Here is a 144,179-nt window from a genome sequence, read left to right on the forward strand (position 1 = left end):
CACACACACACACACTCTCCCATGCATGCATATACACACACACTCTCCCATGTATGCATACACACACACACACACACACACACACACTCCCATGCATGCATGCATACACACACACACACACACACACACACACACACACACACACACACACACACACACTCTCCCATGTATGTATGTACACACACACACACACGACAGGGGGAAAAAGAGGAAAGGGCGCGCGACCGAGCACCACCACTGGTTGAAAATTGTAAGTCCATATCTCCGGTTCTGGAAGGCCCAGGGGGATGGGATTTGGGTGGCATGTAGCCAAGGTTCCGGCTTTAATGCATGCCCATTCCCAGCCCCCTCAGTCCAACCAGACGGAGTATGGACGAATGTAAAGATTTGTGGATTTTCTCATAGACTTCAATGGCGGCGGTTCCCCATTGAAAGTCTATGGCAGGAAACTCCATTGACTACAACGGCGGAGTTGCTCAATTGAAACCCATGGCGGCGGAGCCCGTTGTTTTCAATGGGGATTTAGTGAAACGCTGAGATTTCTTTTTAGCGGAGATTTTTGTATTAAAATAGAAAACGGTTTAAGGTGTATTTGTGTAACTCCAGTTCCGTAGGTCGTAGCAAGTCGCAAATTGGACCATAGGGTGTCCCAGTTCCGGCATTGAGAACTGGGAAGTTTGGACCCGCTGGACCTAACGGAACCGGATATTTTAATACGTTTATGTTTTATCTTTAATACTGTGTCCCAAGGTAGGGACAGAACCCAGAGGAAATTCCTTTGCATACCAGGGTAGCATATGGTCGAGAGGCGACCCAATGTCTAGGACTTAAGTATTGTTCAAAGGATTTTGTCACCTACACTGTTTACAGGAGGGTGGAGGGGACTCCAACCAGCGCAGGCTTTAAGTGTCCCACTTCACACCTTACAACAAAGGGTTTCCTGCCAGGAATTCTGTTTAGTAGACTGGCTGGCATTCCTGATGCAAATGTGTGGCTGCAGAAATGAGACCCCAGAGTGCTACTGCGCCTGTGCAACTAGCAGGGGGGCATGTATCAAAATGTATTCCCACGTTAGAGTGGCTGGAGTTAATTGCAAACCAATCACCTGTACTTAAATGTTAAGGATAGAGTTACAAAAGGTATATAATTTGTGGTAACCCAGCTATCCATGTTGTTCTTCTGATACCATCTGAATTGCTACCTGATTGCTGAGAGAAATGCTATGCAATGTCTTGGCATGATGAAGAGTGCTGTATGAACTGCCAGTCCAGATGGGACTGTTTCATCATTACCATCTTTAAGTAAGTGTCCATATTTTGCCTGTTATTTGTATAATCTGTATGTTCACCTTTATCAAGGAATAAATTATATTTTATCATATCTAAGTCTCGTCCCAGTTCAGACCCAGGTATATATATTTTTATATATATATTTTGTTTAAATTACAGCCTGTCATAAGCTATCGTCACAGGCTTTGTAATTAACTGGTGGCAGCTGGCGGGATTGAACTGGACCTGTATTACTAGTATTCTGCGGGATACTGTGATACAGTGGGAACTTGATGGTAATTGCAAGTTCCTGGGACTAAAGATATTGAACACACAGTGTACAACATATAACACAAGATATGGCACCTCCTCACTGTTCCCCTACTTGTGAGAAGCATTGCCTCCAGAACCAAAGTGCCGGCCATCCGTCTGACTGGAGCCGGGCACCAAGACCGGAGGAGTGCATCAAGTCGGCGCGGGGACCAGCAGCCAGCAAGGCTGAGAGAGAGACAGCAATGGGTGAGCATGAAAACCGGCAGGCTGAGCCAAGATCCACAGCTGCAGCTGCTGTAACCATCACACCGCCCGGAGAGCAGGGAATGGACCCAGCTCCGGGACGGCAGAGACTTGTGGAGGGAGCGGGTGGTCTCGGAGACCACAGCAGTCTTGCACCAGGAGAGGTAACAGCCGTTGCGGTGGCCCGTCCATTTTCCCTGAAAGAGCTAGCACTGGTATGTGCATTGGGCAAGATGTGGTTCCCGGCGAAGTGGACTCAGTTCCTGGCGTCGGTACCACACCGACCCGCTTATCCCCTCCCAGAGCCCGGCGCTCAAGCATCTCCGCTCTGGACTCCGTTGCCCCTTGCTGGGGTTAGTCCATCGGTGGCGGAGAAGCCCTGGAATGTGCCCGGCGCTCAGGCAACCCCGCTCTGGACTCCGTTGCCCCTTGCTGGGGTTAGTCCACCGGTGGCGGAGGAGAACTGGCAGCCGCTGCGGCACTGCCAACAAATGGGCCACAATAATGCCCAGTGCCCTGACCGTGCGCGGTCGGGCGAAGAAGCCCCTCAAGGCCAGCGCTCACGAGCTGCGGAAAAGATGACCCAGTTAGCGGCATCCTCTGATGGCTCCCGCCCAGCCAGGGCGACAACCCTCCTCGGGACGTCTTCTGGAGAACCTGGACGGGCTGCATCAGCAACAGCGGCGGAGAGCGGCGGCCATCCACCGGATCCCGGCGGAGAACCGGCAGCGGCGGCGAAGAACAAGCCGCCACTCCGGCATCCTGCCGGCGGCAATTTTATTTGGGGGGAGGGTTGGGGTGTGCGGGAGGTGGGTGTTTCACATTGTTTGGCGGAGTCGGCGATTCCCAGCGATGACCGGAGCCCCACAATCCACGCCGGCGACCCTGCATCAAAGCCGGGTACTGCTGCGGCAGCTACCCGGGGCTCGCCCATGGCGGCGGCGGCGGCAGAAGAGCCGCGATTCCGGCAAAGTGCCGGAGTCCTTTCTGAGTGGGGGGAGGGACAGGGTTTGCGGGAGGGGGTTATGTTGCCAAGTTTGCATGGAGCTGTGTTTCTCCACAAAGACCTGGGACCCTTGTCCTGCACCGTTTCCCCTGTGCCAACCCCGGGCACTGCTGCGGCAGCGACCCGTTGCTTCCCGGCCCAGATAATGCCGGCAGCGGCCACTCCAGTCCCCCTGCAATTGGGACCAACGAAGACGGCGGTCTCTGCGGGGACCAGCAAGGTAAGCCAGACCAAGTTGCAGACTGACCCTGACTTGTTTTTCCCTAAGACTGTACCCTGTTGTTTCACTATAGGAGTGACCGGGGGGTGGCAGGAGATAGGGTACCAGGGGAGGGGAAGGAAGGGCAGCTTGTAGGGCAGCCAGGCTTCCCCATTACCTGGGCGGAGCAGCAAGAGGACTCTCAGTTAAGAGCCCCACTGTTGCAGCCTTGCTATGGGCTGGAGGTACCAGGGGTTGTGGCAAAGTTAGATCACCCCCAGATTACTTTACGCTCCTCCCTCTCCTCTCTCAGCTCTGCTACAGACCCCGACAACCTGGTCAGGAACTACAACTCTGTCTTGTCCTCCTCTCTTGATCTACATGCCCCACTTTCTCTCTGCCGCACTCGCCCTTCTAACCCTAGACCCTGGCTAAATTCCCACACACGCATGCTGCGTTCCTCCACTCGTTCCTCTGAACGCCTCTGGAGGAAGTCTCACACTCTCGCAGACTTCCTTCACTACAAATTTATGCTATCCTGTTTCAACTCTGCCCTCTCGCAAGCTAAACAAGCCTACTTTTCTGCACTAATCAACATGCACAAGTCTAACCCACGCCGACTGTTCTCTGTCTTTGATACTCTACTCAAACCACCCTCAGCTGCCTCTCCTTCCTCCATCTCCGCTCAGGACTTTGCTGACTATTTTAAGGAAAAGGTGGAATCCATACGTCAGAACATCCCCTCTGTTTCTTCTTCCCATCCTACACCTCTTCCTAACTCTCCTCCTGCCTTCCTTGACTCTTTTTCCACTGTCTCAGAGGAGGATGTGTCGCTGTTGATCGCCACTTCTCCCTCTCCCACTTGCCCTCTTGACCCCATTCCCTCCCATCTCCTAAAACCTCTTGCTCCTACTATAATCCCTATGCTCACACACATTTTTAACTCCTCCCTCTACTCTGATACCTTTCCATCCTCCTTCAAACATGCAACAGTCATACCATTACTCAAAAACAGCAAGCTTGACCCTACCTGTCTTTCTAACTATCGACCTGTCTCCCTCCTGCCTTTTGCCTCTAAACTCGACTTGAACGTCTTGTATTCTCTCGCTTGCTCCATTTTCTCAACACCTATTCTCTCCTAGACCCTCTACAATCTGGCTTCCGCACTGCTCACTCCACGGAAACAGCCCTCACTAAAATAACTGATGACCTCCATGCTGCCAAAGACAGAGGTCATTACACTCTGCTCATATTACTCGACCTCTCTGCAGCATTTGACACCGTGGACCACCCTCTTCTCCTTCACATTCTCCATACTCTTGGTATTCGGAACAAAGCTCTATCCTGGATCTCATCCTACCTCTCCCATCGTACTTTCAGTGTCTCTTCTGCTAACACCTCCTCCTCTTCTATTGATCTCTCTGTGGGGGTACCCCAGGGCTCTGTCCTGGGACCTCTTCTCTTTTCTCTGTATACACTCTCTCTAGGTGACCTAATAACATCTTTTGGGTTTAAATATCACCTCTATGCTGACGACACACAAATATACTTTTCAACACCTGACCTTACACCTGCTATACAGACCAAAGTTTCTGAATGTCTCTCTGCTATATCATCCTGGATGGCCCTCCGTCGCCTTAAACTCAACATGGCTAAAACAGAGCTCCTCATACTTCCTCCCAAACCTGTCCCTACTACCTCCTTCCACATTACTGTTGGAACTACGATCATCCACCCAGTAGCCCAAGCACGCTGCCTAGGGGTCACACTCGATTCCTCTCTCACATTCGCCCCTCACATTCAAAACATTTCTAAAACTTGTCGCTTTTTCCTCCGCAATATAACAAAGATACACCCTTTCCTCTGTTGCTCGACTGCTAAAACTCTGACTCATGCCCTCATTCTCTCCCGTCTTGATTACTGTAACCTCCTGCTGTCCGGCCTTCCTGCCTCTCACCTGTCTCCCCTACAATCTATCCTAAATGCTGCTGCCAGAATCACTCTACTCTTTCCTAGATCTGTCTCAGCATCTCCCCTCCTGAAATCCCTCTCCTGGCTTCCAATCAAATCCCGCATCTCACACTCCATTCTTCTCCTCACTTTTAAAGCTTTACACTCTTCTGCCCCTCCTTACATCTCAGCCCTAATTTCTCGCTATGCACCATCCCGACTCTTGCGTTCTGCTCAAGGATGTCTTCTTTCTACCCCCTTTTTATCTAAAGCCCTCTCCCGCCTTAAACCTTTTTCACTGACTGCCCCACACCTCTGGAATGCCCTTCCCCTCAGTACCCGACTAACACTCTCTCTATCCACCTTTAAGACCCACCTTAAGACACACTTGCTTAAAGAAGCATATGAATAGCACTGTGGATATTCTGAACACGATATATAAAGCTTGGCCCCCTGCAGATGCACTTACCAGAACTCCCTCTTACTGTCTCTGTCGGTTCTCCCTACCTACCAATTAGATTGTAAGCTCCTCGGGGCAGGGACTCCTCTTCCTTAATGTTATGTTTGTCTAAAGCACTTATTGTTATTTTCTGTTATTGATCTGTTATTTATATTATCTGTTATTTATTCGATTACCACATGTATTACTACTGTGAAGCGCTATGTACATTAATGGCGCTATATAAATAAAGACATACAATACAATACAATTACCTGCCAGCCAGGAGCTAAGGTGGGTGCATCTGCACCAGCAACCCTGAGCTCATCCCCGGTAATGGGGAGACAGTGTCAGGGAGATGGCCTCACTCAGGTGTTCCTAGGATCCAGGCTAGGATTAGCTAGGGAGAAGCGGAGTGAGGGGAGGCTGCAGGTAGGTAGCCAGCATCAGTTCTCAGTGGGAGAAGAAGGGCTAGTGGTAGCCGGGGAGGGAAAGCAGCAGGTATGGCAGCTAGAGTCCCCCATTACCCTGGCAGAGCCTCAGGGGGTTTCTCAGATCAGCAACCCCCTGTTGCAGCCTAGCTATGGGCTGGGGGTATCATGGGCAGTGGCCAGTTTGTGCCACCCCAGAGATACCTGCCAGCCAAGAGCTAAGGCGGTTGCATCTGGAGAGGTGCCCCTTAGCTCATCCCTGGTAAGGGGGAGACAAGGTCAGGGAGGTAGGTGCACTCAGGTAGTTCCAGGGACTGGGTTAGTATTGCCCAGGGAGGAGAGGAGTGCAGGTGGGCTGCGGGGAGGTAAGCAGCAGGAGTCATCAGCAGGGGCTGAGGTGCTGGGCCTAGGGGAGGCTAGGCAGGGAGACACTGGGTAGCAGGGAGAGATAGTAGGTCAGTGGGGTGTCAGGCAGCTGGCAGAAGCTAGGGATGGGCTAGGTAGGCAGAAGGTCCCTTGTTCTGACTGGCCAGGAGTGACCCCCCTGACAGATTCCCCAGGGTTCCCAAAGGAGGGGCTGTGGGTAGATAGGCAGCCAGGGAGGAGAGTCAGGAGTATAGCAGAGCAGCTACAGGTTGGCACAGAGCCAGGGCAGGTAGGGTCCCTACAGAATAGTGACATAGCCCTTTCCCAGACGTGGTTGATAGGAAAGCGACAGTCTGTGCTTGATAGCTGGTCTCCTGTTGGTGCAGAGACATGCCAGTCTCTGGGCAGTGTGCAGCTTGGGCTGCAAAGGGGCCCCTTCACCATGGACTTGGTTCACCAGGCACTGGGTGGGGGGCAGAGGGAGGCAAAGGAGAATGCCCGGCGGCCACGGTGGAGCCCGGCTCCGCAGGATCTGGACTTTACAATCCACCGTGGCCAGACCAATGTACTGGACATTGCCGTAGGACAATTTTGCCAGGCCAACCCCTCAGGACTTATTGGGTGCTGCAAGGGTGCCAGTGGTATCCCAGTGCCAGGGGGAGGCAACTGGGGTACCAGGCACCCCTTGAGCAGGGGAGGTGTGACGTTCGTGAGGATTTGGCCCAAGATTAAAGGGGTTACACCCCAATTGGCCACCCTCTAACCTCACCAGGGAGACAAGGGGTTAACTGGGCTGAGGTCCAGAAATGTGATTTAACCCTTGTTATAACATGAAAATGTATATTCCCCTGTTCCCCCTGTTTTATTGTGATATCAGTGTCTGCATCACACACACTAGGATCCCTCCGGGAGTACAAGGGTTAATAGTTCTTTAGTGATTATAGCCCTTTGTGTAATTTTCCCGCCTTTTCAGGCACCATTTTGCAGGTCCCCAAGGCCGCCATTGGAGCTCAATGCTTTCTAATGGCGAATCTTGCTGTTTTGGTCCTGTTTCCTGAGAAGACCAGCAGGTGGCGCCCGAGAGGGAGAGCGGCGGTTTCCCATTGAAAGTCAATGGGCCCATTGACTTCAATGGAAATTCCTCGACGGGGCTTTCAAAGAACGAGTTGGCTGCCGTCCAAACCACGAAACCGCAAAGCGGATACAATGTCCTTTAAAAGAGTTAAATCACTTTGGTTAAGTGGCGTGGGAATAAACTGTTCTAGAGCACCTAGAAATAAAATTATTTTTGCCCCTAGTTCCTAGACCTCCCCCCACTCGACCACAACCGGGTCCTCGAATCCTGGAATCCTGATAAGGGTCGAACCGAGAAGAGAGGGTCGCGCCATAGGTTTCAATGGCAGCGGCAGAAACAGCTCAGGAAAACGACTAAGTGTAAAAAGCTGAAATTCGGGAATCCATAGCTCCGGTTCCGGAGGGCCCAGAGGATCAAGGTTTCGGGTATCTGTAGTCACTGCTCTGGCATCACTGCAGAACCATCCTTGACCCTCCTGGACCAACCCGACAGAGTATGGACCACCTTGAAAGTTTGGGACTTTTGCCATTGATTCTAATGGGGGAAAAGCCGCATGGTGAAAAAATGACTAAGTGTAAAATGTTGAAAAGTGTAAGCCCATATCTCCGGTTCTGGAAGGCCCAGGGGGATGGGATTTGGGTGGCATGTAGCCAAGGTTCCGGCTTTAATGCATACCCATTCCCAGCCCCCTCAGACCAACCAGACGGAGTATGGACGAATGTAAAGATTTGTGGATTTTCTCATAGACTTCAATGGCAGCGGTTCCCCATTGAAAGTCTATGGCAGGAAACTCCATTGACTACAACGGCGGAGTTGCTCCAATGAAACCCATGGCGGCGGAGCCCGTTGTTTTCAATGGGGATTTAGTGAAACGCTGAGATTTCTTTTTAGCGGAGATTTTTGTATTAAAATAGAAAACGGTTTAAGGTGTATTTGTGTAACTCCAGTTCCGTAGGTCGTAGCAAGTCGCAAATTGGACCATAGGGTGTCCCAGTTCCGGCATTGAGAACTGGGAAGTTTGGACCCGCTGGACCTAACGGAACCGGATATTTTAATACGTTTATGTTTTATCTTTAATACTGTGTCCCAAGGTAGGGACAGAACCCAGAGGAAATTCCTTTGCATACCAGGGTAGCATATGGTCCGAGAGGCGACCCAATGTCTAGGACTTAAGTATTGTTCAAAGGATTTTGTCACCTACACTGTTTACAGGAGGGCGGAGCGGACTCCAACCAGCGCAGGCTTTAAGTGTCCCACTTCACACCTTACAACAAAGGGTTTCCTGCCAGGAATTCTGTTTAGTAGACTGGCTGGCATTCCTGATGCAAATGTGAGGCTGCAGAAATGAGACCCCAGAGTGCTACTGCGCCTGTGCAACTAGCAGGGGGGCATGTATCAAAATGTATTCCCACGTTAGAGTGGCTGGTGTTGATTGCAAACCAATCACCTGTACTTAAATGTTAAGGATAGAGTTACAAAAGGTATATAACTTGTGGTAACCCAGCTATCCATGTTGTTCTTCTGATACCATCTGAATTGCTACCTGATTGCTGAGAGAAATGCTATGCAATGTCTTGGCATGATGAAGAGAGCTGTATGAACTGCCAGTCCAGATGGGACTGTTTCATCATTACCATCTTTTTTTTTTTTTTTTTATAAATATTTTTCCTTTATTGGTGTCATACAACGCAAAGGTACATGGTACAGAAACTGGCTAACAGGCCAACTTGTATATACGGCGCAGTACATGTACATAGCATGGGAGAGGTAAGTGACACACAATAATCCCTTTTCCATTTTTCAGTGGTGAAAAAGAGAGGGGGAGACTAAGGAAGGGTGGATAGATGGGAACGACTTTGGGTAAAGAGAGGGGAGGGGAGGGGGGGGGAGGTAGGGTATGTGGGGGGGGGAGGATTTTGAGGTTCGTCGGTCGGGGGGGGGGGTGTTGCAGGAAGTTTTATGTGGGGATTGGTAGTCTCGTCCAGGGCTCCCAGACCGAGTAAAATTGTGGTTTTTTTTGCTTCAACATAGCCGTCAGTTTTTCCATGCCCATAATTCCGTCTATCCTAGAGATCACTGTCCTTCTGGAGGGGGCTTTAATTTTCTTCCACGCCGCCGCGACACAGCATCTCGCAGCTGTCAATATTGCCGCTGTGGGTCTGGCAGCAGGGGCAGGGAGGTCGTCGATTGGCTTTCCCAGCACGTAGGTCAACGGGTCCAGGGGTATTTCTATATCCAGGGTCTCGGTCAGGAGGCCCTGGATCCGGGACCAGAATCTTTGGATCTCCGGGCATGTCCACCAAATGTGGGGCATGTCCCCCCTTTGACCACAACCTCTCCAGCATTCGTCTGAAGTGCCTGGGTAGATCTGGCTCAGTCTACTCGGGGTCAGATACCAGTGGAATAATATTTTATAGATGTTTTCTTTTGTGACGGAACAAATTGATGTTTTGGTGGCTGCCTCCCAGATATCCTCCCAGTCCTCAAGGTCCAAGTTAGTGTTTAGGTCTTCGTTCCATTTCTGCATATACAGGTGATTGGGGGGGGGGCTGGGATGCCTCGAGCGTTTTATATATCTCCGATATGAGGCCCTTTTGGTATTCGCCTTTGAGGCAGAGAGTCTCGAATCTGGAGCGCGGCGGAAACCTAAGGGTAGGGGACTGGGTTCTTAGGAAGTGTCGAATCTGTAGGTATTGGAATATGGGTAAATCGGGGGACGAAAATTTAGCTCTTAAATATGTGCAAAGACTTAAGGACAGTTTGCAACAAGCTTACCAACAGGCTGAGAAGTCTACAGCTAAACTGAATGCCGACAATAAAAGACGATACGACCAAAAAGTCAAATATCGAGAGCTTCATCCTGGGGACGCTGTGTTGCTTCGCAATCTGGGAGTCCCAGGAAAACATAAATTGGCTGACCGTTGGAGAGATGGTGTATATGAGGTAGATGTTACGCCGGGAGTGGAGAGCGGAGGTAGGTAGTAGTCCAAGCCGTGTCCAAGGGGTAACCAGAGTGTGCGTTGTACAAGGAGTGCCGAGATTGAGAGCCAGAGGGGGTAGTCGTACGAGCCGGGTCAGAACCTTTGAAAACACCAAGAGAATCCAGAAGTACTTCCATACAGAGACTATGTCGAGCAAAGACTGAGAGCAGAGAGGAGCTAGATAAAGCAGGGAGGTCCAATCAGGAACGGAGGCGGGACAGGAAGAGCTACAGGGAGACACTGCAGATTGGTAACCAAAAATAAAAGTGCGCAACCCAAAACACAGCTTAATTATGTTGAAGACAATGTCTAATGGTGTGACATACAAATCTAATAAATTGTGTATAAAAAACACTTTGTGATTAATTGGTGAAAACTATCTAGCACAACCTTACTGTGGAAGTGAAAAAAAGTAAAAAAACATACAAAACCGTTGGAAATAGGCGTATGCTGCTCTAAACAGAGAGTGGCTCAGCACTTTCAGGAACTAAGGATAAAAACAAGAAAAAAGCGCAAAACGCAAATAGTGAAGTATGTAAAATTCTATATTTAGTAACAAATGGTGAGTATTCTGCGAACATTTAAAACATAGATAATTTGCATTTACATGTATCAACACACGAAAGTTACCACACAGACACAGGGAAAACTTCTAAACCTGAATGCTGACACACCCTGAGGAAAAGGGAGCTGAACCAGGGACAGAGAAGATTTCCGTTCCAAACCACAAGAAACAGATAAGACTTTCATTTATGAGACTTCTTATATCTGCTTATTTCATGCTATATGTTTTGGGGCTGGGAGACATGCTTATCTAAGGGAGTTGTGAACTGCATAGTATTTCACTAGAAATACTCCCAAGTGAATAGAAGCTTTGTTTACCCCTTGTTTGGATGGTTTCCTGATGTTAAGGAAACAGGCGCAATAAAAGGCTTATTTAATTTCACTATAATCAGTCTCCCTTGCATACCTCTGTGAGGGTCCGCCTACACTGTCCACGACCACCAAGATAGTGTTCATTCCTCTGGACCTGGGCAACTTCACAATGAAGTCCATCGAAATGTGGGACCTGGGGCAGTCGGGAACTGGAAGAGGTAACAGAAAACCCTGAGGCTTTTGACGGAGAGTCTTGCTTTGAGCGCACGTGGGGCAGGCGCGGGTAAACACCAGAATATCTTGAGACATCCTTAGCCACCAGAAATTCTGACGAATGAGATCAGTAGTCTTCTTAAAACCTGGATGTAGGGAAGCAAGGAGCACAGCTGAAGTAGAAGTCTGCAGGGAGGATCCTGTAGAAAAAATGAATATGGGGCACAACTCCGTGCTAAAACTGAGGGTGATTTATTGGATAATTGCACAGGAACAGAAACACAGCCCACACACCGACATGTTTCGTCCCACGGGACTTTATCAAGGTGTACCACATAACTATACCTCCTTACCTTTAATACACCCATTTCGCGCCAAAATCGCCCAACCGAGTACACTGCGCATGCGCGCCGGCGACGCGTCGCATCTCCGTGACATCGCCTCCCTTCTGGCACTAGTCCTGGAGTCAGAGACCACGTCACTGGGATGCGTCCGTTTCCACCCTGGAACGCATGCCAGCTGTGCTCCTATTGGGCGGAGGCGGAAGAGGGATGAAAACTACATTTTTTTACATTTTTTTACACTCAACAACTTTATTAGTGTTAAAAAAAGACTAACAACAGACCCCACCAAGAGATTTCAGGGGGAACTAAAATCACTTATTGATGAAGGGACTATGTTATTTGTTCTTGACGAGAACGAGAGAGAGTTCTTATTTAATGCTACCCCGACTGTTGCAGTGTTTCACCATCTCCCGAAGATTCATAAAACTTTGATCCACCCTCCGGGGAGGCCTATAATATCCAGTATTGGATCTTTGGGAGATGGTGTCTCACGCTATGTCGACCGGTTCTTACAACCGATTGTGAAGTCTCTGCCCTCTTTCATACTTGATAGTGGAGACCTCCTGACATATATTGATCAAATTGTATGGAAACCTAATATGATCTGGGTTACTCTGGACGTGACGTCCTTGTACACAATGATTACACATGAGCATGGATTATCAGCTGTTGGTCATTTTCTTTCCCGCACAGATATGTCACCAGCACAGACAACATTTTTATTAGATTCTATTCACTTTTTATTAACGCACAATTATTTTTTGTTTGATGGGGTTCACTATCTCCAAACACGTGGTACAGCCATGGGAACGAGCTTCGCTCCCAGTTACGCCAACCTCTTCATGGGGTGGTGGGAGTCTGTCCACGTGTTTGGAGATGGGAACAAATTTAGGGAGCACATTTTCTTTTACAAACGTTTTATTGACGATCTCATTTTCATTTGGGAGGGTGATGTCACTTCACTTTTATCTTTTATTAACACTTTAAATATTAATATTTATAACCTCAATTTCACGTACACATATAATCACCATCATATTCACTATTTAGATTTATACTTATACATTGACATGAATTTATCTATTCAATCCGACATTTATCGCAAATCTAATTCACGGAATACTTTCCTACGTGCCAACAGCTGTCATCCAGGGCCCCTCCTGAAACATATCCCGAAGGGCCAATTCATTCGCCTACGGCGCAATTGTTCCAATGAGGAAGACTATAATGAACGTGTAAAAGAAATGTTTGATCGTTTTGTGCAACGGGGCTACAAACCAGATGATTTAAATAGGGCAATTGAGGAGGTCTCATCTACCAATAGATCAGAACTATTCCACCGCTCAAAGAGAGGCTTAAGATTTAATGATACACCCCTGTTTATTACCTCATTTAGCTCTCAAGCTGAACAAGTCAGATATATTCTTAAAAAACATTGGTCGGTACTCTCCCTGGACCCTACATTAAAACAATATATTACCGGAGGTCCTAATATTGTTTATAGGAAGGCCAAGACGGTTGCGAATTCTCTGACCCCAAGTCTCTTCTCCTCACAAACGACACATTGTAATATAGCTCCTAATGGTTCTTTCCCTTGTGGGAATTGCAAAATCTGTGGCTATATCAATAAATCAAACAAATGTTTATCCAGTCAAACTGGAAAATCTCATGCCACTAGATCATTTATCAACTGCAAATCCACATATATTGTCTACCTCATCACTTGCGGGTGCGGCAGCCAATATGTTGGAAGAACCATTAGGAACCTTAAAGTGCGAATAATGGAGCATATCCGACTGATCTCCAAAGGGAATCTGGACCACCCTGTCCCTAAACACTTCACCAACTGCAGCAAAGGTGGACTAAAAAACTTTAAATTTCAAGGTATTGAGTCCATTCAGATGTCACCCAGAGGGGGTGATAGAGTTAAAAAGCTTGATCAACGTGAGGCATTCTGGATCTTCACATTAAGAACCAGGGTGCCTCACGGTATGAATATCGATTGGGACCTTTCCCACTTTCTATAGTGGAGGAGGGTTCTTTATGATGCCACTATTCACTTATTAATTGTTTAGAATATTAGAATATAAGTATACTTTTTGACAATAAAATTGTTCTATGTCCTTCTGTCCCATCAATATATGGGTTATGAATAAGAGAAAATTAATATACACACATTTGAAAAAATTCTCAATAATCAACTCTTTTAATGATTAAGTGTTTCTATTCCCCCATACAAAATCCAATGATACAGCCAATCACATAGATTCAGTCTATACTCTGACTACATAATTCAAGTGTATGGATAAAGTTAGTGCTTGATACAAATAATCATATTATAGTATTTTTGTATAAACTTATCTACTTAGATTAGAATATATTCTTCTAAAATGATCGAAGTCTAAATGTAGCTTTGTGACTGTTTAAAATATCTTCTCTCTTTTTATTTTATCAAAGGTTATTCAATGTGATTAGCATTTGTTTTTAATGCAACCCTAAACTAAACTAGCAATGTGTCTGTTTGCAAAGTTTAGCTATGGGCAAAATATGTTTGTCTTTTTTTAACACTAATAAAGTTGTTGAGTGTAAAAAAATGTAGTTTTCATCCCTCTTCCGCCTCCGCCCAATAGGAGCACAGCTGGCATGCGTTCCAGGGTGGAAACGGACGCATCCCAGTGACGTGGTCTCTGACTCCAGGACTAGTGCCAGAGGGGAGGCGATGTCACGGAGATGCGACGCGTCGCCGGCGCGCATGCGCAGTGTACTCGGTTGGGCGATTTTGGCGCGAAATGGGTGTATTAAAGGTAAGGAGGTATAGTGATGTGGTACACCTTGATAAAGTCCCGTGGGACGAAACATGTCGGTGTGTGGGCTGTGTTTCTGTTCCTGTGCAATTATCCAATAAATCACCCTCAGTTTTAGCACGGAGTTGTGCCCCTTATTCATTTTTTCTACAGGATTCTCCCTGCAGACTTCTACTTCAGCTGTGCTCCTTGCTTCCCTACACTCTGATTTCCCTGATCAGGATTGCACGTAGTGGAACTTCGCCTGGATGGATTTCGTATTCCTATACACTCAATGGAAAGGTAATGGGCAGTAGCCCTCATTCTATGTTACCTTGGTCCCTATTTAGGGAAGTGTATATGTTAAGGGGGGTAAGCAGGGTAAACCATATCTGCGGTAGTCGCGCTGACTGACCGCTAGGTCCCATGTTCATGTCCCCCCTTGACCTAGTATTATATAATTGCTGGAATTATTTATAGAAGTTCCTATCTACCTATATGCTGTAATACAGTTTGTGAGTCCATACACTTGTATGAGCGTCAATCTCTACGTTTATACATATTAAAACCTGGATGACCTGCAGATTTAGAGGACTGACCCCAAGACAGGACCTCTGGAACAAATTTGGAAGGTACGAAGAGTTTGTTGTCGGGAACGACCAAGTCCTTGGGAATGCGTCTCTGGAAGTGCAAAATCTTGTCAAGATTCTTGAAAGAAGACGTGGCGAGAATCCTTTCCTGTGGAAGGATGGTCTCCAAAGGTTCCTCTGGTCTCTCTTCAGAAGAATGTATTCGGGAGAGTGCGTCTGCCTTTACGTTCTTGGTCCCGGGGATATAGGAAAGGTGAAAATCGAATCGAGAAAAAAAAGAGCCCAACGAGCCTGTCGTGGACCAAGGCATCGAGCGTTTTCTATGTAAAGAAGGTTCTTGTGGTCTGTGAGAATAGTAAACGGCTCTTTCGACCCCTCCAGCAAGTGTCTCCACTCTTAAAGAGCCATCTTCACAGCCAGAAGTTCCCTGTTAACCATGTCATAGTTCCTCTCGGCGGATGAGAATTTCTTGGAAAAATACGCACAGGGATGTAACTCATCTTGAGGCGTGGGTCTCTGAGAAAGAACGGCTCCAGCGCCACAATCAGAAGCGTCGACCTCTAGGACGAAGGGAAGATCAATGTTGGGATGACGGAGAATAGGTGCGGATATAAAGGCTTCCTTGAGTGTCTCGAAGGCGGAGATGGCCTCGGATGACCAAGCAGAAGGATCAGCTCCTTTTTGGTGAGCGCAGTGAGAGGTGCCACAATGGAAGAAAAATTACGTATAAACTTACGATAGTAATTAGCGAACCCTAAAAAACGTTGTATGGCCTTGAGAGAATTGGGTCTTGGCCACTCTGTAACTGCTTGAAGTTTACCGGAATCCATCATAAAACCTTCATCGGAAATGATGTACCCCAGGAACGGAGTAGAGGTCTGATGAAAGGTGCATTTCTCCAGCTTGGCGTACAAATGGTGTTCACAGAGACGGGAAAGGACGTAGGAGGTGTGACGTATATGGTCCTAGAGATCTTTGGAAAAAATCAGGATATCAGCCAAGTATACTATTACAAAAATATTGAGTACCTTGCGAAAGATGTCATTGATGAAATCCTGGAAGACAGCGGGGGCATTACATAAGCCGAATGACATTACAAGATACTTGTAGTGTTCGCTACACATGTTGAAGGCCGTCTTCCATTCATCCCCCTCCCTGATGCGCACCAGGTTATAGGCCCCACGAAGATCCAACTTGGAAAAAATCTTGGCCCCCTGTAATTTATCGAACAGTTCGGTAATAAGGGGAAGGGGGTAACGATTTTTAATAGTTATGCGGTTCAAACCCCTGTAATCGATGCAAGGCCTCAATGGACTGTCCTTTTTCTTGACGAAGAAAAACCCAACCCCTGCTGGGGAATTGGAGTGACGAATAAAGCCTTTCTTGAGATTCTCGTGGATATATTCATCCATAGCGTGAGATTCTGGTAACAACAAGGGGTAGGTCTTGGACTTGAGTAGGGAGTAACCTGGAACCAGATCGATCGGACAATCATAAGTCCTGTGTGGTGGCAAAAGGTCTGACTGTACCTTATTGAAAACGACCCGGAATTGGTGGTAAACAGAAGGTAGAATAACTTCGGGAACAGAGGTATTGGCCAGCAGTTGATGAGTCTCGCCTGACCTCGGGCTCCAGGAGATGGGAGCAGAGGAAGTCCAGTCAATGAGAGGATTGTTAAGCTGTAGCCCAGGAAGGCCAAGGGTGATGGGTATCCCAGGAGCGTGAATGGCATCGAGAACTAAGATCTCCTTGTGCAGATGTGAGGACAGAAGCAAGTGGGCCATCTCTAAGGAGATGTGGGCCGGGGTAAGAGCACGTCCATCGATACCGACGAGTGCGATGGGAACCCTCTTCCTCACGAGCGGTATGCGGTTTAACCTGGCAAATTCAAGGTCCACGAAGTTTCCTCCAGCTCCTGAGTCAATGAAAGCAGCGGTAGAAGTCTGGAACTTATCGCCTGAAAGGGAGACTGGAAATGTAAGTTTCTTAGGGATTTCACCTTTATGAAGGGGACGAGGAGACATTACACCCAGAGAGAGCCCCTCTGTACTCACTGGGTGTTCCCGTTTCCCGGACGCAGTGGACACTCCCGAACCAGATGCTTCATGGATCCGCAGTAGAAACACAATCCCCCGGCGTGGCGGAACTGCTGTGTCGGTGTGCGGATGCGTTGTACCCCCAATTGTATTGGCTCTGGCAACTCCAGTGCAGGACGAAGAGGTGTGGTAGCACTTGGGAGCGCCTGGGTTGGCGAGAGAGTTCATCCTTGATGGGATCTGCCAAGCCTTGCCAGAATATGGAGACGAGAGCCTCTTGTCCCCAGTTAGTCTCGGCTGCTAGAGTCCGGAATTCCATAGCATACTGTGTCACCATTTGCCGTCCCTGAGTGATCTGGAGAAGAGAAACAGATGCCATCTCCCGACGAGCGGGGGAATCGAATACTTGTTGGAACTCGGCTTTAAATGCCGAGTAATCTTGGGTAAGGTCAGAACATCGCTCCCAAACCGGGGAAGCCCAAGCCAGGGTGCTGTCAGTGAGGAGGTTATAAATGTAGGCTACTGTGGACGGACGTTCACAGAGGTATACAATTAGGAGGCTTTTATAAGGTGAAATTATAATAAGGCTTTATTGTGCCTTTTCCTTTTTAGCAGGAAAACATCCAAACAAGGGGGGGGGGGGGGAAACAAAGCTTCCATTCACTTGGGAGTATTTCTAGTGAAAACACTATGCAATCAATTCACATCTCCCTAGTCAAGCATTTCTCCCCAGCCCCAAACATATAGCATGCAATAAGCAGATATAAGCAGTCTCTTAAGAATAAAAGTCTTATCTGTTTGTAAGCTTCTCTGCTCTCCTGGAACCGCACCCATGCGTGCACAGAAAATATCAGTATCCAGGTTTTAGAAGTCTTATTTGGTCCTTGTGGTTTGGAGGGAAAATCTTCACTGTCCCTGCTTCAGCTCCCTTGTCTTCAGGGTTGGTCAGCATACAGGTTTAGAAGTTTTCCCTGTGTCTTGAAAGCAGCTCTGCTATCTTTTGGCAGAGCTCAAGACAAGTGTGTCTCCAAGTTCAGCTCAGGAGTCAGCTAAAGAGTCCTCACTTCCTGTTTCAAAAGACAGGCTTTCTAAGCCATCTAATCAGGCAGGTGGTGTTTTGTTAATTGACTAAGAGCAGTTAACCACCACACTGCTGGATTAGAGGCACATTATCTGAACAGGGATAAGTACCCTGTTACAGCTACCTTCTTGCGACCAGTATTGTAGAGATGGGGGGCCATTTCAAATTGCACCTCACACTGGTTTAGGAAACCCCTACATTCTTGTGGTTCACCTGCATAAGGCTTGGGGGTTGGAATCTTTACATCGGAGCTGCAAACTGCGCTTGTGGAGTGGGGGCTTACAGCTGGCGAGGTCGCGGTCGGTACTCGGGCTGAGAGTACTGCGACCTGGCGTGTAAGTGCCACAATTTGATCCGCCATGGCCTGGTTTTGGAAGCAGATTGGAGAGAAACTGTTTAAGTTCGGTCTGGTCTGCGTCTTGTGGGCTCGACATAATGTTACGCCGGTGCTGACCGCAGACCAGACCCATCACCTGAGCTGAAGGGGAAGTGGTAATACACGCACCCGCAGCAAAGGGAGCGTATCCGGAGTGTGGTATAAAGTGTTGCCAGGCCAGGTGTAGTAATGTAGACAATACTTGCCGGTACTGGTTGTAGAGATTGTGAAGAATGCCTTGCCGAGGTCAGGGAGTGGAGAGCGGAGGTAGGTAGTAGTCCAAGCCATGTTCAAGGGGTAACCAGAGTGTGCGTTGTCCAAGGAGTGCAGAGATCGAGAGCCAGAGGGGGTAGTCGTACGAGCCGGGTAAGAACCTGTGAAAACACCAAGAGAATCCAGAAGTACTTCCATACAGAGACTATGTCGAGCAAGGACTGAGAGCAGAGAGGAGCTAGATAAAGCAGGGAGGTCCAATCAGGAACCGAGGCAGGACAGGAAGAGCTACAGGAAGACACTGCAGATTGGTGCAGCCATAATAAGCCAGGTGAGTCTTGTTGGTAACCTGAGTATGCCCGTGCGGCATGCGGGGGCGGAGCCTGAGGTCCGGGGGACAGGAAGAAGAGTGTGCAGAGTGCGCACGCTCCGTAACGCGTGTACGCGTGTGGGACGCACCAGAGGAGGGTGCAGGTGTGCACGCGGGAGGGCGTGGGCGCACCTGGCGCTGAGCAGAGGAATTGCCGAGGGGAGTGATCCCGCGACGGCGGCAGGGGCGAGGAGTCATGGAGGACGGTAAGGCAGGATTGTGTTGTGTGTCCAGGGGCTCCCTAGAGGGAGAGAGTGCTCTGTGTGGGGATTGCGGAGAATGCCGATTCCTGACAGTAGAGTCACAGATGCCTGGCCTCATGGTCTATCGTATCAAAGACACTGAAGGCCGGGTAAAGGTCTTGCATCGTAATCATCTTCTCCCCATTCCACAAGTGGGAGACGAGGAAGCAGAAATACTGGCCACACCGCTGAACGATGAGTCTGATTTATCAGAGCTTTGTCAAGAGTCTGTAAATAATTATACCAACTCTGAAACTCCTGAAGATCCTATGGAAGGACTCTCTTAAAGGGACTCATCCACTGAAGGGGCATCTCCTGGAGGAGCTACAGGTAAAAGGCCCCTTAGGCCAATGCCTACTAAGGTGGCTCCAGCGAGCCAGTCTTTGGATCTACAAAGCCCATTCTTCGTACCAACCAGAGACTGTCTAGAGAAATGTATTCCCTAAAGGGAAGAGGCTGAGCCTCAGGAGTGTACCTATTACTCCCCCCGAGGGATTTGCTTAAAAACAGCTCCGCAGGAGCCAAAGAGTAAGGTACCCTCCAAACCGGGTAACCTATGATCAAATTGGGGCACCCCATTATGAGGCTCAGCAGTGGGCTCGCAGTAAAGTGCAGTCCGTCATTGTGATGTTCAGTGAAATGTGCAATCTGATATAGAGCTGATATTGTGTACGATTTTATTTGATTGCTGCTTTTTTATAATATAATGATGTTATGCATTTTCATTATATAACTACGTGTATATAGTTGTATAATTCATCTTGTCCCAGTGAGGAAGTTGGCAGGTCCCCTCTGGGTGTCGGAATCACCCACCTCTGTGCTCCGTCGGGGTGCGGGGTCGCGAGGTGCAGGTGCGTGTGCGCACGTCCTCGGGGGCAGCTGCGGCGGTGTTCGGCGGGTGCCGGAAGTTGTGTGGGTGATGGCGTTAGTTGCGCGGGCCAGCGCATCGCCGGAGACTCCAAGCGGCTCCTACACAGGGCGCCACCATCTCTTCTTAGGTTGCACATGCGCAGATGTCTTCTGCAGCGGCGGCCATTACATAACTTGCCGCATGTGCAGGAGAGGAGCGTATGAAGCTATGGCCAATCAGGAGAAGGCTCTTAGCAGGGACTACAAGTCCCAGGAGCCTTAGGACACCACCTGACACCAGGGGGGCCAATCAGAAGGCCGGATTCTCCTGCTATGAGATAGACTTTCGCGCGCTCAACCCACGCTAGGCAGTCGGTGCCAGTAGAGACTAGGGGAAGGAGGTGAGGGTGCAGGGGTCAGTGACCCACTGCATTTGGCAAGCAGCCCCCTAGGCCCCAGTTAGGCCCTGAGCCACACAGTAAGGTTGTGGTGCTTCAGGGACATTGGGAACTTATAGAGTAATAAGTATATGTATATGCGTGTTCAGTAAAGGTTATTCTTGTTTATTCATAACAAGTGTGTGTCATTGGGTCGAGTCCTGTGAGGGATCCCTCCCGCCCTGTCGGGATCACTCTCAGGTGGAGGCGTTGCACCATGAGATAGTGATTATATGTACCCCAGGGTCCCCGAGCGGAGGCTTAGGCTCCTGAGGGCCCCACAGGTAATATACAGCATTAGTAGCGTCTGTGTTCACAGGGAACCAGTGTTACTTACTCAAATTTATTTGGGCCCCCTCTGCCACTCTTCCTCCCCCGGTGCAGACCCACCCCCCTATTCCGGACCTCCATGCCCTCCCCCCAATGGGTTAACAAGAGTACGAGAACAAAATCACTTTGTTAGAGTATCTCCTCCCAGTCCCCTTAAGCAGAACCCATAGCGGTTTTCCATCCTTGTCAGTTTTCCGGTGGGGAGCTTAACAGAAATGTTATATACAGTATATATATATATGTAGCCATGTGTAAAATTGGTGTGCATATCTCTTTCTCATGCTGGCAGTAACCCTGGTAAGTATGCAGGATTGCCAGCAACAATCATGGAGGTTTGCCCTCAAACCCTGGTGAGGTGTCATATGTCCCAAAGGAAGTGACAACATGCTTTATGTCCACCCTTAGTGACACAGAGCGTGTCTGTTTTCTAGAGGTGATATAAGACACAGCACTGCCTAAAGTTAGGAGTTCATTCCTGGGGGTGTTCTGACTCAGTTCAGTGAGAGGCACGTGGAGGTCTGCAACAGTGTTGCAGTGTCTGATGCAAGAGCTGTGAGTCTGTGCAGCTCAGAGCAGACAGAGAAGCTGGAGAATCTCTTTGAGGGGAGAGGTGGAGATCAACTTTATTAGAGGAGAAGGAACCTTCCTAATGGAGTGCAGCAGAGAGATGAGCGGCTGAGCTGCTAGCTGTGAGGGGCAGCTTGCCTTACATCATGCAAATAAAGTTGCCCTGTTTCACAACAACCCCCATGTGTGAGTGTGAAGTTACTCCACAGAGGAAGGCACCACAGAGGAGTTCCTCATCAGAATCATCCCCATGCGGACACAGGGATCCTGATGAGGTGGAGGCGCTGCACTGGATATAGGTAGGACTCGCACACACTACCTCAGCTGCCTGTCTGGGTTGACATTCCTGAATACCATCATGCGGGAGACTCAGGAGTCCTGTTGCCTACAGGTGCACCACCAGACACGACCACGTAATGGGGGCTGGTTAGACCACAGGGGCCAATATGAGATTGGGGGGGTCAGACTAGTAGGGAATACCCGTTACATTTGGAGGCGCTGCTGAGATATCTGTCAACAGGACAGGCTTTTGCTAGGCACACTGGGAAACAGGGAGAGTGTCTGCTGCCACTTTGTGCTGCGTGGAAGGGAGTCAGGGGTAGTCAGGGGAGCTGCTGGGGGCACGGCCCGCAAGCACGCCCTGGGATCCTGCAAGGAGTTAGAGTTGGGTTTGGAGCCGGGCTATAGCTGTGTCCAAGTAACCTTGAGGCAGTGCTGGTGTATGATGCCTAAAGGGATAAACTGGTAACTTAGGGCAGGAATCCTGGAGAGGGTCTGTGCTAGACTAGCCAAAAGTAGGGAGGGCCCCCAAAGTACTGCATGGAAGCGCCAGAGTACTCTAGTCCATTCCAGACCACCTACCGGAGGGAGCACAGACTGGGAGGATGGAGATACAGCAGACACAGAAAGAGTGAGCCTAGCCTGAGGTAGTGCAAACACGAGTCAGATCAACATTAGGTACACAAGGTGGTGCACAAGGCATGTTTATTGTATCGGTGTGGCAGCTGCCCTGCAGAGAGGAGCTCCATGTACAATCAGAATGAACACAGTAACCAAAAGGCGTCGGCATTGAAGTTAGTAGAAATGCTCACTCAGTCCTTTGCGTGTAAAGACGACGAGGATGAGTTGATGGCCAAATTCCAAGCCCTTCGGCAAAAAGAAGGGGAGGATTTGTCCAAGTTTGCCGTCCGGGTTCAACTGTCGGTAGGGCAACTCCTGGTCAAAAAGATTGTGGCAGCGGCGGAAGTGGATCGACATCGGTACAAGCAAATACTGAAAGGTTCCCTGCCACTGGATACAACCGCCATATTGATGCGAGGTGCCCCCGTTCCTACCACCCCACCCAAGTATGTGGAGTTGATGCGGTATATCCGGAGACATGAAGTTACAACTGCTGCTAATATGGATTGCAGAGCGATCCAAAATGGCGGTTCCCTCTTCCCTGGGATACTGCGTGGGCCAGTTGCAGAAAATGTTGCAAGAACTTCACTTGCAGAGAGTTGGCTGGGATTGGTGCCAAAAGGAAAACCCCACCCTGCTGGGAGGTATGGCGCGAAAGCTGTGGCCGTGCCCTTATGGACTGTGACAGGCTCAGAACCAATTATGGGCCCTAACGTGAATCTGTGGGACCCTCCCCAAACATTCACCAGGGGGAGGGGTCTCTACCTCTGCCAAGCGAAACCCGAGTTGTCTGAGGGAGGAGCTGGATGTGAGCTTCCTGTCCCACAGTTGCGAGGAGCTGGTGAACAGGAGAGACCACTGTGCAAAGTGTCTCCCGTAACCAGCACTACAAAGAGTGAGATGGACATTGGGGTATATCCCTATTCATTGCCAGGAGGCTTCCTGGTAGTCAAGCCTGGGGACAAAGAGACATTGCGGTGCCTGTGCATGCAGTGCAGGTTGCCCGGTGGAGAAGCCAGTACAATGGCTAGGTGCCCCCAATGTGGCGTCCACTACCTAGGGGCCGTGCAGCCCTTCGTACCAGGGCAGACCATGGAGGCGAGAGCGGACACAGCTAAACTGATTGCTGAAGCCTCGCTCTCGGTCAAAGCAGAACCAGTTGAGTGTGAAGTTACTCCACAGAGGAAGGCACCACAGAGGAGTTCCTCATCAGAATCATCCCCATGCGGACGCAGGGATCCTGATGAGGTGGAGGCGCTGCACTGGATATAGGTAGGACTCGCACACACTACCTCAGCTGCCTGTCTGGGTTGACATCCCCGAATACCATCATGCGGGAGACTCAGGAATCCTGTTGTCTACAGGTGCACCACCAGACATAGGAAGAAGGGGGTAGGATGGTCCGTGGTTCACAGCAACTTCAGCAGCCAACGCATGGATGTCTAAAAAAACTTTATTGATTGATCGCTAGCAGCAAACATCAGGCAACCACTCTAACATGTTTCGTCCAGCTACACCAGAGGAGGAAGCCGCTGCAGAATTCCCTGCACCAACAGGGACGGCTTTTTCGTGAGTACTCCTAACCTCCACGCGGTATTTCAGGGAGATTATTGAGGTGGTTAGTGCCGGGCTGTGATTTACTTGGGGGCGCCCCTTAGGGAGGTGCCCCCCTGTACCTCTATCCGGCTTACTATTACCCAACTCCCTGTTCTCAATACCGGAGGCTTATTGTTTCATTTATCATTGCTGGGTCTCTCTTCAATCAAGTTGCCAAAAAGTGTGTGCACTACCTGTTAGCAGCCTCGGTATACTGGGTAATTCCAAATTCTCTAGCACCACCAGACATGACCACGTAATGGGGACTGGTTAGACTACAGGGGCCAATATGAGATTGGGGGGGTCAGACCAGTAGGGAATACCCGTTACATATATATAGGTTGTGAGCTGGGGGTCTAGAAACAGTTAGAAAGTACTATATAATGTATGTAAATATTGATGTAAAATTGTGTGCTATGTTTATATATAGAGGGTCTTAAAGAAGTATTCGGCAACACAGAAAGATACTGAGGTGGATGCCACGATAAGACCTATGAAAAGATGTTGCTCCTATTGTTGTATTCTTCCACAGCAAGGGGAGCGCAGGATGTTCACAGCGTAATCATGAAAAAATAAAAGGATATAACATAGTGCAACCATGTGTGTATATATCAGGAGTATATAGGGCTGTAAGATAGTAGCACTCACACTTTATCCCCAGAAATCAAGCAGTACAGAGACTCTATCTCTCTCTGAAACGAGCAACCTTCAGTGGTAACTTCCAACACGATATTGTGTCTGTGGGGTAATCCCTCCTTCCGTATCATACAAAAAGGATAAAGACTGACATGGTGTAGTTTATCTATTGTTGTGCCTGTGTCTCCTCTCCTTTTCCCTTGCCCGGCCCCCCCTTCCTCCTCCCTCCCTCCCACCTTTTCATCCTGACCCCGTCCCTACCTGGCCACTTCCCCATCGCCCCCCTTTCCCGGTCCTCCCCACTGTCTTCCCCTCCCTCTTTGTCCTCTCCCTCCTCCTCCACCCTTTGTGCCCCCTCCCCCTTTCCTGCCCCCTCTCTGGCTCATCGCCTCTTCCCCCCTCCCAGACCCTCTCCCCCTTCCAGAATAAATATCATCTCCAGCTCCAAAGTTCAAATGCGAGATACAATTTTTGTTAAGTTCTAATATTCAAGAAATATATTCCTGATATAGATATATGTTTATTTAAATATTGTTTACTGTTCCACATGTTTGAAATTCTTTGTTACTAAGAGCCAGTGGCATGTCTTGTCTTAAGGAATGAACCTAGGATGCCGATATACTAAAGAAAAAGTTATGTGAACATGTCAGAATGGGTTTATAGGGCTATACTACTTTGGTAAGGAGAAGCCGAAACATGTACCCCCCTCCTGGTCTTGCCCTAGCCTCCCTCTCCTTTCATTTAGTTTGAAAGCTCAAATGAGCGCTAAAGTTCATGTAAAGATTCTATAGGTGAGAAATGTTTTCTTGGTATGGTTGTGTGTTTCTCTGTAAACTTGCTAAATGTTCCAAAATCTGGGAAATTTGTTTGGTTAAATTTAAAACCCGGAGAGCTCTGTGCTCTCCCTTAATAAGGCTCCCACGCGTGGTGCTCAGGGATGTCTCCCAAGGCATTAGGCCTGCACTCCTCATCCTTAGGGCAATGAAGGATTCCACTTTAGGGCGTATATATTGCCCACTCTTTTTCTCTCCTCACTTTCTCCCCTTTTCTTTCTCTCGTCTCCCTTCCCCGATTCTCCCTCCTGCCCTGTCCTGTCCCCCACCTGTCGGGGCCAGCCAGAAGTGGACAATCACGTTTTACATTCCTGTTCTTCTTGTAAGAGTGTATAGGGTTAAAAAATAAAAAATAAAACACAACTTGGGAAAGTGGTTGGTACCCTCACACCTTTCTTTAATATGCAAACATGTAATATAACTTTAATAAAATTGATATCAATGAATGTTAAAGGTCTAAGCTCTGTGGTTAAGGGAAGACTGGCCCTTCAGGAACTTAAAAGGGCCAATGGGACATATTGTTTTTAAAAGAAACCCATTTTAACACTACTTCCCCCCCAAATACTTTTGGGAAGACTTATCCCCAGGCATACAATGCATCTTTCTCAGCCAAAAAAAGAGTAGCCATACTAATCAAAAACAATATTCCGTTTGCTCTCAACAAGACATTAGTGGATCCAGGAGGTAGATTTTGAATTCTACAAGGGTCCCTGTCGGGAGTCCCAGTATCCCTGGTGAATGTTTATGACCCAAACAAAGGCCAAGCAAATTTTCTGAGGGAAGTTCTAGAAATTGGAGAATGACAGCCTCCCTCTTCAATAATTATGGCAGGGGACATGAACATAGTAAGTGTCCCTGACCAAGACAGGTCAAGTGTCCCGGGCATCTCTCATCCAAGACCGGTCCAGAAAAATGCCAAAAAATTTAAGGAGATATTAAAAGATTTCTCTCTTACGGATATCTGGAGAGTACAGCATCAAGGTCAGCGTGATTATACGTTCTTCTCAGCTCCACATCAAACCAACTCAAGGATTGATTATTTTCTGGGTACCAAAGATATTCTCCCGACAGCCTCCCAGTCAAATATAGGCTCAATATCCTGGTCAGACCACGCCCCTGTCGAATTAGTGCTCACTCTCCCCTTCGGCAAAAATAATCGCTATTATTGGAAACTAAATTACTCTTTACTGAATTCGCCAGATGTAGAGAGCACAATTAAGCAAAAATGTATAGAATATTTTTCAATAAATAAAGGTTTAGTAGAGTCCCCGACTATACTATGGGAAGCCCATAAGGCGTCAATTAGAGGAGACCTTATATCCATAGCGTCTTATAAGAAAAAAGTTAAACAAAAATTATATAAGGAACTCTTAGATAAAACTAGGGCTGAATTTAAGCAGATCCAACTAGATGAAGTAGAGCGCGCGCTACGGTGGACAAACCAACGTTATTACGATAAGGGCAACAAGGCAGACCAGTTATTGGCGAACAAACTAAGAGGTCTAAGGGTTAAATCCCAAATCCCCATGATACGAACCAAATTAGGAATTTAAACATTTGACGAAAAAGAAATTTCTCAAGAGTTTTTTGATTTTTATACTAAATTATATAACTTAAACTCCCCTCAGAACTCATCATCTGGTTCGGTAACAATATCTGAGTATCTAGAAAAATGTAATCTTCCCACACTACGAAAGAAGATTCTCAAAGACTAAACATGAAAATATCTCAGGAAGAACTTTCAGATGCCATCAAACAATTGAAAATAAATAAAACGCCAGATCCGGATGGTTTCTCCAACCAGTACTATAAGAAATTTAAGACGGTGATGTTACCGTTTATGCTCAAAGTTTTTAACTAATTTCTGGAGGGAGCGGATATACCAACCTCAATGTCAATGGCCAATTTAGCTATTATACATAAAGAAGGAAGGGATCCACTCCAATGCGGAAACTACCGGCCTATATCCCTCCTCAACTCAGATTTAAAAATGTATAGTAACATTTTGGCAAATCGGCTGAACCCAATTTTACCGAGTTTGATTCACATACAGAATATCAAGTGGGGTTTATCTCGGGTAGACAGGCCTTAGACAACACCCGAAAGATTATAAACATTATCGACCACGTGCACCTGCCAGGTACGAATGCTATCTTACTAAGCTTAGACGCGAGAAAAGCATTCGACAGAACAAAGTGGGTTTTTGTTTTTTGTTTTTTTTTAACAACCTTTTTTCCTTTATTAGAGACATGTATAAAGGTTACAAACAGTGGTTACAATCAATTCAGTACACTGAGCAGTGAGGTCGTCAGCGTATGACTGTAAGGTATATCGGGAGTCTCAATAAGTCCTTTTCCTGTTTTTTTAGTGGGAGAAGAGGGGGAGTATGGGGGTGAGTTGAGGGGGGGATGAAGTTAGGCCATATTTCCCTCTATTCTTGAACCATGTGGACCACGTGCATCTCATTGCTCCGAGCTCAAGTTTCTGAGGAGGTTTTTCCTTGTACTCTTGGGACCACAATAGTACTGGGAGGGGGACGGGGGATGCGTGGCGGGACTCTATTTCTAGCCAGCAGGCAGAGCTCGGGGGGTTGTTCCAAACCACCGCCTGCCTTAGCTGGGCTGCATGGTAGTATTTAACCACGTCAGGCACCCCCAGTCCACCTCTCGTCTTTGCGGCCAAGAGTACTGACCTCGGGACTCTAGGTTTGCGTTGTTTCCAGATGAAACGTAGGATATGTGATTGTATATTTCTTAACTCGACTAGGGGGACTGGAACTGGGAGTGTTTGGAAGTAATACAATAGACGGGGGAGGATATTCATTTTAGCGGAGACAATTCTACCAAACCAGGAAATCTGGTATATATTCCAAGCGTCTAGGTCTCTCTTGATTTGGCTAAATAGAGGGGGGTAGTTAGTTTTGTAGAACAAGTTGTATGAGCTAGTAATTTTTATTCCCAAATATTTTATGTGGGAGGAGTTCCACTTATACTTGTAGTTTAATTGCAGAAGTTTCCAAATGGGGTCAGGGAGGGATATGTTCAACGCTTCGGACTTGTCCATGTTTATCTTATAGTCAGAGACCTGACTGAATTGGTCCAATAGTTTCTGTAGATTAGGAAGGGAGATATGTGGGTCAGCTAGGGTCAGAATGACGTCATCCGCGAAAAGGGATATTTTATAGTTTTTATCGGCGATTGTTATGCCTGTGATATTTCGGTCGGCTCTGATTTGAGATGCTAGTGGTTCAATCGAGATTGCGAAAAGCAGGGGGGAGAGGGGGCAGCCCTGCCTGGTTCCATTTCTTATATGGATAGGGTTGGATTGTCCTCCCGGGAGTTTTAAGTATGCGGTAGGGTTCCGATATAGGGCTCGGACACCTTTGAGAAAAGGGCCCGAGAAGCCGAATTTAATCATGGTTTGGTCCATTTGATCCGATCAAAGGCCTTCTCGGCATCTAGGCTAAGGATCATGGCCTGGAGTTTGTTGAGATGCACGTGGTCGATGATATCGATGATTTTACGGGTGTTGTCAAAGGCCTGTCTTCCTGACACGAAACCCACTTGGTCTATATGAATTAGTCTGGGGAGAATAGGGTTTAGCCTATTTGCGAGGATCTTGCTGAAGAGTTTCAGGTCTGTGTTAAGCAGGGAGATCGGTCTGTAGTTACCGCATTGAAGCGGGTCCCTTCCTTCCTTATGAATAATGGCTAAGTTGGCAGCTGAAATTGTGCCCGGGATCGGTTCTCCTTCTAGGAAGGAGTTGAACATATCAATTAGGTAGGGGGAGAGGGACGATATGAATTTTTTATAAAAGGCGTTCGCAAAACCGTCAGGGCCAGGCGTTTTGGCTATCTTAAGGGTGCCTATGGCTTGGGACAGTTCCTCCTGTGTGATTTTGTGGTTCAGGGCTGTGAGTTCCTCGTCAGTGAGAGAGGGTAGATTGCATCGCGCCAGAAATTGTGAGGCAGTTTCTACGGTGTCTGGTTCTTGGTTAGGAGGGTGGAGATTATAGAGATCTGTATAATAGTTTGCAAATTCTTGGGCGATTTCTTTTTCCACATAGGTAGTGTGGCCGCCTTTGGTGCGGATCTTTGTGATTTGGGCCTTTGTCCTAATACCTCTTAGTTTTGACGCTAGGAGCTTGTCTGCCTTATTGCCCCTATCGTAAAACCTCTGGTTGGTCCATTTGAACGCTCAGTCTACCTCTACTAATTGGGATTGTTTTAGCTCAGATCTTGTTTTGTCAAGTGTTCTGAGTAGTCTTTTGGAGGGGGTCTTTTTGTGTTGTTGTTCGAGGGCTAGTATCTTGTCAGATAGTGCTTTTTGTACTTTAAGCTTAGTTTTTTTCTTATAGGATGCTAGAGAGATTAGTTCTCCTCTAATTATTGCTTTGTGGGCTTCCCACAGTGTAGACGCTGCGGGGACTGACCCTTTATTTGTTTCAAAGAATGAGGCTAATTTGTGCTGGATTGATTCTACAATCTTTGGGTCATTAAGGAGGGAGTCATTAAGTTTCCATTTATACGAGGAGCTCTTAACAAAAGGCAGAGAGGGTCAATTCGACTGGGGCATGGTCAGACCATGTGATCGGGCCTATGTTGGAGTGGGAGGCTGCCTGGAGACATTCGTGGTGCCATGCAAATAGTCGATCCGCGAGTAGGATTGGTGTGGGGCCGAGAAGAACGTGTAGTCCCTCTGGCCTACGTGCTGGGCCCTCCAAATGTCCGTGAGGGAGAAATTCTGTAAAATCTCTCTAAACTTTTTCACTTTTTGCTGGGTCTGAGCAGTGTGTTGAGAGGAGGGTATGCTAGACTTGTCCTGCTCTGGTGACAAAACCATATTGAGGTCTCCGACCAGTAGTAGTGAGGCGAGTATTGATTGGTCTAGGGATTCTAAGAAATCCTGTAAGAATTGTACTTGATTTTCGTTGGGGGCGTAAACGTTAACAATGGAAATGGGGTTTCCGGATAGGGAACCCTGTAAGACTAAGTATCGTCCCTCTGGGTCTCGGACTATGTTAGTAGGGGCAAAGGGAACATTGTTTTTTATCAGTATGGCGACTCCCCTTTTCTTAACGGGGGAGGAAGCATAGAAGGCCTGAGAGAAGGCCTGTTTGAACGTATTGGGGGGATCGTTAGAGTTAAAATGGGTTTCTTGAATGCAAATAATGTCGCTCTTGTTTTTTTTAAATTCCTGTAGTGCTAGTTTACGTTTCCTAAGTGAGTTGAGGCCCTTAACATTGAGGGAGGTAATTTTAATTGACGACATTATTGGGGGGGGGGGGGGTTCCCAGGGCTGGGAGGTCTGGGCCCCGTATTTTTCCCATGACGGCGGAGGTCTGGTTCCCTGCGGGGGGAAGGGCTGATGGGTTTGTTTTCTGCCTTACGTTCCGTATTGATGTGGGGAGTCGGAGAGGGCAGGGGGGGGTGGACTGGGCGGGGCCGGGGAGGGGGAGGGGGGACACACACATAAGGAGAGGAAGAAGTGGGCTTTTGGAGAGCCCAATAGTATTTTCCTTTGGCACCTTTGTGTCAAGGAAAATGGGGTCAGGTCCCCTGGAGATCCTTCCGGAGCGCCAATCATGGGGCACTGTCAGGCTAGGGTGGTCCGACACCCCCCCTATTTTGGTTAACTGGGGGGGGGGGTCTACCTATGGTCATTGGGAGGGGGGAAACTCGGGTGAGTAACTTGTGTTCCCAACTGTGGGATAACTTGGGGGGGGGACGTCTGGGGGGGGGAGTGTGGGGGGGAGGATGGAGGGGGAGGGGGGGAAGGGGGGGGTGTTTGGGAGCAGGTGGCGCTGTTTCAACACCTTCATAACCGTTCTCATTTATCACAGATTGTCAATAGAACCTATTGTGCTGTGGTTATGTACAGGACATTTCAATGCATTAATCCACCTTCATTTTCCATATCTTCACTACACCATAGAAACTATTGACGGTGGGCATGGGGGGCATGTGGAGGGGGATGGGGGTGGGGGGGGACGTCTGGGGGGGGACGTCTGGGGGGGAGGGAGGGGGAGGGAGAGGGGGGCGGTTGGAGGGGGGAGGGGGAGAGTGGAGGGGGAGGGGGAGAGTGGAGGGGGGGAGGACAGGGGGGGGAGTAAGGGGGAGGGAGGGGTGGGTGGTGTGGGGGCTGGTTGTGAGCGGGTGACGCTGTTTCAGTTCCTTCATAGTCATTCACATTTACCACAGATTGTCAATAGAACATATTGTGCTGTGGTTATGCACAGGACAATTCAACACATTAGTCCACATTCATTTTCCATATTCTCACTATACCATAGAAACTCTTGACGGTGAGCATGGGGGGCGTGAGGAGGGGGATGGGGAGGGGGAAGGGGAGGGGTCGCTTAGGGGGGGGAGGAGGGGGCGGGGGGGGGAGGAGGGGGCAGGGGGAGGAGGGGGCGGGGAGGGAGGTTGTGGGGGACGGGAGGAGGGGGCGGGGGAGGGAGGTTGTGGGGGACGGGAGGAGGGGGACGCATATGGATCTGACATTTGTGGGCGGGTTGTATTTTTCCCATCACCTTCATAGCAGTTCTCATGTATCACAGGTTATCTGTACAATTTTGATCTGTGGTTCGGTGCAGGACATTTCAGTACATTAATCAACCTTCATTTTTCGTGTCTTATGTACACCCTAGAGACTACTGGGGTTCGACTCAGTTGGTCATTGGGGGCGTGGGGTTCTGCTGAGACAGGTTTTGGGTGCACCAACCGGTGATGTACGGGGGGGGGCGTGCGTGGGGAGGTGGGGGGCGGAGGGGGGGGGAGGGCGTGATGATCTGGGAGGGGAGACCCATGGGGGTTTTACTATCTTGAGCATGTTGTGTTTTTTCGTCCCCTACATTACAGTTCTCATTTATGACAGGTTATTGTAATCACATAAGGACTCACGATTAGGTGCAGGACATTTCGGCACTTTAGTAGGATCTTAGCACGATCTACTCCTCTTTTTAACACCACAAAAACAATTAGTGACCGGATCAGGGGGTCGCTGGGGAGGAGCGGGGGGTAAGAGAGGGGGGGGGAAGAGGGGAGGGAGAAGGAGGGTGGGGAGGGATTGGCGGAGGGGGGTCATTGACATATAGCCTTAAACATAAGCATCACTTAACAAGCCTATCACTGATAGCTGGCGTTCGGCGCAATGAGCCCCTGGGGGGGTTGTAGGGCTCCCGTGACAGACCTGGGTTACCTCTTGAGTCCGGGTGTGCCGGGGCATTGGGAGGGGGGGGATGGGAGGGGGGGAAGGGAGGGGAAGGATGGGGGGTGGGAGCAGCGTTGGTTGGGGTGGGGTTCCTTTAGAGGGTGGTGTCAGCTAGCAATGCTCTGGGGGCCCCTAGAACATACCACTCCATTTGTTGTGGTGGGTATACAGAGCCCTTTTGGGAGAGACTTGGAGCTGGGTATGGGGGGGGGGACCGTTGAGCCCGTCCGTGGGGGGCATATGGAGGGGGATGGGGAGGGGGGGGACCGCTTAGTTTATACGACCTGAGTTCAGAGGCTTGCAGCAGGGAGGCGACAAACGTCCACTTAAAGTTTTCTGAGTTTGTACCACAGCGAAAGACCTGGGGCTACGTTGTCTCATCTGTCGCGGATCGGGAAATCGGGCCTTTTTCGGGGGGGGGGGGGGGGGGGAAGATCGTTCCGGTCCCTCATTAGGACAGTCCGGCAGTTCTGGTCCTTTATGGCCCCCCCTTCACCGGGGGAGCGGGTCCGTCGGTGGAGGTGACGTAGTGGGCAACGGCCATCAACTTGTCCTCGACCGATCATCGACACCGTCTCCCATCAGTTGCTCCTCAGGGACTGCTGGGCTGCGGTCAGGGCTGGACGTCAGCTGGATCGTGGCAAGGGCGTATGCGAGGGGGCAAGAAGGAGTGAGGTAAGGAGAGGGGGGAGGGGGGGGAGGCAAGTGGAGGGGAGGGGGGGGCTGTGCTCAGAGCAGTTCGGAGGAGAGATCTCCTACTTGTTAAGGGGGGAGGTAGGGAGGGGGGAGGAAGGTATGAAGGTGGGGGTACGTGGCGGGGAGAGAAGGAGAGAGGGGGGGAGGTAGGTGGAGGGGGGCTGTGCTCAGAGCAGTTCGGAGGAGAGATCTCCTACTTGTTAAGGGGGGGTGGTAGGAAGGTATGAAGGTGGGGGTACGTGGCGGGGAGGAAAGAAAAGAAAAAGGAGACGGGGGGGAGGAGTGGGTCCAGTTGGGCCAGCACTTTAATGGTTCAGGGGGTAATGTTGAAGAGAGTCAGTATGGGTGGGTTGGACATCTGGCGAGGATGGAGCGAAGCGGGAACGTAGGAGTAGCAGGGCCGTTCAGGGGCACCGTTGCGGGATTTGAGGCTCACTGGATCCTTTGATTAGCGAGTCTTTCTGAGGCTCTGGGGGTTTCGGTAGGTTCAGGTCTTCCTGCTCGGGGGGGGCGTTCTTCTCCTCTTGGGGGGGTGATGCCGATAGCTTTGAGGAAGTCATTAGTGTCCTCCGGTCCGAGATTGTGTAGAACCGTCCATTCCTCGGGACTATGAGTTTGAAGGGGAAGCCCCAGCGGTAGGAGACTCCGCGGTCACGAAGGAGAGCCGTAAGGGGTTTCATCTCCATTCGCTTCATGACCGTGGACCTGGATAGATCGCTGTATATCTGGACAGTGTGGTCGTCCATTGTGGTCGTCCATTTTGATATCTCCCGCTCTTCTTGCCGCCATCGAGATCTTTTCCTTAGCTGTGTACACATGATATTTCACAATCACGTCCCTTGGGCGGTTAGGATCGGGCGATTTAGGGCCGAGCGCTCTGTGTGCCCTGTCAAGCTGGAGCTCGTGGTCGGTTAGGTCGGGGACAAGATTTAGAAAAAGTTTTTTGAGGTAGGGCTGGAGGGCTTCAGGCGGGACTGATTCAGGGATCCCTCTGAATTGTAGGTTCTGCCTACGGTTCCTGTTTTCATGGTCTTCGGTGGTGTTCTTGAGGGCAGCGATCTCATGCCCCATTCTGTTGATGTCATCTTCCATATTGGAGTGGGTTACTGCGAAGGTGGTAATTTGTGCTTCCACTGCCTCTGTTATCGTGGTTAGGGTGCTTAGGTCCGATCGAATGTCCCGCAGGACCTTCTCAAGATCTTCTAAAAATCCCCTTCTCATCTTGAGGAGTAACGACTCGAAAAACTCTTTATTAAGCATCTGATGGGCCGGAAAAGCTTGTCCGAGCAGTGCGGCCTCCGCGGCCTGCTCGTGCTCCTCGGTGCCATCTTGTGATTCTGAAGACGGCTCCATCGGGCGCTGAGTTGGCTGAAAGATCTTCGAGACGGGGTTCGGTGCCTTTTTTTGTTGTTTCCCCGCCATCCCTGGTGTCTTAGGGAGGGTGCTGGCCACTTTTGGGGGGTGTTTGTGCTGTTTGAAGTGCTTTTCTGGTAATCTTTGTAGGGAGGGTGTTGGGAGCTCGCCGCCTACCCTGCCATTCACGGTGACGTCACCGGAAGTCGCCTAAAGTGGGCTTTTTATAGACCAAACAATGATAACATTCGGATTTAGGGGCCCGTTCTTGGAGGGTGTTAGAGTGTAAGGAATCTGGGAACACGTCCTTTGCGATGTGTTCCCTCCTTACCTGTCTCTGCGCAGACCTTTGTAGCCCCTGTAAGTAAGAACGGGCTACTTCTCCTTCTCCTACTGGAGTAAGCCCTGGTAAGGGCAGGCGCCAGTAGTAACCATGGGTTTTCCCCCCTTCAAGCCCTGCCTGGAGTGATGGAGGTGGTGCCCCTGACTCTGTGCAGGCCTAGACAGAGGGGATGTACTGCTGACATCATGAGGGGCAGGACTGACTCTATTTAGTGGGCTGTCCTGTGTGTGTCTGAGTCAGTTGGTTCTGTCAGTTCGTGCTGCGAGTTGAGTGAGAGCTGAGAGAAAGATGTGGCAGTTCAGAAGGCTCAGTTCTGTGAGGATGTCAGTCTGAGCTGGAGCAGAATCTGGAGAGCAGAGTGTCAGGACTGGCAGTCTGTGGAGAGCCTGGAGGGAGTATGATGTCCTGGAGCGGAGGAGAGCGCTGGTCTGAAGTGTAGTAAGACCCAGCAGAGCGCATGCCTGACCTGAGAGGCCTTGTTCCACATGAGAGTGATATTTGTAGGAGAGAACTCAGAGCCCCTCTGAGTAGAGTGGACAGGACTATAGAGGTGGACCACTGCCCCTCACCCTATTTAGGGGGTGAGGGGAAGGATATCTAGCCTCACTCCTAGGGCCTACCCTGTGAGGTGGAGGCAGGGGTATTGAGGCCCCATTCAGCCCATCCTGCTGGGAAGCATACATCTGGAGGGAAGGAGAGGAGAGAGACGCCTGTACCTTGGGAGCACGTTTTCTATGAACTACTCTTTGCATGAACTGCTGTGCACTACCTCACTGTGTTACCGAAGAATAAAGACATTGCTGCTGTTTTACATAAGACTGTGTGTGAGTTCTGGAGCATTCACCCTGGGACCAGGGTTCTTTCTCTGTAAGGGTCCTACCCCATATCCCTGGAGAATGGAGAATGGAGGCGCTGCACCACTAAAGACTGAAGGCCATTACCCCAGAAGCCTGTCCTGTTGTCCCCAATACCACCGGGGGAGACTCAGGTCCTCCTGTTCCACGCAGGTATGTAGCACCATGTACATGTAGCCAGCCCTCACTACACCCTAGATATGCTATCTGTGTCTGGGGGGGGGAGAACATGGGTTACATCTCCTTCCTGGCACCTGCACGTGCGCGCACCCCCGCTCTGGTTACAGAGCGCGCTCGTACATGTGCAGCTTTTCTAGGTCTGCCACGAAGCTTGGCTCCCCCCCATGGATACGGCGCGCTTCTGTCTCGTGCGGCGCGCTCATGTGACGTCGCCCCAGCTGCGCGGCAACTGATTGCCACTTGTTTCCTGCAGCCTATCCTGGCCTCCACAGAGACCGCACCTCCACTCCGCCTCTCCTATGACTGGTTCCTGTTTGCTATTTAGTTCCTGTTCAGCATCTCCTGCATTGCTGAGCATAACTTTTGTAGCCTTGTGCTCCTGCGTCTGTTGTGCCTTGCTCCTGTCTTATTCTCTATTGCAGTTAACTCCTTGCGTATCGACCCGGCTTGAATACTGAACCCTCTCTGGATATCGACCCCGGCTTACCCTCGACTACGTGTACTTCTCCAAACCCAGACAACGACTTTACGGACTTCTACGATTCTGATCTCTCCAATCCTAGACCTCGGCTTAACGGACTTCCACTACTCTGATCTCTCCATCCCAAGACCTCGGCAAGTATTCAGTTAACCCACTCTCTCCAACCCAGACCCAGCTACGTTGACAATCCACCTGCCAGGAATGCCTCTGCTGCTGTGGGTGCGTGGTTCTATACTTCCCCACCTCAGTACTGGGGTCCTGTCTTGTTCGTGGGTAGCGCAAGGGTTACATAGAGCACTTTACAAGACGCCCACAGCGTATGTCAAGCTTCCAGTCGGAGACACAAGCCCTATAAAATAAAAAATGGTACCAGACAGGGCTGTCCTTTGTCTTCTTTTCTTTTTGCATTGTCGATTGAGCACCTCGCAGTAAAGACAAAGCTAAAATAAAAGGAATCAAAGTTGGAGGGACTAGTTACAAAATGTCCTTATTTGCAGATGACACTATAATAACATTGGCCAATCCATTGACATCCCTCCCAAACTTGCAATCCCAACTAGACCAATTTGGCAAAGTTTCAGGGTACAAAATTAACAATGATAAGTCAGAAGCCTTGAACTTATTTCTTATGGCCCCAGAATTCAAGTTGCTACAAGTAAACTTGAATTATAAATGGAGCTCTTCAAATATTAAATATTTAGGTATACAGATAGCAAGCTCCTACCAATCTCTCTATCAAAGTAACTTTCCATCCCTTTTTGCAAAAATCAAAAAGGACCTACAGAGTTGGAGTGGGTATCAGACATCTTGGTTAGTGTCACCACAAACTAAGCGCGACCACGGTGCTGAGGCAGGGAATTAAGTAACTGTAGCGATGGAGAGGGGGGTGGGCCCAGTAATAAAGGGGTTACACCCCACAGGGCCACCCCCACCATCGTTTGGGAGGCGAGGGGTTAACTGTTATAATGTTTAATAGTGTTTTTATTCCCCTGCCTCATTGCAAACTGTGTCTCCACTGGTTATATGTATTTTTCCCCTTATATTGTGCACACAACTCATACACTGGGATCAGGTCGGGAAGGAAAGGGTTAATTGCATTAAGATGTTTATAGCCCTTTGTTCCCCTTCCCGCCTTTTCTATCTCCATTTGCAGCCCATCCTATAGGCCGCCATTGGAGCTCCATGCAAGTCAATGGAGATTTCCGTAGTTTGGGTCTAATATCAGAAAAGACCAGTAGTTGGCGCCCGAGGACAAGCGGAACGCCACCATTGAAATGCATGGAGTAAAGTATTTCAATGGGGATTCTTCGATTCCGACCTCCAGGAACGAGCTGGCAGCTGGCCAAACCGCAAACCCCGAAAGCGGATACAATTTCAATAAAGAAGCTTTGATCACTCAATTGGCGTGGGAACTTGGTCACGGCCAAGTTCATTCATATTAAAATTGTATCTCCGGCCCTAGGGCAGGTAGTGGTGTAATTCTTTTTGCCCCTAGCTCAGGGGAACCCCCTTATTCGACCTCAACAGGGTACGACAGTCAATGGTGGCGAGAAAGGGTCGAGCCGGCCATGAGGGTCCCACCATTGACCGCAACGGCGGAGAAAAGCCGCGTGGCTTTTAAACACTATGTCAGAAAGTGTGAAAAGTGTAAACCCATAACTCCGGTTCTGTAGGGACTAGAGGGAATTTGGCCACCATGTAGTCACTGCTCTGGCATGATTGCATGGCAATTTTCAGCCCTCTCCGATCAACAGGACGGAGTATGGGTAACTGTCTAAAAGGTGATTCTGCCATTGACTTCAATGGCGGAGTAATGCAGTTTCTGATATGTCGTTTTAAAATGTATTCCTGTAACTCCGGTTCGGCGGGTCGCAGCGAGCTGACACTTGGCCACCATGTAGAGTCCCCTTGGCCACCATGTAGGGTCTGGCAAGTTTTAGCCCGCTCGGCCCAACCGAACGGAATATTTTGCTTTATATAAAATATTGTAATATTACTGTATTTTATGACTGGTACAAAGCCCGGGAAAATCCCTGACCCATACGGTATGTTAATGGTCAGGGGGCGACAGTGTGTCTACACTAAGGCCACTGATCAAAGACTCATCCCCCCTGTTTGTATATACAGGGTGGAGAAAACGCAGGACATAGCCTTTCACACAAAGTGCTATAATTCACACCTTTAGTTAGGTTTCCCCGGCCCAGATCCCCATCTGGCAGACTTGGCGACGCCAACTCTTTGGTGGGGGGGCTAGGAAAATGGGAGCCTGACTAAGGGGTTGTGCGCATGTGCCAGTTACCTGGGGGCAGGTACCAAAATGCTTCCCACGTTAGCTGGCATAAGGTAATTGGGTGCAGGTAATTGTTAACCAATACCTGACACACAATGTTAGGGTATATGGCTTAAATAAATATAAACGAGTGTAAGCTGTATGCCCAATGTTGTTCGTGACTACTTCTAACTGATACCTGATGCCTTGATGAATTGCTAATCCAGATCCCGATTACTTAATTGTCCATTCCCTAAGTAAGTGTATATATTCTGTGTGTTATTTGACCAATCCTGTGTGTTCACGTTCCCTGAAGGAATAAACTTTCTTTATCATATCATAGTCGCATTCAATTCAACCCAGTGATTTTGGTGTACATTATAACCCTGCACAAGCTATCGTGACAGTAACGCTGACCCACAGCCACGCGGGCGCCTAGAGTGTAGAGTAGTCGTTCAAGCCAGGTCAGGATTACAGATAGTAGAATGGTTTAAGGTACTTGCCAGGTTCAGGAGAGGAGAGTTGCGGATCGTCAGTGTACGTAGTCAGGTTCAGGATTGGAGAGTACCGGAGAGTCGGGGTACGTAGCCAGGTTCAGGATAGGAGATAGTCGGATCATAGGAGTACTTAGCCAAGGTCAAGACAGGAGCCAGGAGAATGGTCATACAAGCCGGATCAGGAGTGGAGAGAAGCGGAGTCCAAGGAGCTAGCAGGGTTCAGGCAACAAGAGGTAAATCAGCAAGCAAGGTCAAGAGGTACATCAGGAACAAGGATGTGGCAAGGCACGGCGTCACAATGACTATGCTCAACAAAGGTTGGAAGTAGACTGAGATATATATAGGAATAGCCTCCAATGGCCAGCCAGGGCGGAACCAGAAAGTGAGAGTGTATAGGCTGCTGGTGCACACAGGGGTGCACTATGATGCAGCCTAATCAGGATTGAAGGTAGAACTGCTCGCGCGCCGCCCCGCGCGCGTTACGGAGGCCAGAGGGCGGAGTTTGGGTCACGCGTCACTCCCATGCCGATTCCTTGGACCAGAGGGGGCGGGGGGTGGCCAGTCGCGTGCCGACCGTGCGCATTACGGAGGTCAAGGGGTGAGGCCTGACTCGCGCATCAGCACGTCGTATGACAGTGCGAGGGGCAGGGCAAGGATCCGCAGATGCATGAAGAGACTGCGCAGGGTCCGCATGTCACAGGACCAGAGGAGTGCGCATCTTGAGTGTCTGCTGCAGGAGGGCCAGAGAGGAGAGGAGACGGTCCATGGCCGCCAGGATGGCGAATTCTTACAGTTAGGAAGAATAGCTTCAGTTAAGATGAATATACTTCCAAGACTTCTGTACTTTTTCCAGACCCTGCCGATAAATGTCCTCCTGCCTGAGCTTAAAAATATCCAAAACCAGATTTTTCCATTTATATGGAAAGATAAAAGGCCAAGGGTGGCAAGATCGGTAATGTTAGCACCAAAGGGATGCGGAGGATTGGAAGTGCCGGATATTATCAAATATTACCACGCGGCCCAACTAAAACAAGTAGTAATGTGGAATAATGACCCCCTGGGGATTGAGTCCTACTATGCGAGCCCTCCCTCTCCATGGCACTGTGGTCCCGGAGGGGGGAGAGATGCTCGCGGATGGTCTCAGCCTGGGAGCAATGAGGTTCACATGGAAGATATAGTGCAAAAATAAAGGGAAATACAATTTGTCCTCATTCCTGACTCTATTTACTCCCATATTTGGAAACCCAGAGTTTCCCCGGGCTGCTCTCCAAAGGATTTCAAACAATTTAGAGATTTAAACATTAACATAGCAGACGATTTGGTAGATAAAGGTAAGATCCTGTCATATCAAGACCTTCAAAAGAAATATCAAACTCAGAATCTTCCGACCTTCAGCTTTCTCCAGATCAGACATTTGCTGCAAGCAACCTCACAAAGAACAGAATTTACCAATCTAACAACATTTGAAAAGCTGTGCGGAAGGGGTTCATACCTGAGGGGTTTGATTTTGGAAATATATACGGGAATAGCATCGTCAGCGACGGCCACCAATCATAGTTATATGTTAAAATGGGCAGAAGACCTCAATATGGAAATAGAGACGACTGGGAGCATATCTGGGAATCGGCAGCTAAAACGTCAATTTGTACAACAACAAAAGAAAACATACAAAATTCTATTTCACTGGTACGTAATTCCAAGCAGGCTGAGCCAGATCTTCCCTGGAACCCCTGATCTCTGCTGGAGGGGGTGTGGCCAGAGAGGAGATATGGCTCATATCTGGTGGACTTGTCCGCAGATTCAAAAGTTCTGGCTTGATTCAGGACATGATCCAGGACCTCACAGAAGTAAGAATACAGATAAATCCGCTGACTTTTTTTTACTGGCCAGGCCTATTGAAAACCTTCAAACACCCTTCAGAAAATGAGTCTCATTTATCCTTACTGCGGCTCATTGTTCCATAGCTGCGGCTTGGAAGAAAATTAATGTCCCCTCTAAGCGAACTGTTGTCAGAGGAGTGAATGAGGTCAGACTCATGAAGAAACTCTCAGCACAACTTAGTCAAAAAATTGAACAATTTTATATAACATGGGAGCCATGGCCACAGGGCTAAGAATTGGGAATTAACTTAAAAAAAACCCCAAGGAACAGGTTTCTAGGACAGGGATAGTAGTGGCTGGGGACCTTGTGGGCGGGGTGAGAGGGGGGGGTTGGGAGGGGACTAATCCTTCTCCCTCCCTACCCTCTCTATCGCGGTCCCATGAATATCCACCCTCCCCTTTCCCCCCTACTTCTCCCTCTTATCTCCCTCTATTCTTTCATTTGTCTCTACAGGGATATGCAAGGGGAATCTGCCTTGCAAAGAAAAACTGAAAAAGGGTTCATGGTTTAAGGAATCTCTGGAATTAGTACAGATACAGCTGGTTCTGTTTGAGTACAAGTTTCTGGTTCTTTGTATATAAAAAATGCTGTAAAGATACCCCCTTGAAACGCTGTTATATTACTAATTTGTTTATCCCTGTAAAAACCAATAAAATAGTTTGAAACAAAAAACACACTTGTGTAGGTATAACAGTTTTACTGCACAGACTAATAATAACAACACTCCAAAACATACAAGCCTCACAGGGTCGTACCCCTTCACCCTGAGCACCCAACACTCTGGTGTCCACGGAGTCAATCACCCTCCCACGTGTGTGACAGCGCTGCCCCACTAGCCCGTGTATGGTTGGTGCACTTGGTGAGATGAGATACCAGCCGGGTGTGTCCACACATGGGTGCGCAAGGATGAATATGGGATCCACGAATCCGAAGCAATGAACCGTGACGCCTCTGCCTCTACGTTGGGTGGGTCCTGCGTGGATTGTACCACCTTAGAGTCTCTGTGGTCATAGATGGATGATCTTGTCCCAGATCAACCTGGTCCAGGATGCAGCCATGTTCTGGCTTTGTCCCTATGCACTGGTTCTATAGGGCAGTGTCCCTGCAGCAACCACAAGTTACACAGGGGAGTCGGGCCTAGCTGGGGCCTAATAGGGGATATCTGGCCTAGTGCAGGTGCCACAGACACATGCACATACCTCTTACCCCTTCCTTGTCCCAGCTCCAACTGGCGTGGCTTGCAGCACACGAAAATTATCTATCTGCAGAGCAGGAGGATTCAGGAGCCCTATTGGCTGATACGCGCTATGTGACTCTGTCCCAGAGTCTCATGGGATATGTAGTCCCTGCTTGTAGCCTCTTCCTATTGGCCGCCATTCACGCGCTTGTCGTGCGAATGCGCAGCATCTCGCGCATGTGCAATTACCTCTAAGATGGCGATGCCCTGCAAAGGGAGCCACCAGCAACGCGATCGCCATTGCAACCTTCCCGGCACGTCCAGAACCTGCTCCGTGCCTCAGCTCCCACCCACAGCCCTCCCCATCCTCCGTTGTCGGTCACAGCCGCAGCGGCAGGTAAGGGAATTTAGGGGAACCAATGGGGTCAAGAGGAGCCCAAAGGGAGACCCATGCTATACACATCTGCACACCTCTTACACAAAGATATGCCCTTTCCTCTGTTGCTCGACTGCTAAAACTCTGTCAGACCCTCATTCTCTCGTCTCAATTACTGTAACCTCCTGCTGTCTGGCCTTCATGCCTCTCACCTGTCTCCCCTATAATCTATCCTAAATGCTGCTGCCAGAATCACTCTACTTTTTCCTAAATCTGTCTCAGCGTCTCCCCTGCTGAAATCCCTCTCCTAGCTTCCTATCAAATCCTGTATCACACACAAATCTCCTCCTCGCTTTCCACTCTTCTGCTCCTCCTTACATCTCAGCCCTAATTTCACTCTATACACTATCCCAACTCTTGCATTCTGCTCAAGGATGTCTTCTCTCTACCCCTTTCGTATCTAAAGCCCTCTCCTGCCTTAAACCTCTCACTGACTGCCCCACACCCCTGGAATGCCCTTCCCCGCAGTATCCGAATAGCACCCTCTCAATCCACCTTTAAAGACCCACCTGCTTAAGGAAGCATACGGGTAGCTCCATGGCTGATAATTTACAAATCATACATAAACCTTGGCATCTTCCAGACACACTTACCAGAACGCCCTCCTACTGTCTCTGTACGTTCTTACTACCAACCAATTAGATTGTAAGCTCTTTGGAGTAAGGACTCCTTTTCCTAAATGTTACTTTTATGTCTGAAGCATTTCTTCCATTATGTTTTATATGATTGTCACGTGCATTAGTGCTGTGAAGCGCCATGTACACTAATGCCACTATATAAAGACATAGATACCTACCCTGTGTAAACACTTGGGTGACAAGGTTTTCTTACTGAGAAACATTTTATACACTCTGCACATGGGAAAGGTTTCTCCCCTGTGTAAATGCTCTGGTGTCTGAGGACTGTCATCCTATTACAGAATTGATTATGATATAATATCCTTTTATGAATTGTTTGGTGTGTGTTGAGGTTCCTCTCAGTGCTGAAATGTTTCCCAAATTCTGTACAATTAAAAAGTTGTTCCCTTGTGTAAATCTGCTGGTGTAACAAGAGGTCCCACTTTGTATAAAATGGTTTACCACACTCTGAACAAGCAAATTATCTCCCCTGTGTGAATCATGTGGTGTGTGAGGTCATTCATTCAAGAAACGTTTTTCCTATACTCTGTCCATGTGAAAGGCCTCTCCCTGCATGAATTTGTTGGTTTCTGAAGAGGTGACCCTTAACACTGAATTGTTTCCCACACTGAACAAGCAAAGGGTTTCTCCACTGTAAATACTTGGGTGTGACAGGAGGTCACACTTTGTACTGAATTGTTTCCAACACCCTGGAAGGAAATTGTGAATCGTGGTCACAGCAACTCCAATTGTTGGAGTTGCTGTGACCACGGTTCACAATTTCCTTCCTGTTTGACGTCATTTCCGGATGGAGCACGCTGACACCACGAGCAGCAGAGATAGAAGCTGCAGTTTTCTCAGCGTTTGATCGCACTGAAACAGAGTCTGTGAGCAATGACCAGTTAAATTTCCTGTCGCAGGATACCGGGTGGAGGTGAAGCTGACGGGTACCGGACTGTGTCTCTCCAGGAGATACCTGTCTGTACTTCTACCGGATAATATCTTAGCCCACCACCCTGATATGTTTCCGGATGGGCTTACATAGCCTTATATCTATAGAATTTCATTACTGGTGTCTCTCTCCAAGACTAAAGGACAGTATCTGTTTTAGCATCGGTACACCCAGGGGTTAATACCCATATTTCTCTACTGCTTTCCAACACCCTGAACTAGGGTTAGACAATAACAAAAATACTTCCCACCATAAGAGTATTAAGTAATTTATTGTGATAACAATATTCAGCAATATATTAACACCTAATAGAAAGCAAAAAAGCAAAAGTCCTCAAAATGTTCAAGGTCATTTATTATGAAACATTTCTTACACAAATGCATTTCATTCTTAATAAAATGTAAAAAAGCAAATATATTTTAGTATATTTTCATTTTAATAATAAAAAATGTTTCAATGAAAACGTTACACTAACTACACCTACACTAAAGCCCCCTTTCTTCACCATTTTATTTTTATTTATTTATAAAATGTTTTACCAGGAAGTAATACATTGAGAGTTACCTCTCGTTTTCAAGTATGTCCTGGGCATAGAGTTAAGATGACAAATAGTACATGGTTACAAATACAGTTACATAACTGAACAGGTTATACATTATATACAAGACATTGCATGCAGTTAAAGATAATATATATTCTAGGCGTATGTAACAGTTACAGACCAGATTAAAATGTGAGACAGCCTTAGTTTTGAAAGAACTTAAACTGGTGGTGAATGCGAGAGTCTCCGGTGGTTGTTCCAGTTTTGTGGTGCACGGTAAGAAAATTTACAATTAACCCCTCGACCCCCCGTCTCCTGTACACATTAATAGGGCATGGTGAGGCATGGGTTAATGGGCATGGGGAAGGAGGGGGGTCAAGAGGCACGGGTGAGAGCCAAGAGAAATACAGGGGGAGGAGAGAAAGGGGTCGAGTCATGGTGGAAGGGAAGGGTTAAGAGGCATGGCAGAGGGGAAGAAGTTAATATGGAGGGGTGAGATTACCAGCAGGAGGATTCCTTATAGCTGCAGCATGTGAAAGTCAAGGAGCTCCCAGACTCGCTCCCACTCCACTGTCTCTAACAGACCCACTCAGTCTTCTCTCTGACAGTCTCCACCTCCAGGCCTCTCTGCCAGACCCACCCCCACTCTGCAGCTGCTGATAGGAATGCTATGGTAAGAAGTAATGGCAAGTATTGCGTTACCGTCCAATTTTATACTGTAGTATTACTATGCTACTGGTATATTACCCAACCCTACATTGAACAATCACATATTTTATCTCATGTATGAATCCTCATGTGTGGAAGGAGGCTGATCCTCTGTGAAAAGCTTTTCCCACACTACTGTATGTATATGGAAATGGTTTCTCCCGTGTATGAATCCTGTGGTGGGTGAGGAGGTGGCTCATTTGAGAAAAGCTTTTCCGACACTCTGCACATGTGAACCATTTCTCTCCTGTATGAATTCACTGGTGTCTGAGGAGGTTGCTATTAACATGTGAAGGGTTTCAGCCCTGTATGAATCCGCTCTTGTTTGAGGAGCTCCATCTTCGGAGAAAAGCTTTTACTACCCTCTGTACATGTGAATGGTATCTCTCCTGTATGAGTCATATGGTGTGTGAGAAGGATGCTCTTAATACGGAATTGTTCCCCACACTCTGCACTTGTGAATGGTTTGTCTCCTGTATGAGTCATATGGTGTCTGAGGAGATTTTTCCGAGTACTGAATTGTTTCCCACACTCTGTACATGTGAATGGTTTCTCTCCTGTATGAATCTGCTCATGGTTGAGGAGCTGTGTCTTCCGAGAAAAGCTTTTACTACACTCTGTACATGTGAATGGTTTCTCTCCAGTATGAGTCATCTGGTGTCTGAGGAGGTGGCTCATAGAACTGAATTGTTTCCCACACTCTGAACATGTGAATTGTTTCTCTCCTGTATGATTCATATGGTGTCTGAAGAGATTTTTCTGAGTACAGAATTGTTTCCCACACTCTGTACATGTGAATGGTTTCTTCCCTGTATGCATCTGCTCATGGTTGACGAGCTGTGTCTTCCGAGAAAAGCTTTTACTACACTCTGTACATGTGAATGGTTTCTCTCCAGTATGAGTCATCTGGTGTCTGAGGAGGTGGCTCATAGTACCGAATTGTTTCCCACACTCTGAACATGTGAATGGTTTCTCCCCTGTATGAATCCACTCATGAGTGAGGAGATCCGTCTTCCGAGAAAAGCTTTTACTACACTTTGCACATGTGAATGGTTTCTCTCCAGTATGAGTCATCTGGTGTCTGAGGAGGTCACTCTTAGTACTGAATTGTTTCCCACACCCTGAACATGTGAATGGTTTTTCTCCTGTATGAGTCATCTGGTGTCTGAGGAGGTGGCTCACAGTACGAAATTGTTTCCCACACTCTGTACATGTGAATGGTTTTTCTCCTGTATGAGTCATATGGTGTCTGAGGAGTTGGCTCATAGTACTGAATTGTTTCCCACACTCTGCACATGTGAAGGGTTTCTCCCCTGTATGAATCCGCTCATGTTTGAGGAGATCCGTCTTCAGAGAAAAGCTTTTACTACCCTCTGCACATGTGAATGGTTTATTCCCTGTATGAATCTGCTGATGGTTGAGGAGCTGTGTGTTCCGAGAAAAGCTTTTACTACACTCTGTACATGTGAATGGTTTCTCTCCAGTATGAGTCATCTGGTGTCTGAGGAGGTCGCTCTTCGTACCAAATTGTTTCCCACACTCTGAACATGTGAATGGTTTCTCTCCAGTATGAGTCATCTGGTGTCTGATGAGGTGGCTCATAGTACTGAATTGTTTCCCACACTCTGTACATGTGAATGGTTTCTCTCCTTTATGAGTCATATGGTGTCTTAGGAGTTGGCTCATAGTACTGAATTGTTTCCCACACTCTGCACATGTGAACGGTTTCTCCCCTGTATGAATCCGCTCATGTTTGAGGAGATCCGTCTTCCGAGAATAGCTTTTACTACACTTTGCACATGTGAATGGTTTCTCTCCAGTATGAGTCATCTGGTGTCTGAGGAGGTCACTCTTAGTACTGAATTGTTTCCCACACTCTGCACATGTGAAGGGTTTCTCCCCTGTATGAATCTGCTCATGTTTGAGGAGCTCAGTCTTCTGAGAAAAGCTTTTACTACCCTCTGTACTTGTGAATGGTTTCTCCCCTGTATGAGCCATCTGGTGATTGAGGAAGTTCCTCTTATTACTTAACTGTTTCCCACACCCTGTACAAGTAAAAGGAGTCACTGCTGTCTGAATCATCTGGTGTGGAAGAAGTTTCGTCTTCAGTGAGAAACTGCTCTCACCATCTGTACATGTAAAGGTTTGCTCTCTAGTGGGGACACAAAGGTGTGTGAGCAGGTCCCTGTCCAGTGAGAAGCTTTTGCCACACTGACAACAGAGAAAAGGCTGAGCACCAAGGCTTCTTAAATCTCTCGCATACCTTTTGCTGGACCCATATTTAGAGTCCATCTCCGCTGTGTGTTGTACAAGGTATGTAAATTCACCATCATGTGGCAATGGTTCCTTGCACGTGTCTAAAATGTGGCAGGAATCATTGTTTTTTGGCACTTCTGGGCCGCGAGGAGTCAGACAGCTTCTGGATGTATCAGAGCTCAAGTTCTTTTCCTCATTCAGGCCGTTCTCTAACAGAAGTAAACAAAAAGACAGAACAAATGTTTTCAATCTGTAAATCAAATTGCTGAAAGCAAATTACAAATCCAAAACACTGAAGAATTTATTTTACCAGTAATTAATTAACAAAATATTCTCTTCACCCAGGGTTTTATAATTGTGGCCCATGGACATCCAGTGGCCCCTAATGACTTTGGTGGTGGTCCCTAAGGCCTGAAATGTATTTGTAGCAGCTCTGACAGTGAAATCATTAATACATATATAACTTGTATTTATATACATGCGCAAACCGGGGAGGGGGGGGCGCAAAATTGTTTAGGGGGGGTGCAGGTGGCTGGCGGCGATTTTGCCTGGAGCAGAGAGAAAAGCCGTCTGCAATTTCTCTTTCGGTCATTAGGTGGAGCTGTGCTGCACAGCTCTTGCAGATCCTCCTTGTTGCATGCAGCGTGATGAGAGCGTGAGTGTGAGAGGGTGAGGGGGTGTCATGGGGAGGGGGGGGGTGAGAGGGTGACATGGGGAGTTGGGGTGAGGGGTTGTCATGGGGAGTGTAGAAGAGAGAAGGAGCACTGCCATCTGCATCCACGGTGCAAAAAATGAATATGGGCAACTCCAAATGAAATAAATGAAATAAAAATAGAACTTTATTTAATCAGCTTAGCAATGGTGTAGGACAGCGCACCAACGCGTTTCGTCCCGCAGGACGTTCTCAAGGTGTAGGGAGACATGTAATAGCATAGAATTTATCATAACATTTTCGCGCCAAAATCGGCCCATGGTGATGTCATCACTGCGCGAGCCGGAACTGAGTCGCGTCATCACTGCACGTTCCCAACCAGAGTCGCGTCAGTGAGAGACAGAACACATAGGGAGTATGATTGGCTATCATAGAACAACATTGAATACAAAAAATTTAATTAAAAAAAAAACAAACAAACAAATTTAAAACCATATAACATGGAAAATAAAAACCCACATATGAACTGTAAGGATATACACTGTTAACAAAAACCCAGTGGAACTAAAAGACAATAATAAGACTAAATAAAGATATATAGTATAATAATATATATAATATACGCCAAATGCCATAAACACTCATGGATATAAGTTGATGAAATAAAGAATAGTGTTAAATATCTCAATCACATTAGGTAGTTTATTAGCACTGGTGCATAACATATACATTGATATTATCTACGTCCACTAAAAGTATAAAAACCCTCTATCCTACATAAACAAGGGAAATATAAGTGTGTCTATAAACAAAGAGAGCTGGACTGGATTTTTGAAGATCATAAATTGTCCAGTAATATATATAGAACAATTTTTTGATACACATAAAAATATATCCCACACAGAAACTGCACAAGAAATACACATTTGAGATAAATTTAAAAAATTCATAGAATGGCGAGAAAAATGAAAATGAACCAAATCTGATTCATAAACAGGATCATCAATCTTAATAAGAAATATCCTATCTAGAATATCTAGTATTTGTAATGGAAACCTAGATAACATAAAAAAGATCATGTATCCTGTGGAATGCATAAAGAGCCTATGTGGATTGATGCTAATGATCATATGTAATATATCACGACAGATCTATCTATGTATAGGATTTATATGAATATATTGATCCATTATCAAAATTCACAGAAAATGGGTTAGATCCCAATCAATATTCATCCCGTGGGGCACCCTGTGTGACGGTTCAGGGGATTCCTTCCCCTTCATGTGTCCCTGACGCCCCACGCTCGCCTATCCTGTTCTTTCCCCTGCCAGCCTCCCTTCCTTTACCCACACCTGTCCCTCTCTGGCAGCCTCTGACATCATCCCAGCACCACTGCGCGCTCCCTGCAAGACTCGTGCACCCGCTCGGTTCCCGAGCCCCTGCTTCTGCGTTCCCCACTTTCAGCCCCCCTCGGTCTCTGCTCTTATCCTCTTACCTCCGGCAGCTGTCCCCTCCATTCCTCCCTCGTGCTGTATGGGTGTCCCTGCGACGCTCCGCGCGCCTCGTGACGCAGCCAGTGCGCGCGCACTCAGATTACAGAGGGTGCGCACACGCGCCTCTTCTAGGATTTTTCAGCCTCCTGGCTCCTCTCATGCCCTGCAGGCAATCTCTCTAACTGGCTCCTCCTCTTCTCCTCCTCACCTATCCCTGCTGTCTCCCACTTCACCTTCTGCTCCGCCTCTCTCTCCTATTGGTGTTCAATCCTTTATAACCCCTGTCTGTCCTTTCTCTCATTGCTCTGCATAGCTCTTGTTACCCGTGTGTGCAGTCCTATGCTGGCTCTCCTCTGTGTTTCAGCTTGTTCCTGCTCCTGCTTATCCCTGGATTTCCCTGGTTTGACCTTTGCTCGTTCTGGACTACTCTGCTCTCTGTTGCCCTTGAACCCTGCCTACGAACTCTACCTTGCTGACCTCTGTGACCCCTGGACTTTGGCTTACGAACTTGACGACTCTGACTTCTGGATCCTTGGACATTGGCGCACGGACACCACTACTCTTACTCTGTACACCCAAGGCGTTGCAAGTATCGCTAACCATCTTTCAACAGGCCCGGCAACACCATACCACACTCCGGGCACGCCTTCACTGCTGTGGGTGTGTGGTAATACCCTTCCCACCTCAGTATTGGGGTCTTGCCAGGTCTGCGGGCATACAGGCGTGACATTATGCAGAGCCTAACAAATTCAGACCCCCCTGAGGTGGGTACAGGTGTTTCACTTGAGGCCTTACAATTTGTGAGCAATCAGCTGTCCACAGTCTCCCAGCAATTGGCTAACCTTTCCCTTCCGGAGACGCCAATGGCTCCAGCACCCCCGGTTGCCATGACCTATGCTAACTCTGGACCCTGCATTCCATCACCTAATCACTACGATGGGGACCCCCTCACCTGCCGCTGTGTCCTAAACCAATGCGAGGTGCAATTCGAGATGTCTCCCTCTCAGTTCCCCACTGGTCGTTCTAAGGTGGCTTATATCTACGCCTTGCTTACCGGTGACGCCCTCACTTGGGCTTCTCCCCTCTGGGAACTTAAGAGCGAACTAACCCAAGATTATCCTAAATTCAGGAGCGAACTTCAGCAAGTATTTGATGCTCCTGCAGGGCGCGAGACAGCCGCATTCTCTCTCTTCCATATTTCACAGGCCCGAAGATCTGCTGCCAAGTACGCAATCGAGTTCCGTACTCTCGCCGCAGAGATCCAATGGAATGATGAGGCACTCCCCGCCGCATATTGGCACGGACTCTCTGACACCTTGAAGGATGATCTTGCTACTCATGCCCGGCCTTCTTCCCTGGAGGAGTTGATTACACCGAGCGTACGCATGGACCAGCGTACCCAGGAGCGACGGCACGAGAGACACTGTTCTTGTTCTCTTCCTTCCTCTTGTCTCTCACAGGTCACCCACATCACCCCTCCTGGCACTGGATGCCCCGGAGCCGATGCAAATTGGTAGCCAACAACTTTGGGCCACGGAGAGAATGCGACGCCATCAGAAGGGAGTCTGTTTCTACTGTGGTTCTTCGGAACATCGTCTCCAGAATTGTCTCCTGAAGCCGGGAAACGGGAACACCCAGTAGAGGTAGAGGGGCTTCTACTGGGTACTGTCTCTCCTTGCCCATCTCTCCCTGAAAATCTCCCAAAGAAATGTATGCTTCTTGCCACTCTGGATGGTACTGACCTTTTCCTGCAGGTAAAAGCTTTCATTGATTCTGGATCTGGTGGTAACTTCCTGGACCAAACCTTCGCCTCTGAGAATCAAATCCCTATGGTTAGAAGAAAAGCACCTATTGGTCTCAAGGCCATCGACAGTCGACCACTCCAGCCAGCATTTATCATCTGGGAGTCCATTCCTCTCACACGGACCTTGGCCGACGGTCATAAAGAAGTAATAATTTTCGATATCTCTTACTGTTCAACTTATTTTAGTATTGCCACGGCTTCAACACCACAATCCGCGCATTGATTGGACCGGCACCCTGCCTATCCAGTGGCCTTCTTCCGCTGACTTTGCTCCTACGCCTCCTCCTGTTGCGGTGCTTGCCGGCCTGGATTCCGTTCCTTCCAATCTATCGATCCTACCGACCGTGTATCATGAGTACTTGGATGTGTTCAACAAGGTACAAGCTGATGTTCTACCTCCCTATCGTCCGTACGATTGTCATATCGACTTGATTCCTGGGACCATCCTTCCGAAGTCGAAGTCGTATCCTTTGTCCGTTCCTGAAACTGAGGCCATGACGTCCTACATTGAAGAAAATTTGTAAAAGGGATTCATCCGCAACTCTAACTCCCCTGCCGGGGCAGGCTTCTTCTTCGTGAAGAAAGATGGATCACTTAGGCCATGCATTGACTTTCGTGGACTCAATAAGATCACGGTAAAGAATTGGTATCCCCTTCCCTTCTCTGAACTGTTCGACCGTCTCCAGGGGGACTCTATCTTCTCCAAGCTCGACTTAAGAGGGGGCTATAATCTCATTTGCATAAGACAGGGGGACGAGTGGAAAACCACGCTTAATACGCGATCTGGACATTATGAGTATCTATTTATGCCCTTTGGCTTATGCAATGCTCTTCGCGTCTTTCAAGAGTTCATGAACGACATCTTCCGTGATGTCTTGGGGACATTTGTCATAGTATATCTGGATGACTGTGGCAGGACGGCCTGTAGCCGAGGTCAGGGAACAGTCCACACGTAGAGTTTCAGGAAAATGAAAAACGTTCAGTGGCTTTATTGCTCCACAGCATAACACAACATGTGGGTACACTGTCCCTTTAAACAAAACAAATCCTGCTCCATATTGGGAGGACTGACTAACACAGCAGGCCTATCTAGCAGGCTGGCTGGCTAAACCATAACCAAACCGTAAGAGTATTTTAAGCATTCAGGAAAAACAAAATGAACAAGTCTTACTTTGGTTGCAGTAAGTAGTTTGATGTATCCGTCTGGCTAACAGCACACATAGCCGTGTGCTCTGGTCTAGGGCAGCCAGCTACTGCCAGTAACAAGATCCTTTTCTACCTTGCTGGCTATCAGGTGTCAGCTTACCTCCTGATTACCTAGCTTCCTCCTGAGTTAACCTTCTGAGTGCTGGATGCAGCACTCAGACATATGTTTCCCAGGCATAACTGATAGGGGTTGACTTCACCCTGTCACATACCTCCCCTGTTTGTGTGTGGCTAGTGTCCCACACGGCTGAAGTCCGACCCTCCACTCCTTCTCTTGACAAAAAATCAGCATTTCCATGGTCCTTTCCAGGTCTATGCTGAATATCAAAAGAGAAGGGTTGGAGGGCCATATACCACCTGGTCAACCTTGAGTTTGTGTCCTCCATGGTGTTTAACCACTTCAAGGGCGCATGGTCAGTGACCAGGGTGAAGTGTACTCTGGCGACATAATGTCTCAAGGCCTCAATTGCCCATTTTACAGCGAGGCACTCCTTCTCAATGACGGAATACCTCACTTCCCTTGGGAACAGCTTCTGGCTGATGAACAGTATGGGGTGTTCAACACCATCAAATTGCTGGGACAGCACTGCTCCCAGTCCTACCTCTGAGGCATCCGTCTGGATGATGAAGGGCTCTTTAAAATCTGGGCTCCGAAGAGCGGGGCCCTCTGACAGGCACTTTTTTTAGCATGTAAAGGCGTCTTGGCACTCCCAAGACCATTTAACTTGGGTCAGGGCACTCTTTTTTGTCAGATCTGTTAGGGGTGCAGATATTTCTGAAAAATTGGGGATAAACCGCCTGTAATACCCAGCTAACCCCAAAAGGGAGCAGACCTGTGTCTTTGTCTGTGGGGTGGGGACTTCCTTTATGGCGGCCATCTTGCTAGCTAGTGGCCTTACTATCCCTCCCCCAACGGCATAGCCCAAGTATTTTGTAGTGGATTTACCCAGGGCACATTTTTTTGGATTTGCAGTGAGCCCTGCTTCTCTTAAGGACGTTAGGACTGCCCTGAACCTTTTTATATGAGACTGTCAGTGTCTGCTATAGATGACAATGTCATCCAAGTAGGCCGCGGCATATTTCCTATGGGGTCGTAGTACCTTGTCCATTAACCTTTGGAACGTGGCTGGAGCCCCATGTAACCCAAATGGCATAGTGACGAATTGGTATAAACAGAGAGGGCAGTTTTGCATTTGGATTCTTCCGCTAGAGGTATCTGCCAATATCCTTTCGTGAGATCTAGGGTGGAGATATACTCTGCTTTACCAAGCGAGTCAAGCAATTCATCCATCCTAGGCATTGGGTATGCATCAAATCTGGATACAGCATTTACCTTTCGCAGATCCACGCAAAACCTCACCAACACTATAGGGCTACACCATTTGCTGTGGGACTACTCAATCACGCCCAATTCCAACATGTCTATTATCTCCCTCTCTACCAGGTTTTTTCGGCCCTCTGGCAATCTATAGGGACAGGACCGTACTTTTACGCCAGGTTCTGTCTCAATCCTATGGGACACTAAATCAGTCTGCCCTGGCAGCTCCAAAAAAAACATCTGGGAACTGGTCACATAATTCTAGTAGGTCTGACCTTTGTTCCGTTGTTTACTGCCCTCCCATGGGAACATGATGGTTATTGTACGTACTACCCTTTGGAAGCGGTGGACCCAAATCCACCTCTCCTTCCGGAGGGTGGATGAACAGCGAGCTCATCGTTTTCCAGGGTTTCAGGAGGTTTACGTGGTAGATTTGTTTACCCTTCCTGGACCCTGGTTGAGAGATCTCATAGTTCACCTCCCCGGTGCGGCGGAGAACTTGGAAAGGACCCTGCCACTTCGCAAGGAGTTTACTCTCTGATGTCGGTAGTAGTAGCATCACTTGGTCCCCAGGTTGGAAGACCCTCAAGCGAGCATTTTGGTTGTACTGCCTTTCATGACGTTCTTGAGCAGATTTGAGGTTTTACTTAGGTCGGTTTGCTATCATGTCTAGGCGGTTTCTAAGGTCTATGACATACTGAAGGGTATTTTTGGAGGGGGAGGGCTCCTCCTCCCAGGATTCCTTCAGTAGGTCGAGAATACCCCGAGGTTGGCGTCCATATAGGAGCTCAAACGGGGAGAAGCCTGTGGATGATTGGGGAACTTCTCGTACCGCAAACAACAGGAAAGGGAGAAGTTCATCCCAAGCTCGCTTTTCAGTGTCCACAAACTTTCTAAGCATGGTTTTTAAAGTACGGTTAAACCTCTCTACCAATCCATCAGTCTGAGGATGGTAGACTTAGGTCCTGACGGATTTTACCTCCAATAACTTCAGGACATCCTGCATTAACTTTGCCATGAAATTTGTTCCCTGGTCAGTTAACATTACTTGGGGCAGTTCTAACAGCCTGTGAGCAACCTGTTTAGCAGTGGCTGATCTCAGAGGGAAGGCCTCAGGATATCTGGTGGCATAATCTACAACAACGAGTATAAATTTATGTCCCTTCGCAGAGGGTTCTAAAGGTCCGACCAGATCTACCCCAATTCTCTCGAATGGACGGCTACCAAGGGCAGAGGGACCAAGGGAGCCGGCTTCTGTCCTTTTTTGGCTAGTTAACTGGCATTCAGGACATGTCTCACATAGTTTCATGATGTCACCATGTATGCCTGGCCAGTAAAACCGGGACGAGATGCGGTCCGTGGTCTTATCTCTGCCCAAATGACCACCCCATGGGAGAGTATGGGCTAGGGTGAACACTGTTTTAATCAACCCTTTAGGGACTAGCATCTGTCGAAGGACCTCCCCTGTTTGTGTAACCTTGTTCACACGATATAGAATGTCATTTAACAGTTCAAAATGTGGAAACACTCTTACACCTTGTTCATCCATTATCTTGTTGTTGACCTGTACCACCTTCTCATATTGTCTAGCCAGAGCTGGGTCTTCCCTCTGCCGGAAGTCAGGAAGATCCAGGTCTGGCAAAATTCCCGTATCTATCTGTTCCCCACCCTGGTCATCTCCGGCCATGACCTGCAGTCTTTTGGGCTGACTAATGTTACCAAGAGTCCCAGCCTTTCTTAACCAGTCCTCTTTTTCCGCATGTCTCTGTTTACGTGTCTTTGGGACATGGTGTCTACGGGGGAAAATCTCTGGGGAAAAAGGAAACAAGTCTCCGGTCTTCTCCAGTACCAGAGAAGTAGGCTCCGTAGGAGTAGGGGCCAACAATGTTTCGAGGTAGGGCCAGTCTCGGCCAAGTAGAACAGGAGCAGGTAGCCAGGGAGCAACTCCCACTAGTAGGCTAGCCTCTTGGTCCTTGATACGCAGTAGAACGTTCGCGGTCGGGTATCTCTTTGTATCCCCATGGATACATTCGATATTCCAAGGAGAGTCATAGGATAGTCTGTTGCTTGGAATTAGGCCCTCTAGGATCAGGGTTTTTCCAGATCCCGAGTCCAGCATGGCTTTTACTATTTTCCCCTCCAAATATGCTGGGACTAACCACGGATTGGTGTCCCCTCGGAGAGAAGCTGTGGCAGTGGTTCTGCCATATGAACAGTCCATGTCATCATCTCCTGAGTCCACAAACTCGGTCGTCAGCGGAAGCTCTCGACGGGGCTCCGTGTTTGGACCTCTCCGCTGTTGGATGGGATCCTCCCTTCTGGTTGGTGGTGGTATCCTCTCCCCTGGCTGGGTGACGGAAGTCCAGGTTCTCGGGGAATACTGTGGGTGGCGGCCTCCCTTGAGTGATCCAATGGCCTCGGACCCGGGACAGGCGTCTCTGCGGGAGTTTGTACCAGGAACCCTCCGAGATGGGAAAGAGTCTTCCGATCGGGTTGACCGGATCTCCCGAGCTGGAGGGTTGTAGACCCCTCGATTGTCTGCTCTCCTGCCTCTGGCATCACCGGAAGTAACTGGTGTTTGCACGGACTGTTCTCAGCTATCCTGTTGGGTGTCGTCGCCAAGGAAGTTTTCCACCAAGCGGACCGCTGAATCCAGGGAAAATGCAGCGTGTCTTTTTACCCAGGAGCGGGAGGAGGGGGGCAGTATCTGTATGAACTGCTCGAGCACAAACTGTTCAAGGATCTCTGCCTTGGTATGCTTTTCCGGTTGTATCCACCTGGTACATAAGTCTACTAAGCGGTGGGCTACGACCCGGGGTCTGTCTCGGTTTGTATATTTGACTGTCCGGAACCGCTGTCGGTAGGTCTCTGGAGTGAGGCCTAGGCGATCCAGAATAGCAGCCTTTTGTTGCTGATAGTCCATGGCCTCGTCTGCTGGAAGAGCCTGGTAGGCTGCCTGAGCTTCCCCTATGAGGAGTGGAGCCAGAGTCGTTACCCAGCGATCAACTGTCCAGCCGTGGGCCGTGGCTACCCTTTCAAAAGTGAGGAGAAATGCCTCTGGGCCTTTGGTTGGCTTCATTTTAGGCAGCATCACCGGTGGGTTATTTGGAATCGCTGGTCTGCCTGGGGCTGTGCCTTCGACTAGCAGTTGGAGTAGCTTCTCCTCCCGCCGGGCCTGTTGCTCATCTCGCTGGGCCTGTCGCTCATCTTGCCGGGCCTGTCGCTCAGCTTGCTGGGCCTGTTGCTCAGCTTGTTTCTCTGCTAGCTGGAGCTGTTGCTCAAGGAACTGAGAAAAACATTTCTCCATTTTTTTTTGTGTGTGTGGCCCTTCAGGTACAGGGCCCGTCCGACACCCCACTTCTGACACCACCTGTGGCAGGACGGCCTGTAGCCGAGGTCAGGGAACAGTCCACACGTAGAGTTTCAGGAAAATGAAAAACGTTCAGTGGCTTTATTGTTCCACAGCATAACACAACATGTGGGTACACTGTCCCTTTAAACAAAACAAATCCTAATCCACATTGGGTGGACTGACTAACACAGCAGGCCTATCTAGCAGGCTGGTTGGCTGGCTAAACCATAACAAAACCGTAAGAGTATTTTAAGCATTCAGGAAAAACTAAATTTACAAGTCTTACTTTGGTTGCAGTAAGTAGTTTGATGTATCCATCTGGCTAACAGTACACATAGCCGTGTGCTCTGGTCTAGGGCAGCCAGCCAGATCCTTTTCTACCTTGCTGGCTATCAGGTGTCAGCTTACCTCCTGATTACCTAGCTTCCTCCTGAGTTAACCTTCTGAGTGCTGGATTCAGCACTCAGACATATGTTTCCCAGGCATAGCTGATAGGGGTTGACTTCACCCTGTCACAATGACATTCTCATTTTTTCTAAAAACCTGGAGGAACACATTCAACATACCAAACTGGTGCTGGCTAGGCTCCATTCTAACCGCCTATATGCCAAGATGGAGAAATGTTTGTTCCACCAGACCTCTACTGCCTTCCTAGGCTACATTATCTCCAACCAAGGTTTCTGTATGGATCCAGAAAAATTAAAATCGGTTCTCGACTGGCCGCTGCCTAATTCGCTCAAGGGTGTGCAGCGTTTCCTTGGCTTTGCCAATTATTACAGGAAATTCATCAAAAAATGTTCTTCTATTGCTCTTCACATCACCGCCTTGACCAAGAAAGGCGCCGATCCCACCTCCTGGTCTCTTGAAGCTATTGTTGCTTTCGAGGTCCTTAAGAAAGCTTTTGTGTCCGCACCCATCCTACGCCATCCGGATACCTCTCTTCCCTTCACTTTGGAAGTCGACGCTTCGCACGTAGGAGCTGGTGCAGTTCTCTCTCAGAGGTTTCGCCCCAAGAAAGACTCCATCCCTGTGGTTTTTTTTCGCGGAAATTTTCATCTGCTGAAAGAAATTATGATGTTGGTAATCGTGAACTTTTGGCCATTAAACTGGCTCTTCATGAATGGAGGCATCTTTTAGAAGGCACCAAGGAACCTGTGGCTATCCTCACCGACCACAAAAATTTGCTGTATATCGAGGGGCCCCGACGGTTGGGATCTCGTCAAGCTCGGTGGTCTCTCTTCTTCTCCCGCTTTAACTATACTATTTCATACATTCCTAGTACCAAAAATATCAAAGCGGACGCTGTCTCTCGCCAGTTCGCCACGGAAAGCGAATCTAATGAAGCCACGGAACCTATTTTTCCTGCCAAATGCATAATCTCCGCTAATAATTTTGATGTGTTGGACGAAATCAACAAAGCCCAGGCTCGCATTCCCAGCAGGTTCAGGGTACCAGAAGGGCGCTTATACGAAGCTCCACGGTTTTGTCACAAGATTCTTCTTTGGGGTCATGCCTCTAGATCTGCCGGTCATACAGGCTTCAAGAGGACAGCGGATCTTATTAAACGGACATTTTGGTGGCTGAGGATGAACAAAGACATTTTTGACTATACTAGTCCTCTGTTATTACCTCTCTAGTGCTGGATTGTTTATCTACTACACCCCATGGGTTAGTGATGTCTCACTATGGACTGTCTTATGTGGTAGCTGTGTGGGCACCACTAGGTCCCCACCTCACCCTCACCCTGGGGTGTTCATTTCTGTTATAATACAGTTGTTCTGGATATTGGATTCAAGACTTATGCTTGCTGTGAGCTTGCTCTGTGATGCACCAATTTACCACATAACCCACGTTGTCATGGGGAGGTTGGGTGAGGGGTTGTCATGGGGAGGGGGGATGAGGGGGTGAAGGTGTGTCATGGGGTGAGTGCGTCATGGGGAGGGTGGGTGAGTGTGTCATGGGAAGGGGGGGCATCATGGGGTGAGGGGATGAGTGTCATGGGGAGGCGGGTGAGGGGATGAGAGTGTCATGGGGAGGGGGGTGAGGGGATGAGAGTGTGCCATGGGGAGGTGGTGAGTGTCATGGGGAGAGGAGGCGAGAATGTGTCATGGGGAGGGGGGGTGAGTGTGTGTCATGGACAGGGGGTGTGAGGGGGTGAGTGTGTCATGCGTATGGTGGTTGAGGGGGTGAGTGTGTCAAGGGGAGGGGGGGTGAGAGTGTCATGGGGAGAGGGGTGAGAGTTTGAGGGTGTGAGGGGGCGAGTGTGTCATGGGGTGAGTGTGTCATGGGGTGAGGGGTGAGTGTCATGGGGAGGGGGTGAGAGTGTGTCATGGGGAGGGGGGTGAGTGTGTGTCATGGGGAGGGGGGTAAGAGTGTGTCATGGGGAGGGTGGTGAGAGTGTATCATGGGGAGGGTGGTGAGAGTGTGTCATGGGGAGAGGGGTGAAAGAGAGATATGGGGTGAGAGACATATTGGGGGAGGGAGAGAGAGAGACTGGGGGGAGGGAGAGTGAGTGACACTGGGGGGAGGGAGAGAGAGACACAGGGGCAGAAGAGACAATGGCTGGAGGGAGAGTGTGAGAAAAACACTGGTGGGAGGGAGAGGGAGAGAAATTGAGGAAGGGAGACACTGGGGGAGTGAGAGAGACACTAGGGGGAGAGAGAAAGAGAGACACACACTGGGGGAGGGAAAGAGAGTGTGGGGGAGGGAGCGATTGACACTGAGGGGAGGGAGAGACACTGGGGGGAGGGAGAGAGTGAGAAACACAGAGGGAGGGAGAGATACTGTGGGTAGTGAGAGAGAGACACTGGTGGGAGAGAGAGACACTAGGGGGAGGGAGAAAGAGAGAGACACACACTGGGAGGAGGGAAACAGAGTGGGGGAGGGATAGACACTGAGGGGAGGGATAGAGAGACACTGGAGAGGGAGTGAGAAATACTGGGAGAGGGAGAGACTGGGGGAGAGGAGTGTGAGACTGTGGAAGAGGGGAGAGAGGTCCTGATGTGGCGGGGAGAGAGAGATTAATAATACAGCATAAATGGGGACACTATTAGACAAATATCATAATATTTATTTTTAAGTGATGTAATTTGTGATAAATACTTTTTTTGATGTGTCCCGGTTTTTACTTTTGAAAGTCTGGCCATCCTAGCTGGTGGCCAATATCATGGTGCGCGCAGGGGCTGCGGAGGTAAGGCGGCTGAAGAGAAATGGCTCCAAAGAGGCCAGGGGAGGAGCACGCCCCAGCGCAGTGACATCAAACGCGCTGCAGGTCTGGGCGGCACCGTGGAGTGATTGATGCTGCAGCTGCACGCTTTGTTGCGTCTGCTGCTGGGGGAGAGGGAAATTCTGGCGGGGGAGGAGGTGGTTCTCCTTTCAGACCAATGAGCTGCACACCCATTGGTAGCAGGGCCTTCCAGCTCCTGCAGGAGCCGGAGCAGGCCCCTGCCTCATAATCACCTATCTCCAGGGAGCTCCAGCAGGACCAGGAAGAGATCAACGGAGCGCTCCCCCACCCAACCCAGCTAAACGGAGTGATGAAGGTCAGGCAGAGTTTTGGCTTGGGAGTTTTCTTTGGGTAAGGGGGGTCACTTGGGATTATTGATCAGCAGGAGAGATTCATCAGTATCCACCTTGAGTTTGGTTATGGGGATCCCTGGGCAACATTTAAAACAGAAATAAATAAATAATACTGGTAGGTAGGAGTGTATGACACTGGGGAAAGCAAATGAGAGAAGGAAAAAAGGGAGGGGAAGGGGGAAAAAAGGGGGGGTGGGAAAGGGATGTAGCAAATAGGTGGATGAATGCCCCCTCAAATGGATTGCCTTTGTGCACCAGAAAAAAACATATTACCAGATGCCAGCGAACAATAAAATAAACAGTGATCCAATACTAGTATACTGCCTGCGCGCACGCCTGCAGCCCAAGCGATTTCTGACCTTGGCTGCAGGAGATTGTAGACGCGTGGCGGGGGCGTGGCCGAAGCGTCACAAAGCTGGTTCGTCCTCATTGGCTGAAACAGCTCACGTGCGAAGACGTCATGTGATTTTGATTACATCAGGCAGGGGGGCCCGAGAAATTTTATAGATGAAAAGGGGGGCTCGGCCTAAAAAGTTTGCTCACCCCTACTTTATTCAAGTGTACATGTACATCCTTCAAATAATTAACACTGAAAATGTCCATGAGAAGTAAAGTTAAGGAACTCCTGGTCTATCATATTAGTGCGTTCATAATATCAACTAAACCAGGCAGCAACCTAAAGTGTAAAGATAATGTAGATGCCCATGTATGTATGTCTTTATTTATATAAGGCCCGCAGTGTACTCAGTGCTTTACAGCAGAAACAATACAGTACAGGGAATTATAATACAATAAGTGCAACAAACAAAATCAGACCATAGGAACGGAAATCCCTGCCCTGGAGAGCTTACAATCTAAGTGATGCAGTGACTACACTGCCCATGTAATCTTCTGCCATAAGACCCACATAAACTAAACTGCTCCATTTTGTGTCATATTTTGTCAGTCAAACATACTATTCATATCATTTTCCAAGCACGCAGCCTTGGTGTAATTTTTGACTCCTCTCTTTCCTTCTCCTCTCGCATTCAAAACAAAGAAAAAAACAAGGAGCACTGCAGAAAAGAAGAACTGGAGGCAAAAGTAGAAAAAATAAAAGAGTTATTGAGAGACAGCCCAAGTTAAAAGAGAAACCACCAAAGTGTTTCTCACCATGGGCGCTTTATCAAAGAGTGGTTTCCTGAGTCTAGAGAGTGTCACGTTATAGGCACTCCCCGCCGGAAACACTGCCTACCTGTATCCCAGGTAAAAAAAAGTACCATGTGAACAAAACAGTCCGGGACAAATGTAACCACGGAAAGAAGGCAGTATAACCGTGGGGGAGAAATCCAGCAAAAGGACACAATAAACAATACAATAACAAAAAACTTAAATAGACTCATAAGGACAATAGCAATTCAATGAAAAAGCATCAAATTTAAAAGTGGATAGGATGTGGTGGGAATAACATTATCTCAGATTAATTAAATTAACTGTAACACAATATATATAATAATATAATCATGTAATAATATACATATAATAAATGTGAACTCAACTACCAAGGCAAAGAACAATTTGAATCTTGATAAGGGGAATATACATAATGAATAAGATGTAAATAAATAAACCACACTGAGAAAATTGCCACAGTAAGGATACAATACTACTCATCAAATGTGACTAGAGAGAGACACATATGTATCTCAATGATAGAAACAAATGTATATGAAACACACAGTATTATATAACCCGAGAATGGGCAAAGGAATAATATAGCTTAGAGAAAATGTTTTAGGTCCCATTCTGTATTAATCCCAAAAGGGGATAGAGTATTAAGTGAGTGGGTCCAAAACATGTCACGCTGATTAAGCTGTTTAATTCTATCACCCCCTCGTGTAGGAACAGGTATAGATTCAATCCCCTCGTGTAGGAACAGGTATAGATTCAATCCCCTTGTGTAGGAACAGGTATAGATTCAATCCCCTCGTGTAGGAACAGGTATAGATTCAATCCCCTCGTGTAGGAACAGGTATAGATTCAATCCCCTCGTGTAGGGACAGGTATAGATTCAATCCCCTTGTGTAGGAACAGGTATAGATTCAATCCCCTTGTGTAGGAACAGGTATAGATTCAATCCCCTCGTGTAGGGACAGGTATAGATTCAATCCCCTCGTGTAGGAACAGGTATAGATTCAATCCCCTCGTGTAGGAACAGGTATAGATTCAATCCCCTCGTGTAGGAACAGGTATAGAGTCAATCCCCTCGTGCAGGAACAGGTATACAGTAGATTCAATCCCCTTGTGAGGATTCGCCATCTTGGCAGCTGGAGACCGTCTCCTCACCTGAAAGTTCCTGCCGCAACGGACACCCAGGAGGCGCAGTTTCAATCCCTGTTACGAGCGCGGATCTTGCGCGGCGGGTGCGCTCATCCAGCCTCCCCTCTGACCACTCCCCAGTCTCAGCCCCCGCGCCGGTGACGGATAGGACCGGCGTGAGAGTGACTTGCGCTCCAGTCTCTGCCCCCTGACCTCAGTGACGCGCGCGGGTCGGTGCGCGCTCGGTCCCGCCTCTGTTCCTGATTCGGCTGCATCATAGGGAACACGTGTGCACCAGCAGCCTATAGGATTCGGTTTCTTAGTTCCGCCCTGGCTCTACATTGGAGGATCTCCCATTATATACCCTCTTGCTCCAGACACACATTGCTGAGCTTAGTCTTGTGTGACGCCGTGCCTTGCTGCATTTAGTTCCTGTATCTCCTGCCTTGCCTTGTCTCTTGATCCTGCCGCTGCCGCTGCCTGACCCTGCTACGTACCTTGGACTCCGCTACTCTCCAATCCCGAACCTGTCTACGCACCCCGACGATCCGCTACTCTCCAATCCTGAACCTGGCTACGCACCCCGACAATCCGCTACTGTCCAATCCTGGCCTGGCAAGTACCCTCTACTACTCTCACATCTATACTCCTCACCTGGCTTGCATGACCAATCTACATTCTAGGCGTGCCCGCGTGGCTGTGGGTGTGGGTTGGCGTTACTCAATTACCTACCTTCTTACTGTGTACAATATCAATAGATTTGATAGGATTGGCATAGCAACAAATACAAAATTTACCATATTTGAAGAAAAAAAAAAACCATGTATTAAATTTGATTCATGAACACGGTCTGACCTGGAGGTAAATAAACTAGGCGAAAGATAGTTTGCCAAGGATTTAGCCTTTCTAAATGCAATTTTTGGTCCTGGTTCAATTGGCTCTAAGGTCTTCCTCCAAGGTGAGCACTTCCCAATGTTTCTGGATGATGGAGCGGATTTGATCTATAAATAATAAACAGTAATAAACTAATAAACTAAAATAAAGTAATAAAGTAATAAACAGCGGATTGGACACTTCGGGAGTTCCCTCGTCTCCTTGATTGAAACCCCCCTGCCTAGAACCAGTCGAAGCATAAGACAGTAACTCAGCATGAGTACAGAGTTTGGCATTCATGTCAGCCTCCTCTATTATTTATTTATAAAACATTTTACCAGGAAGTAATGCATTGAGAGTTACCTCTCGTTTTCAACTATGTCCTGGGCATAGAGTTAAGACACTGATATGAGTAAACCGCTGAAGGTTAATGGCCGAGTGCCTCCAACATGTATCTATTGAATCTGCAGTCTCTTACTGGGACGAAATAAAACAGGCAGAAGTCTGAGTTACTGTACGCACTATACTGCTACCTCTTATTCTTGTGTTTTTCTAAATAAACCCAAGAAAACTGTGTCGGTAAGACAAACGTCAACGCTACGCAAGTGTGGCGTTTGTCACTTATAGTGGAGCATGTGTGTCTGCAAATAAATGTGGGGGTTTAAAATGGCCGCCCAGCCGAAGTAAAGTACAGACTCTGAGAGTAAAGTCTGTCCTACTGAGCATGACTACATGTGAAAAGTGTGAAAAGTATTGACGCAATAGCACCTCCAGAGGTCAGGGTGAAGAATACACCTGAAAGTGCAAAAATGGAGGAAAAATGTGTTTAATGTGTAATGTGTCTGACCACACAAAGTGGTGTCCTTTCAGGAATGAGCGTCTGAGTACCCAGTGTGTCCCCGCAGAGCAGTATGAGAGGGAGCACGAGAAGGTCCAGAATCTGAAGAAAGAGCTGGAGGAGCAGAGACGCTGCTCCATTCCCAACAGTCAGGATGACCAGGAGAAAGAAACCTGGGAAAGGCAAGCTGATGGGGACCCTAGCAATGGGATTTGTAGACGTAATGAAGGCAGAGTTCCTAAACGTAATGAGGGATGCGTTCATGAACACAGAGTCAGCGCCAGGAAGAGATGGAGGCTCTGAGAGCAGAACTGCGAGATGTACGCAAGGAACAGGATTCTCTCACAAGTGGACTAAACGTATTGAAAAGGGAGAAAAGCATTCAAATTATTCAGAAGCACTGCAAAGCTCTTATCCAAGGAAGAAGGGAAAGAGAAAATTATCGGCGTATACGCGACGCAACTATCGTCCTACAGGCTGCCTATAAAGGGATGAAAACTCGTCAGTTTAATCATCTCGTTCTCACTCACCTGCTCTCCTAATTACAGAAACAGGTATTTATGGCAGCTAGCCGTGCTGCTTCATTCTCTCTTCTAGAGCCTGGAGGTTGGGGGCAAGCTGCTCCTATGTATCCAGTTCGGGGAGGACGCCCCACCATCACTTTCACTGTCCGGAAGAATTGCCTGGACTCTTGGTACGCTGTCCCCATCTATCAGTTAAGCTATGTCTAAAGACTGTGGCTATTATTGCGTATCCAATTACCCTAAATGAGAGGGTGTTGTTTAAACTGGGGAACCAGGTTTGTTAGGGAAGGGTCCCTTGAATTTGTTTTCCCAAATACATTTCATTGTATCTATTGGTGGTCATATACCCATAACTCATTCCATTTCCAACCTTTATACGTGTTTGAGAGCCATATTGCACTTCTAACTCTGCTGCATGTGGCTTGTCCCAGAACACCCAGCAGGCCTGGGGACTTCCTATGAGAGGCAATTAATCATGAATATTCACTAAATGTAACCATGCTCCTTGAAACAAGATAACATCCCTTTGTGCAGACAAAGGTGAAAAGGTACTCACCAGAGACAGGAAATGGAACAGTTTCACTCTTTAGTGTGGTCAGATGTTCCTTTGGTTTCGGTTCTTCTTTCTCCGACTTAATCTCTAACCTCTCCGGTACAATCACAGGGAAACCTGGCAATAAGAAAAGGAAAATCCATCATGTAAAGCTGGGAGTGGGGGCGCTTCTTGTGATATCAGTATACAGAAATACTCTATACTGATCCCTATGGGGGAGGGGTGAAGTGATTGATTTTACTTTGTTAGTAACCCTTTGAGTGCTGAAGAAGTTTTTACCCCGAGTGGTGAAAACATTTTGAAGCTACCAATGTTCAAACCTCAATAACAATAATATTCCCAATATAACCTTAGACAAATGATTTTTTTCATTAGGACAGGTATCTTATAATTGTATGCACACTTCAATATTATTTCCCAAAATATTGTACACATTTCAGTCCATTTTTTAAACATACTGAATACAGACAAGTGAGGATGTAAGCGTACTTACCACAAACAGGAAAAGCATCTATTTCTTCCTTTATTGGGGTCAGATGTTCCTTGTTCGGCTCTTTCTTCTCTGACTTAATCTCTAAACTCTCCAGCACAACCACTGGGAAACCTGGCAATAAGAAAAGGAAAATCCAACATGTAAAGATGGGAGTGGGGGCGCTTCTTGTGATTTCACCTCCTCTGATATTGGTATAATATAATACCTCTTGTAAAGAAATGTATTACTAGCCCTTATGGCAGAAAATGACAAAGAGTTGGAGATATATTATCTTCTTACCTGCTGGTGGTCATGTGATAGAAAACAAAGATGCTCCAAGAAGGAGGTGATGACAATAAATGTGCTAAATAATCTTAACTTAATAAAGTGAAGAACGTGATAAATACTGTGACTTAGTCCAAGGATATTAGGCAGCTTTCTGCCCGATTTAGGTCAGAAAGTGCAGGAATAGTGCAAAAGGATCCATTCCACAGCTTTACATTTACTCAGGCTGGTGGATGGAAAGTCCAGGCCACAGTTTACAATGGGTCTAGTTCTCCCTCACCTGCTCTTCTAATTACAGAGACAGGTATATATGGCAGCTAGTCGTGCTGCTTCATTCTCTCTTCTAGAGCCTGGAGGCTGGGGGCACGCTGCTCCCCTGTATCCAGTTCGGGGAGGACGCCCCCATCATCACTTTCACTGTCCGGAAGAATTGCCTGGACTCTTGGGACGCTGTCCCCATCTATCAGTTAAGCTATGTCTAAAGACTGGATAGTATTGTGTATATAGTGACCCTAAATGAGAGGGTATTGTTTAAGCTGGGGAACCAGGTTAGTTGGCCCAACAACCGTTAAAGAGGCTGATACTACTGTACAGGCATACCCCGCATTAACGTACGCAATGGGACCGGAGCATGTATGTAAAGCGAAAATGTACTTAAAGTGAAGCACTCCCTTTTTCACACTTATCAATGCATGTACTGTACTGCAATTGTCATATACATGCATAACAGATGTATATAATGCATTTGTAACAGGCTCTATAGTCTCCCCGCTTGCGCACAGCTTTGGTACAGGTAGGGAGCCAGTATTGCTGTTCAGGACGTGCTGACAGGCACATGCGTGAGCTGCCGTTTGCCTATTGGGCGATATGTCCTTACTCGCGAATGTACTTAAAGTGAGTGTCCTTAAACCGGGGTATTCCTGTATAGTTAGATCCTTAAAAAGGGACAGGTGTTACTTTTATGGTTTCTTTTGTTTCTTAAAGTGACGGTGTTTGAAATGTTTAGTGTCACTTATTTATTATTTATAAAACATTTTACCAGGAAGTAATACATTGAGAGTTACCTCTCATTTTCAACTATGTCCTGGGCATAGAGTTATGACACTAATATGAGTAAACCGCTGAAGGTTAATGGCTAAGTGCCTCCAAAATGTATCTATTGAATCTGCAGTCCCCTACTGGGACGAAATAAAATAGGCAGAAGTCTGAGTTACGCACTATACTGCTACCTCTTATTTGTGTTTTTTCTAAATAAACCCTAGAATACTGTGTCGGTAAGAGCCCAGACAGATGTAAGCGCTAAGCAAGGGTGGCGTTTGTCACTTATGGTGGAGAATGTGGGTCGACACTAAAAAGTCTGTGGGTTTGCAAATAAATGCGGGGATTTAAAATGGCCGCCCAGCCGAAGTAAAGTATAGACTCTGTGAGTAAAGTCTGTCCTACTGTGTATGATTACCAGTTCTGCATACAGCATACACAGGGGAAAATGTGAACAGTATTGACGCAATAGCACCTCCAGAGGTCAGGGTGAAGAACACACCTGAAAGTGCAAAAATGGAGGAAAAAACATGTTTAATGTGTAATGTGTCTGACCACACAAAGTGGTGTCCTTTCAGGAATGAGCGTCTGAGTACCCAGTGTGTCCCCACAGAGCAATATGAGAGGGAGCACCAGAAGGTCCAGAAACTGAAGCAAGAGCTAGAGGAGCAGAGACACTGCACCATTCCCAACAGTCAGGATGACCAGGAGAAAGAAACCTGGGAAAGACAAGCTGATGGGGCCCTAGCAACGGGATTTGTAGAGGCCCTAGACGTAATGAAGGCAGAGTTCCTAAATGTAATGAGGGATGTGTTCATGCACACAGAGCCAGCGCCAGGAAGAAATGGAGGCTGTGAGAGCAGAATTGCGAGATGTACGCAAGGAATGGATTCTCTCACAAGTGGACTAAACGTATTGAAAATGGAGAAAAGCTTTCAAATAATTCAGAAGCACTGCAAAGCTCTTATCCAAGGAAGAAGGGAAAGAGAAAATTATCGGCGTATACGCACCACAACTATCGTCCCACAGACTGCCTACAGAGGAATGAAAACTCGTCAGTTTAATCATCTAGTCCTCCCTCACCTGCTATCCTAATTAAGGAACAGGTATTTATGGCAGCTAGGTTTGCTGCTTCAATTTCTCTCCTAGAGCCTGGAGGCTGGGGGCAAGCTGCTCCCCTGTATCCAGTCGGCGAGGACGCCCCCATCATGACCTTCACTGTCCAGAAGAATTGCCTGGACTCTTGGGACACTGTCCCCATCTATCAGTTAAGCTATGTCTAAAGACTGTGGCTATTATTGCGTATCTAATGACCCTAAATGAGAGGATATTGTTTAAGCTGGAGAACCAGGTTAGTTAGGGAAGGGTCCCTTGAATTTGTTTTCCCAAATGCGTTAAATCGCATCTATTGATGGTCAGATACCCATAACTCTTGGGACACTGTCCCCATCTATCAGTTAAGCTATGTCTATAAAGACTGGATATTATTGTGTATCTAGTGACCCTAAATGAGAGGGTATTGTTTAAGCTGGGGAACCATTTTAGTTGGTCCAACAACCGTTAGAGAGGCTAATACTACTTTATAGTTAGATCCCTAAAAAGGGATAGGTGTTACTTTTATGGTTTATTTTGTTTCTTAAAGTGACGGTGTTTAAAATGTTTAGTGTCACTTATTTATTATTTATAAAATATTTTACCAGGAAGTAATACATTGAGAGTTACCTCTCATTTCAATTATGTCCTGGGCATAGAGTTAAGACACTAATATGAGTAAACCGCTGAAGGTTAATGGCTGAGTGCCTCCACCATGTATATATTGAATCTGCAGTCCCTTACTGGGACGAAATAAAACAGGCACAAGTCTGAGTTATGCACTATACTGCTACCTCTTATTCTTGTGTTTTTTCTAAATAAACCCTAGAAGACTGTGTCGGTAAGAGCCCAGACAGACGTCAGCATTACGCAAGGGTGGCGTTTGTCACTTATGGTGGAGAATGTGGGTAGACACTAAAAAGTCTGTGGGTTTGCAAATAAATGTGGGGGTTTAAAATGTCCGCCCAGCCGAAGTAAAGTACAGACTCTGTGAGTAACAGTTCTGCATACAGCATACACAGGGAAAAGTGTGAAAAGTATTGACGCAATAGCACCTCCAGAGGTCAGGGTGAAGAATACACCTGAAAGTGCAAAAATGGAGGAAAAAATGTGTAATATGTCTATCCAGTCGGTGAGGACGCACCCATCATGACTTTCACTGTCCGGAAGAATTGCCTGGACACTTGGGACGCTATCCCCATCTATCAGTTAAGCTATGTCTAAAGACTGTGGCTATTATTGCGTATCCAATGACCCTAAATGAGAGGGTATTGTTTAAGCTGGGGAACCAGGTTAGTTAGGGAAGGGTCCCTTGAATTTGTTTTCCCAAATACGTTTTATCATATCTATTGATGGTCAGATACCCATAACTCTGCATGTCCAACCTTTATACGTGTTTGAGAGCCATATTGCACTTCTAACTCTGCTGCATGTGGCTTGTCCCAGAACACCCAGCAGGCCTGGGGACTTCCTATGAGAGGCAATGAACCATGAATATTCCCTAAATGTGACCATGCGCCTTGTAACCAGATAACATCCCTTTGTGCAGACAAAGGTGAAAAGGCACTCACCAGAGACAGGAAATGAAACAGTTTCACTCTTTATTGGGGTCAGATGTTCCTCTGGTTTCGGTTCTTCTTTCTCCGACTTAATCTCTAACCTCTCCGGTACAATCACAGGGAAACCTGGCAATAAGGGAAATCCATCATGTATAGCTGGGAGTGGGGGCTCTTCTTGTGATATCAGTATACAGAAATACTACATACTGATTCCTATGGGGGAGGGGTGAAGTGATTGATTTTACTTTGTTAGTAAGCCTTTGAGTGCTGAAGAAGTTTTTACCCCCAAGTGCTGAAAACATTTTGAAGCTACCAATGTTCAAACCTCAATAACAATAATATTCCCAATATAATCTTAGACAAATGATTTTTTTCATTAGAACAGGTATCTTATAATTGTATGCACGCTTTAATATTATTTCCCAAAATATTGTAGATATTTCAGTCCATTTTTTAAACATACTGAATAAAGACAAGTGAGGATGTAAGGGTACTTACCACAAACATGAACTGCGTCTATTTCTTCCTTTATTGGGGTCAGATGTTCCTCTATGTCTGTCTCTTCTTTCTCTGATTTAATCTCAAACCTCTCCAGTACAACCACTGGGAAACCTGGCAACAAGAAAAGGAAAATCCATCATGTAAAGGCTGGGAGTGGGGGCGCTTCTTGTGATTTCACCTCCTCTGATATTGGTATAATATAATACCTCTTGTAAAGAAATGTATTACTAGCCCTTCTGGCAGAAAATAACAGAGGTGAAGATATATTATCTTCTTACCTGCTGTAAGAAAACAAGATTAGTTTGGGTGTTTGACTCACATACCTGCCAAATAATCAGAAATTCACTCCTTGCAGATTTCAAAGACACCAAAATATCTCGTCTACTCACTTAACAAGCGTGGATCCATGCTGGGAGTGGGCAGTGGTCCTCTGGGAGGTGCTGGCAGTGGGCAGTGCTGCTCTGGAGGTGCTGGCAGTGGGCAGTGCTTCTCTTGAGGTGCTGGCAGTGAGCAGTGCTGCTCTGGAGGGGCTGGCAGTGGTCCTCTGTAGGTGCTAGCAGTGGGCAGTGGTCCTCTGGAGGTGCTGGCAGTGGGCAGTAGTCCTCTGGAGGTTAATCTATATGTGTTGGATTTTAGAATATGCCTGTATATAAAACAGAATTGGAATGATCAGTTTTTTGGGGACAAATATACAGCATTTAGTATCAGCTCTTTCAAACCGAAATCATTAACCCCAAAGGAGTCGGAGAAGACAGGCACACCAAAAAACACATATGGTCCATTCGCAAACAGGAACTTCATTTCAAACACTGCAAAACTTTAATGGCTCAGGATTGTGTCCCAACATAACCATGTAGAAAAGTATAAAGAGAGTCGGAGATTAGTAGCCAAAAGACCAGTAAAGTTCTCATAGTGTAACATAGTAACATACTGTACAGTTCCATAGTATGAGTAAAAAGCAGATACCGTACATGAGTGAGACTTTGATAAATGCTCCCGATACTCTCTCAGGTCCAGCAGTTCTGCTCCATACTGACAGTCTCACTTTCCTATTTCATACTGTGAGAATTGGGTAATGCAGAGGAACCCGTGCAGTAACTTCCCCTCACCTTACCCCACCATAATAAATAGGGGGGATTGATCCCTCACACCCTCATTAATTTGTTCCTCGATCACTTCCAGTTTCTCACATTCAGCACATTTGTACCTGGCAGGACATGCTTATATAAAGGAATGCCTGGGAAACACTGACATTTTACTCACTGATTATTTATTTTCCCCTGGTCTCTCAATGTCAGCACATGACATGAGGGAATAGGCTCTGCCCATCTGAAGGCAGGACACAGACTTCTGACCTGCTCACACCCTTACAAGCCCGTCCTATTATGACGGGATCACTGCTTCCCGACCCAGATAATTTCCGGGAATAGTTATATACTGATACTGAATCAAAAGCACTATTCTCTGTGTTATATCTGTGGAACGTATCTACACGTATAATACAAGTATTGTAAACACAATAAGACAGTCTGTCTGTGAGTGGGTTTATTGGCTTTTCATCGCATCTCAGGCTATGTTTAAAAGCTGTGTTTAAAGCAGCAAGCATTGGCTTAAGGGTTTTCCATGTAATAATGGACTTGACAAAAAGGTGGCACTGTGTGCTCATTTGCATGTCATTTCCCAGAATCCCTTGCTGCAATATATATATATATTATTTTTTTCGAAGCAGAGTTATGTGAAATTATATAAATTTGCGTAAGATGGCATTCAAAGTGAGTTAGTACGTACATACCAACAGCAATTCCCTATGCCCTCAGTCTAGGCCTGGGATAGTTCTCCTCTATACACGACTATTACTCTGCATCGTGGGTCAAGAGTTGCTGACGGAGAAGGATTTGGAGGGTGAATACAGCAAAGGTAACAAACACATTGGTTGTATGATATTTAATTATGTATTTTTTTAGGATGCCCATTAACTGCCAATTTGCTTATCTATGCCCCATTATGGGTATAGATAATCAGTGACAAGCAATGCATATTTAGGCAAATGTTTGTTTTGATTTCATTGTAATGTATTGTATTTTTTGTGTTTTTTATTTAGGTTGCCCATTCATTGTCAGTGTGGCAATCTATTCCCATATTCTGGGCATGGCTTATCACAGTTACTGGCTTTACAAATGCTTATTTTATTTAAACAGAGAGACTGCTCCATCCCCAAAAGTCAGTACGCCCAGGAGAAAGAGGTGTGGAAAATTGAAGCTGCTGCCACGAAATCGTCAGAGTTGCAAAATATGATGAAGGAGGCATTGATGCAAACTCAGAGCTTCCACCTCTTTCCTGTGCTTGCTCTAAGTAGACAAATTGCAGGATCAAGCCGAATATTTCAAAAATAAAATGGAACAAGCTCTGAAGCCATTGGAGGTCAAAGAGAGATTACAAAACTAAGGCCGCACTTAGTGCTGGCGACGTCGCCGAAAACAAATGCATTGCCGCCGCCGCCGCGTGCACTTATAGTAAGCGCGACGGCGACAATGTGATGGAGTGCCGTCGCGAAAACTGGTAGTCAGCACAAATTGATTTTTCAAGGGCTGTCGCCTCATGTGACGGCCCTTGAACCAATCAAATTCCCGGAAACCCGCACCGCCGCTGTCCAGCGAAATATAACTTTGACCTGTGGCGACGGCTGACGTCACCCGTCGTGTCGCCATCGACGGCACTATAAGCGCGGCCTAAGAGACACGTGGGGGACTCACCACTTGGACGTCACCAGGGATGGAAGCCAATCGAGGTAGCTCCTGGGACTCTCACAAGAATAATAATAATAATAAATAATAATACAAGTTTTCCACAACAAAAAAGGCACAAGAAGCATCACAAAACCCCAGAACCAAACCAAGATGTCAGTAAAGTATAAAAAATCCACAGCAAAGGAACGTACGTGCTTCTTTGGAGGCTCTCAGCGTACAGCCGAAAATGAGGGAGTAGATCGGGGAGCAGATAAAGCATGTGAGCAGGAAGATCAGGCTGGGGACGGCGGCGAGTTAACAAGAGGGTCTCTTGCAGAGGGTTCATCAAGGGGCTCTCTAAAAAGATAACACAATCGTTTCAAATCAGAAAAGAAGAAATTGCCGTTTTGAGCCAGTGGACCACAGAAATAGGGTCCAAAATTGAGGACTCCCTCGAGCTGCAAGCACAAACAGATGACGAAATTCTGAAACTGATTTCATAGTTCAAACTCCTCACAGAAGCCCAAGAAAATAGGGAGAAGAGACAGAACGGTAGAATCAAGAATATCCCGGAAACAATCCTTATGGTAGACCAGGCGCAACTTGCCACCCCTATATCTCCACCAAAAGGAAAGCTTTTGTAATGTCCTTACAGGATTCGTTCAGGAATCCTTAGCTCAAATGAATTCTGGAAGAGGGGTATGATCCTTGGTTATGATGTAATTAACCCCTCACACTCCGGAACTGCTGACGCTGTAACTTGGACTTTTCTTGTTGAATCTCGGATGAATCTCACTGGGATTGCGCTGCAGGCATCTTTATAGGGTTAAGGGTCCTATTCCTAACATATACAGCCAATCCCCTCGTGGGATTAACTTTTCCCACCAATCCCAGACTTGCCAGGAGTTCCTAGAACGGGCAGTAGTTTCTTCCCAGTCTGCTAAGAGCATGTGCTAACCTGACACCTGAGCTGCTTAGCATACTGGGCCCAACCTCTTAGCTGGTGACAGCAAGTCTGTGGTTTGGCTACCAAGTGTGAAGTGCCCATACCTCGCACCGGTATCTGATACTTGGGAATAATCCGGCCACCCTAACACCTAGGGTCTCTGAGGCTTTTCAACTCCGGACTTCTCTAGACACTGGGGCACCAACCTAGCAGGGTGCCCTTTGGAATACAGAGATGAAAAATTCCTCAGTTCATTCATCCATAACATATGGGCATGTTAATGGTTTCATTGCCGACCGGCAGGGAAGTGTTCCCGCATTTACATTAAAAACACCATAGGCATACAGTTTATTTTTATATGTATGTTCTGTGTGCGCAACAAATATAAAACTTATATGCATGATCATGTTTTCTTTTTACCTAGCTGCACTCCAAAAATTAGAGTGCTAGCTCATTCCTAGCGCAAGTTATCCACTTAATTGAATGTGCTCTGTGATGTGGGTTGCGGTTTGACCTATAATTGGTCTGGGTTACAAGCTGGCATACAAAGTATCCATGCTGACTTTGATCAGAAACCGCAGACACACGCCATAAATTCACCTTAAGTGGATAATGAGACCGCTGGATACATTTTGACAAGAAGGCACTTCAAATAGACCGCAAACTACTTATCCAATTGACTTTGCGGTTTAGACGTCTGCGGCTTGGAAAGTGATACCTATTCTTCAAAGCAGCCACTTTCTCGCAGGCACACTTCTTCAATCAGCGCTTGGCACAGCGCTAGAAGCTCCCCCTTGTGTCTCAAATACAATTTGCACAGTGCATATAGACATACATATAACTGCAGATAGCTTCAGAGTTGCAAAACAGGGACAATAAAGATAGTGTACAGTGGCGACACACTTTATTCTCGCTCGGCTAGTCCCGCGAATTTGGGTATACTCGGGTGTATTGAGGTTTGTGATCGTTTTCTGCCGGAGTGTATTGCGTTATTTTCCAGGCAGGGATTGAAGCATTTTATTCCGGCTGGCTGCAATACTGCAATGCCGTGTTAAAACACATGGGGGCGCTTGCGAGCTGTTCTCTTTGAAGCCGTCCCCTATAATGAATTGTGCAAACATCGGCACATTAAAAATTATTTTAAATACATTTTTATTTATAGTGTAGATGTGCAGGGGGTCTCTGGAGCTGAACCGCGTTGGTTTCAGGTCGGGGAACCCCCTGCTCCCCGAGATACAGACCCCTTTTATGAGGTGCCGGTATCCCTCTGCGTTTAAAGGTCCCGATCACGTGATCGCGGCCTGTTAAACCAAGCAGAGGGATACCGGCACCCCCAAAAGGGGCCTGTATCTCGGGGAGCAGGGGGACCCCGGACCTGAAACCAAAAGGTTTCTGCCCCGGAGACCCTCTGCACATGTATAAATAAAACACATATATAAATAAACACTCGTTCTTTACCTTAGCGGCTATGCGCTATGGTAAAGAAGCAGCATTTCTGTATTTTTAATAATATTGTACAGTGAGCAGGGGGTTCCCTGAGCCAGAAATCAAAACTCAGGGGGCCCCCTGCTCCTGCTCAATATTATTAAAAGTACAGAAATTCTGCTTCATTACCATAGCGTATAGCCGCTAAGGCAATGAAGGGGTTAACCCACCGTGCCCGCTATATTGTGGGTAGCGGGGATGGGTGAAGGGGGTATTTGGCCCTTGATGTGAGTTTAGGACTTGCGGGGGGGTTGCGGGTGCACTTAACCCCTTCACGACCGTAGCAGTTAATACCGCTACGGTCATGAAGGGGTTAAGCCCTCCCGCTACCCCCCCGCAAGCCCTAAACAAGCACCGTTGGGGCTAATACCCCCTTCACCCACCCCCGCTACCCACAATAAAAAAAATACACACACAGCAGCCGCCAAAAAATAAATAAATAAATCAAAATAAATAAATAAATAAATGACTATAAATAAATACATTTGAAATACATTTTTATTTATAGTGTAGATGTGCAGGGGGTCTCCGGAGCTGAACCGCGTTGGTTTCAGGTCGGGGAACCCCCTGCTCCCCGAGATACAGACCCCTTTATGAGGTGCCGGTATCCCTCTGCGTTTAAAGGGCCCGATCACGTGATCGCGGCCTGTTAAACCAAGCAGAGGGATACCGGCACCCCCAAAAGGGGCCTGTATCTCGGGGAGCAGGGGGTCCCCGGACCTGAAACCAAAAGGTTTCTGCTCCGGAGACCCTCTGCACATGTATAAATAAAACACATATATAAATAAACACTCGTTCTTTACCTTAGCGGCTATGCGCTATGGTAAAGAAGCAGCATTTCTGTATTTTTAATAATATTGTACAGTGAGCAGGGGGTTCCCTGAGCCAGAAATTAATACTCAGGGGACCCCCTGCTCCTGCTCAATATTATTAAAAATACAGAAATGCTGCTTCATTACCATAGCGTATAGCCGCTAAGGTAATGAAGGGGTTAAGGCATGATAACCAATACATACATTAAATACACTACCCACTACCCATGGCAACCTCCGCTGCTGCTGCTGCTGCTGCTGCTGTAAAACAGAGAAAAAAATTAACACTTTCAAAGTAATGTCCCCTAACCCCTTAATCACCATAGCGGTTATTAACCGCTACAGTCATGAAGGGGTTAACCCACCCTCACCCACCACTCGGGACGCCTACATACCCTCCCACTCTAACCCCCCACCCCGTGAGGCCTAACCACCCTCACCCAGTACCCACAAGGGAGGCCTACCCACATACCGATGGGGAAACACCCCCCCCCCAACCCCAGTACCCACAATAAAAACAGTGCAGTGACCCACAATAAACAGCATTATATTTATTAAATACATTACCCACCCCCTGTGCCCCCCCCCCATAAATACAAGATTTATCCTTTTACATACAGGGTTCTCACTACGGGTCCGCGGTGCCCCCACAGAAGTGGGACCACACATCATCATCCCCGCACCTACGGGTCGGAGGTGCCCCCACAGAAGTGGGACCACACATCGTCTTATCACACAAATTATTCCAAGCTCTAAGAGAGGATCTGCGAGTGTGGGCGGGGTTTGGAATTTCTTGGTTTGGAAGAATCCATAGCATTAAGATGAATCTCCTGCCAAGGGTGCTTTACCTGTTCCAGGCCCTACCAATACCATTGGTGCGGGCAGACATCCTCGCCTTACAGTCAAAGATCATGAAATTCATATGGCACAAGAAGAGTCCACGAATTGCTAAGAGCATACTGACTAGACCCACGAGTAGAGGGGGACTGGCGGTACCTTGCTTGTTGGCATATTACAAAGCAGCAAGATTGGGTCAGATTGTCCAGTGGCACCTTGACCCGTCCCTGCGGAGATGGGTGGCGCTGGAGAAGACCTGCTGTGCTCCAGTTGAGTTGCAAAACTTAATTTGGCTGCCAAAACGATGCGATAACACAGCGGGGATGTTGTTACGGACCATGGTGAACTCTCTGGCGGTGTGGAGGAGTTCCAAATTCAAACATAAGTTAACGACGAAACACTCCTTAATGACCCCGCTCTTCGATAACCCAGATTTCGCCCCGGGGATGGCCGGAGAGCGGCACTTTAAAATTTGGATACAGTCGGGATATAAGCGGTTAATGAATCTGAAGGGGCCTCAGTATATTAAAACATTCGAACACGTCAAATCAGAAAAAGGCCTTCCAAACACTGAACTATTCCGCTACCTTCAGATAAGAGCATTCTATAACAAATTTCCAATTAGACCAGCTAGGACCAATTTTGAGCAGCTGTGTTCCAGAGCAACGGACACACGGGGACTTACCTCTAGATTATACCGGGAAGTGATCTGTCCAAGTGGACCTGACGCCGACAAACTGAACTACATGACTAAATGGGAGACAGACCTAGGGGAGACTTTAGAGGACAGAGACTGGGAGTGGATCTTACAGGCGGCGGCCAAAAGCTCCATCTGCTCAACGTTAAAAGAGAACGCATATAAAGTCATGATGCGCTGGTATCACACCCCATTACGCCTGTCTAAATTCGTCGGCGGGTATTCCCCGCTCTGCCCAAAACAGTGCGGGGAATCAGCAGACCTAGTCCACATGCTGTGGTCCTGCCCGAAAGTACTCCCGATTTGGGAGAGCATTAGAGCTTGGGCACAAAGTATCCTCGATTTAGAGGTTCCCCTGGACCCGTGGCTGTTCTTACTGGGCAGGCGGGCCCGGGGGCTGCCAAAATCGGCACACAAATTGGTGGCACATATGGCCACAGCCACTAGGTGCGAGATCGCAGCAGTGTGGATACAGCAAGATCCACCAGTCATCCCCAAAATCCGAAACAGATTATGGCAAGTTTGCCAGATGGAACAGTTGACTAGCTGGGTCAACGACTCTGGCCGAAATTTCTTAAAAGTGTGGGAGCCATGGCTTACCCAATCCGACATCCCCGGGGTAGATGCCAGCACAATTTTGCAATAATAAGTACAAGTGCGTTCTCTGGTGACGGAGCGGAACATACTATAACATAGGCACGTAACAGGTAGGATCCCCTCGACTATTAAAACCAGAACCAAGAGGAGGAGTCGCCAGGTGTCTCAAAGAAGGGCGCAACACGGACCAAAAGCAGACCTTCCACTACCGAAGAACACGGTGGCAGTCCATTCCCTCCCCCCCTACCCCCCCTCCTTCTCCCTCCTTGTGGTTTTTTCCCTCTGTTGTCCAGTCTTTGGTCAGGTGAGTCAGGTTTGTCTAGTCCTGTGAGTGCATGTTGTAAGTCCCTTACTGCTTTTGAGTGATCTTACCCTTAATTGTGAGAGCGAAAAGGGTAAACCTCGGGGGGTTTCAAATTGTTTTATTATGGAATATGGCATAGTGTACCTGTTGTGAAACCCAATAAAAATCTTGAAGTTGAAAAAAAAAAAAAACACCATAGGCATAGTTTATTTTTATATGTATGTTCTGTGTGTGCAACAAATATAAAACTTATATGTATGGTCGTGTTTTATTTTTACCTAGCTGCACTCCAAAAATTAGAGTGCTAGCTCATTCCTAGCGCAAGTTATCCACTTAATTGAATGGGCTCTGTGATGTGGGTTGCGGTTTGACCTATAATTGGTCTGGGTTACAAGCTGGCATACAAAGTATCCGTGATGGCTTTGATCAGTAACCGCAGACACACGCCATCAATTCACCTTAAGTGGATAATGAGACCGCTGGATACATTTTGACAAGAAGGCACTTCAAATAGACCGCAAACTACTTATCCAATTGTCTTTGCGGTTTAGACGTCTGCGGTTTGGAAAGTGATACCTATTCTTCAAAGTAGCCACTTACTTGCAGGCACGCTTCTTCAATCAGCGCTTGGCACAGCGCTAGAAGCTCCCCCTTGTGTCTCAAATACAATTTGCAGTGCATATAGACATACATATAACTGCAGCTAGCTTCAGAGCTGCAAAACAGGGACAACAAAGATAGTGTAGGGGAAAACATGGTATTAGGGTGATAATACATTTTAACCCCTTCTGTCCCAACACGGTATAGGGTTAACCAACTGGGCATAATGCCTTTATTATTGGCCTGGTTAACCCTCTCACCGCCACAATGGCCTACACCCATATCTCAACAGATTATTTAAAAACATTGATCCATCGCTGGAAGAAAAAGAGATTGAGATTGACAGGGCCCACAGGGCCTTAGGCCCTAGATCAGAAGAGCCCTAGAGATGCAGGGAAGTGATCGTCAAGATGCACCACTACACCACTCAAGAAAGACTCATCAGACGCTGCAGAGAAAGAGGGGACATCCACTTCAAGAACAACAACCTCCAAATATTCATGATCTTGCTAAAGAAACAGTGACCAGTCAGAGAGACCTAAAACCACTGACTTCCTTTCGAGAGAGAGGGGATTCAAATACAGATGGGGCTTCCCATTCAAACTAATGGTCATGAAAAACAGAAAACAATTCGTCCGGAGAAGTCCAAAATTCATACATATCCCGGGATTATGCCACCTCCGGACAGCACAAGTCAAAGGCACAAACATCAGAGACCAGAGCGGCAAGAAGTCCCTCCATGCATCTCAGAATGGTTAGACATGGGGGACATCAATACCGGACATGCTTCTTATACCGGACATGCTTCTTCCTCCTCCCCCCCCCCCATAGTGCTCCGTGCCAAGTCCCCCTCCATGCCCCAGCTCCATAACCCGCACCCGATCCCCCGTGCGCCGCACCCCAACAACCTTGTCCATGCCAAAAACTGCGGGTGGAGGCCGCAACCGTTCTGGGCCTGGACCAAGGCGGTTGCGGACAGGAGAGGTGGAAGAGACCTGGGTGTCCGGTCGGAGGAGCGCCAGCGAGCCAGGAGAGGAAGTGGCAAGGGGGACATGGAAGATCGGGGGGGGGAGGTGGGGGGTGAGAGCAGCGCGAGGGCTCCGGAGCTCTGCTGGAGATCCGGATGCTCCCTTCCCCTCCACAATGGTGCCGAAGCTCTGAGCTCTGCCAGAGAGCCGGATGCTTCCCCCCCCCCTCACCTCCATGATGGCACTGGGTCTCTGAGCTCTGCTGTAGAGCCGGACGCTTCCCCCCCTCCCCTCTCCTCCATGCCCTGCGCCCGACCCCCTCGCCCAGATCTGCGGGAGGGGGCCACGACCATCCGAGGTCAAGGCGAGGGACCCGAGGTAGGGGTGAGAGACAGGTGCCCGGTCTGAGGCTAGCCAGGAGTGGAGGCAGCATAGCACAGACTCCCGGCACAACCAACAACCCCAGCTACAACACCGGATGAAACGATGCAGACACGCACAACCAGGTTTGATACCCCTGATAGATGGGCTCCAGCTGAGCGCCGACCTGGGGTCCGTGGTGGGTGGTTGATAATCGGCGCGGCACAAATGCCTGGCCAGGACTTGAGCCCGATACCAGTGGTACCGTGCAGAGCTTCTTCCCCTCCCCCTCTAAAAAAGTTAAGATGGCCAACCAGCTGTATCATTATCGTTAGCATAAATGAGGACCTAGAGGATATTCGGAGGGGCCTAAAAGTAAAAATAATGCTAAATGTAGTGTCAAATGCAGTGGGGGATGTTAGATAAAAGAAAACTTGGGCGCTACCTCAATGGCAGATAGAAAAAAAGTAAGATAGTAATAAATATTACCGTCGTTTTAATGTCTCCCAAGTGGACCCCAAATAACGGGGGCACGTGATGCAAAGTAGGCTTCTGCAGCTCAACCCCACAAGGATCTATCCAGGATCCTTAGGTATATGTGAACGAAAGAAACATGGGGGAGCACAAGATAAATAAACAAATTCTTCAAATCAACGTATTTGAATCAACTTGCAGATCTCAATGATAGAATGGCTATGAGTATAACCAGACCACCATAATACTCAGTGCAAGGGTTGTAAACTACAGTCAATACACTCACACTGGTATTAGCTGAACCAGACTGGGATAGAAATGTAATATAATATAGCATTACTTACACGGCCATGTGTAATTATTTGATCCCTTAAATGTTTTCTTTCCTCCAAACATCTGTCCAATCGGTGGGTCTTATCCTGGTTTTCTGGTGTTCAGCCTCACACTTGGCTTTTTGAACCAAAGAGTGCTGTACATGCACCCCCGTCACGTAATCCTCCCCCGTTAGCAGGTCACATGTATGGAGAGTATATTAGGTTCAAATATAATCCATTTATTAGCATAGTAAAAATATACACTCACATGAAAAAGTCCTGGTCAGCAACTGTAAAAGTCCATGTGGAAGCCTCCTCTGGACACAATTCGAGCAATGCGTTTCGCCGTTAATTCAGCCTTGTAAGGCTCAGGTGCACACCAGACGCGGGAGTGGGAACTTTCTGTCACGGAAGAGTGCACGGACCTTTATAGATCAGGTGGGCTTTGTCTCAGGCCGACAGGCTTCGAACAATACAAGAAAAATTGTCAATAGCATAGAACATGTCCACTCCACTAAAACAAAGGCAATCCTACTGGGCCTCGACGCAGTGAAGGCGTTCGACAGAATAAAGTGGACATTCCTGGACAAGACCATGCAGTCCTTTGGTTTCTCTGGACCATTTCTAGAAGGGGTCAGTGCCCTCTATCACTCCCCTATTGCCCTGGTTAAAATACCAAGTAATAAACCAACGACAATAAATATTAAGAATGGCACAAGGCAGGGTTGCCCCCTATCACCCCTCCTGTTTGCCCTATCAATTGAGCCTCTGGCCTCAAATATCAGAAAGCACCCAGTTATTCAAGGAATAAATATAGGTGACAATAATTACTATATATCGCTTTTCGCAGATGATGTCATCCTAACCTTAGCCAACCCACTGATCTCTCTACCAAATCTGCTGAAGTCACTAGAGAAATTTGGTGGGCTATCAGGATACAAAATCAACAAAGGACAAATCAGAAGCCTTGAACATGTCCCTCCCACACCCCAAGATCCAAAATCTACAAAAAAATCAAGTTTAAATGGCGACCAACTCATATTAAATATCTAGAGTCAACATCTCTAGAAACTACAAATTGCTCTATCAAAACAACCACCCCATTATTTCCCCCACTACCACATTATTTGACAACATTAAAAAGGACCTATTGAAGTGCAGCAAGCTTCAGATATCATGGATCATTAGGATAATCTCCATAAAAATGAATATCCTCCCCACACTGCTATATTATTTCCAGACCCTTCCAATTTATTTACCAAGAGGTGAACTAAGAGCCCTACAGAACCAAATCTTTAAATTCATCTGGCAAGGGAAAAGCCCAAGGGTGGCTAGGTGCGTGCTGATGGCCTCCAGATCGAGGGGCGGCATGGTGGTCCAGATATACTTCGGTACTTCCATGCAGCACAACTAAGCCAAATAGTCACCTGGAATGTTGTTCTGCTGGGTAGCAACCGAATCAAGCTACTCAGAGGATTGCCCGTTACCAATATCGCTCTGGACAATAGGGGAAAAAAGACCAGGGACATAAAGAATCAGAACCTGTAAAATTCACAATGAACATCTGAACAAAAACAAAATGTAAACTGACTTCAACTACCTCCCAGATTACCCCCCCCCCCCCCTTTGATGACCCAAATTTCCCACCAGGGATGAGCCCAAGCCACTTCGACCAGTTTAAGAATAAAAACATTAAAAGGATAGGAGACTTACTTCACAAGGGGAAACCCCCAAGATGGTGGGTAAAAAAAAAGTGACAAAAACCCTCCACAGAAAAGCATACTGCACCGACACACTTTATTCGAGCAAATACCCAGTATGTACCTGGCAGATACCTGGAATGCGCCGCTCCTCACCTCTGACAAGCCCCGTTGCGTTTGCCTTCCCAGCCTGGGTTCATGCCTGGCTGACGGGCGGCTGATCTGTTAAATGATAATGATTAGGATTTAATAGGCTGCAATGCTTCGCGTGTCTACCAGATGGCATAAATTCATGAATTGTAATGCAGTATATATATATATATATATATATATATATATATATATATATATATATATATACTGTGCAGTATTGCAGCCAGCGGGAATAAAATGCTTCAATCCCTGCCTGGAAAATACCTCAATGCACTCGGGCAGAAAACAGTCATAAACCTCAATACACCCGGGTATATCCGAATTCGTGGGACTAGCCGAGCTCGAATAAAGTGTGTCGCCAGTGTATAGCAAATGGAAATATTACTGTATGCTCATTTGCATGTCTTAAACAGGTCTGCAACCCTGCCCATATACATAGTCACGGGTAATCAAACTCTACAACACCTTTTATTAACCGGGATCTTTTGATTGAGCAAAACAAGATGGTAAAATAAATGGTAATTTATTTCTTATATAAGACAAACACACGTTACACAATTCAAGATGAACACACTTACTGGGGCTGGGCTAACGAATAAAACCGTTTCCGGAACGAAATTCCTTCAGATCACCTTTTTAGAGCACTTTCCACTGACCGGTAGTTACTCACAAAATGTCCTGGACATCTGTTACTTCGCCGCTGTTGGTGTGGCACTTGGAATTTGCTTAGAAACTTGGAAAACTGACAAATCTGAGCTGCGTCAAAGTTTTTAAAACCTCTGGTATTCATTCCCAGAAACCCTGCAGCCCAATTAAAAAACCTTAGCAATTTCCCGAGCAACCAATCTGAGACAATCAGACAGGGTTTCCCACCCCAGAGTCTTTTCCAGGGGCAGGTGAAATATTCCTCTCTGCCTTCACCCCCCACAGTGTGAGGCTCCACAGAGTATGGGTCTTGGGCAAAGGGTGTGAGGTTGCCTTGTGTCAGGCCAGGATATGGGTGTTCCAGAATAATGGCAGGGCCCCACCTGGCCTAACACCTAGGCATCTCTGAGCCTTTTCAAGTATGGCCCTTGGACAGACACAGCGGAGCCAAGCCTGGTAACCATCTGCGCCTTCCAGAATCCATGACTTAGAAAGCCCTCAGCTCATATACAGGTCAGCAAAATCTATACCTATTAAACTATTCCCGTTTAATAAAAGATGTGGTGTCCTGTCTTCTGCGTGCTAAAAGTTGAGTTCTTATTCTGGTGTCAGGAATGGAGTGAGTGTAAATATTCTCTACATTCACTAGCCTCCTTCTTGGCACACATTCGAAAAATACTTTAACCTTTAAAACATTGCAAATCTGCTCAGCTTCATAACCTTAGCGTGAGCACCTTCCTGAACCCCTACTCTAGGCTCAGGATACCTGGGCATGGATGCAGGTTCCTCTGCTAACTGGGGAGCCCCTTGCTATACTAAGGACTCCGTGGATACCTGCAGATATATTTTAACCCATTCACCTTGTCTGGAAGATGCTGCAGCAGGAACTCTGGCGGTGTCGTAAGAGTGTTATCAGGGTACGAGGTTGGCGGTGTAATGCACTTAGCTGTATCAGAGGATAACACAATCTCCGGATACAAATCTTGGGGTATCCCATAACCCGGCACCCTGATGCATAGACATTCTGCAAAGACTTTCTCTGCCAAACCCACCCTGAAACTTACAGCCTAGAAACCTCCCGATCCCAGCATCCCAGTAAAGGCAAAAATCACATAATTATTTAATGTCGCCAAAATTAGTATACAGTTGCAGTAATATTCTCGACATCTGGGTCCCAGAGCTGACACTAAGACCCTAACACACGGATCAGGGTTAACCAAGTGGGCTTGACCTTTATTATAAGCCTGGTTAACCCCTTCACCGTCACATACATACACTTTCTTTTACGTGCACACATTTATAGCAAATCACATGTACTGTACATATTAGTGGGTGTATGTTTGCATAACTATAGATGTTTGTTTATGTATGTGTAACCCTGATTCCCCTCAATCTCATATTGGGCCTATCATGGTTACATGATACTACTCTGGTTACATCTTGTAGTGTGGCGCAGACCTGCTGGTAATAGGGGGCCCTGAGTCTCCCGCAGGGTGTTATAAGAGGGATGACAGGACAGGCTTCCGGGGTTTTGTCCGAATCGTACTCACAGGTGCAGCGCCTCCATCTCGTGCAGCCCCCAGGTGTATGGGGAGAAGTTTCTGCAGGAGAATCTCTTCACTCTCTTCCCAATAGACTTCACTCTCAGACAAGAGGTATTGTAAAACCCAGGTCCTTTATTCTCCCTGTATTCAGCACAGCAGTTGGTATCGGCTTTCAGGGTTTCCACCCTCAGGATGTCCCTGGACTTCACTCCCAGCCTACTTGCACTAAAAGCAGTCCCAGCTCTTCACTTATCCCCTGGTGGTTTAAGAGGAATAGTCTCCCACCGCTCCCCAAGGGGAGGGCACACAGTATGCAGAGCCCTGCACACTGATCACAGGTAGACTTTGCCTCTCTCAAGGTAGAGGCAGACTGACTAAATCAGGAAGTACAGTGCATTAAATACAGATCCAGTCAGCACCACCCCTGTGCCTCTAATTGTACACAAGACCTGATGACACTACCTTCTCTGACTGCACTGCAATGAGTGGGGAAAACCCATGATTACTCATGGTAACCTACCCTTACCAGAAATTACTGCACAGGAGGAGGGCAAACTGATAGCCAATTCTAGCCAGGGCTACATATGTATGTACATGGGAAAGTTTACATGCATGTACGGTATATAGCTGTGTATGTACACTGCTTGTTGTGTGTGTGCATTAATAAGTGCAGGTGTGTACACTGCTTCTGTGATCTTTGTGTATTTGCACCATTTAGAAAATGAGGGGTTAACCCCTTGTATGCTACAGACATGAGACTACCACATGTTTGGGTTTCTATATGGCGGCGCATATACAGAGACCCAGGCACAGCACCCACCTCTATGCCTGGGGTCACCCTAATCTCCCTCAGCTGTAGTTCTGCACTGCAGATTGGGGGAGGGAAGAGGGCTCTGTGTATCACTTCTACATCTCCAGGTCTGCACAGATCCCCCCCCCCGCCCCCCCTCCTCTGCACAGACCTCCCCCCCTCCAGTGTCCCAGACACATTGTTTAAAACTGGGACATGAGAGAATGCAGCAGATATTTGGGACATCAGAACATACTGTCAGACCAGGACTGTCCCCGGGCAAACGGGTCAGCCTCACACAGAGAAGCTATAGCCCATAACACACACACACACACACGATGCTGGCCCCTGTGGTAATGGAGTTAAACTCCAACCAATTCTCCCTCAATCTAATTACTTTCTAACTCTATTTAATAACTTTCCCAATCTTATCCTCACTGATTCCTAATGTTAATTCCCAATGTAAAATAACCCCCATTATCTCCCAGTCCCTGTGATACAGGAGGAGTAACCCCCCCAGTGCCAGAGGCCCCCCCTCACTATCAGAGGCTCAGCCTCTCAGGCTCCTGTGTGTAAGGAAGCTCAGAACAGCACTGGGATAATGTGCACAGGTCACACAAGGGAGGGGAAGGGAGGAGGAGGAAAGCACTTACCCAATAACACAGGCTGAAGATCTCTGTGCAGCAGGGGGTGGGCAATGTGAGGGGGACACAGGAAAAGGGACTTAGAGGCTGCAGAGCCTATTCCTCAGTGTGTCCCCCCCCCCTCAGTGCCTGAGATGTGCACTTTATCCCCCCCTCACTGTGTGAGTACTTCCTATGGAGGGTGGGGGGAGCCCCTGTGATCTCTCAGTCCTTCCCTGTGGGAGTGACCTGGATTACCCCCTCAGGATGTGGGACAGTCTGTGCTCAGGATCAGTGTTTCCTGCCGGAATCAAACCTCACACACCAGGACATCCGGCTGCAGCAGAGGGACCATAGAGAGAGAAGAGGGGAGGCCAGAGCGCCTCTAACCAGCTCCTCCTGAGCTCATATGGAACAGTGACCCCTGGTGGGCTCCCAAGCAAGATGCGGTGAGAGCTGCACGTGGTGCTGGCTGTGGGCTGGTGAGAAACATAGTGACAATCTCACCCCCATCTCCCACCGTACATAGTGAGGTCTGGTGATATACTCTGTGCCCGTGTGTGTAGTGACGTCTAGTGATATACTCTGTGCTGTGTGTGTAGTGAGGTCTAGTGATATACTCTGTGCCCGTGTGTGTAGTGACGTCTGGTGATATACTCTGTGCCCGTGTGTGTAGTGACGTCTGGTGATATACTCTGTGCTGTGTGTGTAGTGAGGTCTAGTGATATACTCTGTGCCCGTGTGTGTAGTGACGTCTGGTGATATACTCTGTGCCTGTGTGTGTAGTGACGTCTGGTAATATACTCTGTGCCATTTGTGTGTAGTTTGTTTTTTCTGTGCTCACACCTCTCCTATTGCTAATGTGGGATACTTTTGCTTTGATTCATAATGTGCAGAATAATTGCCCCTAAATATCACCCCCTTTTGCCTTGATACCCATGTCCCACTGTGTGTGTCTCTACAAACTCCCTACATTCATGTCCGGCTGTAAAAATAAGAGATAAAACAATTACAGGATCCTTGTGTAGCCCAGTCTTCTGGGACTACCAATTCTCTGGCCTCATAACAATGTAAGTGTAAGAATGTGCTGGATACCATATATGTGTGCGCGCGGAGAGAGTACGACAGGTTCCGCGACGGCACGGTAGTACAGAGTGCCGCCACGTTGTTGCGCAATATTGCAAAGGACACTGACGGGGTGAAGAGGTCACGCATGCACAATGGGAGCGCGCGAACGACAGGCCAATAAGGGAAAGGCTCTGATAATGGACCACAACTCCCGCGAGCTCTGGAACAGTCACCTGACGCTAAGAGCGAATGAGAGGGCAGGAATTAAGGAAGGAGGAACAGGAAGCGTGGGGGAAGACCACGCTAGGCAGAGGGAATCGGGACAGAGCGAGAGGAGGTAGTGTGAGTGCAGGGGGTCCGTGACCCGCCTGCATAGGCCAGCTAGTACTCCCCAGGCCCATAGGAAGTTTCCCTGAGTCACAGTAGGCTGCTGTACTGCAGGGACGCCCGATAGTGGAAGGAATTGTCACCTTAGTTAGGGACAGCGCACAGAGTTGTGGACGGTCACAGTCATCTGGGATCAGACGGCTGGACACTGCGACATCCGGAGGTCCAGAGCGGAGGCAACGGACCCTTTGCGAAGAGGCACCGGTCACCGCCGTGACCGGAAGGTACAATTGTAAAGCAAGTGCACCAACACCGGTCATCAGGCGCTGATCCCGCCTTAGGAATAACTTTGTAATGACACTAGCAAGTGGCTAGCAGACTGAGTATATTAGCTAACCTCTTACACTGGCGACACACTTTATTCGAGCTCGGCTAGTCCCACGAATTCGGGTATACCCGGGTGTATTGAGGTTTGTGACTGTTTTCTGCCCGAGTGCATTGAGGTATTTTCCAAGCAGGGATTGAAGCATTTTATTCCTGCTGGCTGCAATACTGCACAGTATATATATATATACTGCATTACAATTCATGAATTTATGCCATCTGGTAGACACGCGAAGCATTGCAGCCTATTAAATCCTAATCATTATCATTTAACAGATCAGCCGCCCGTCAGCCAGGCATGAACCCAGGCTGGGAAGGCAAACGCAACGGGGCTTGTCAGAGGTGAGGAGCGGCGCATTCCAGGTATCTGCCAGGTACATACTGGGTATTTGCTCGAATAAAGTGTGTCGGTGCAGTACAAGGACAACACTCTATAGAGCGTGGCGGAGCCACTGTTATACGGGACAATTTCGCTAGGAATGTGGCTGAGCCACGGTAGTATAAGGACTCTACCCTGCTTCATTGGATCCTGCTTCCTACTTATACCCTGCTCTCACTTTTTATCATTGCTGAGCATAACCTGTTGTAGCCTTGTGTTCCTGCGTTTGCTGTGCCTTGTCTTGTACCTTGTTGCTTTCTCCCCAGTTGCTTCTATGTGTAACGACCCGGCTTGACTATTGGACCCTCTCTGGATAACGACCCCGGCTTGTTTCTGACTACCCGTACCTCTCCATCCCTGATCACGACTTTGGGATATTCTACCACTTTCCCGGCTCCAACCCCAGACCACAGCTCAATGGACATCGACCATTCTACTGGATCCTCCCCTAGACCCCTGCAAGTATCAGGACTAACCCATTCTCTCCAATCCAGACCCGGCTACACTGACTATCCACCCTCCAGACGTGCCTCCACTGCTCTGGGTGCACAGTTTCATACTTCCCCACCTCAGTACCGGGTCCTGCCTTGTTCGTGGTGAGCGCAAGCATTACAGTATGCTCAGCTCAACGAATATGGACCCCCCTGAGGTGGGCCAAGCCCTGTCTTCTATTTCTAAACACTTTCAATTCCTGGACAATCAGATTGCTTCTTTGACTCAAAGCCTAGCAACTGTTTCTCTGCACCAATCCTAGTCCACAATTGTTAGACCTGCAACTCTGTCTTCTTCCACCCCAGAAGCATCTCTTCCTCTCGAGCCACGTCTCCCCACACCCAATCCTTATGCGGGTGACCCCCATGGCTGTAGAGGTTTCCTCAACCAATGTGACATACAATTCGTGTTAACCCCTTCACGCTTTTCTTCTGATAGATCCAAGGTGGCATACATTATTGCCCTGCTGACCGGTGACGCCTTGGCGTGGGCATCTCCCATCTGGGAGCAGATACCCGAGCTTATTCAAGATTTTGCATGCTTCAAAAAGGAATTGAAGCAGGTCTTTGACACTCCAGGCCGTAAGGTCACTGCAGCTTCCTCCCTGTTTCACATTTTACAGGATCACAGATATGTCGCAAGATACGCCCTCGAGTTCCGGACCATTGCTGCGGAGACATGCTTGAACGATGAGGCCTTATCAGCAGCTTTCTAGCGAGGCCTGTCCGGTCATCTGGTGCTTCGCTGTCCCACTAAGCCGGGAAACGCCAAACACCCAATGAGGTATGAGGGGATCAGATTGGGTACCATTTCCTCTGCCCCTTCTATTTAGAAGAAAAACCTGCCGATTAGGATTATGCTTCCAGTCTTCCTCGAGGGTTCAGGCTTCCAAACTCCTGCTTCTGCATTCATTGATTCCGGGTCTGGAGGGAATTTTGTGGACCAAGATTTTGCCTTAAAAACCAAGTTTCCTCTGATAAAGAAATTGGTGCCCGTCGGGTTGGAGGCCCTTGATGGACGTCCTCTCCAGCCAGCTTTCATCTCCTTGGAGATACCTACTCTTACTCTTTCTACTAAGGATGGTCACAAAGAGGAGAGTTCCCTGGACGTAAGCCATTCACCCTCAGTGCAGGTCATTTTGGGCCTCCCTTGGCTCCAACAGCATAATCCACATATAGACTGGACTGATAAAAGACCTATACAATGGAACTCTTTTTGTAGCAATTCTTGTCTCTTCGGTGCAACATATCTGTGGTTTAGAAACCACTACTTCAGCCAAACCTATTCTTCCAGAATTATATACGGCTTTCATTGATGTCTTTGACGAGGTTCGTTCTGAAATCCTTTGCCCTCATCGTCCTTTTGATTGCCCCATTGATCTCCTACCCAGAGCTATCCTTCCTAAAGCTAGATCTTACCCGCTATCTTTTCCTGAAACCAAGGCAATGTCTGAGTACATACAAGAGAACTTAAAAAAAGGCTTCATTAGAAACTTCTCTTCCCCAGCCGGGGTTGGTTTCTTTTTCATTAAAAAGAAGGATGGGTCTCTCCGCCCATGCATAGACTGTAGAGGCCTTAACAAAATCACTTTAAAGAACCGTTACCCTTTACCACACATTTCAGAACTTTTTGATCGTTTGCAAGGTTCTACTATCTTTTCTAAACTCGATCATCGTGGGGCCTACAATCTCATACGTATACGCCAAGGGGATGAATGGAAGATGGCTTTTAACGCACGTGATGGCCATTACGAATATTTGGACATGCCTTTTGGATTATTTAATGCTCCGGCTGTTTTTCAAGAGTTCGTGTGGGGCCTGCAGACACCTGTTGGGCCCACCGGGGACCCCTGTCGGCCTGGGGTATTAAGACTGTGTAAAATTATAAATCATGTTTTTATGGGGGGGGGCACGGGGTGAGTGGTGTATTGTTTATTAAATATGGTAATGTTTATTGTGGGGCCCTGGAGGTGGGTAGTGGGGCTGTTCTGTGTATTGTTTTTATTGTGGGTAGTGGGGATGAGTGAAGGGGGTATTGTCCCCAAGGACAGGTGGTTAGGCCTCCCGGGTGGATAGTGGGGGAGGCTGGTTAGGCCTCCCAGGTGGGTAGTGGGGCAAGGTGGTTAGGCCTCCCGGGTGGGTAGTGGGGGAGGGTGGGTTAACCCCTTAATTACTATAGTGGTTACTAACCGCTAAGATGATTAAGGGGTTAGAGGACATTAGATTGTCTTTTTTTAATTTTTTATTCTTCTATATTTTTTGCAGCACCGGAGGGCATGGGCGGGATGAGGATGAGGACAGCCTTCATCGTGACAGTCGGATGTAAACAAAGCGGAGGGATACCGGCACCCCATAACGGGCCTGTGTCTCGGGAAGCAGGGGGTCCCCGGACCTCAAACCAACAAAGTCCTGCTCCGAAGACCCCCTGCACATCTACACTATAAATAACATTTTTATTTTAAAATATTTTTATTCCCGGCGAGATTATCGCAGAGAGCGGCGGATCTCTCTGCTGCAGACAGATCTCGATGGGTGAGCCCTTCTCGGAGGACAGGTCATCTCGGCGCCGGCAACTCGCCATGTTTGTTAATGTTGCTCTCATTGGTATTCAGGCCTTTCTGCATACCGTGAGAGCAACTCGGCAAAAACATGGCGAGTTCAAAACCCTGCCGATAATTTCTATCGGACTTTACTGCATAGGCCCCAAAGGCTTCTACACTGTATGGACCAGTGGGTGTGTAGCTGCTCCCATTATGTTAGAAGCTTTTTCCACAGCATATACAAGCAAAAGGCTTCTCTTCTGTGTGCTAATGCTAGTACCTGGTAAAGTAATCTTTTTTTTCCCACATAGGGGAGAATTCTATGTATACATAGTGCGTAAGGAGAATAAAATAAAACAGTAGGTAGTATGATACTTTTATTGTAACAAGGATGGTTTACAATACCCTGTAAAGTTCAAAGGTTTGTATCTTTAGGTGTGACTGTCACGGGAGTCCAGGTCTTTTTACACCTTTATACCGGGATTATTCAGTGAGCAAAACAAGGTAGTGAAATAAAATGAGGTTTATTCGGATAAAGCCGGGGACACACAATGAAATACAAAATACAGATGAAAACACACTTACTGGGACTGAGAACTATACTTAACTAGGTTCAGGGCGCCCACTTGGAAGGGCTTACCCTAACCGGGACCTAGCCCGGAACGTCCTGGAGCTGGAATCGGCAGAAAAACCTAACTGCTACTTTCCTCTGATCTTCCTTTGGCTGACGTCAGAGGAGGGGGCGTGTTGAGCCAGCTCAGGATGCCCTGTAGGCGGGACATATATTCTGGCCAATAGGAAAAGCACCTGCGATCGCCATCTTTTCCTTAGTCAGCCAATTGGCTCCCGCTGGGCAGGCGCCACTGAGTCCGGGTAACTAGAGTGCCCTCCCCGTAAGGGTCTCTTAACTCCTGACCAGTACTCCGCCCTGCCTCATCCACTTAACACCCCAACACCTCTCCACATCCCGTCTCTCCTTTCATCCTTCATATCTGAGTAGCCATCCTGACATCCCTCTGTAATGCCCGGGCTGACTACCCAAAAATGAATTATACTGTGAAATACATAATTTACACGTCAGTGTCCCGGCCAGGAAGCATACTCATTAAAGCAGCCTAGCGGTAAGTCACTGAGGTGTTTTCAGGGGGAAATATCTCTGGGAGAATGTGTATACGTGTACCGGCAAACCAAGCCTGTTTGTCGGGTACTTTGATCTGGGAACCGGTAACTTTGGTCCCAGACTTTGTACACACATTTTGCAAACTTGCCAGAAAATCCCCCCTGAAAGTCATGGACAATAATTTCCAGAACTCTCACTGGCTGGGAACAGGGAAAAAAGTGAAATTTTGACTCTTCCACAGACATTAAAATATACAGGAGTTCCCCCAGAGACGACCCTCAACAAACAGAGCACAGTGACTCCTCAACACGAGGGCAAAGAAGTCTGAAACGCAGGCCCAAAGCCATAAAAGGAATAGTTCGGTTCACATTTAGTTTAAACCATATTCTGTTCCCTTATATTCTGTTGTATAGGTTTGGTTTAGTTATTAAAAAAGAGGGGGCTCGGTTTCTCCCCCTGTCAGCACCAGTGCTTAGGTACACAGGAAGATCTCCTAGGGCACTAAGCCCGCTTCCTTCGCCATTAGGACAGTGAAGGAGTCTATGTTGGGGCACTCCAAAAGCCCTTCTACTTCCTACTTTCTTTTCTGTCCTTTCCTCCTGCAACACTCCCCACTCTCACCTCCAGAGGGTCCCCCGCCCCTTCCCCTGGTGGTCCTGCCTCGGTTTGGGGCCAGAGGTGATGCTCAAAAGCCCAGCTGCTCGCAGACACAAGAAAGTAAGGCCGGTCGCCTTTGGAAAGCGGCCCTAAACCTGGCCTTTGAGTTATCTAAAGCAACATGTCTAAGTTATCCAACATGAAACTCGTCTCGAATGTAAAGGGTCTTAATTCAATAAGCAAACGTAGGCTAGCACTACAAAAAATAAACAAACTCAAAGGGGATATCATCTTTCTACAAGAGGCACATTTTAACTCCATCTCTCCCCCAAACACGTTCAACAGAACATACCCCCAGGCATTTTACGCCTCATGCAGATCCAAAAAAAGGGGAGTACCCTGCAATACCTCATTTGTCCTAGATTCAACCATAGCAGATCCAGAGGGGAGATACCTAATCCTTTTGGGGTCTCTTACAGGAACTCCAATAACGCTGGTGAACTTATACGCTCCAAATGAGGGCCAGATCTCCTTCCTCAGGTCGGTCCTGGAGACGGTAAGTAAAAACCAACAAAAGACTATCTTAATAGCGGGAGACTTCAATATGATAAACTCTCCAGACTATGATAGAACCAGTGTTCAGGGCTCCTCCCCGCCCAAATCTTCTCTCCGTAATGCTAAGAGCTTTAAAGACATTCTAAGAGATTTTTCTCTGTTTGATATTTGGAGATCTCGGCATCAGGGACAGAAGGACTACACGTTCTTCTCAACCCCTCATCAGTCCTACTCGAGGATTGACTATTTCCTGGGTACCAAAGATGTTCTCCAGGCGTCACTCCAGTCAAATATTGGCTCAATCTCTTCATCTGACCACGCCCCCATTGATATGTCACTCTGTCTACCATTCACTAAGAACAACTGCTATCAGTGGAAACTAAACGATTCTTTACTAAGCTCCCCGGCAGTGGTGGATTTGATTTCCCTTAAAATTTCGGAGTACTTTGTTTTAAACAAGGGCTCAGTGAAATCTCCGGCTACGCTATGGGAAGCCCATAAGGCAACAAATTGAGGCTCCCTCATTTTCATCGCGTCCCATCAAAAGGAAAAAATGTACAAATAAAAGTTGGAGATGGTTCAACTGCTGGAGGCCGAACATAAAACCAAACCAACAAAAAAAATATATAAAAAGCTTACAAAGGCAAGGACGGAGTTAAAAGCCGTCAAACTACAGTAGAAGAGGTAGAGTGGGCACTGAAATGGACAAAGCAAAGATATTACGACAAGGGCAACAAGGCAGACTGGATCTTGGCCAATAAATTAAGAGGTCTAACGGTTAAATTCCAAATTATGGCAATTCGAAATAAAACCGGCTCTAAACCATTCAAAGAAAGCGAAATTGCCCAAGAATTCTCAGATTACTACACCAAACTTTATAACCTGAATCCCTCCCAAAACACTGAGCCTGGGTTGACGGCTATCTCAAAATATCTAGCACCGTCCTTAAACTAAATGAAAAAATAAAAGCCGATTAATTTCTTGTAGTTTTAAAGCAGCTAAAAATAAACAAGACACCAGGCCTGGACGGCTTCTCCAATCTTTATTACAAAAAGTTTAAGGCGGTGCTGGTCCCACATCTATTAGAAGTTTTCAACTCCTTCTTGGAAGGGGAAGATGTCCCTCCCTCTACAGTATGTCCTCAGCTAACATGGCAATAATCCACAAAGAGGGAAGAGTGCCATTAAATTGTGGTAGCTACAGGCCGATTTCTCTCCTCGATTCTGACTTAAAAATTTACAGCAAAATATTAGTGAATAGACTAAACCCAATAATGCCGAGCTTGATCCACAGAGACCAGGTGGGATTCATTTCGGGCAGACAGGCTTCCGATAACACCCGTAAAATTATAAACATAATCGACCACTTGCACCTCTCGAAAATAAAAGCTTTTATCCTGAGCCTAGATGCCGAAAAAGCTTTTGATAGAATTCGATGGGACTTCTTAGATCAAACTCTGATTTATTTCGGCTTCAGAGGACCCTTCCTTGAGGAGGTCAGAGCCCTTTACCAAAAACCATCAGCATTGGTGAAACTTCCGGGCAGAGGCTCAAGCCCCGTAATAATAAGAAATGGTACGAGACAGGGTTGCACCTTTTCCCCGCTCCTCTTTGCCTTAACGATCGAGCCCCTTGTGGCAACAATTCGAAAAGACCAAAATATAAGGGGTATTAATATAAGTCAAGAGGAATATAAGATATCGCTATTTGCGGACGATGTGATCTTATCCTTGTCCTCACCCATGACAACCCTCCCAAACCTCCAATCACAGCTAGAAAAATTTGGCCAGGTGTCGGGATACAAAATCAATAACGACAAATCTGAGGCCCTGAATCTATCCCTGACACCTTCCGAAGTTAAACTACTAAAAGCTAATTTTAACTACAAATCGAGCTCCTCCTGCATTAAATATCTGGGAGTCAAAATTGCGAATTCCTATGGAGCCCTATATAGACATAATTACCCCCCATTATTCACAGAAATCAAAAAAGATCTCCAGAGCTGGAGTGAATACAATATATCATGGTTGGGTAGAGTTGCATCTGTAAAGATGAATATTCTTCCTAAACTATTGTATTTCTTCCAGACGTTGCCAATCCTTGTCCCGGGGTCAGACCTCAAAAACATCCAAAATAGAATTTTCCAATTTATTTGGAACGATAAAAAGCCCAGAGTAACTATGTCGGTTATGATGGCACAGAGGGAGTGTGGAGGCCTAGGAGTACCAGATATAACCAAGTATTACTTAGCAGCCCACCTAAAACAAGCGGTGGTCTGGAATAACAATCTGGCGTCCTGCTGCTGGTTGGAGATTGAGTCCTCCTGCGTCTCTCCTCTCGCCCTCCCGGCTCTGATGTGGTCGGGGGGTTGGGAGAGGGGAGATAATTTCGGACAAGATGAGCCTGGGAGCTATGAGGTGCACTTGGAAGATATGGTCAAAAGAAAAAATAAAATATAGCTTAACATCTTCCCCTTCAGAAGCTACTCCACTATTCGGCAACCCAAACTTCCCCCCAGGTTGTGACCCTAAATATTTTACGCACTTTAAACAGGCCAACATAAGAAGAGCATCTGATCTGATAGAAACAGGGAAACTGTTGACATTCCTCGAAATGCATAAAAAATATACCCCTATTGGGTTTTCCCCTGTTTAACTACCTCCAGATCAGACACTTATTAGCGGTCTCCCACAACTCCAAGTTCGACAACCCATCCAATTTTGAGAAGATATGCGCTGTGGAGACATATCGAGGGGGTCTGATCTCTGAGATATACGTGGGACTAGCACGCACCTCTGCACCCATCAACCATAGTTATATGCTCAAGTGGGCTGCAGACCTCGGTCTAGACATAGATAGAGATGACTGGGAGGACATCTGGGAAGCAGCAGCCAGAACCTCAATTTGCACTTCCATCAAGGAAAACATCTACAAAATATTATTTAATTGGGACCTCACCCCGAGTAGGCTGAGCCAGGTCTTCCCTGGCCTGTCTGATCTCTGCTGGAGGGGGTGCGGCCAGCCGGGAGACCTGGTGCATATATGTTGGATGTGCCCCAGGATAAGACCGTTTTGGGGTATGATCCAGGCCATGGTGGAGGAAATGGTGGGAGAAGAGGTCCCACTAGACCCAGTGTCTTTCCTGATTGGAAAACCCATTGGAGACCTTACCCACCAGATTAAAAAATTGGTGTCGTACATTTTGACAGCAGCGCGCTGCACAATTACTGCAAACTGGAAGAGGATCAGACCGCCTAACAAGCAGATGGTGCTCAGCAGAATCAGTGAAGTTAGACTAATGGAGCTGTTGTCGGCAAGGCTAAACCAAAAAGTCGATAAATTCAACAAAGTTTGGGAGGTATGGCCCTATAACTTAAAATCCAAATCAGCAAACTGGCCCTGGACGGAGACCTGCGCTGGATCAGGGGTGGGGCTTCTGGGGGGGGGAGGATTTCCTCCCCCTTCTGCCCTACTACTCTCCCATCCATTCCCTCTCCTCCCTCTCCCTTGCCCTCATCCTGTCTCCCCTTTTTCTTCTTATCTCTGCTCTCTATCCTCTTTCTCCTAAATCAAAGGGGAAACAAAATATAACTCAATGAAGGCGCTTGCTCTCCCGGCTGGGAGAGTGAGAGGGTCGAAAATGCAGATGTCTATCCGGGTTGGGAGGGGAAAATGCGGAGCCACCAGCGTTCCAAGGATCCTAACTGCAATGCCGGCTGGGGAATCGCGGCGCGGTTTCCTGGGGTGCGTTTTGCCTGTACGGGTCGCGCTGAAACACCCCTGATAGGATTAAAATGAACTGTTTTGTACTCATTCCCTTATGAAAACCAATAAAAAAAAATAAAAAAAGAACTATCTATCGAGGAGGCGCGCCGGACACAGGATCGGAGGTGGGGATGGCGTACAGACCCAGGCTCAGAGTGACCTCAACCGGAGAAATAGGAAGACCTCTACATTAGACATCCAGATTGTTCTAGAGAGCTGTGATACCACTGAGCCGTGATAACCGATCTTAAAGCTTTTTTTAATTGTACGGCCAACCTTGTTATAGATTTCTTTGTGTTTTCCAGTAAAGATTTAATGCACAAAAAATATATATATTCATGAGTTCATACAACCCTTTGTCTCCGGTTTGAGAAACGTTATTTTACCGGGGACACACGGTGAAGTGCCCCCAGCAGGGCTTAACCTTTATTGGGGAGCTGGGGACCCTCTCCCCGTCACAGTGATAGTCTAAGATAATCTTGCGAGGTTTGAAAGATTGTATACTGTACACCAGACCTGCACAACATACAGTCTGCGGCCCGCCAGGACTCTCCGTGCGGCCAGCGACCACTTTGGGGAGTAATATTAATTACTCCCAGCTCTGCTCAGCTTCAGGCCTCCCTCCACACTGACTGTCCCATGCTTCTGATGTCAGCGCGTCACCGGGCCTCCATCCCGATGTGCGCTGGAAGCTTAGCGTGCAGACCTCAGAGAGGCCCGGCACGCACCAGAAGCTCGGTCTGGGACAGTCAGTGAGGAGGGAGAAGCCTGCAGCTGGGGACACCCAATGCCCGCGGCAACTAGAGGACGGGCAGCCGGGCCCCCGCAGCCCCCGGGCCTGAGACTATCCCCAAGGTAAGTCTGTATTATATACAGTATGTATCTTGCTTTTTTTTTAAATGTATTTGGTTTTATTATACTGTAGGTATTTAGGTTTTTTATATGAATTTGGGGCTTTTTATACTGTATGTATTTTATGCTTTTTATATATATTTTGGGCTTTCGTTATGTATTTGTGGCTTTCTATATGTATTTCGGTTTTTTATATATGTTTTGGGGGTTTTCTATATGTATTTGGTGGGATTTTATATATATTTGGGTGGGTTTTTAATTTAATTGGGTGGGATTTTATATGCATTTGGATGTATTTGTTTTAATATGTATTGGTTTTTTTTAATACGTACTGGGGTGTGGGGTTTATATGTATTGTTTTTTATATGTATTGGGGTGGGATTTTTTTTAAAAATGTATTTTTTTCCCCCCCGCTTTCCTTGGAGCAGTTTGGCCAGTCTCACTTTATATGTTGTGCTGGCCTGCTGTGCACATTATTGGTCCAATGATAATATCTCTGTCACAGGAGACCAGGGGCCTCATGCTATAAGCAGCGGTAAGCTCCTTATCTCCAAAAAAAGCCTACAGCGATTCTGTAAGCCCCGATAAGACCAAAAATCGCCGGGTTTTTTTTGCCGGGGAAAAAAAAAACGTCAAACGCTTATCGCCAGCTTCTCAAACTGGCTCAATTCCAGTAACCCCGATCAGCTTATCGAGGCTGATCGCTGCTCTAGAATGGAAATTCTCTCCAAATCGTCTCACCACAATAAGTTGGCAAGAAGATGGTGAGAAGCTGCCGATAAGTAGCGAGACTGTACTTAGAGGAATTTTTTTTTTTCCTGCATCGGATTGATGCCGGGAGACTCCGGAGCTCATATCCATTAATATCAGCACCGGAGAACCCCGGTATGAATCAGATGCATGAAAAATGCATTTACAGGCAACTTCATTACCTTAGCGACCAAAGATAGAGGTCATTACACTTTAACCATATTACTCGACCTCTCTGCAGCATTTGATACTTTGGACCACCCTCTTCTCCTTCACATTCTCTATACTCCTTGGTATTCATAACAAAGATCAATCCTGGATCTCCTCTTACCTCCTATTGTACTTTCAGTGTCGCTTTTGCCAACACCTCCTCCTCCTCTGTCGATCTCTCGGTGGGGGTACCCACCATCTTCTTGCCAACTTATTGTGGTGAGATGATAATGGTAAAAGACAGGGTTGCAGACCTGTCTAAGACATGCAAATGAACATACAGTAATATTTCCATTAGCTATATGCTTTACCTTGGAGGGTTTTTGTCACTTTTTTTACCCACCATAACCTGTGTGTGTTAATTTCTCTTTCAGCTATTAGGTGGCGCTGGCTATACAGCACATCGTTTGCCTTGCTGCATGCAGCATGATAAGGTGAGTGTGTGTGTGTATGTGAGAGAGTGTGACACATGGAGAGGTGAGAGGGGGGGGTGAAAGAGAGACACATGGAGAGAGGGGGTGACAGAGAGACACATGGAGAGGGGGGGTGAGACACATGGAGATGGGGGGTGAAAGAGGGACACAGAGAGGGGGGGGTGAAAGAGAGACACATGAAGGGGGGTGAAAGACACATGAGGGGGTGAAAGTGCGACTTGGGGGTGAGAGATTGGGGGGGGGAGAGACACTTGGGGGAGGGAAAGGTGAGAGAGACATTTGGCCATGACTTCGCGCCCTTACACTGCACATGAGCGAGCTAATAAGGGCCTCCCGCCGCGCATCTACACTTCGCATGCGCAAGCGGACAGACATTGTGGCGCCCGGTACTTGCCGGACCGCCGCAGAGCACCGGAGCACTCCCTGCTCGGCACCCACCTTCCAGGAATGCTGGGGGTCTGCCGCTTGGCTCCGGCGGCACCCGCGATCACCCCCGGTTCGAGGGGGGGCCCAGGGGAACCCCATTACATACTGTAGGTATATAGAGTAGCAGTTCCATTTAAACAAAGTATCTTGAGTCTGCTCACAAAGACTTTCACTGTGGTTGAATGTAAATGAACAATGTAACCATATGTCATAATGTGGTCATGTATAGCAAATAGCATGTGAACTCTCTAGGACCCCTGAATCTTGCAGGTGTTATAAAACACCCCCCAGCTTGCTCGGCTGCCTGGAGGCTATTATTGCCGAGTCTTTGTATATGCAGGGAAGCGCTGGTGAGTCCGTCTCTCACCCCTGCGCTATCTCGTTAGATTCCCATGCGTGTGCACGTGAATGTGCAATGCCGCCTTTCTCCAAAGCGGAGTAGGCCTTTATTTTGTTTATTTTTAATGATTTACCTTGTTAAAGGAACAGGCACAATAAAGCCGGGATTTAATTACCCTAATCGGTCTCCATTAAATATACCTGTAGCGCACTTTCCCCCACCCCCTGGGAGTTGTGTGGCTACGGTGTGTGTGGTGCGATACCCGTGGCTCCCAGGAAACCTGAGCCTCCGTTGCTGGGAACCTGTGGTATACTTGAGTTGGTGATCGATAGCGCATCCTGTACGGGATTCTACTTTCCAGAATGACCCCGTTACAGGAACCCCATACAACAAAACACACCTGTGTAAGTATAACAGTTTTATTGCACAGGCTAATAATAATAACACTCCAAAACACACATGCATCGCAGGGCAGTACCCCTTCACGGTGCTCCCCTTTGCACTGTGTGTCACGATGGACACCAACTTTATCAACACATTTATATTTCTGGGTACTTGATTGAACAGAACACGTTGCAAAATAAATTGTGATTTATTTCCTTAATTGACAAACACATGACATCTGCAGAATACACTTAAAACAACAGTTACTGGGATAAGGCAATGAAAGAAATTGTCCTTGGAACGAAAGAAATTGTCCTTTGCTTGCAAGCACCAGAAATGCAACCTTGGTTTTAAAAGTCCTGTGGTTATGTTGTTATTAACCTCCTCACTCCTGGACTAGTTGCCGCTGTGCTGGAACAAAGTCTTGCATCTTTACATCATGGATCAAAATTCAGGAATCACACTGGGGATACCTGGGGAGCCACAGTTATAGACTGCCCAAAGCTATCTTTAACATGTGGATCCAATCCCCTCGTGGGAACAAAAAACCACGAATAGCCAAGTTACCCACAGTTCATAAGACCGGTCAAAGGGCTGTCCTGTGGGCAGGGCGCATGGGACATGTTGACGCCCATGCCACTTAGCATACCTGGGCTACACCCATACCTTGGCACCACTGAGTCTGATTTTTGACCCAGAAGGGTCACTAGCCTGACATCTGTTGTGCATCAGTATGTCAGTTTTTTATACATTATGGGTCTTCTGGGTCTTTTCATAACTGACACTCTTTTAGACAGGGAGATGCTAATCAGCTAGATCCCTTTGAGGCTCCATCATAAAAATACCGCAGCTCACTCACCAATCTCACAGCTGTATGTCCACGGAATTCCTGCTTGGACTTACAAAGAATACCTCCTGCCTTACATTTAAGATCTGCAGTTTTTACACACTTTATTAAAACAACATGTTACATTTGTGTTATAACAGAAACACTCATGAAAGGGTAGAGCCCCTTCAAATTTCCTTGTGCTGCAGAGATTCACTCCAGGTATATGGAGTCCATTTAAATCGGCAACATGATAATAGACCATAAGGGGTTAACACATATGATGAACAGCAAATGGGTCTGTTGACTCTCACCTAGTATGGGAGCAGCCTGGCAACATACAGAGGGTTGACACAGTAGGTTAAATAACCTGCTAGGGACCTCTCAAATGTATAAATAGTGCACTAAAAGTGGCTGTTCCCCTGGGGTGCTTGAGAATAAGAAATAAACTTACTCAGTTCTTTCATTGGTCTATTCCAGTTGGTGTGCTCCAGGCTTGTGAGCAATAAAGTAGCAGGATATCCTCTCCATAGGAAAGTAATCAGCGGGCACTGCTTGGACAAAAAATGGCAAAAAGGCTGGACTGTGCAAAAAATATAAAAGCCTTTATTGGTTCCCGGCAAACATAGATAAAAAGGGGAGGAGTCCCCCCCTCAGCGCTCTGACGCGTTTCGTCCGCACAGGGACTTTGTCAAAGAGTGCTTTCACTCGTATTGCATTATCCTGATATAGAAATCAAAACAGGAAGTGATGTCACACTACTCAGTTGTCCCGCCCACATTAATCAGTGGGGAGTATATTATGCAAGAGAGCTGACGTCACGCCCGATTGAGACTAATATATGCACCCACAATCTATCACAGAGAAAGGGAACATGTGTAAAGAGTGATGATTAACGTAAAAAAGAAGAAAATAAATAAATGATAGGGCTCTATTGGTATATATTCTCACCCACATGTATAAACATATGTGTAAGAACACCAAATAGCAATGTTCCTCTATCTGCAACAAATTCATGATGAATCATGACAAGTAATGTTTTTATGTTTGAAAATAATAATAATAATGGATAATATTAAAAACAAGTAAATGCTAAAGGGGACAAAAAAAAAATATATATATAGAAAATATATATAAATAAATAACCATAAAAAATGAAAATAATGAAAATCATATATGTGAAAAACGATAATGGTAGTAAACAATATATGCATAACAAATGAAAAATGAAATAATATATCTGTAAACATTTAAAATACATGTACACAAACATAAATGATGAATAATACATGTATAAATAAATAACATACATATGTCGCTAAATACCTTAAAGGAACCTATACACATGATATGTAAATGAAAGGTAATAATAATAAGAATCTTATTAATTATTGTGACGGTAACTTTGTGACAGGCTATAATAATACACCAAAAATATCTGGGTTGAACTGAACGAAGCTTAGATATGATAAAATATAATTTATTCCTTGAAAAAGGTGAACACAACAGATAGTACAAATAACAAACAAAATATGATACTCACTTACGATGAAATGATGAAACAGTCAAATCCAGACTGGCAGCTCATACAGCAATCTTCATAATCATCAGACACGAAAAGACATAAGACAATAGCCATAGGCTGAGCCTGGTTCTTATACAATTATTTCCCATTGAACACAACCTAAACCCAGCCCCTCTCATAAATCAGTGGTGAGGTTGACAGTCTTCCCCAGAGTAAAACTCCTCCCACCCAAGGTCGTTTAAAAAACTGCTTTTCCTATCTAAATAACTTCATAACTTCAGTTCAGTAGTACTTACTGGCACACGAGACATATTAATACAATCCGGCACGCATGACGCTCCCAATAAGACTAAATATTACCGTGTAATACTAAAATTAAGAGAGATATTAATATCTGTCTCTTAGGACCTGCTAGACATCGTGTCTATAATCGTTAGTTGCGGCTCGGTCCCCCGGTTACACATATGTAATTTTTAGCATGTTCAGCTGAGGACATCTCATGGTATTCTTATATTTAATAAGGTCACTCATTCTGATATCTCCTTGTGTAACTGCACCCCATGCCCCCATAACCCCTTGTCAAGAAATCCTTTGAAGATGGTCCTGTGTGTAGCGAACATTTGTCACAGGTGCTATATTTCACACCCAATGCCCCAGACCTGGGTCCTAGCTGTCTCTACCAGCAATATACCCTTGGCCTGCCAATTAGGTATTAACATACTGTACACTAAACCCCCTCTGTACTTTTCACACCCAACTTCAATCAAGCCTGTTGAAGCCCAGAAATTTCTGAAAAGAGACCACACATATTTGTATTTTCCTAAACTGCAGCTCATTAACCCCTTAAGCCTCCCGCATCAATCCCAGTGTATGTGTTGGTGCAAACACTGGAACAGAAACAATACATTTTTACAGGGGAATATACATTAGGATGCTGAAGCAAGGTAAAAACACATTACTGGACCACAGTCCAGTTAACCGCTTGCTTCCCAGTTGAGAGTAGGGGTGGCCAAATGGGGTGTAACCCCTTTAATCCTGGGTCAAACCCCCTCTACCATGACAATTATGACTACTGGAGTATCCAAATGGGTGACAATCTTTACTCTTAAAATTGTGCTTTCGGAATGCCTTTGAGTGGACATCCAAAATCTTTGCTCATAGGCATTCCGAAAGCACAATTTCTAAGAGTAAAACGGATATGTTCCAATATGGACAGCTTTCTTATACAATCAAAAGAATTGGCTTCAAGATTTATTGAAAAGAGATATCAGGAGGCAGATATACAAAGTGCATTTGAACTAGCACTACATACACCACGTGATAGTCTCTTAAACATCCAGGGTAGCACCAAAAAGAAGAAAAAACAAAAACATAACACTCCATTATGTTTCATTACTTAATTCAGTCGACAGGCCAATGTTATTCGCAACATCATTTCTAGACATTGGAACATCTTACATTTGGATACTAGGGGCCTCATGCAGTAAGCGACGAAGATGTGAAATCGGCAAGCTTACCGATTAGCCATGTTGTTGGCGATTTTCCCTCTCCGTATGCAGTAAGTGCCGAATCCCTTCAGAATCAAGCCGAAAACCATTCCGCACACTCTCACGATGATTTGCCGATCACACACAGGTGTATCGGCGTGCATGGCGGGGTGCTGTTAGGTTCGCCAATCAAAATTCTTGCTGAATCAGGCGAAGCAAGCATGTATTGGATAGCGCGCCATATTTAAAGGCAACGTGTACTGTTAATCATTCTCTGTGTTGTTGGGAGTGAGAGAGAGAGAGACGCACAGAGCTGGGTGATTTAATATTTGCATATTGACTGAGAGAGTTTTTGTGTATTGTGAGAGCTTTGTCCTTTGTTGTTTTGTTTACATCTTTGTCTTGTTTTGTATGTGGAAGTGTTTCGTGTGATTGGCTGTACATTTGTTTTCTGTTTTTTGTGAGTGCTAGAGGTATGGCCGCAAAGCGTGGGAAGAGTGATGCTGGTGTAAGTGGTAGTGCTACTCATGCGAGTATGCGTCGGAGTGAACGTACTGTTCAGGGGAGTGATGTTGCTAGGAGTGCGAGTGCTGTTGCTGGGAGTGCGAGTGCTGTTGCTGGGAGTGTGAGTGCTGGTGCTGGGAGTGCGAGTGCTGTTGCTGGGAGTGTGAGTGCTGTTGCTGGGAGTGTGAGTGCTGTTGCTGGGAGTGTGAGTGCTGCTGGTGGCTCAGTTGCTGATGGGGTGTCTGGTGGTGGCGTGCTTGCTGGTGGCCAGCTTTTGGAGTCTCTTCCATTGGAACAAGGAGAGTCCAGTCAGCAGCAGGCAAGCTCTGAGCCTAAACGTGCTCGGAAGAAACGTGTGGAGCATCCACGTAATCCTCGCTTCAATGACCAGGAAAATACAGCTCTTGTCACTGGGATTCTGGAGCACTATGACAGTCTGTATGGCCATTTAGTAGGTAAGTGTACCTTTTCATTCATTCTTTAAATACATGTGATCCTAGGTCATGTGAGTTTTGTTAATATGCAAATATGGGTCCATAATATCTATCAATGTTAATTATTGTGGCAACACATCTTTTTATCATGCGTTACAACGACAAGAAAACTCAGGCGTTCAATTAACGCTAACTGCATACAATATTAATGCAAGCTTCCTTACATGTCTAGGTTTAGAAGTGAATGCTCATGTGCTTCACATATTACACCTTAACCAGCATGTTTGCTATCTCTTGGAACAGCTAGCAGTGTAGGAAACTGGTGGTTGTATTATTATGAATTAACGGCATATATTTTGTATGTATTTCTAGTGCGGACAAGTTCATCAAGCAAAAAAGAAATGTGGGACAAAATAATAATTGGTGTGAATGCGTGTGGGAATCGGGTCAGGGACAAGATGAATTGTCGCAAGAGATTTGACGATATTAGGGCTAAATTAAAAAAGAAAATACAAGACCAATGCGTGCATGCTTCTGCCACTGGAGGTGGGCCGCCAGCACAACGTCTCATCTTAACTCCATTGGAGGAGCTGCTTCGGGTTCCCGTCGTCGTGGAGGGTTTGCCCGGTGACAGGGACATCAGAATTTATTCCTCACAATTTCCACCAGGTGAGAAATGTTACTGTACTAGGCGTGTCGTTTCTTACAGTTATTTTACACATTTCCGTTGCTATTTATACTTCCCAATATAAGCATACCTACATCTATATATGTATATATGTCTGTGTGTCTCTCTCTCTCTATATATATATATATCAAAATATACATATATGTTGTAATCCTACTAAAAGCAGTAAATAATATACCACGTGGCATTGCGTGCTCATTTGCATGTCAATTCCCACAATCCTTTGCTGCAGTGGAAGCAATTTATGGTGGACGAATATGGGGAACAACAGGGTAGCACACGTGTAAGACATGCTAATGAGAAAAATATTACTAGGTACTGGTGCAGAACATACATATATATAATATTAATGTGTATTTTATTTATTTAACTCCTACAAACACGACATTACTGCCTCTTCAAATCATGCATCGAATATATTGCATGCAACGGCCAACAAACATCACTTGCACGAACAAATGTGTTTTGGTTTATTAAAAGGTCCTTTTTTGCTTCATGTCATATACAGACAGCATAATGAGGCACACGTAGCATATGTTATGTCATTGTGTTCATAGCTTGCACACTTCAGACTACTATTTTGCTCATCTACCATTGTGTTAAAGCAGCTGCAATTAATATGTCATCACAGCATACACGTCAACAGAGGGGGTGGGGTTCAGCACACAGCCAAATAACAGGGTCATGTTATGGTCAACTTTGTTGACACCATTTTCACCTGCTTGAAGTAATTGAAAGGTCTGGGTGATTACTGTTTTTGGGTGTTAGGGACTACCGTTCTTACAACCTGACTAGCAAAACAGAAGGTAATCACAGTCATTTGAAAGGTTAACTCTAGGTACTAAATCACCCAACAAGCCATTAGGTATGAAACCGTACGTCACACATTCGTTCACTCAGATCTATAGTTCAACTGATATCAACACCACATTATCACACACTGCATGTGTTGTGTTGTTGAGTGGCAGCCACATTCAGCCGTGCAGCAGCTTCTATTAATGTACCACACATATCCTCTAACAAAAACTATTACTTTTCCAATATGACCTTCTTAATGATAAGCATTGTGAAAGTTCATCTCATGATAGTTATGTACATTATTATTGTGATATGAGTACACAACATATGCAGTGTATGTCCAATATTAATTATATTATCCTAACGCATTACTGCATAAACATAGTATGTTGTATGTTACAGAACTAAAAAGTCCTAAGTACACTGGCATGTACATTGTAATTACAAATATTTATGTTCACTTTGCCACACACATTTTCAGTTCAGGAACTGATGCTGTTAGTTAGCCATAAAAACTCAACATACAGTAACTCTATCTTCAATATTTACACATGTCAATTAACAACTGATGTTATTGTTCTATATAGTTGCTCCTGGAGGACATGTGTCACCTGAGACGGAACAAGTGTCTTCACCTGGGTCATGCAGCTCATCACACCTGGAAGAGGAGTGTATGAGGTGCAGGTCATATAATATGTTCACTTCTATATGTTATGTTGTCATGTTCATTATTTGTTTTGCACATGTTATTTAAATAGGATTACTTACTGTCAGTGAAAATGAAGTTTTTTAAGACAACATGTATTGTGTTTGTGATGTTAAGTATCATGTAGGAGTTGTGAGTTTTGAACTACTTTTCATTCATTCTTATTTCACACTGAGTCCAAACAGAATTCGTAAGTCAAGGTACATTTTAATGTGACGTTATAAAACGTATGAAAACATGTTAGGTGTTAGTTATCACAGTGTATAATTACATAGTAAAACAGCTGAGATTAACATGCCATTTCATTATGTGTACATTTATTTTTAGCACATGATGATAATGATGATGATGATGATGATGCCGCTAAAGACACAGAAATGCAATCAAGTGACCATGAAGAGGTTCCCATTCAAAGAGTTACACAGGCTATTCCTACAGCAAGTAACACATACGCTGCAATAGTAGCTTCTGAAGAAATAATTGTTGAAGCAGAAAATCATCACCATTCAGATCTGATGTCAGTGCACGAAAGGATGATATCACTGCAGGAAGAAACGATATCACAATTGTCACATCTCCACAGAGTCTTCATTGAAGTGCCTAAACAAATGCAAAAATTAAACACGACATTAGAAGCAGTTCAGCTAACCCAAGCTAATCACTTGAGAATGACTGACTACAGCAGCACATCAATTCAGCTTTACACCATCAGAGGATGGATGTTTACATGCTGCTACTTTTTCACCCCATTCGTCTGATCTTCATTCCCCAGGTCGGGATGTTACCGGTAAAGTAGCTGAAAGTTCTGTGCATGTTCCTGACAACATCCTACCGCTGCCATGTGTAGAAATTCTGGAGCTGACACCTACAAAGGAGGCGCCAAAAAGAAAAATGCACAAGCAGTTACTACTGACCAGTTTTTGGACACAAACCAAAAAACCCAAACATGAAACGGAGCAAGCATCAGTTGTGCACTGTGTACCAACTTGTTCACAAGTGTCACTGCCCACAAACCCTGCCCGTGAACAGTCACTGGCCACAAGCCCTGCCCGTGAACAGTCACTGGCCACAAGCCCTGCCCGTGAACAGTCACTGGCCACAAGCCCTGCCCGTGAACAGTCACTGGCCACAAGCCCTGCCCGTGAACAGTCACTGGCCACAAGCCCTGCCCGTGAACAGTCACTGGCCACAAGCCCTGCCCGTGAACAGTCACTGGCCACAAGCCCTGCCCGTGAACAGTCACTGTCCACAAGCCCTGCCCGTGAACAGTCACTGGCCACAAGCCCTGCCCCTGAAGTGCCACAGGCCACAAGCCGTGCCCCTGAAGTGCCACAGGCCAGTCAAAGTGGTTCTGTTGTACTTAAAGTTGTAGCCAAACGGAAAAGAAAAATCCAAGAGACAACAAGCAGGCCTGTGACTCGGTCTCAAAAGGAAAAAAAAGAATAAATGTTATAATTAACTAAATCTGTATTTGGCCTTGTTTTGTTCACTTGAGATTATCTAATGAATATTGTATGTATGATGAAGACCTGTTGTTTCCAAACATTCAAGTATGTCCTTGTACACGTGAAGGTTTGGAAATGTTAACAGTCCTAATGAATGAATATTTTTATTAATATTTATGTATTAATCATCTGTTCAGTAATGGTCCAACATTACCCAGTTGCTATGTTTAGAGAAGCTGCAATTCACTTAGCTGCAAAACATTGTATTTGGGTGTGTTTGATAGGTATTTTAGGTAGTCATTGCATGTTAATATTATTCACATGCAACTTAAATCAAACATCTATTTAACTGCTAACATCTTTATTGTCCGTGTAGAGCAGGATTTAGGGCCTCGTGCAGTAAGCGTCAATTATGTGAAATCGGCAATCTTACCGATTAGTCATGTTATTGGCGATTTTTCCTCTCCGTATGCAGTAAGTGCCGAATACATTCAAAATCAACCCGAAAACAAATCCGCCCATTCTCACGATGATTAGCCGATCACACACAGGTGTATCGGCGTGCGTGGCGGGGTGCTGTTAGGTTGCCCAATCACAAATCTTGCTGAATCAGGCGAAACAAGCATGTATTGGATAGCGCGCCATATTTAAAGGCAACGTGTACTGCTAATCATTCTCTGTGTTGTTGGGAGTGAGAGAGAGAGAGACGCACAGAGCTGGCTGATTGAAGATTTGCATATTGACTGAGAGACTTGTTGTGTATTGGGTGAGCTTTGTCCATTGTTGTTTTGTTTACATCTTTGTCTTGTTTTATATGTGGAAGTGTTTCGTGTGATTGGCTGTACATTTCTTGTCTGTTTTTTGTGAGTGCTGGAAGTATGCCCGCAAAGCGTGGGAAGAGTGATGCTGGTGGGAGTGGGAGTGCTACTCGTGCGAGTACGTGTCGGAGTGAACGTACTGTTCAGGGGAGTGATGTTGCTGGTGCACTGAGTGGTGTTGCTGGGAGTGGGAGTGCTGTTGCTGGGAGTGTGAGTGCTGTTGCTGGGAGTGGGAGTGCTGTTGCTGGGAGTGGGAGTGCTGTTGCTGGGAGTGGGAGTGCTGTTGCTGGGAGTGGGAGTGCTGGTGCTGGGAGTGGGAGTGCTGTTGCTGGGAGTGGGAGTGCTGGTGCTGGGAGTGGGAGTGCTGGTGCTAGGAGTGGGAGTGCTGGTGCTAGGAGTGGGAGTGCTGGTGCTAGGAGTGGGAGTGCTGGTGCTGTGAGTGCTGCTGGTGGCGCAGTTGCTGATGGGGTGGATGGTGGTGGCGTGCTTGCTGGTGGGCAGCTTTTGGAGGCTCTTCCATTGGAAGAAGGAGAGTCCAGTCAGCACCAGCCAAGCTCTGACCCTAAACCTGCTCGGAAGAAACGTGTGGAGAAGCCACGTAATCCTCGCTTCAATGACCAGGAAAATACAGCTCTTGTCACTGGCATTCTGGAGCACTATGACAGTATATATGGACATTTACTAGGTAAGTGTACCTTTACATTTATTATTCAAATACATGTGATCCTAGGTCATCTGAGTTTTGTTCATATGCAAATATGGGTTCAGAATATCTTTCTATGTTAATTAGTCTGGAAACACAGCTTTTTATCATGCCTTACAAGGACAACTAAACACAGGCGGTCAATTTGCCATAACTGCATACAATATGAATGCAACCTTGCTTACATGTTGTCAGGAATCCGCTCCGCGGGTTACTGGTTACCTTACCTTGCAGACCGGTGCAGTTCTGGAACAGCTCTCCTGATGTTTGCTGCAGCCTGGATTCACTCACCAAAGCTATACACACTCCCTCTGGTATCTACTGCAGCTGTGCAGCCTATTATGCAACCTAGACTTGCATTCATTCATTGGAGCAATACCTTCACACCCCCGCTGGGGATTGGCCTGCTGGCCTTTAAGTATTGCCTTCCCTTAATGCTCCTTGCCGAGCATAGTCCTTACCGGATGTCACCAACTGTTCTGCCACAAGCTCTTGCTTGTTCTCTTGTGCTGAAGCGGAGGTTTCCCTTGCGTCCTTCAGCTTCCTGTTCTCCTGTGCTGAAGCAGACGTTTCGTCCCTGCGTCCGTCAGCTTCCTGTTCTCCTGTGCTGAAGCAGAGGTTTCGTCCCTGCGTCCTTCAGCCTCCTGGATTTCTGCACTGAAGCGGAGGTTTCGCCCCTGCGTCCTTCAGTCTCCTGGATTCCTACACTGAAGCGGAGGTCTCCCTGTGTATCTACAGCTTCCTGGTTCCTGGGGCCTACTCTTTCCCTAATCTAGAGAGGCCGTGTCCTGGTTCCTGCGCTGCTACAGAGGATTCCCTAACCCGCTCAGGACTCTTGCGCTGTAGCGCTGGTTTAACCGTGCAGCTAGGCGGTGTGTAAATCTGGTCTGTCTTCCACCTCCTGAGACCAGTACCATGGGCCATGGTCGCCGCACGCGCAGAGAACCCCCCCGCGCTCATAAGCCGAAGCAGGGTTCTCCTGACTCCCTGTTGTCGAACTCTTGCTTGGACAATGTTTATTCTGACGTCTCCTATCCTGACCCTGGCTTGTACAACGACGATGCTGTCTTCTCCAATCCAGACCCTGCTACGTACGACTATGAACTGCGCAATCCGGATCAGCCTGCGAGGTTTAAGGTCGGTGCTTTTACAACCCTACCTCAGCCACGCGGTCCGACCCGAGTTTGTGGCGAGCACAACCGTGACACATGTATAGGTTTAGTAGTGAATGCTCATGTGCTTCACATATTACACCTAAAACAGCATGTTTGCTATCTCTTGGAACAGCTAGCAGTGTAGGAAACTGGTGCTTCTATTATTATTAATTTACCTCATATATTTTATATGTTTTTCAAGGGCGGACAAGTTCATCAAGCAGAAAAGAAATGTGGGACACAATAGTCATTGGTGTCAATGCGTGTGGGAATCATGTGAGGGACAAGCGGAATTGTCACAAGAGATTTGATGATATTAGGTCAAAATTGAAAAAAAAAATACAACAGCAACGCGTGCATGCTACTGGCACTGGAGGTGGGCCGACACCACAACGTCTCATATTAACTCCATTGGAGGAGCTGCTTCGGGCAAAATTACTTCCCGTCGTCGTGGAAGGCTTACCTGGTGACCGGGATATTGGAATTTATCCCTCACAATTTCCACCAGGTGAGAAATATTACTGTACTAGGCGTGTCGTTGCTTACAGTTATTTTGCATATTTACACTGCTTTTTATACTGTCTTCACAATATAAGCATACCTGCATCTATATATGTATATGTCTGATTCTGTATATATATATCAAAATAGACATATATGTTGTAGTCCTACTAAAAGCAGTAACTAATATAGCACGTGCCATTGCGTGCTCATTTACATGTGAATTCCCAAAATGCATTGCTGCAGTGGAAGCAATTGATGGTGGGTGAAGATGGGGAACAACAGGGTAGTACACATGTGTAACACATGTTAATGAGAAATTATTACTAGCTACAGGTACAGAACATAAATATGTATAATATTATTGTGTATTTTATTTATTTTACTCCGACAAACATGACATTACTGCCTATTTTAAGCATGCATCAAATATATTGCATGCAACGCCCTACAAACATCACTTGCACTAACACATCTATAGTTGTTTATGAAAAGGTCCATTTTTGCTTTAAGTCATATACAGACAGCATAATGAGGCACACGTATCATATGTTATGTCATTGTTTTCATAACTTAAAAACTGCACACGACTATTTAGCTCATCTACCATTGTGTTAAAGCAATGCAATGCAATTAATATCTCATCACAGCATACACTTCAACAGAGGGGGTGGGGTTCAGCACACACACTAATTACAGGCTCATTTTAGGGTCAACTTAGTTCACACCATTTTCACCTGTTTCAAGTAATTGAAAGGTGTGGCTGATTAGGCTTTTTGGGGAAGGGAATACCGTTCTTACAACCTGACTAGCACAACTGAAGTTAATCACACTCATTTGAAAGCTTAACTTTAGCTACTAAATGCCCCAACAACTCATTACTTATCAAAGCGTACGTCACACATTAGTTCACTCATATCTATAGTTGAACTACTATCAACGACACATTATCACACACTGCATGTGCTGTCTTGTTGAGTCACAGCCACATTCAGGTGTGCCACATCTTATATTAATGTACCACACATATCCTCTACCAAAAACAACACTTTTTGCAATATGACCACCTTCATGATAACCATTGTGAATGGTCATCTCATGATAGTTATGTACATTATGATACTGATATCACTACACAACATATGATTTTTATGTACAAATTTAATCTATTTATCCTCACGCATTACTGCAGAACCATAGTATGTTGTATGTTAGGGAACTCAAAACTTCTAAGTACACAGGCATGTACATTGTTATTACAACTATTTATGTTCACTTTCACACACACATTTTGGGTAAAGGAACTGATGCTGTTAGGTACTCATAAATACAGAACATACAATAACTGTTTGTTCAATATTTACACATGTAAATGTAAAACTTATGTTATTGTTAAATATAGTTGCCCCTGGAGGACATGTGTCACCTGAGACGGAACAAGTGTCTTCACCTGGGTCAGCCAGCTCAACACACCTAGAAGGTGAGTGTATCAGTTGGTGGCCATATAATATGTGCTCTTCTATATGTTATGTTGTCATGTTCATTATTTGTTTTGCACATGTTCTTTAAATAGGATTACTTAGTGTATGTGAAAATGAAGTGTAAGGCAACATGTATTGTGTTAGTGATGTTAATTATCATGTAGGAGTTGTGAGTTTACAGCAAGTTTTCATTCACTCATATTTCATACTGAGTCCAAACATTATTCTTAAGTCAAGGTAGTTTTTAATGTGAGGTTATAAAACGTATGGAAACATGTTAGTTGTTACTTATGACACAGTAGAATTACATAGTAACACAGCAGAGATTAACATGCCATTTAATAATGTGTACATTTATTTGTAGAACATGATGAAGAGGATTATGATGATGATGATGATGATGCCGCCATAGACACACAAATACAAGCAAGTGACCATGAAGAGGTTCCAATTGAAACTGTTTTACCGCCAAATCGTCCAGCAAATACCACATACGATGCAATTGTAGCTTCTGAGGGAAAAATTGTGGAAGCAGAAAATCGTCGCCATTCTGACCTGATGACAGTGCTGGAAAGGATGATTGCACTGCAGGAAGAAACAGTTTCACAATTGGCACATCTCCACAGAGTCTTCATTGAAGTGCCTAAACAGTTGCAAAAAATGAACACCTCATTCGAAGCATTAGTTGTTCAGCAAACACAAGCTAATTACTTGAGAATGACTAATGTACCACAATTCAACTTGAACACCTCACAGGCAGGATCTGTTCATGCTGATCAGTTTTCACCACATGCTTCTGATCTTCATTCACCAGGTCCGAATGTTACCGGTCAAGTAGCAGACATTGCTGTGCAGGTTCCTGACGACATCCTACCGCTGCCATCTGTACAAAATCAGCAGCTGACACCTACAAAGGAGGCCACAAAAACAAAACACAAGCAGTTACTACTGACCAGTTTTTGGTCAAAAACAACAAAAGACACACATGAAACAGACCAACCATCACTTGTGCAGTGTCTACCAACTTGCTCACATGTGTCAGTGGGCACAAGCCCTGTCGGTGAGTCACTGGCCACAAGCCCTGTCCGTGAACAGTCACTACCCAAAAGCCCTGTAGGTGAGTCACTGCCCAAAAGCCCTGTAGGTGAATCACTGCCCAAAAGCCCTGTAGGTGAATCACTGCCCAAAAGCCCTGTAGGTGAATCACTGCCCAAAAGCCCTGTAGGTGAGTCACTGGCCACAAGCCCTGCCCGTGAAGTGCCAGAGGCCACTCAAAGTGGCTCTGTTGTGGCTAAAGTTGTTGGCAAACGAAAAAGGAAAATTCAAGAGACAACAAGCAGGCCTGTTACTCGCTCTCAAAAGGAACAAAAAAAATAAATTTTATAATTCACAAAATATGTCTTTGGCCTTGTTTTGTTGACTTCAGATTATCTAATTAATATTGTATGTATGCTGAAGACTGTGTTGTTTCCAAACTTTCAAGTACGTTCTTGTACACGTGAAGTTTTGGAAATGTTAACACTCGTAATTAATGAATAGTGTTATAAATATTTATGTATTAATCGTCTGTTCAGTAATGGTCCACCAGGAGCCAGTTGCTAAGTTTAGAGAAGCTGCCATTGACTTTGCAGCAAAACATTGCATTTGGGTGTGTTACTTGATGTAATCATTGCATGTGCATATTATTCACATGCAATTATAAAAGCACCTATTTAACTGCAAACATCTTTCTTGTACGTGTACAGCAGGATTTTGTGTTAAATATTATTTACCTTTGCTGGCCATTGTAATGTTGTCCTTTAATCATTTATGTGTTCTTGTTTCAAGAACATCTCTGAATTTATACTAATATATATGTAGTATGTATGGATATATGCACACACACACACACACACACACACACACACACACACACACACACACACACACACACACACACACACACACACACACACACACACACACACACTGTGTGTGTGTGTGTATGTATATATAGTACTATCTAAACTGGTATAGATGTATTTACAAAAAACATACACTTCATGCTTCCTTGTGAAAACACAGTATTTTAATAATACAGGCCTAATGTTTGAGAACTATACTAAGTGTGAGCCTCTAACATTATTGGGCGCAAACAAATGTTTATTACTTAATTCACTCATGTTTATCACCATTTAAATAGGTTTCATACAAGGCCTACTTACTGCCATCAATATGTTGTGTGTACTCCTGCAATATAAAAAAAAAAAAAATTATATATATATATATATATACACACACACACACACACACACACACACACACACACACACACACACACACACACACACACACACACACACACACACACACACACACACACACACACACACACACACACACACACACAATATACACTTTATATATATATATTTATGAGAGATATATATTTATATATATATATAGATACACACGTATTTAAACTCATGCAGACAGGGAGTTAACCAGACTTTCAAATACACACAGAAATGTACTGCACCGACACACTTTATTCGAGCAAATACCCAGTATGTACCTGGCAGATACCTGGAATGCGCCGCTCCTCACCTCTGACAAGCCCCGTTGCGTTTGCCTTCCCAGCCTGGGTTCATGCCTGGCTGACGTGCGGCTGATCTGTTAAATGATAATGATTAGGATTTAATAGGCTGCAATGCTTCGCGTGTCTACCAGATGGCATAAATTCATGAATTGTAATGCAGTATCTATATATATACTGTGCAGTATTGCAGCCAGCGGGAATAAAATGCTTCAATCCCTGCCTGGAAAATAACCCAATGCACTCGGGCAGAAAACAGTCACAAACCTCAATACACCCGGGTATACCCGAATTCGTGGGACTAGCCGAGCTCGAATAAAGTGTGTCGCCAGTGTATGCGGGAAAAAAACATTTCATTTTGCAGGTGTGTGTATTTACTGATATGGCTGTCTAAGCACTATTTTCACACAGTGCTCTTTGTTATTTGTCAAGAAAACTCAATGTTACTGAATTAAAAGTGTAGGAATGTTTTCAGAAACGAGATAAAAAAAGGATACATGTTTGTCCCACATGCGGCTATCACAAACCACAAATGTTCAAGCAATTAAAACTACACATCCAATTGGCGTTTGAAATAAGGAGTTACAGTTTATAGTTTTGTTGACCTTGAAAAGGAAACACAGCAATTTGTTAGCCATTGAGCAGTTTCATTTTGATGAGCAAAGAACAGATACCTGCACACATCTTTTGTGCTAATCTGCAATGGCTGATGAATTCGTGAAAAATATGAATCCGAATTTAGGGTATAAATACATGGTATCAGAAGCTATTTTGAGAACTTGCGGACACCAAGCGAGCACACGCCAAATCTATGATTTGATTCGAGCAAAATATCCTTATTACCAAGACCGTGGGCATGCGCGCAATTTTAATTCCTCAATAAGATTCACTTTATCAACTAATGACTTTTTTGAACGTGTGCAGGATAAGCTAGAAGACAACTATGGTTTCTGGAAGATTGCCAAAGAAAAACATTTCACCGTGAAAGAGGGCACATATATTGTGGTTAAAGGCATATTTATTCCTAATGCCAATAGCAATGGATCCGCTACTACTGTTCCGTGTGAATCGATACCTGCTGCAATATCTGCACCCTCCATTCCTGAAACCCACATTGTACAACAACAAAACTACTATGATTATGTACCAAGCCTTTCAGCTGAAAATGCATTGGAATGGGTACCCGAAGAAATGAACCTACCTCCCGACCAATTGTTTGAAGAAAGCAGTGGCGATTCCTATGAGCGCTTCATGGAGGAGATGTGTGTCATACTGGATTCAGCGGGTGGGTCAAGCGTGGATGAAAAAGCCTTGCATTTCTGGAGCGACCAGTTGCAGCCAGACGAAGAGTTAATTCTAGAAGAATGGTAAATATAACAACCGTTATGCGTTGACTCTGCGTTTAAATGTTTTTTTTTTTTGTAACCACCATTTTCCCTTTCAATGCGTGGATACAGCGTAACATTGCAGACTGCATAACATGTAGCGATCACAAAGAAATTGTTTCCGAATACAATATAGTAGAACCTGAAAGAGTAGTACACATTGCTGACGGAATAAATATACGTACTTTCCTATCACTTTAAACATATTAGCAACATTTTACCATAACTCTAACACATACCTGTTTTGTTATCATGCAACATCTACAACATTTAAAAGCGGGTCCACCACGTATGACGTGGGACCCTTGTCATGGCCCAAGGCGTCCTTAAAAAGGATTACGGATGTAAGTCCCGCCCCCAAGCGACGTGCGCGCCTCAAAGCCTATTGGCTGTCATGTTTTGTTATAGTAACGGTAACTGCAGTGTGTCATGCGTGCGGCTCAGTGTTTGTAGGCGTCAACTGGGCGTTAGCCGAATGTTAATTGAGTGGGAGGAGTGTTAGCGTGCGTTTCACGCTGGCTTAACATGACGTCACACGTATTGCATTTGCGCATTGTGTTATCGGCCGTCCTTTCTGTCCAAACACGTCTGTTTAAAAAGAATACAGATGTACTAGTTTAGAACGAATGTAGTTTCATCTTCATTGTATTTGAAATAAAGATTTTATGTTTACTGGTATTTTCAACATGTATTGAACGCACAACGTACGCTTTGTTTTGCGCATGCGCTAACAGTTAGTGGAGCCAAGCGTGAAGTGCGTGCGCACACTAAGATGTGCGCGCACATTTGTCAGTATACAGGCAACGTTCACTTCATATACATAGTTATGCCTGCTAAAAATGTAAATAAAAATTACATACTGATGTACACTTGTAGTTCTAACATATAAGTGAGTGACGTGTGTATGTACACAATCATATAGAGCTGTGTAACGCGTTGTCACGGATACATATATAGTAAGGTGCCATATTTGACCATCATTTGTTTGCTGTATTTCAGAGATGTCGGGGAAGATACAATCGGATCAATGTATGATTTCAGAAGAGTCTACCTTTATATGAGATGATTGTGAGGAGGAGCCACCGACTACTATACTACATATGGAACTAATTTTATATTGCTTGCAGCGCTTATTAACAAACAATTAAAAATATGATACCCTTATGCCTATATTGCATAAGCACTTAATTAACATAATGATGTTGCAAAAGAGTGCCTCATGAATTTTTATTGAGTGTTCTTTAATGACTACTATCATTTTATGACATGGTGTGTTTTATATATAACAACCATTCCCACTCTGCTAACACATTTGTGTATTCTATTGTGTAATGGAACATATGACTGTCGAAACTATGTAACAATAATAATAAGAATAATAATAATTATAATATGAGCATGTTAATGTATAGCGCTGCTAGTTGTACACAGCACTTTACAGACACCTTTTTCAGCCTGAGGTCCCTGGCCCGTGGAACTTACAATTTATTTTTTGCCGCATGAGGCACAGGGAGATAAAGTGACCTGGCCAAGGTCACAAGGAGCCGACACCGGGAATTGAACCAGACTCCCCTGCTTCAAACTCTCAGTGCCAGTGTGTGTCCTTACTCAGTGAGCCACTCCTTCTCCCAATGTAAAGGACACTTACAACCAAGTAGCCATTTATTGTTAAAAATCTCTTGTTACATGGGTATGTTGATAAAATGGTTTGGGACTGTAGCAAATAATGTTATTGGCTAGATGTTGTGGTCCCCTACAATGCATGATGTTCTGAATATCACATCAACATCATGTAATGAAGTACGTTTCTGTGTATATTTCATTAACCTAACTAACTATAGTTTACTGTGTTTATTAAACGTTATAAAAATACATAGTATAGTCAATATGATGATATAAGCTACCATAATAAAGCTGGTGTTATCATTTGTCGGTGTTATACATGGATCCTACACAAATTGATACAGACACAAACAGTTGTCTTAAAAAGTGTGTATATGCTAATGTGCACGTGATTGACGTTACAATTGTGAGAATACTTGATAATTATCATCATGATAATGATGAAGTGACGTGATTTATATTCCAAAAATATTACCAACATTGTCATATTGGTAAATTAGAAATGCTAAATGACAGTAACATTTGCGACAAAATTGTCTTTTCTGTTAACAGTTTTACACTTGGTACATGTAGGACACATCCACACACGTGTGAATTATACATACACATGTCACAAATGTAAATTAATGTTGACTATTAATTCCTAGCATTAAAAAACACCTACATTGCTAAATATAAGATGTAGTACGCATTGATGTGATTACAGGCATTCATGCATGGAGTGTTATGATCAGTCAATTTCATCCGTGATGAATGAGCTCCCGTAAGTAAACAAATAAGTACAGTTATCCCCTTGTCTCCAAACACCTCTATATTACATTAATGGAATTTATAAGGAAACATACATAAAATGTGATGAAATGTGAGTAATCATTTTCTAATACAATGCACATGAAAGCTCAAGAGTAGCTAAATGCATATACATGATACAGAAAGTACATGTATGTTACATTTATGTTAAAACCAATATGTTGGGTTTTTACTTCAAATAATTATAGGAAGATTGAGGTAGGCACATCTTATGAGAGATGTCAGCAAATATACATACCATGATCAGTCATACTGGAGATATACCTATAATGCAAAGGAACAATATATAAATTGCAAACATTGACATGCCATCTTCAGTACCGTAAACAACACAGCAAAGTGTGTATTTGGTATTACATGTGCAACACCATGTATATTTAATCACATTCAAAATGTAAATCAGCCTGGTGTACACATCATATGGATGTACATTTTACACTGCACCAATAACATTGTATGTAAGCATACTAGAAGCATGAATGAGTATGGGCATAATATGTGTATTGTCTTAGCATAAGGAACAACACAATGCTAAAATATTAGTGCTTTGTTACCCCAGTTGTATTCACATACACACAACTAAAGTACAATTGAAGAGGGATTATATAACCTGTGCAACAATAACATACCGGTGCCACATCCCTTTGTGCACACAGCAGAGAGAAGAAAGGTGTGCAACCCATATTCATCTGTGTCCTACCAGAAGGGTATATAAAAAAACATTATTGTTAAGATAACATAATGTAACTATAAAAGTAGAACTTGGAACATATATGTTTTTACTTACAAGAAAAAAATGAATTGATGAGATTCTGGCGTGTCTGGCCACCACTGGCTGTTTGTTCATTTTCAGCAGCTACATGGGTGGGATGCTCGTCTACCAAAGGCTCAGCTAGGTCTGACTGTACATTGTGCCTGAGTGCAACATTGTGCAAAATGCAACAGGCAAGGATAATATCAGACACTTTTTGAGGCTTGTATAGAAGAGCCCCACCAGTTCTGTCCAGACACCTAAATCTGGTCTTGAGTAGGCCAAATGTCCTCTCTATAACAGATCTTGTAGATATATGGGCTGCATTGTACCTCTCCTCTGCTTCAGTTTGAGGGTTTAGCACCGGAGTCAAGAGCCACGGCCTAATTCCGTATCCTGGGTCACCTATAATGAATGGAGCACACATAAGCTGACATTAGTGATCAAATTGTACAATGCCAACATTCCTAAATAAAAATGTGTTTTGTGTTAGAACATGTAAATGTGTACTCACTCAGCAGCCAACCATGTTCAAAATGTCCCTCTTCGAACGCATGGAAGACTGAAGAGTTCCTCAGGATAGAGGAATCGTGACTGGAACCAGGGAATTTGGGTACCACATGCATTATCCTCATCGTCGCATCACATACCACCTGTACATTGAGTGAATGGTAGTGCTTACGATTGCGGTACACATGCTCACTCTGACTAGGTGCAATCAAAGCAACATGTGTGCAATCGATTGCACCCAGCACACATGGTATCCCTGCTATATTATAAAAGCCAGTCCTGACTTCCAGCCACTCTGTCGCCTCTGTAGGAAAATGAATATAATTCCTAGCGCGTCTATTGAGTGCATAGAGAAACTGGGTCAAGGCCCGCGAGAATGTAGATTGCGAGACCCCGCCCACTATGCCCACAGTTGTCTGGTATGATGCGGAAGCAAGATAATGTAATGAGCACAGCATTTTAACAAGCCCAGGGACTGCACGACCTCTGGCTGTGAAAAAATCTAAATCTCCCCTTATCTCCTCATAAAGAGATAAGATTGCTGCTGAACTCAAACGATAGCGACTTACAATCTCCTCCTCACTCATCCCATCTAACAGGGTTCTCTCCCTGTACAGACGCGGACGAGGCACAACTTGTCTCCTCTGTCTTCTCCTCTGATCTCCTGTCCCTCTACCTTTCCCTCGGCCTGTCCCTCTCCCTGTCCCTGTCGTATCCGCGTGACTGTCCCTGTCACTGTCCCTCGGTGTGTCCCTCCCTTGCCCTATATGATTCTCTTGATCATCAAGCATGTCATAGAAAAGAATGTTCCTCCGTCTCCTAAACAATCTCAACATTTTGAAATGAGTAGCTGTGAATGAGCAGGTAATGGGCGTCCTTTAAATAGGTATGTGATGATGTCAGGTGACATAGTAAAATGCAAGGTGTTACATTAACATAATAAAGTACTTCTGTGGCAAGCTGTGTGCAGTTGTTGTTATAAGTATTTGTTGTGTGTATTCTGCAGGGAATGATGATATTTGCCAATGATGTGACGTGAAGCTTTGTACAAACATTGCTTGCAAATAAATAGTTGCATGTGCAATGCATGTAAAACTTCTGAACGCAACAGTCAGTCATGTAATTAGACAAAAAGGCTGAGATTGACGTGGGAAAAGTTTTGTGTAACATGTGTAATTAGCCATGTTATTGTGACATGTTGACAACAATGAATAGTCGTGTGCATATGCATGCATTTCTGTAAGGAGGATAGTTGCTATAGAATGAGTTTACAAGGTGTCCCAATGATGAATTACTGTACATGTGTGTATAAGTTAGGTTGAAGTGCTTGTAATGCAACGGTTACAATGTAAACATGCAATGTGATTGATCGTCCAATAAGTGACGTCATGAAAATAGGGAGGACCAAACGTAGATGTAAACATGAGAATTTAGATGTACATGAACGTTTAAAGATGCGTGACACATTACAAGCATTGTGTAATGTAAAAGAACATGAATATACGGTGTATGTGTTAGATGTGTGACATGTGTAACATCATGTAAATAATTGTCGCTCAGTTCAGTAAAATGTGTGATATGATGTGAGGTTCTCCTTTAAGAGTTGAGTATGGTATTTTCCCTTGGCACATCATCACATGATGAGTAATGTGACCCGCAAATGCTGAAAACATGTAAAAGTATAATGTTATGCAAATAATACACGTCAGCTGTGACACAATGCAGGGAATGCCCCCACACTGTAATGCATATGACGTTTGTATTGTGAGCAATGAAACGTAAACAGTACTATACTGTTATACGTCCCCGCTCCATTGACTCCATTGATGTACAGAAGATTTTTTTTTTCTAAGTGCCGTTCCGGCAGCCTTAGCGATCGTTCTCCCCTCCAAACTGCCAACTTTAGTTGGCGGGAGAAATTGGCCATAACATCTCAATTTCGTAGTGCCGATCAGCCCCGATAAGCTGATTTTTTTTGTTGAATCCAGCCGATTTAAAAAAGTGGCGATCAGTGGCGAAAACAGGCTTATCGGCAGCCGACTGGCCATAACAAAATAATCGGCTCCGAAACCTGGCGAAATCAAGCACTTATCGGCGCTTACTGAATCTCAAACCCAATTTTGGCTATAAAATGGCGATAATTCCCTTATCAACGCTTACTGCATGAGGCCCTAAGTGTTAAATATTACTTACCTTCACCTTGCTTGAACCTTCTTAATGTTGTCCTTTCATCATGTATGAGTACTAGTTTCAATCCCATATCTGTGAATGTTTAGTAATATATATGTAGTATGTATGGATATATGTACACACACACACTGTAACATATATATATATATATATATATATATATATATATATATATATATATATATATATATATATAAAAGACTGAAATACAATGAGCGCAACCACACTGAAATTAGTAAATAGAATAATTACCACATGTAATGGAGGGTATAACCCCTTACAGTCTAACTTTCCCTGACTCAATCTGCAGCCAAAAGGTCTACCGCTCCACGGGCTGGTAACGAAAATTTCCAAAGAGAATGACCTAGGCGCAAATGGAGATAAGAAAAAACAAACATAGGGTAGTATGTTCAAACAAAGTAAACCGCCAGAAGGTATAATATGCACTCACAGCGTATAGGATAATATCAAGCCTTGTATCCACTCTGGGATCTGGAACAATTAAGTGATGAATCTGGAACAGCTGGTCATCCACAGCAATTGCAATCTCGAGCATAGATTCCCATGCAGGAAGAGAGATAAAACACAAATAGCGTAACACAGTTTATTAAAATTGTTAATAAAAAATAACTATAAGTAAAAGACTCACATTCTGTGAGATATCATAAAACTTTTGAGAATTCTGAGCATCTCACACTCATTAGAAAAGGATAGTAACACTTTGCAGATTTCTTCAACAGTCCTTGGTCTGTAGATTAGTAACCAATAGGGAAATGAGTCCTGGTTGTAAATAGCAAATACACTTGGTGTCTCTACTGCTCCACACAGTCTCCTTGTGTGAGCTGTCTCTTTCCGTTATTATCAACCTACATAGGTCTATCTCACTGCACCTAATGTGCGCATAGTACTCACGGTACTTAGAGGTAGGTGCTGTCCGGTTTTACACTTAGTAAGCTTTTTCTTTATTCCCACGAAGAATTCTCAATGTTCCTCCGGTCACCCACGCCCCTGACGAAGCCTAACGGAGAAACGCGTAGGGCGTGGTTTACAGACAGTGAACACAGTATACTTAGTAGTAGTAGCAGCAGACAGCAGCCAAGAGGTGCCGGTGGCCGTTTGTCCCATTATTTGCCTGCGGTAAGAATTGCAGCGCAGAGGATTGAGGCCCCGCTCCCACAGCCCACCAGACGAACTCTCGCGAGAGGGAGTGACGTCACCGCGTCGTCACGTGGTACGGAGCGTCCCCAGGAGACGTGGGTGACCGGAGGAACATTGAGAACTCTTCGTGGGAATAAAGAAAAAGCTTACTAAGTGTAAAACCGGACAGCACCTACCTCTAAGTACCGTGAGTACTATGCGCACATTAGGTGCAGTGAGATAGACCTATGTAGGTTGATAATAACGGAAAGAGACAGCTCACACAAGGAGACTGTGTGGAGCAGTAGAGACACCAAGTGTGTTTGCTATTTACAACCAGGACTCATTTCCCTATTGGTTACTAATCTACAGACCAAGGACTGTTGAAGAAATCTGCAAAGTGTTACTACCCTTTTCTAATGAGTGTGAGATGCTCAGAATTCTCAAAAGTTTTATGATATCTCACAGAATGTGAGTCTTTTACTTATAGTTATTTTTTATTAACAATTTTAATAAACTGTGTTACGCTATTTGTGTTTTATCTCTCTTCCTGCATGGGAATCTATGCTCGAGATTGCAATTGCTGTGGATGACCAGCTGTTCCAGATTCATCACTTAATTGTTCCAGATCCCAGAGTGGATACAAGGCTTGATATTATCCTATACGCTGTGAGTGCATATTATACCTTCTGGCGGTTTACTTTGTTTGAACATACTACCCTATGTTTGTTTTTTCTTATCTCCATTTGCGCCTAGGTCATTCTCTTTGGATATATATATATTTTAACTATCTAAAATGGTATATATTTTTTTTTCTCACAACATTCACTTGATTCTTCCTTGTGAAAACACAGTATTATAATAATAAAGGCCTAATGTTAGTGAAATACTGTATACATAATCTGAGCCTATAACACTATGGGCCTAAAATTATTATTAATCACATAATTCACTCATCTTGATCACCATTTAAATAGGTTTCATACAAGGCCTACTTACTGCCATCAATATGTTCAGTGTACAACTGGATTCAATAGATATATTATAGGTTCTAACACTACAGGCCTTCTAAACTCACAAAAGGCCTTGTTTAATGGTAAATCTAAATTGGACACAGCTGAATGTAATAGGCCCTCAAACATACTAACCCTGTAATATTTAAACATTTCAAGAAGTCTGAGCAATATAAAAATCCCTGTTTACATATAAGCCCTTAAATATAGTAATATACACACACATATTTAAATATTGGTTTTAGAGACATATATATATATTGTACAATATACATATATATATATATATCTCTACATATACACACATAGTTAAACTCTGTGACACAGACAGGGAGTTAACCAGACAGAAAGATACACAGTGAAATCTTGCTAAAAAGAGAGACAAAAAAACATTAGCAGGTGTGTATAATGCCAACACTGTTTATTTCCTCACCCACATTGTTATTTAATGAAAATCCGACACTTGTTTTGAGAATGTAGATAAAAAAACCTTAATTTGACTTTCACAGTGAAATGGCAATCAGAACCCACAAATGTCTGCCAATTATTTCTACACAATCGAATTGGTGGTTGCAAAAAGGAGTGAAACATGTAACTTTTCTGCTGACCTTGACTACAAACCCACAAAACAGATAACATTTACATACTTTCACATTCTCAAGAGAGAACCTACAACTCCACTCACATTATTTGAGACGCTGCAATGGCTGAGGATATAATTCTCAACAGCCATCCACACAAAGCGTATAAAGTAATGATTGCGGAGGCGATCATATCAACTCAAGAAAACAAAGCCAACGTGGGCCAGATCTATGATTTGATCAGAAAAAAATATCCTTATTACCAAGACCCGGGCCGCGCTGGAAATTTTAAATCCTCAGTAAGATTCACTTTATCAACAAATGAATGTTTTGAACGTGTGCAGGATAACCTACATAAAAGGTATGGATTTTGGCAGATTGCACCGCAATTTAAAATCACCATGGAACATGGTACATATCATCTGATAAATAGCATATTTATTCCTAATAACAATAGCAATGGATCCGCTACTACTGTTCCGTGTGAATCGATACCTGCTGCAATATCTGCACCCTCCATTCCTGAAACACACATGCTACAAGAGCATAACTGCTGTGATGTTTTACAAAGCCTTTCTGTAAAATGAACGTACCTCCGGACCAATTGTTTGAAGAAGGCAGTGCCGATTCCAATGAGCGCCTCATGGAGATGTGTGTCATACAGGATTCAGCGGTTGGCTCAACCATGGATGCAAATGCATTGTCTTTCTGGAGCGAGCAGTTGCAGCCAGACAAAGTGTTACTTCTACAAGAATGGTAAATATAACAATCGTTATGCGTTGACTCACCGTTAAAAGTTTAAACTTTTTTCTATCCACCATTTTTACTTTAAATGCGTGGATACAGCGTTACATTGCAGACTGCATAACATGTAGCGTTCACAAACACATTGTTTCCTATTACAATATACTAGAACCAGAAAGATTAGTACACATTGGTCACGGAATACATATTCCTACTTTCCTATCTCTTAAAACATATAATAGCAACATGTTACCATAACTGTAACACACACCTGTTTCTTTATCATGCAACATCTAAAAAAAAATGGGTCGGCCACATATGACGTGGGACCCTTGTCATGTGCCAAGGCGTCCTTAAAAAGGTTTACGGATGTAAGGCCCGCCCCCAACCGACGTGCGCGCGTCAAAGCCTATTGGCTGTGTCGGTTTGTTATAGTTACGGTCACTGCACTGTGTCATGCGTGCGCGTCTGTGTTTGTGGGCGTTAGCCCAATGTTAATTATGTGGGAGGAGTGTTTGCGTGCACTTCACGCTGCCTTAACATGACGTCACACGTATTGGATTCGCTCATTGTGTGATCGGCCGTTCTTTCCGTCCACACACGTCTGTTTAAAAAGATTATAGAAGTACGTGTTTAGAACGAATGTAGTTTCGCCTTCATTGGATTTGAAATAAATATGATATGGTTAATGGTAGTTACAACATGTATTGAACGCACAACGTACGCATTGTTTTGCGCATGCACTAACACTTTGTCGACCCAATCGTGAAGTGCGTGCGCACAGTAAGATGTGTGCGCACATTTTTATTTATACAGCCACCGGAAAGTTCATATACATAGTTATGCGTGCAACACAATTAACAAAATGATAAATAATGATTGTCACGGGAGACCAGGCCCATACACATTTATATTTAAGGGATCAGTCACAAGGCAAAACAGGCAGTAAAATAAATTGCGGTTTATTCGGACAAGACCTCGGAAACACACAGAAATACAAGAAACAGAGAATATACACACTTACGGGGGTCTGGGGAAGAGATCTACCCTTTCCTAGTTGCAAGGCGCCTGTTCAGGAAAGGCTTACCTTGATAGGACCTTGGGCTCCTGGACCAAAATCCAGCCTGCTGGCTAGGCCTCCCCATGCTTCCAGGTGTGAATAGCTCTTTCACAGAAGCATCAGAAGGGAGAGGCCTGCCAGAGGCTGCTTGTCTTCAGACCTCCAACAGGAACAAGAAAGAGAGATGCTTTTACAGCACGCTCTTATATAGGCTGAAATCCTATCTAAATCATTGAGGAGAGTAATAGCCAATTAAAGCAGGGATTGAAATTACGCATTCACTCATAGGAGGGATAAATTCAAAACTTGCCAATAGAAACCTTGCTTATCAGTTCTGACATCCAGAGCCGTTTTATACCTGGCTCCGCTGTGTCTACTTAGAACAAAGACATCTTAATCAACATCCTGCTCACCAAATGGTTTCCCCCCTCTGCCATTCCTCTCCTCTTTGAACTATGGAATCTATGCAAACTAGCCAGCATATTACCCATATGCCTGTGCTTTCTGTATAGAACCTTATAGTAAACATTAAAACACAATATAAAGTACACTTCCTTACAGAATATAATCTGGGGAACCTTATACTTATAAGGGAAATAAATTGGGGAGATTTGGGCTTGGAAACCCTTTCTGAGCTGGGGCATTGAAATGCTAATTCACATGTAATTCACATGCTAATTCACACTGGCTTTTGTCACCAACCTGGGTTTAAATCACAGGACAAACATAATACATTGCAGTTTTAAAACACAGAGAACCAACATTTGGACACAAGAGCTGACACTCTCAGCCCATACCATATGGTTTCAGGGGCAGCCAGCCGGGTTCCCCCTTTATTAAGGAAGGCCGACACAGCCTATCGTCACACCTCCCCCCTCAATTATGAAGGCGCCAGGACAGTCACCATCATCAGGTAGCTTGCTGAGCCTGAAAAAATTGAGGTTGCCAGGAAGAAACGGAGTCCATTTGGCTGGTTAAGTCCTTCAGCATGATTGGACCCCTTGCCTCCATAGTCCAAGTTCAACAGGGCAAGGATCCGCTGCAGACATTGAAATGCTGGTCCACATTCTGGGAACCAGGCTGCCAGCACCACTGCCCTCTGGTCAATCACCTTAGTCCGGGGGTCAGTTAGAACACTGTAGTGGGTCACTAAATCCCTATAGTACCCTTGTATGTCCCTGACCTCCCTCTCTATCCGTTCCCTCTCCATCAAGACACTGTACTCAGTCTGATGGTGGGGCTGCTGACCCCCGGGGTCTACCGGGCGATCAGTACACTGGGTCCTGCTTGGCTCACCCTTAGCAGGGACCCTCGGTCTCCCTAACGCCTCTCGTTTCCACTCCCAGAGGGGAGCTGCGAGCTGGGGAGCTGTCTCCCCTTGCTCCACGGAGCCTGCCCTAAACCTCCAAGGAACCACTATCTGGCCCCTTGCTGTCTCTGAACTAGCAGGAGACCCAGGGGCTGGTACCCAGGCAAAACGCCTACTATGGTCCGCAGGCAAATCAGCGTCTGCCTGCACCATCTCCTGGTACCACTCACTGAGCTCCGGTAGTTCCCTGTCTGTCACACAGTCAGAAAAAAGGTCACAGTGGGGAACATTATACACATGGGGACACTGGTCGGGCATGGTCTGACTTACCTGCCTGGTCCCTTCGAGGTCCTCCATGCATGTGGGCTCCAAATGTTGGGGAGCATAAACAAATTTGGTGGGCATCGGTGCCGACTGCACCTCTGCCTGGGCAACTGCCCAACTGTGGCTCTCTGTGACTGCGGTCACAAGAGCATCCTCTTTATGTACCATCACCGGTCCCCCTGTCTCTGGGAACCGGTGCCTGGGCCAGACCCTATCAGGCTGCCCAGGAAGTACCTTGTTGCAGGGGACCCCCAGGCCGATCGCCTGCCGATTGCCTGGGACCCCTGGATGCAAAAACAAATCTTTGTGGACCGGTTGGTCCTCCTGCCTGATGACTGTAGACTGCTGCTCATCTGGAAGCTCCATAGCTGTGTCGCTGACAGGGGTTGCAGGGATCGCTGACTGTGTCTTTTCCTGTAGCTGCTGCACGGCTGCTGGCTGCTTGAGTTCAGGGGACAGCATCTCACCGGTCGTCTTCTCTGTAGCTAGGGAACGTTGCCCCACACTAGGGTTACTGGATCGGGGGGCACCAGGAATTGCAGCGGGGGTCACTACCCGCTTCTCTGCCTGTGGCCATGCTGGCCCACAGTTGGTCGCCATTTTGGCGGCCATGAGGCATGGCCCCCGCGTGGCACCATCCTCCGCCATCATGGTGGCTGGCAGGGAGGCACGATCCCCAGCATCAGCTTGGCTGATCTCTCCCTCAGCCACATCGGTTTTCACTTGACACTCTGGGAATAGAGTGTCAGCTCTGGGGAGTGCCTCAGTCACTGGCACTCCGGCAGGGGTTGGGACCCGCTCATTTTCCTGTGGCCATGCTGGCACACATCTGGTCACCATTTTGGCGGCCATGAGGCATGGCACCCGCGTGGCACCATCCTCCGCCATCATGGTGGCTTGCAGGGAGGCATGATCCCCAGCATCAGCTTGGCAGATCTCTCCCTCAGCCACATTGGCATTCAACTGACACTCTGGGACTAGAGTGTCAGCTCCTGGGACTACCCGGCTCACAGGCGCACCCGTGGGGGTTAAGACCCACTCCTCGGACTGTGCCCATGCCGGCACACAGGCCTCCACCACTGGGGTGGACATGAGGCAGGGCACCAGGGTGGGGCCCTCCTCAGCCAGCACGGTGGCTTTCATGGGGATACACGGTGTATCACGGGGGAAACACGGGGATACACGGGGAGCCGCGGCGTCAGCGCGGCTGATTTCTCCCTCGGCTCCTTTTGTTCTCAGCTGACTCTCTGATACTAGAGTGTCAGCTCTTGGGAGTGCCCAATTCACCGGCCCTCCTGCGGGGGTTAAGACCCGCTTCTCTGACTGTGCCCATGCCGGCACACAGTCCTCCACCACTGGGGTGGACCCAAGGCAGGGCACCAGAGTGGTACCCTCAGCCTGCACAGAGGCTTCCTTGCGGGCAGCATCACTGGACTCAGTGCAGCTGCCCTCTCCAGCAACTCCATTGGCGCTAAGCTGCTCCCTCCCCTGCTCTGAGACTAGAGGGGGTGCAACTACCGATGGCACTAGCTCCACCGGCACACCTGCGGAGTTCTGGACCTGCTGCTCGGGCTGTGTCTTGTGGGACACACAGCCCTCCACCATCTGGGTGGATGCAGCACCGGTCGCCCTTCCGGGGACCACGAGGCATGGTGCCGGGGTGGCACCATCCTCAGCCAGCACGGTGGCTTTCAGGGAGACAAGATCCCCAGCATCAGCATGGCTGATCACTCCCTCTGCCACCTTGGCCTTCAGCTGACTCTCCTGGAGGAGAGTGTCAGCTCTGTGGAGTGCCTGATTCACTGGCACTCCTGCGGGGGTTACGACCCGCTTCTCTGACTGTGCCCATGCCGGCACACAGTCCTCCACCACTGGGGTGGACACAAGGCAGGGCACGAGAGTGGTACCCTCAGCCCGGTTAGGGGCTTTCCTGCGGGCAGCATCACTGGACTCAGTGCAGCTGCCCTCTCCAGCAACTCCCTTGGCGCTAAGCTGCTCCCTCCCCTGCTCTGAGACTAGAGGGGGTGCAACTACCGATGGCACTAGCTCCACCGGCACACCTGCGGAGTTCTGGACCAGCTGCTCGGGCTGTGTCTTGTGGGACACACAGCCCTCCACCATCTGGGTGGATGCAGCACCGGTCGCCCTTCCGGGGACCACGAGGCATGGTGCCGGGGTGGCACCATCCTCAGCCAGCACAGTGGCATTCAGGGAGGTAAGATCCCCAGCATCAGCATGGCTGATCACTCCCTCTGCCACCTTGGCCTTCAGCTGACTCTCCCGGAGGAGAGTGTCAGCTCTGTGGAGTGCCTGATCAACTGGCACTCCTGCGGGGGTTACGACCCGCTTCGGGGACGGTGCCCCCGTGGACACACCATCTGCCGCCTGGGCGCTCAGTACCACGGCCCAGGTTGCTCCAGCTCTCTCCCCAGGGGGGAGGAGGGCAATGCGTCCCGCAACGCGTTCTACTACTGGGCAGAACTGCATCCTCTGCTTTACCGTTGCGTTCGGACGCAACCGGGCATAGAGTGTTAGCAGTTCGCATACCGTGGTAAGAACGGCTTCAGGGGGAGCCACAGGAGGGTTGAGGTCCCCCTCCAAGACACTCTTGAGGGGCTCGCTCTCCGGGCTCACTGTCCCGCCGGTAGTGGCTAGGACCACTACCTCGGGAGTGCATTCAGCCCCGCGGGCTTCATGCCACTCCAGTTCCTTTTCTAGGGATGCCCTAGACTGCCTATGCACTGGCAGCATATAGCTTTTACATCGGGCAGTCACGGCTGCCCGACTCCAGGACCGGTACTGTCCAGACCGAAGCGCCCGGGTAGTGGCCTCAGCTACTACCCCAGGAGTGCAGTCAGCCCCGAGGGCTTCATGCCACTCCAAGTCCTGGCATAGGACTGCCATGGGTCTGCCGTGGGTTGGCAACCCATACTTCTCACACCGGCCAATCACAGATGCACGATCCCAGGACACATACCTTCCTGTTGGGGACCACATCTTCTCCTTTCAGGCACTAATAACCTAAGTGACACTGAACAGTGTGATTCCCTGCTTTGTATAGCGTGTTTTCAGAAACTACTTGTTTTGAGAGCTTGCAATCCACAAGCTCACTTTGTCCTATAATTCCCCGCAGGAAGTTATAGTGCAAAGCCCTATGATCCCACCGCTGCCACCAGAAAATAAGCCTGTCACGGGAGACCAGGCCCATACACATTTATATTTAAGGGATCAGTCACAAGGCAAAACAGGCAGTAAAATAAATTGCGGTTTATTCGGACAAGACCTCGGAAACACACAGAAATACAAGAAACAGAGAATATACACACTTACGGGGGTCTGGGGAAGAGATCTACCCTTTCTTAGTTGCAAGGCGCCTGTTCAGGAAAGGCTTACCTTGATAGGACCTTGGGCTCCTGGACCAAAATCCAGCCTGCTGGCTAGGCCTCCCCATGCTTCCAGGTGTGAATAGCTCTTTCACAGAAGCATCAGAAGGGAGAGGCCTGCCAGAGGCTGCTTGTCTTCAGACCTCCAACAGGAACAAGAGAGAGAGATGCTTTTACAGCACGCTCTTATATAGGCTGAAATCCTATCTAAATCATTGAGGAGAGTAATAGCCAATTAAAGCAGGGATTGAAATTACGCATTCACTCATAGGAGGGATAAATTCAAAACTTGCCAATAGAAACCTTGCTTATCAGTTCTGACATCCAGAGCCGTTTTATACCTGGCTCCGCTGTGTCTACTTAGAACAAAGACATCTTAATCAACATCCTGCTCACCAAATGGTTTCCCCCCTCTGCCATTCCTCTCCTCTTTGAACTATGGAATCTATGCAAACTAGCCAGCATATTACCCATATGCCTGTGCTTTCTGTATAGAACCTTATAGTAAACATTAAAACACAATATAAAGTACACTTCCTTACAGAATATAATCTGGGGAACCTTATACTTATAAGGGAAATAAATTGGGGAGATTTGGGCTTGGAAACCCTTTCTGAGCTGGGGCATTGAAATGCTAATTCACATGTAATTCACATGCTAATTCACACTGCCTTTTGTCACCAACCTGGGTTTAAATCACAGGACAAACATAATACATTGCAGTTTTAAAACACAGAGAACCAACATTTGGACACAAGAGCTGACACTCTCAGCCCATACCATATGGTTTCAGGGGCAGCCAGCCGGGTTCCCCCTTTATTAAGGAAGGCCGACACAGCCTATCGTCACAATGATGTTTACTTGTAACCTTGTAGTTCTAACATATAAGTGAATAACGTGTGGATATACACAATCATATCGAGATGTGTAACGCGTTGTCACGGCTACACATATATTAAGGTGCCATCTTTGACCATCATGTGTTTGCTGTTTTTCAGAAATGTTGGGGAAGATTCAATGGGATCAATGTATGATTTCAGAAGAGTCTAACGTTATATGAGATGATTGTGAGGAGGAGCGACCGACTAATATAGTACATATGGAACTATTTTGATATTGCTTGCAGCGCATATTAAATAACAATACAAAATGTGATCCAATTATGCCTATATTGCATAAGCACTTAATTAACATAATGATGTTGCTAAACAGTGCAGTTAGAAAATTTAATGTGTGTTCTTTATTTAGTACTAACATTATATGCCATGGTCTGTTTTATATATAACAACCATTCCCACTCTGAACAAACATTTGTGTAGTATATTGTCTAATGGAACGTATGAATGTAGAAACTATGTAAAGGAGACTTACAACCTACTAGCCATTTCATGTAAAAATTCGCTTGTAACATGGGAATGTTGTTAAAATGGTTTGGGACTGCTGGAAAAAATGTTATTGCCAAGATGTAGTGGTCAACTACAATGCATGATGTTATGAATATTAGGTCAACATCATGTAAACAATTACGTTTATGTGTATATTTCATGTACCAAACTAACTATACTTTAATAACTCAGTGGCCCAAGGGAGCGTCGTGCTCGCGGGTGACTTTAACATAGTCATGCAACCGCACCTGGATAGGTCAGGGGTTGTAGGTCAGTACAACAAGGGAGCGGGTGTATCTTTGCGCCGGGGCCTCAAAACCAACCAGTTATCAGATATATGGAGGGAATTACATCCGGCAGACAGGGATTACACTTTCTTCTCTCACCCCCATGGCTCGTACAGCAGAATTGATTACTTTTTTGTGTCCTGTCAACTGGTTCCTATGGTTACCCGAGCAGGGATCCATGATATTTCATGGTCAGACCATGCGCCAATAGAGCTAAGGTGCAATAATATCCGAACTGATAGACCTGGGACGAACTGGAAACTTAATGAATCAATCTTAAAAATACCCGAAATATGTGATGTTATTGGCAACGAGATTGACCAATTCTTCAATATCAATACGGGCTCTGTCGACTCACAGCTTGTCCTATGGGAAGCCCATAAAGCAACGTTACGCGGCACGTTAATAAATATCACAGCCAGACGAAAGAGAGAAAGAGAGTCCAAAATTATTAATCTCCAAAACAAATTACAGACTTTCTCCTCTAACCATAAAAAGAATTTAGACCCCAAAACCTTACAGGAGGTATAAGATGTCAAAATTGAACTTAACATGCTACTAGCTTCCAGAGCTGACAATTCACTGAGTTGGTCAAAGAGAAAATTTTACGAGAAAGCGAACAGGCCGGATACAATGCTGGCCCGCATGCTAAAGGACAGGCAAGCTAAGTATAACATCCAAGCTATACGCTTAAAATCTGGTACCCCCACGTCTAATCCTCAGAAAATTGTAAACGAATTCGGTTCCTTCTATGAAACACTGTATAACGGTGAAAAAGTGGCACATAACTCTACAACGAGCGGTGCCCTAAGAGATTTCTTAGCCAGCTCGGAACTAGGGAGATTGACGGACACTGATAGAGCAGCTTTAAATGCTGACTTCACTATGGAAGAACTATCTCAGGCCATTAAAGAACTGAAGCCATCAAAGGCCCCTGGGCCTGATGGATTCTCAGGGCTTTACTATAAGAAATTTATAAAGCTGCTCGCCCCAAGGTTGCTCCACATGTTTAACGCTATTTTAGCGGGAGCCCCCATCCCCAAGGAGATGTTAAAGGCGTCAATATCACTAATTCATAAAACTGGGAAAGACCCGTTAGACTGCAAAAGTTACCGGCCTATATCATTAATTAACACTGATGTTAAATTATACGCTAAATTATTGGCCAATAGACTTAGTCTCATCCTACCCAGACTTATACACCCAGATCAAGTCGGATTTATCAAGGGCCGGCAAGCAGCGGATAATACACGACGATTTATTGATCTGTTGGATTTGGCAAATAGTAAGGCAACTCAAAGCATGTTGTTAAGTCTGGATGCAGAAAAAGCTTTCGATAGGATAGACTGGCCATATTTAAAAGAGACGCTTGCGACATTTGGCTTTGGAGATCGGGTGAGTGAGGCGATTTTATCGCTGTACTCTAACCCCACCGCCAGGGTCATACACCAAGGCTACCCCTCTCTGCCATTCCAAATAAAGAGCGGCACGAGACAGGGCTGCCCATTATCCCCGCTTTTATTTGCCCTATGTATCGAACCACTGGCGGCACAAATCAGAGGAAACCCAGACATCTCAGGGTTAATCGCATACTCCCAGACCCATAAAGTGGCCCTGTATGCGGATGACATCATCTTGATTATCACAAAACCCCTTACGTCCCTACCAAACCTCTTCGACCTACTAGATCGATTCTCTAAGGTCTCCGGCTTCAAAATCAATCAATCCAAATCGGAAGCCCTCAACATCAACCTCCCTAGACACATGGAGAAATTACTAAAATTGAATTTCAAATTTAACTGGCAACAAAACCACATAAAATACCTGGGTGTCCACATCACCAAAACTGTAAAAGACGTGTACAATGCAAATTACCCCAACCTGATTCGGACCTTAAAATCTGATTTACGGAAGTGGACATCCAAAAGGATATCCTGGATTGGACGTATCCATAGTGTCAAAATGAACCTACTCCCCCGTATATTATACCTCTTCCAAACTCTTCCAGTGCCACTCAGTTGGAGGGACTTGCACTCACTTCAATCTGAAATTTCCAAATTTATCTGGGGAGGTAAAAAACCGAGAGTAAGTAAATTAAATATGAAAAGATCTGTGGTGGCGGGCGGCCTAGCAGTACCCTGCCTGGTATCATACTACAAGGCGGCACAATTAAGTCAGATTGTACAATGGCAATCTAACCCAAAGTTAAAGAGATGGGTGTAAATAGAAAATGCTGCGTGTGCACCTCTAGAACTGAGCAGCTTAATTTGGTTACCTAAAACGGCGTGAAAATTTACCGCCATGCCGCTCTCCTCGGTGACCAACTCAGTGTCAATCTGGGAGTCTACGAAATTTCGACATTCCCTCACTACAAAAAATTCCATGGCAACAACCATTTGGAATAACCCTGATTTCGCTCCAGGTCTATCAGTCAGTAATATCTCAATCTGGAGACAGAGGGGCTACAATCGGATTAGAGATCTGGAGGGTTATGACAGAAAAATCAAAACATTCGACCATATCAGGGAAGAAAAAGAGATCCCTCGCTCAGAATTTTTTAGATACCTCCAGATCAGGGCATTTTATAACAAATTTGCCCCATACCCCCTACTAACATCTTTCGAAAAGCTCTGTCTGGCTGAGACCGACACGAAGGGACTTACATCTCAGCTATACGGAGAAGTGATCAGTTCTGGTGAACATGAGCAGCAGATACCCTCATTCCGATCTCAATGGGAAACAGATCTGGGAGAAAACTTAGAAGATGAAGAATGGAGCGCCATATATATGGCCACAGCGAAGAGCTCCATATGCACCACGCTCAAGGAGAACGCATATAAAGTCCTAATGCGATGGTACCTCACCCCACTGAAATTATCAAGGTTTGTGCCGGGTTCCTCTCCCCTGTGCCCCCGCCAGTGCGGAGGAACAGCCGACCTGTTACATATGCTGTGGTCTTGCCCACGGATCTCTCCACTGTGGGAGGCGATTAGACATTGGATACAGAGACTGTTTGATCTCACCATTCCCCCAGACCCGTGGTTGTTCCTCCTGAACAGGCCATTGACGGGCCTTTCCAAAGCAAATAACAAACTAATTGCCCATTTTGCAATTGCAACGCGGTGCGAGATTGCAGCATTATGGAAACAATCTGATATCCCAACCATCCCAAAGATTCGGAATCGAATTTGGTTCATTTGCCAGATGGAAAAATTAACGAGTTTAGTTAACGATACTGGTGACAATTTTCTAAAAGTCTGGACGCTTTGGCTGGCACAGACAGATATCCTGGGGATTGAGAGGTCCTCAATATGGCTCTGATAACAGTAGATGCGTTCTCCTTGGGAGGGACTTACAGGAGGTATTCTATACACCCAAGACCCCTTATAGTAACATTATAATATAAGTAATGTGAGAGACGACTCAGCTTGCAAACATCTGTGATGCTTGGCACGGGACCACGTGTCGCATATACTGCTAACATACTCCCCCTACCTCACCCCCAACCTACCCCTCTCCCCTCCCCATCCCGCCTCGACCTCCCTTTTCCTTATATATATTTTTTTTTTGTGAGTATGTATTGTCTCCCCTTTTAAGTTGAGTTATAAGTGTCTGTTTGTCCATTTAAGTAGAGTCGGCTTGGACTATATGGTCCACACCAAAATACCCGGAAGACCGGGTCCCGAAGCACAGCAGGACCTCGTTGTTACTCACACAGTTGTTAAAATATTGTTTGCATACAAGACAAAAGTATTCTGTAATGTATTTTATGCTGTTTTGATTCAATAAAATTTAAGTTATAAAAAAAAAATGTTTTGGGACTGCTGCAAATAATGTTATTGTCAAGATGTAGTGGTCAACTACAATGCATGCTGTTATGAATATTAGGTCAACATCATGTAAACAATTACGTTTATGTGTATATTTCATGTACCAAACTAACTGTAGTTTTCTGTGTTTATTAAACGTTCAACACATACATAGTAAAGTGAATATGATGATATAAGCTACCATAATAAACCTGATGTTATCATTTGACGGTGTTATACATGCATCATACACAAATTGATACAGACACAAACAGTTGTGTTGAAAAGTGTGCCTATGCAAATGTGCACGTGATTGACGTTCATATGTTGAGAATACTTGTAAATGATCATCATAATAATGATGAAGTGACATGAATTACATGACAACTATATTAACAACATTGTCATTGTGTGAAATTAATTATGTAAAATTACACTTAAATTTGAGAAACTATTGGGTTTGTGTTAACAGTTTGACACTTGTTACATGTAGGTCACATCAACACAGACTTATACATACACATGTGACAATGTTAAAGTAATCTTTACTAATAATTTACAGCATTACTAATCACATACATTGCAACATATAAGATGTACAAAGCATTGGTGTGATTACAGGCATTCATGCATGGAGTGTTATGATCACTCAATTGCATCCGTGATTAATCATCTCCCGTAAGGATAAAACTATCAGCATTTATCCCGTTCTCTCCACCCACCTCTATATTAGATTAATGGTATTTTTAAGGGAACATACATTAAATGTGATGTAATGGCACTAATCATTTTCTAATACAATGCTCATGAAACCTCAATAGTAGCTAAACGCATGTACATGATTCAGAAACTACATGTATGTAAAATTTCACGTTTAGCAATATGTTGGGTTTTTACATCGTATAATTAAACGTCTATTGAGTTAGGCACATCTTATGACAAAGGTCAGTTCATATACATACCATGATCAGTCATAGAGGAAATATACCTATAATACAATGGAACAATATATAAATTGGAAACATTGACATGACATCTTCACTAACGTAAGCAACACAGCAAAGTGTGTATTTGGTGTTAAATGTGAAACACTATGTATATTTTATCACATAAAAAATGAAAAGCAGCCTGGTGTACACATCATATGGATGCGCATGTTACACTGTAACAATAACATTGTATGTAAGCATACTGCAAGAATGAATGACTATGGCCATACTACTGTATGTGTATTGTGTTAGCATCATCAACAACACAATGCTAAACAATTACTCATTTGTTACACCAGTTGTATTCACATACACACAACTAATTTACAGTCGAAGAATGATTATATAACCTGTGCAACAATAACATACCGGTGCCACATGCCTTTGTGCACACAGCAGAGAAGAGAAAGGTGTGCAACCCATATTCATCTGTGTCCTAACAGAAGGTTATGTAAAAAAAAATTAGTGTTAATATAACATAATTAATATATAAAAGTAGTACTATGAAAATATATGTTTTTACTTACAAGAAAAAAACGAATTTATGAGATTCTGGCGTGTCTGGCCACCACTGGCTGTTTGTTAATTTTCAGCAGCTACATGGGTGGGATGCTCCTCTACCAAAGCCTCAGCTAGGTCTGATTGTACATTATGTGTGAGTGCCACATTGTGCAAAATGCAACAGGCAATGATAATATCAGACACTTTTTGTGGCTTGTATAGAAGAGCCCCACCAGTTCTGTCGAGACACCTAAATCTGGTCTTGAGTAGGCCAAATGTCCTCTCTATAACAGATCGCGTAGATATATGGGCTGCATTGTACCTCTCCTCTGCTTCAGTTTGAGGGTTTAGCACCGGAGTCAAGAGCCACGGCCTTATTCCGTATCCTGAGTCACCTATAATCAATGGAGCACACATAAGCTTACATTAGTGATAAGATTCTACAATGAAATCATTCCTAAACAAAAATGTGTTTGGTGTTACAACATCCAAATATGTACTCACCCAGCAGCCAACCATGTCCAAAATGTCCTTCTTCGAAAGCATGTGTAACCCTGGTCCCCAGCAGCTCCTGGAGACCCCCCTTCCCTGGCGCAGCTCGATCGCGGGTACTGAAAACCCCGACGGCTGCTTCCAAGGGTGGGGGCTGGAGCAGGGAGCAGCGCGGCTTCTCCTGCCTGCGGCCGGTTGCCGGGGACGCGATCGGGCCGTTGCTAAGGCCGCGATCGCGTCTCTAAGGTCCCGGCGGCCGGTGAGGCAGGGCGCCGCCATTGAAGACAGCGTTGCGCATGCGCAGGGACGCGTAGGCGCAGGGAGGGCTCCTGAGGCAAGGATAGCTCGCGCGAGAGTAGGGGCAGCTCAGGGAGGAGAGAGAAAGCCCGGGAAAGCTTGCGCACGCGCAGGGCAGGGGAGAGAAAGCCCGCGAACCCCTAGCCTACCAGGGAAGGCTCTGAGCTGGGACTACATATCCCAAGAGCCTTTGCGAGCCCCATGTGACACCAGGGAGCCAATAGGGCTTAGGAGACCCCTGGGAAAAGAGATACATTTGGCGGGCTTGCAGCACGTTAGGCAGTCAGGAAGGAGCAGAGCAAGGAGGCAGACAAGGGAAGGAGGTAGGGTACGGGAGAGAGGGATCCCCTGTACTAGCCAGCACCCCCTTGGCCCAAGATAGCTCTAGGTATCCCATATAGTGAGTGTTGCCAGGGAATGCCCTAGAGTAAGGGACCCTGTCACTCAGGTTAGTCGGTTGTTAGTGGGAGTCAGGACTGGGCCTCGTTAGGGGAGTAGGAATACTATTAACCCCTTAGGTCCCAGATAGATTCTCCCTCTCCAGTGAATGGTGTGTACCGTTCTGTGTGTGTTGTGCTGCATGTGCTGGGCGCAGTGTGTGCAGCGTGTGTGATTCCCTGCAGGCTGACAGTGTGAGCTGTGTGTCGGCTGCAGGTGCGTTAGGCTGTTAGGAGTATCTAGTAGTAGTAGTAGATACAGTTAGGGACTGGGTAGCTAGGGGAGTGGGACAGGGTATTCCTCCGCAGGCCCTAGGAGATTTCCCCTAAGCCACCCAGGTTGCGGTTCATCAGGGACAGGCCCTAGGTTAGGGTTCCTGTCACGCTAGGATTAGTTAAGGATAGACAGGGATAGCGGCGTGGCTGTTCCTGTGGTTCGGTTGCTGTACCAAGAGACTGTTGTGTTCCCGTGAAGCGGTGGGACCCTCGTTGGGGTCCACTGCAGAAGTACCTGGATAGGATCAGACGGACGTCTGACCCTTTTAGAAGATAGTTGCAGTCCCGAGCATCGGAGTGCTCGGAAGGTACCTCTGTATATATTAAGTGCACCACCGGGCCCCAACACAGGGAAGCGCTATCCCTCACACTCACACTGGTCTTTATTGCTGTGGACACTCCAGAGACTGAGGGGAAGGTGATGATGGACATGTGGGTGGGGGGATGGTACGCAGTTGTATTGATGCACTGTTATTGATATAGTGTTTTGAAGTAAGGTGTTGTCATTGTTCATTCAGTAAACCTGTTATCCATAATACTGTGTATGTGGTTTCTGAGTGGGTTCCTATGTAGGGTCATTCTACATTTCCATAGAATCCTACATAGGTGGAGGCGCTGCAAACGAAGATCCGTTCCAGAGGATTCACCCCAGG

General features: G+C 46.2%; 1 protein-coding gene across 8 annotated transcripts; it reads right to left on the minus strand.

Annotated features, from left to right (window-relative positions):
• Window positions 1-44,763: 44,763 nt before the first annotated feature.
• Window positions 44,764-88,262, minus strand: LOC142488020 (uncharacterized). 8 transcript variants are annotated; one of them, XM_075588364.1, is made up of 9 exons: window positions 83,940-84,486; window positions 82,781-82,975; window positions 82,214-82,311; window positions 71,782-72,035; window positions 71,390-71,503; window positions 70,904-71,017; window positions 66,939-67,049; window positions 66,449-66,562; window positions 44,764-48,164 (listed from the first exon to the last, which is right to left on the minus strand). In XM_075588364.1, exons 4-9 carry the CDS (start codon window positions 71,798-71,800, stop codon window positions 45,982-45,984), a joined length of 2,655 nt encoding a protein of 884 aa, XP_075444479.1. In that variant the 5' UTR covers window positions 71,801-72,035; window positions 82,214-82,311; window positions 82,781-82,975; window positions 83,940-84,486; the 3' UTR covers window positions 44,764-45,981. The 8 variants fall into 8 exon arrangements, with proteins under 8 accessions (XP_075444479.1, XP_075444478.1, XP_075444480.1 ...); XM_075588363.1 differs by having other exon boundaries at window positions 82,543-82,975; XM_075588360.1 differs by lacking the exon at window positions 82,214-82,311 and adding an exon at window positions 87,998-88,262 and having other exon boundaries at window positions 44,765-48,164; window positions 83,940-84,009.
• Between the last annotated feature and the right edge of the window lie 55,917 nt (window positions 88,263-144,179).

This window comes from Ascaphus truei, chromosome 2 (assembly GCF_040206685.1).
Source record: "Ascaphus truei isolate aAscTru1 chromosome 2, aAscTru1.hap1, whole genome shotgun sequence".
Taxonomy (NCBI): Eukaryota; Metazoa; Chordata; class Amphibia; order Anura; family Ascaphidae; genus Ascaphus; species Ascaphus truei.

What these genes read in the sequence shown, in the direction of transcription:
- LOC142488020 (XM_075588358.1), bottom strand. An exon ending in CATGGATCCACGCTTGTTAA is followed by an intron (nt 71,504 to 71,781) that starts GTGAGTAGACGA and finishes TCTTGTTGCCAG; the next exon opens with GTTTCCCAGTGGTTGTACTG. An exon ending in TGTTTCATTTCCTGTCTCTG is followed by an intron (nt 67,050 to 70,903) that starts GTGAGTGCCTTT and finishes TCTTATTGCCAG; the next exon opens with GTTTCCCAGTGGTTGTGCTG.